Source organism: Podarcis filfolensis (genome assembly GCF_964270895.1).
Source record: "Podarcis filfolensis genome assembly, chromosome: 11".
Taxonomy (NCBI): Eukaryota; Metazoa; Chordata; class Lepidosauria; order Squamata; family Lacertidae; genus Podarcis; species Podarcis filfolensis.
The window spans coordinates 26591980-26736158 of record NC_139613.1 but is presented as its reverse complement, the minus strand read 5'-3'; the positions used below and the strand labels follow the sequence as shown (position 1 = coordinate 26736158).

At 42.7% G+C, this 144179-nt stretch overlaps 1 protein-coding gene and 1 long non-coding RNA gene across 5 annotated transcripts; both read right to left on the bottom strand.

Moving 5' to 3' along the window:
* Window positions 1-54627: 54627 nt before the first annotated feature.
* LOC310744690 lies at window positions 54628-66031 on the bottom strand. Its single transcript, XR_014539653.1, has 3 exons — window positions 65909-66031; window positions 63264-63323; window positions 54628-55146 (listed from the first exon to the last, which is right to left on the bottom strand). It is a non-coding gene; the product is annotated as an uncharacterized lncRNA (long non-coding RNA).
* Window positions 66032-74073: 8042 nt separating this feature from the next.
* On the bottom strand, window positions 74074-136621 carry PIK3R1 (phosphoinositide-3-kinase regulatory subunit 1). Of its 4 annotated transcripts, none has more exons than XM_083576146.1 (16): window positions 136313-136621; window positions 126332-127062; window positions 98769-98861; window positions 96967-97041; window positions 94973-95104; window positions 93826-94027; window positions 93408-93487; window positions 85974-86076; window positions 85330-85428; window positions 85035-85215; window positions 83666-83791; window positions 81902-82044; window positions 81612-81788; window positions 81438-81506; window positions 79631-79801; window positions 74074-78514 (listed from the first exon to the last, which is right to left on the bottom strand). In XM_083576146.1, exons 2-16 carry the CDS (start codon window positions 126663-126665, stop codon window positions 78325-78327), a joined length of 2175 nt encoding a protein of 724 aa, XP_083432272.1. In that variant the 5' UTR covers window positions 126666-127062; window positions 136313-136621; the 3' UTR covers window positions 74074-78324. The 4 variants fall into 4 exon arrangements, with proteins under 4 accessions (XP_083432272.1, XP_083432273.1, XP_083432274.1 ...); XM_083576147.1 differs by lacking the exon at window positions 136313-136621 and adding an exon at window positions 135940-136296; XM_083576148.1 differs by lacking the exons at window positions 126332-127062; window positions 136313-136621 and adding an exon at window positions 103179-103657.
* Between the last annotated feature and the right edge of the window lie 7558 nt (window positions 136622-144179).

Here is a 144179-nt window from a genome sequence, read left to right as displayed (position 1 = left end):
CGAATACCTTTTATTTTAAATGATGTAGGCTCAGCAGTTGGATTTACGGAATTGAGTATCAAAGTCATAAAAGTCATACAAATTCTCGTTTTCCTTGAGAACTGCCTTGAGTTTACAAAGTGACTGAGTTATCCTGCTAGCTATTGCCTGTGATCCTCTTAACTGGGTAATGAAATATCAAATTATATTGTAAAAAAAAAAAAAAATACCGAAGACTCTCAGGCCACATCCTCACCATACATTTAAAGCACTAGTCCCCACAAATCTTGGGAACTGTAGTTTGCTAAGCACACAGAGTTGCTAGGAGACACTAATTCCCCTGACAGAGCTACTATTCCCAGAGTTCCCTGAGAACAGGCATTGATTATTAAACAACTCTGGGAATGGTTGCTTTGTTAGGGGAAATAGAGATCTCCTAACAATTCTCAGCAAACTACAGTTCCCAAGTTTTTTTGTGGGAAAGCCATGACTGTTTAAAGTTATGATTCTGCTTTAAATGCATGGTGCTGACATGACTTATACCCAAAGAGCAGCCCCCACCACCCAAATCTTCTCTCTGGAAAAAAAAGAAGAAGATGAATTACTGCTGACCATATCTATGGTAGCCTGGTTCACACGTTGTTGTTAACTACCTAAGCAATGTGCCTAGGGTGGGGAGAAATTTAACTCAGTTCACATTTAAAGGTGAACCGGCCTAATTCACAGCTTCCAGAACAGTACAGGAACTGAAAAATTGTGATTCTGCAAAATTCACACTTCTCCAAATTTCGCAATGTAGTTCTCAAGCCAGGTAATCTGTACAAAAATGCACATGCTTTGGTAAACTCTACATTAGCAAACACAACATACCAAAATGTGTTATATTAGGGAAACTTATATGTGTCTTACAATAAATCCACACCAAAAAGTTGATAGAATTTTCATGAGGCCATTTATTTTTTTAATTGCAAACTGTTGTGAAAATGTAGAGAGAACTGAATTTAAGGTTGGAAAGCCGAGAAACCAAAATTGACAGATTCCTAGCCCAGGAAAACTTAGGACTGCTCATGTGTGTATTGTGTGAATATATTTCACTTCTAAGTAATATATTTAAATTTTGGCTATCAATCTGGAATTGACATTCCATTAATTTTGTTCGCCGTTTTGGAGAACGCTGTTCTTCACGCTGATGGCTTCTTGTGCCTTGGAGGTATTACCTTGCAGATGGCAATTTAGTTGGTAGCAGTTTTTCTTTTTTTGATAGACAGCTGCCACCAATCATCTACTTCCTTCAAACAAGCCTCATCTGCAAGCTTTTTGATCCTGACATCAAAAAATGTTTAGCCAGCGCCCTTTAAGAGCAGAATTTTAAGCAACACTAGATGAACGTTGATGGCCTCCTGAGATATGAAAAACATGTACACTTGACCACATTGTTGAGGGTGAGCTGCAGCAGGGAGAGAAGTAAGCGACAGAGTCTCTGTATAAGCAAACCAACGTGAGTTTTGGAAATAAGAAACCTAGCAGATTTCTTAGAAGTCTAACAAGGAGTCATGTCAGTGACATGCCAGCACTTAGAGCTAATTCTCACATTTCCCGCTGAGGACAAATAGTAACCAGAAGTGCCCGGCATTTCTCTGGTTACATAGCGAGGGAAACCAGAAGCCATCTCATGTTCTTGAAGCTGAGGTCAACCCTGGCTGGATTACCTTTTCACAAAACAAAACAAAACAAAACAAAACACACAAGAGCCCTATATTAGTTCTGTGTCCATGACCCTATGAATCTAAGGTCCCAGAATACCAATTGCTAAATAATTTGTCACAGATTCATATAAATACTCAGTGGCTCATTTGCTAATTTTTAGAAGCCATATTGTAGGAACTGGATATTATTCCTGTACTCACAAACATACACTCTCCCTAACTCAAATAACGGGATTCAATTAAACTTTCGTTTCCTTTCATTATAAACAATGCAAACATGAGTAGGAGAAGAGAGAGGTGGACAGAGAATTAAGGTGTAAGAGGAGCAGGCAAGGATAAGGGGATTATTGGGAAGAAAAGGAGAATGTGGAAACTGTTGAGTTGACCAGCGCTTAAGGAGAGCATTCATTCCAGATGTCCACAGAAGTGCCCTGTAACTATTGCCAATAGTAATCTGCGTGTTTAAATGAAAGAGCAGTAAGATTTGCTATTCATTGTCATCATTTAATATTGTTACTTTAGTTTTACATCATTTATACCATACAAGGCAATTTACGTAGGGTGCAAACACTGACACACGCAAAATTACATAAAAGCACAAACTAAATGTGACGCTACATAAATTAAAACTATTTAGAACCACCAGTTATCCTCACAGGCATAAGTATTATCGCCATATTAAACAGATGTTAACAAAGCCAGGAAATCACAGAGGATATAAATTAACAGCCTAAATGCCTAGGATTAATGAAAAAGATACCAATGTTGATGCCAGGTGGTTCTCCTTAGAGCATTCCACAGTTAAAAAGGCCATTTTTCTTGCAGCAACCTTCTCTAATTCTGCTGGAATTAGAGGTACCCTGGTAGGTTCAAGTTGGGAGAAACAATCCACAAGGTATGTAAGACTTTGAAAGTCAAAGCCAGCATTTTGATGTGGGCCTAGAAGCATATGAGAAGCCACTGCAATCAGGTCAGAATTGTTGTTATATATTTGGACTGTTTAATCCTTCCCTAGTTGCAGTTTCTGGACCATCTTCAAAGGTAGCCCCATCACAGTAATCAAACTGTGAGGTCACTAGAGCTCAGACTACAGAAACTAGGTTATCTGCAGCCAGATAAGGGTGCAGCTGGGTCTAGTAAACCAGATATATTTGCAGTTACCGTAATATGGATCCATAGTGATACCTATGTATTTTCTGCACCAAGCAAGTTAATAATTAACTAATCTCTGATACCCAAAATCGAATTTGTGATATATGCAATGGCATTTGCATGTATTTTAACTACGTCATATTGTTTAATCATTGTTTCAGGATTAGGAAATCAAAGGATGAGCATTTAGGGTTGGGTTCTGTTCTTTTTCTTCCAAGGTGTGGAGCAACAAGGGAGAGCAATCAGAAGGAAGTTCATGAAAGCCAGCAGGAGAGCCATAATCAATAGAGTCAGGGAACTGGAGGCATGGGAAGAGCAAGGAGCCAGCAGGGATGCAAGAATCCCATTCTTTGTTCCTTAAGAGTCCTGTGGAAAGTACTTCTACCTAAGATGTATTATGGAGCTGAAGTCCAGGAGCCCATAGCCCATGAGACCCCCAGATGATGCCCCCCCAAATAACACCCCCCCAGAGCAACAGGTGGGGAAGTGGCAAACAGGCCTGGCACCAGAACTTAGGCTGGGATGGCATAAGAACTTAAGAAGAATCTGCTGGATCAGGCCAGAGACCCATCTAGTCTAGCATCCTGTTTTTCCAGTGGCCAACCAGATGTCCATGGAAAGCCTGAAAGCAGGACTTGAATTCAACAGCACTCTCCCCTCCTGTGGTTTCCAGCAACTACCATTCAGAGGTATAGTGCCTTTGGCAGTGGAACATAGTCATCAGGTTTAATTGCCTGGCATGCTGGGGCCATTGGGGCTGGTTGCCACAGCATGCTTTCATTGGTCTCTAGCCAGCCAGACTGAATGGTGTTACAGGTGCTCATTTTGGTTTTTTGTGTGTATGTGCTCATTCCCAATTGAATGTGTTTTATCATGCCAGCAGTAGAAGCAAATCCCATTTCATTCCTGTAGTCTTGATGATTTAAATGCGTTTTGAATACAAAAGTGCTCCTGCTCCAAGTATTCCTTCCTTCCTTCCTTCCTTCCTTCCATCAGGGTTGGCAAACTTTCGTTGCTGCAGCAATGTATCAAGAATGCAGAAGCTGTTGTAAAGCATAGAGTGATGGTGGGGATGTATGTGGAGAAGAGGAATGGCAATTGCATGCTTCACAGCTGGAGTAATGCATGTGGCTGCCTAACGGGGGCGCCCCTTAGGACCAATGTATCCAAATTCTAGCAAACTGGATTTCAAAGGGGCAGAGAAACCAGAGACCAAATTGCAAACATGCGCTGGATTATGGAGAAAGCTAGAGAGTTCCAGAAAGACATCTACTTCTGCTTCATTGACTATGCAAAAGCCTTTGACTGTGTCGACCACAGCAAACTATGGCAAGTTTTTAAAGAAATGTGAATGCCTGATCACCTCATCTGTCTCCTGAGAAATCTCTATGTGGGACAAGAAGCTACAGTCAGAACTGGATATGGAACAACTGATTGGTTCAAAATTGGGAAAGGAGTACGGCAAGGCTGTATATTGTCTCTCTGCTTATTTAACTTATATGCAGAATTCATCATGCGAAAGGCTGGGCTGGATCAATCCCAAGCCAAAATTAAGATGCTGGAAGAAATACCAACAGCCTCAGATATGCAGATGACACAACTTTGATGGCAGAAAGTGAGGAGGAATTAAAGAATCTCTTAATGAGGGTGAAAGAGGAGAGCGCAAAATATGGTCTGAAGCTCAACATAAAAAAAAAATCACCTGGCAAATAGAAGGGGAAGAAATGGAGGCAGTGAGAGATTTTATTTTCTTGGGCTCCATGAGCACTGCAGATGGTGACAGCAGTCACAAAATCATAAGACACCTGCTTCTTGGGAGAAAAGCGATGAGAAACCTAGACAGCATCTTAAAAAGCAGAGACATCACCTTGCCGACAAAGGTCCTTATAGTTAAAGCTATGGTTTTTCCAGTAGTGATGTATGGAAGTGAGAGCTGGACCATAAAGAAGGCTGATCGCCGAAGAATTGATGCTTTTGAATTATGGTGCTGGAGGAGAATCTTGAGAGTCCCATGGACTGCAAGAAGATCAAACCTATCCATTCTTAAGGAAATCAGCCCTGAGCGCTCACTGGAAGGACAGATCGTGAAGCTGAGGCTCCAATACTTTGGCCACCTCATGAGAAGAGAAGACTCCCTGGAAAAGACCCTGATGTTGAGCAAGATGGAGGGCACAAGGAGAAGGGGATGACAGAGGACGAGATGGTTGGACACTGTTCTCAAAGCTACTAACATGAGTTTGACCAAACTGTGGGAGGCAGTGGAAGACAGGAGTGCCTGGCGTGCTCTGGTCCATGGGGTCACGAAGAGTCGGACACGACTAAACACTGAAACAACAACAACATCCAAATTCTAACATGAGCCAGGGGTACCACTGCTTTGAGATGGCTGATGGTCCACCATGCATACCACCCATTGGGCACTAACTTTTCTTCTTCTGGTCATGAACCATGATTGCATAGAGCAATTCATTTAGCAATGTAGGCCAGCCATAGGACTTTGTACATTTGGAAAGGAACGCTTGCACTATGGGATCATTTTCTTTGTTCCTTTGCAATTTCCTCATACAAAGCTCCTTGGATTCAAAATGTGCTCTTGTTTAACATTCATTTTGAATTGTCCCTCTGTGTTTTTCTGCTACAGGAGTGTGCCCCGTCTGTTGCTATTTTCTGCATTGTTAGAGTAAGATAACGAAGTGCTCTTTCCAAACAGGACGCATATGGTTCTCTTCTTAATTCCGAGCTTTATGCTCTCAATTCTGCCGGTTCCTATACTGTATATTCAATCTGATTTCTGCTTTTCTAATTTTTCACTACCGCTCTTTTTTTTTGGTGGATTAACCCGGTTTCCCATCTGGATGGCAAGGATTTCATCACGATTTATTTCCAAATGACTGGAGACTAAGCTCGCTAGCCTTGAAGGCGCATGCCTGTTCTTGACTTTGCCATTTGGAGTCCAGTTGCCTTTGATAATTGGGGTTAATTCCTGATTTTGGTTTATGTAAGAAGACCAACGGCAGGAGCCTAACCATGTCAACTCAGAGGAACTTTCACTTCTAAGTAAGTGCATGTAATGACTTTTAACAGTTCACACTAACATAGCTATAGAAGTATCATATGCTTGGAAAACAGGTAAGGAAATCTATCCACTTGCAGCTCCATTTGTGTTTTCTTACTGTGTGTGAGACCAGAACAATGGTCAGAACAGTCCACACTGGGGCTGGGATGCCACAGAATGGTGGATTCACAAAGATATATTCAGCCCTGTTGACTTCCATGGCCAGGGTGGAAGGTGTGCTGTTGCTACTGCTGATGGTGGTAATTTATCACTTTATTTATTTATTTTGCTGGCCAGCTCCAGGGGACCAGATTCAGCCCCTTGTCAGGAAAAAGACTGGCCTTGTATCCAGCGAATCTGTCCCTCCAAGTGAATTATGTATCAGTTATTGATTTCTGGGTTGCATTCAACAGCTGAAGTTCTCTAGTTGGAAGTTTCAAAGTTTAGAAATGTAGACTTGACACTGGTAGGCTACTACTATTTTACTCTTGATTGTTATTTTAGACTGCTGAGTCTGAGAACCGTGATCTCTAGACCTGCAAAGGTGTTTGTTAGCATTACAAATGTTTTCACATCCCTAGCCCCATTGGCTCATCAGCCTGATGGAGTATTTAATTCGAGACGGATGACCTTAATCATCAAAGCTTTACGCTTTGTATATTCAGAGCACCTGTGCGAAAGCAGGTGTCTGCGTTGCCCATTCACAATAGCTCTCTTGAAGGGGGTGGTGGTGGTGATGGGGCAGAGGGGAGGGAGAGATCAATAAAAGCTAAGATAAAAGCAGCCCATTAAATATAATTGACTTGGTTCTTTAAGGAACTTTTGATAAGATTCTGTATAAGAGATAGGGTGCAAAATGCATTGCCCTGGTCTAAGGAGCAAAGTCTGTTGGATGAAAAGACCTGGAAGACAAAGAGCCAGTGACTGACGCTTCCTGACAGTTAAACAGAGTCTAAGGTCAACTGCAATGTGCATCAGGTGTGCTAGCAGTTTTTAAAGTAGTGGGAAGCAAAGTTAATAAAACATCTTCAACAACAATAGCCTCTATATGCTAAGAACATGCAAGTTCAATTTCACTTTCTGCTCATTTCTCATTTTTCTAGTCTTATGTTCTCCACATTTCCACCTCAGTTTGTGATATTATTTTTTAAAGCCCTGCTGAAAATCCATCGGTGTTGGAATGTGAATTTCTCCTAGTGTATGGATTTATGTGTGCATTTTTTGCCACACATGCAGAGCAGTTTACCCTAATATTTTGCATACTTTTCCAGTAATGTACAGGGTTTTTTTTCTTGGCACATTTTTGTGGACATAGATTGGCTAGAGAATTGCACTGAAAAATTCAGAAGTGCGAATTGTTCACCTATTGAATGGCAAAGTGTGAATTAAGTCGGTTCGCCTTTAAATGCTAACCGAATCAGATTTCCCTCTCATCCCTAGTAGGGGCAGGGGCAGTCAGCTTAGTAAACATGCACAGAATGGTGCTGCTGGCCAATGAACTGTTCTTATTTCAGTCGTTTATTCACCGAATTAATGGGAAGAATCTAACTGGTGCCCTTATGCTCATGGAAGGGCTTTTGATCCAGTGGAGGCATCTGCTAATGGAAGAGAAGGAGAGGCAATTTTGGCCCATGCCTGCTTCCCAGTCCAGCCTCCATGCCACCTTCCACCCTTGCACTGCTCACGCCACCGCTTTGAATTACAGCGCTAGTTCCTACCTAGGATTCCAACAGAGCTATTACTCAGTCATACCTGTTTGGCTGACGGTAAAAAGGAATATCAAATTGGTGGCAATTGTTTCAGGGAGCATTATTTATTTATTTACTTTTTATTTTTATTTTAAAGGGACGGCAAGGAAGCCCGCATGAAATTATATTCCAGCGACCGCAGAAACTGAGCAGGATGGTTAGCAAGAGGGAATTTAGACCCAGCACAGCATCCCTTTTGCGTTGCTCTGAATTCCCCCAAGGGCTGAGGACATTTCACTGTGGCTGGCTGTACTCGGCTCCTGTGTTCCCACTGCCGAGTCTGCAGTCCTGGCAGATGGGGTGCATTGCGGTAATTATGCTCCAGTTATCCCCAGCTGGAGCAAGTCCCTTGGGGTCCATTACCAGCTGGCATGGATCAGAAAATGCATAGGCTGGTGCCGAGTCAGCTAGAGAGTTGGCGCATGACGCCTGTTCCTTCCTGGTATCCCTCCCCCCCCCCATCGACTTATTCTGCTGTGGCAAACAGAATTCTGACATGGGACACAAGGACATAATGAGGGTCAATGTCTATAGACCTGAGGTAGGAAACTTCAAGTTCTGTGGCCCAAGTAGAATCTCCTGACATCACTGCAGCGTGACAATAGCCTCACCTTCAGCTGCTTGTAGCCTGAAGGTGCTGGGGGTAGTCAGAAGTCAGCCTCAGCAATAAGCGATGATTTCTTCATTCTGGATTGCCAGTAGTAAAAACGAAAAGTCTGGAAAACGTGTGGTATTCATACTGGCAGGGTCCTACAAACTAGGAGTTGGGTTTCCTGCCTAAATCAAGTTAGGGCAAGGTGTACAACATGGACGTAGCCAGGATTTTTGCTAGGAAGGGCAGAACCGACATGGTTGGTCAGTTAAGTATTTCTATATTTTTACTTGATCTGGGAGGGGGGAACTGACCCCCTTGGCTACGCCCATGGTGGCCACATAAGCAGAGGTCAGTCTCCTTTTTTGTCTGTTCTAGGTGTGGTATAGAGATAAAGAGACAGAAAAAAGGAGAGCAGCAGGGACCTTGAAGTTGTCCACCAACAGTTAGTACCTATTCAGTAGACTGAAAAAGGACACCTTGTCAACACCACAAGGGTGAAATGCACTTCTCTATAAGTTAAAGTAATGATTGTGTGCTTGCATAAAGGTAAAGGGTAAAGGGACCCCTGACCGTTAGGTCCAGTCGCGGACAACTCTGGGGTTGCGGCGCTCATCTCACTCTATAGGCCGAGGGAGCCGGCGTACAGCTTCCGGTTCATGTGGCCAGCATGACTAAGCCGCTTCTGGTGAACCAGAGCAGCACACGGAAATGCCGTTTACCTTCCCACCGGAGCGGTACCTATTTATCTACTTGCACTTTGACATTCTTTCGAACTGCTAGGTGGGCAGGAGCTGGGACCGAGCAACAGGAGCTTACCCCATCGTGGGGATTCGAATTGCCGACCTTCTGATCGGCAAGCCCTAGGCTCTGTGGTTCAACCCACAGTGCCACCCGCTTGTATAGAGACATATAAATTAGCAAATGCAACAGCAAATGCATTTTTTATGGAGAATACGCACACACACACACACACACACACACACACGTAAAACTTGTCACTGTACAGCAGACTTTGCCAACCTGGTGCCCCCAAAATACAATTCCTGTCAGCCCCAGCCAGCACTCTGTTGGCAAAGGTGGCCATATAGAGTTGACTCCAGGATTTGGAAGGCACTCAGATAAGATACTTTTCACTGGTCCCTCTTCCTCAGTGAACCCATGCCCTTACTGAAGCAGATCAAACAGGATCTTGTCAGTGAGCGCTGCTCTTGGGTTGTGGGCCCTTGGCAGATGCCCTATCATTCTGTCCATTGATGGCAGCACCCTAGATTGGACTGTTGGGACACACACACACACACACACACCCTTCAGGGTTCTGACACTACAGCCATGAAACTTTCTAGAGATGATGAGTAAAATAAAACAAAATCAAGCATGCTCCCTATAAAAGTGTCGGGAAGCATATCACATATGAATCTCGTTTGCTCAAGCAGAAGGAGGAACTGAACAATAATTTGAAAAGTATGATTGATGTTTTAAAAGGGGAAAATGGTACATCAAAATTATTGGTAATGTAATCAACTGCATTAACATTCAAAAAGTTTGTGGTTTTGAAAACATTAAAAAGCTGTGAACTTTTCGAACATTAATGTACTGGGTGTCTTACCAATAAATCATACCCGCTCTTTTTTTTTTTTTAACTCCCTTTAAAGCATCAATCATGTTTTCCAAATTATTTTTCAGTTCTTCAGGCACTTCTAGCTGTCTTTTTAGTATTTCAAGCATAGCAGATGTGAATTTGAGATGGTTTGTGACAATGTTGTGTCTGTGTTCATTGGCTCACAGTTTTTTTTTGCCCTCTGAAAGTGTAGCTGATAGATAACAGCATAATCAATACTGTATATGTATTCTTAAATTTTGCTTGCTATTTTTTGTGATTCTAACTAATAATTTCCCCCACCCCATCTTTCCTGGGGATCCACACTCATTTTTCCTCCACCTTCCCACCTCTGATTCCTACGATACCCACCCCGAAATGAAACAACTCTGCCCTGGTGAGAGAACCATTACCGCAATCATTCTGGTTCATCATAGCAACTGGCAGGCTTCGTCTGCTCAGAAGGGACAACTGTGTCTACGGATAGCATCAAATTGTGGCACAAAATCACGAAGTTATAGGCCAGGGGTCTGCAACCTTTAAGACAAAAAGAGCCACTTGGACCCGTTTCCGAAGAAAAAAAAACTGGGAGCCGCAAAACTCGCCATTATAAAAATAACTTTTTTATTATTTCTTTGTTTGACCCCTCAGAATTACTCCTCCTCATAGAAATAAACGTTAAATTAACAAGTTACCTTTTTGTGTGTGTGTGTTCTTCACTCCCCTTTAAAACAGTGACCAGCGTACATGCCCCCTTTCAATGCAGTGATCAGCGTACATGCCCCTTACAATGTAGTGGGCGGGCAGGAAGGTGACTAACGCACGGACCGCCCCCATGCGACGTCACAGCCAGTACAGCGCCCGCCACAGTGGGGAGTGTCGGGGCGCACAATGTGCCTCCTCCCCTCGCTAGTATCCGCCCCGGAGCCGCGGCAAAGGTGTAAAAGAGCCACATGCGGCTCCGGAGCCGCGGGTTGCAGACCCCTGTTATAGGCTTTTCCTTTGTTCTAAAAATTCAGACTTTAAAGGTGCCCTGCATGAAAGCCCCTGGGTGTATATGCCTACATTTGGACAGGCTGGAGGGGACTCTAGAGAGAATGGTCTTATGAAGATGCCCAGTCTGGACCTGATGGTCTTCTGCATCCCCCCCCCCCCCATTAGATAGGAATGCCTGTTTCTTTACTCTCTTCTAAATGTGGTAGCTGGAGTGAGAGCTGGACCATAAAGAAGGCTGATCGCCAAAGAATTGATGCTTTTGAATTATGGTGCTGGAGGAGACTCTTGAGAGTCCCATGGACTGCAAGAAGATCAAACCGATCCATTCTTAAGGAAATCAGCCCTGAGTGCTCACTGGAAGGACAGATCCTGAAGCTGAGGCTCCAATACTTTGGCCACCTCATGAGAAGAGAAGACTCCCTGGAAAAGACCCTGATGTTGGAAAAGATGGAGGGCACAAGGAGAAGGGGACGACAGAGGACGAGATGGTTGGACACTGCTCTCAAAGCTACCAGCATGAGTTTGACCAAACTGTGGGAGGCAGTGGAAGACAGGAGTGCCTGGCATGCTCTGGTCCATGGGGTCACGAAGAGTCGGACACTACTAAACGACTAAACAACAACAACAACAAATGTGGTATACCTTCTGTGCTGTGCTTGTGGTGGGCTCCTGCTCATTCTCCTGACCAGGACCCTGGACTACTGCCCCCAAGTCCTGTCCTGATGATACCACCGGTTGCCCAGTTTTTGCAACATGAGACCTCACTAAGACTGCAGAAGCTTGCGCTCTGGCTATAAACGGCTCATTTTTCAAGACAAGTTTGTATTAAAGCGGGCAAGTGGGTCACTCAAAGTTCACAGTGAACGGACTTACCCTGTGGCACTCATTACTGCTGAAGGCAGTCAAAGACAGATGGGGTGGTGTGTAAGGTTTTTTTTTTAAGGGTCGGCTAATTTCTGTACCGAGAATGCCTGGCATAGAGAAATGTTCTCTACAAGGAACATTCCTAACGCTTAGAAAGAGCGATACAGATAACCAAATTTCATGCTTTGGAGTGTCATCTGATTGAACCGAGGGCATGTAAGGGCTTTGCGCCATGCACAGTGTTGCCCAGTGCTGAGACATAATGCGGCCTCTCATGCGCCTTCCTTGAAACATCATTCAGATGCTAATGCCAGAGGCAAATGACTGCCTCTTCCCGCCTGTGTCACTGGCTGTCTTCCATCATCTGCCAGGGCTTTCTCTCTCCTCCGCCTCCTCTTGAAATGCCCAGCAATGCCTGAATTACTTGTGTCTTGCGATGTTCTTTTCTCCTCTCCCATCACCTTTTTGACAGTCTTATTATTTTGTGCCTCGACTACTGGGCTCTGTGTGTGTCCTCTCTTTCCGTTAGCTTTCAGCGCAAGAAGTTTTTGACCCTGTCACAGGACGGACGGCTTGTGGTGTATGAAAACAAATGCTCTTGTACAATTTCAGGCAAGTAGCTGACTGGGGCAGACCCAGTGGAAACTGGGTTAAGGATTTAGTCTTCTTTTGGGAGTTTCTCCCTGGCACAGCTGCTAATGCAGGTGCCCGAGAGACACATTGCCTGCTTCAAAGCACCCACCATCCGTCTTTGGGAAACTGCTAACGGGTATTGAAGGCTGTTTGGAGCTTTGGGACATGTGTGTTTAGGGATGGTCTAGGGAAGCAGGCCTCAGGCACCCTGCCTTTTCCCTCCTTTCTTATCCCTCTCCCCCCACCCCAAAATTTTCTTACAGGGTGACTGAGTGCACTACAATACACTGGGAAGGTGAGACCTCAGCCAGCCACTATCTTAATTTCCCCAGAAACATCTATAGATCTAAATTAGCATATGCAAATGTTATGCAAAATTTCATCACAGGCCCATGCCCAGAGTCCTTTAGTTCCTAGTAATGCCCTGGGGACATGATTTATTTAAGCAATTGTTCATTGACCATATGAGGCTTAAACCAAAGAATGTATAGCATGTGATCAAAGTTAAGGAACTATGGTTTGTTTCTTCATATTCCATTCTACTTCCACTCTGCCTCCTCGCTGCCCTTGTTATTTGGCTCTCCAAGTCTCTCTCCCCAGGCCACAACCCCTCTCAGGTCCTGCATTGTACCCCTCCTTGAGTACTTTTGCCTGGATCATTCAGACTGTAAGTTAAATTGCAATTTGTATTGGTTCTCTTTTGCCACATGACACCATTTTTAGCTAGGAGTAACAGGACACATGGGGACGCGGGTGGCGCTGTGGTTTAAACCACAGAGCCTAGGGCTTGCTGATCAGAAGGTCTGCAGTTCGAATCCCCGCAACGGGGTGAGCTCCTGTTGCTCAGTCCCTGCTCCTGCCAACCTAGCAGTTTGAAAGCACATCAAAGTGCAAGCAGATAAATAGGTACCTTCCAGCGGGAAGGTAAATGGCATTTCTGTGCGCTGCTCTGGTTTGCCAGAAGCGGCTTAGTTATGCTGGCCACATGACCCGGAAGCTGTCTGCGGACAAACGGCGGCTCCCTCGGCCTATAGAGTGAGATGAGCAACACGACCCCAGAGTCGTCCACAACTGGACCTTTACCTTTAACAGGACACTAGTTATTTAGAAAGCTCAAGGAAGATCACATGAAAACTAGTGCTCATGGAAAAACATTGTTTGAATAACCTCAACTGTTAACACTCATTTGCCAAGTCTAGCCCCGGTCACATAAATCTGACAGGGGACCTATTAACAACACCTTAAGGAACCCCCTCCTCACATTTGAAGCTGCCTATGCACTCAGAACACTGTGGAGGTGCTGTAACAATGATATGTTAGGCAGAGATATGAGCCGGGCCTTTCTCAGTCATGGTGCCTAAACTTTGGGCACTAGAAGGTCCATTTTGTTCCATTGCGAGCAGCACAGATCTGGCTCCTTTAGGAAGCCTTGGGACTTCATTATGGCTTTTTTATTATGTAATTTATTGGCTCTTGCAATGTAGGAATTTATGTGGGGGTGGGGTTTTTTTGCAGTTCTAACTTGTTTCACTTTTATATTTCTTCTTATTGTCGCTTCTGTATTCTTAGCCTTAGAGGTCTGCTGCACTCAGAACTTGGAGGGTGGTGTAGCTGAAATCTCAGCTACAAAGTGGAATAGGAGCTGACTGTCCGATGGATTGGGGAATGAGGGAAATGCCACTGTGTAGCAGCTGGTATTAGCAGGCAAGTCCATCACGCTTTAAATATGCAAAGCATCTTTTGAGAAGGAAACCAAAGTTGTCAGAATGGAAGGTGCATCTGGAAAGGCTGCTCTGCCTGAAGGCAAAATCGAACTTTTGCTCTGACTACTCAGGTGGGGTTTATGTGCCTATCTGCTTAGCAGATTAATAAATAATAGAGCAGCTTTCAAGATCCCCGTGAAAAGTGACCTACCGGGATGCTACCTAAGTTTCATGCAGATTAAAATATATGCAGTACGGAACACAGTTCTGGGAATTTTTCAGACAGTTGCACACAGTTTAATGGAAGTGTGTGTGTGTGTTTGCTTGCACATGTTCTGGCACCTTCCATGGGTGCCAATCTAGTCTATGGACAGTATGCAATTATTGTTTTCCCTTCAAAATACAAGGCAAAATAATTCAGATTCGTGGACGTGAGAAGTGCACTCTTAACATGCTAGTCAATATACATGGGGATAAGATTCTCTTGGTCTGTCTGATCTTATAGTGACTTTCTGAGTCTCCACTTCAGGCATTCGGGTATATTTCAATCTATGTGTCATTATGCCCTTCAAGGCCTGGAGAGAACTACAACTGCTAGAGACCATTTTTGGGGCCTTAGGCTGCTGAACACTAACTAAACCACACCTTGTGTTCCTTGCTGGCAAAGACAAACATAAGGGTTGATGTCCCTAGGGATGTTTAGATCCGGATGGAGGAGGAAACTTACTTATACTGCTTTCCTTTAACCCTTTGTTCCAGTCAGTCTCTTCAATTACAAGTCTTTTATACATCATTTCAACCTAAAAATTCATTGTCTCATCTGTTTCTTTTTTATGAACTGCCAAGCTCCTAATTAAATCCCATCTGCCAAACTGCACTGAAAATTATTTCACGCAACACTTTTTTTAGACTCCACAAAACGTGTCTAGCTGCATGTTAGAATAAACCCTGATTACTGTGTATTTAAAAGGGATGAAACAGCAGTAGATATTCAGCGAAGCCAGAGACTTCTTGAGGTTGAGACACCTTGCAGTGATAAAAATAAAAATAAAAAATACCCCATCCATCTGACTTGGTTGCCCCAGTCACTCTGGGTGGCTTCCAACAGATATAATTGTACCATAATTGTTGTGAGAATGCAATAAATAAATAATAATAATTTTTTATTTATACCCCACCCTTCCCGGTTCAGAAAACCATAGAAAGCCCCTAAGCCACAAAGGGCTTTAAAGGTCAAAACCAGCACCTTGAACCTGACCCTATACTCCACCAGGAGCCAGTGCAACTGGTAAAGCACTGGGTGAATATACTCCCATGGCAGGGACCACGTGAGGAGCCTCGCTGCAGCATTCTGCACCCGCTGGAGTTTCTGGGACAGTTTCAAGGGCAGCCCCGTGTAGAGCAAATTACAGTAGTCAAGGCTGGAGGTTGCATGCATCACTGTGGCCAGATTGGGGCAGGAAAGGTAAGGGACTGCTTAATGCGGCGAAGATGGTAAAATGTCGCCTTAGCTGTTGCTGTAACCTGTGCCTCATGAAAAGGGAGGAGTCAAGGATTACACCCAAACTCTTAACAGAAGGCACTGGCACTAACTGGGCCCCCGCAAAAGAAGGGAGTTGGTCCCTCATCCCCAGCCATCCCAACCCAGCCAGAGGACCTCTGTCTTCGAAGGATTTAGTTTCAATCGGCTGCCACGAAACCATCCAGCCACAGCTTCCAAGCATCTGGTCAGTGTGTTTGGGGCCGAGTCGGTGTGGCCATCCATCAGCAGATAGAGCTGAGTGTCATCAGCATATTGGTGACAACCCAGCCCAAAGCTCTGGACAATCTGGGCAAGGGAGCACATAAAGATGTTAAAAAGCATCAGGGAGAGGATTGCGCCCTGCGGCACTCCACACACCAAGGAATGGCATGACGACATTTCCCTCCCTAGTGCCACCCTCTGTCCCCGACCAGAGATAAAAGAGCACAGCCATTTATGGGCTATGCCCTGTATCCCCACGTCTGCGAGGCGATGGTCCAGAAGATCATGACTGACCATATCAAAGGCTGCTGACAAATCTTAGAGAATCAGCAGTCCCGACCCGCCTCAATCCAGTCTTCTACGGAGATCATCTGTTAGGGTAAAAGGATTCAGCATTGCAGCCCAATCCTATGTAGGTTTACTCAGAAGTAAGTTCTGGGATACTTCCTCCCTAGTATATCCACCTACTAGAGAAGGAAGTCTGCCAGAACTGAAGTTTAGGAGAGGCCTGTTTAGAAAGTTGTTTTCTTTTTAAAACCAGTGATGACTTAATTCATTAAACCAATTAATTGTTAACCATACCAATAAAAATACTAATGTTTCCTGGCATACCACTGCTGCACCTCCATTTTACTGGCTAATTAAGAATGAATGAATGAAGAAATAAATATCATCAGCGCTGTTTCACCATTTAGGAGCTGGGCATACTGAGTGTATTTGACTCCCAAGAAGAAAATCCATTGGGTTAAGAGAGCATAGAACATTAATCACTGTCTGAGACATTCCAAGTGAATACCTTACTGTCTAATTATATTCGATCTTTCAGAATTGAAGGGCTGCCCCAGGGTGGGTTTTGTGTTTTGATTTGACTCTTACATTTGCGAACTTAAAGACTTTCTGTTTATGCTCTGAATGGAGTCCAGTTTGACTCCTTTCTTTCCAAGACCAAAACATATTTCATAATGCTGGTTGAAAAAATTAGGGCAAATAGCAGGAGCTGATTTTATAACTTGAAAAGGGATCTTTGGACTTTTTATAGCTCTTAATAAGCTTTATCAATATAGCCAGCCCTGGCACAGAGCTTTTTAAAAATACCAGACATAAGAGACTTTTAGATGAAATTCTGTTTTATCTTTAATAGACAAAGGTGGCTTGTTTTCAGGTCTCTCTCCCCCCCCCCCATCCTGCTAGGAAAGCACATTAGACCTGTCAAGGATGTTTAACTGTTCTTTCATTATTGTAAACTACAGTGTCAGACTGTTTAAGATAAGTCACATTGCTGAATAAAGAGTATTTGGAATCCTTGCATTGGTTTGGGATTATAGCAGACTTGGACCATTACACACATTGAACTTTCCAGATTAGAGGCTGGCTGCTTTGGTTTACTTGTTGCAGGCGATTCTTGGAAGGTTGATTTTCCACATCACAATTCTCCTGATTATCAAGATAACTGGAATTCCTAGTAAGCAGAAAGCAAAGCTTAGCCTTTAATTTGGGCTCAATATCCAACACCTGCCGCTGTGCCACCACTATGGTTGACTAGGATTTTGAACTAGTTACTCATCATGTGTATGCGCTGGCATTGGTGCAAATGCATGGGGAATGGATGGATGTAACATAGTGCTGTTTCCAGGTAGGGCAGGGAATGTCCCTGTCTGGAACCCTGGAGAACCTTTGCCAGCCATTGTTGCCGGTACTGAACCAATGGTCTGGCTCAATATAAGGCAGCTCCTATCTGTGCATTTTACAAGTTTAGGCTGATTTGGTTGCTGCAGCCCTGCCTAGCAATTTATCAAAAAATAGGTTTTAAACTTTCCCAAAATCCACAGCACATTTTGAAATTCCGCAGTTTTCTCTGAAGGCGCCAAACATCAGTTATACAAATTGAATTGGAAGTTGGTCATAGATAAAGCTTCCTTCTACCTCGCTCTCTCTGTCTCTTTTTTTGCTGGCAAATCGACTGCAAATGTTGAGATATTTTAAACTCCTAAATAGCATATATATGAGCATTCAGAGATGAGAAGGTGCCTGCTTTTGAAGTCCATTGTTATGATGTGGTTGTGGAGTTTAAGATAAGTCTGTAATGTGAGAGAGAACGTTTCTTGGAATAGTTTGGGCATATGGTAATCTCCTGAAGTCTTGGGTATTTGTGGCTTTGGCGAGAACGAAAATGCAGTCGAACTCCCACTGCTGGAGTCTCAAAGCTGATTTAAGTGTTGCATCCCCAGCTTGCAAAAAGGTAAAGGTAAAGGACCCCTGGATGGTTAAGTCCAGTCATAGGCGACTATGGTGCTGCGGCGCTCATCTCGCTTTCAGGCCGAGGAAGCCGGTGTTTGTTCACAGACGACTTTCCAGGTCATGTGGCCAGCATGACTAAATTGCTTCTAGTGCAACGGAACACTGTGATGGAAACCAGAGTGCATAGAAACACCATTTACCTTCCCGCCGCAGCGGTACCTATTTATCTACTTGTACTGGTGTGCTTTCAAACTGCTAGGTTGGCAGGAGCTGGGACAGAGCAATGGGAGCTGACCCCGTCGTGGGGATTTGAACTGCTGACCTTCCAATCAGCAAGCCCCAGCTTGTAGGTCACCAAGGAATGTTTACCCAGCAGATGAGACTTTTTAAAAGCTCCTTACTGCATGCATCCCCCCAAATTCTGTATACATGTGTCGCTACCACCATCAGGGAAATGCAGGATGAGAATGCAGGTACTGGATATGGTTGGCACAACACGTACAAGTAGGGGACTTTTAACTATTATGTGGAGATTGAGGTGGCATGTAACAATGTGCTTTGCAACTTCAGTTATGTTACTGTGATTCCCCCCACCCCCTTCAAACAAAACTAATCTCAGGGACGTGAAAGGTTAAGGATGGAAGTTATCCTGGCAACAGAGCTACTAGATTGGCAGTCACCTGGGAGGAACTGATACCAGTGCACTGATTTAAATAACAGTGAATTCACAGTAGACTCTATTGTCTGCCTTAGGCTACATCACAGTCATCGCTTGATTGGAAAACCTGGCACAGCTTATTCTGTTCAGTTTTATGTATTTATTTACTTTAATGTCTGTAAATGAAAAAAAAAAAAACCATTTCTCTCCCTCTCCCTCTCTCCTTCTCCCTCTACCAGCTCCCCTTTCTGCAGAGAAGGGTACCAATTTGAAAGAATGTGGATTTTTGAGTTAAAGCGATAAAATCAATAGGAAGGCAACATGTCCCACTGCCTCGTCATAGAAAGGCAGCAATTTAGCACCCGCAGCAAGTAAGGAAGAAATTATAATGCTTTGCCACAGCCTTGGGCCTAAAACATCAAGGAGGCTCTCGATGGTGTGTCAATTTGCTGCACTTATTTTCACTTATTGCTTCATCTTGTACTGCTCTCCTGCGGACACACAGATCAAAAGCAAATTGTGCAAAAATTGCCTTGCACTATGCCCAGAAGTGATTTTCCTCTTATTTTCAAATCAATATGAAGGAAAGGGAAGCTTTCAGGCTGCAGAAGTAAGCCTCTTACTTCTTTTCTATTCAGAGTTGTCTTAATAAAGCCATAATACCTCATAGGAGCTCTTTGTTGCACAACCAAATATACTTTGTGGACATGGCCAATTTGGAGGTTGCTTTGTAAAAATCCCTTGGGATACAACACATGCTCTTACAACGGTGCTAGCTGAAAATCAATGCTAACCATTTTTATTTATTTTTTGCATCCATATTCCACATCAGACTGACATGCAAACTTTCAAGTGGATAGCCACAATTTAATTAAATGTTTCTAAAACTCAAATTTGGGCTTCTAAGATCTGAATAGAAATCCTCTCTTTTCTTTAAATTAAAAACAGCAATGTTTTTCCTCACAGCATAATTGACAGAGGGATACTAGAGATTGTGTGTGGTTTTTTTTGGTACTTATTTATTCTGCTGTAGGTATAACATTGTGCCCGCCCCAGGAATGGTAGAATTAAGTCAGAACAGTGGCACAGGGAAAGGGTTAAAACTCCCACCTCCAGCCCAATGGTTCTGTTCCATATGATCTTCCTTATAGCTGCTGTAAGCCAAACAGAAATGCAACTTTCAATAATTTCCTGTGACTGCAGAGTTCCTGTCCTCACCACCTGCAGCCTATGATGTTCATACATTGATTGGGAAGGTCTGAAGGAGGAATCTTTGTGCCTGGGGTTGGGATCACCTCAGACCTGGAGGTGAATATGGCCCTCCATCCCTCTATCTGACCTTCAAGACCTCTTGCCCTCACCTTCCTTGCTTTGCACCTTTATTGGGTGTTTTTCTCTGGCTGAAATGTGTCCTTGACCTCTGAAACAGCCTGAACGGAGGATAGAGAGGGGCTTGTGAGCATGTGCAGAAACTAGCCTACTGCACAAAGGCGGTGGTTTCATTCTAAAGCCACTGGGTGTTGTAAGGCTGAAGCAGGATGATGTCTGTGGAGCTAAGCTGGTTGGCATTCACCTGCAGAATCCAGTGGATATTTGAAGGTTGAAGCTGGTGCACCAATGGAGAGTGAAAGATGAATGTGTCCATTGGCATTCTTCATGGATGTTGGCTGGTGTGGGGGAATGGGAGGTTTCAAATGTGGCTGAGGTGACCGGTGGTGTGTATATGCATGAATGTGACTTGTGAAAGGAAACTGATAAATAGATGAAACCTGTGGAAGTTGGCTGTGGATGAAGTCAGTGGATGAAGTTGCGAGGGAGAAGCCAGTGGAGCTGCCCAGGTGATGTTGTCGGATGGTAGCCATCCCCCTCATTGTCTCTCTGTTTTTCTTCCAGAGATGTCTAAAACCAGTGAAGATTTATCAAGACCATACATGAAAGCAGTGAAGAGGACAGCCATAGGGCTGCCTACCAGCAAAGCTTCTCAGGATCCCCCACCTTGGAAAGCAATGAAGAGAACCACAGGGCTCTAAGTGCAAGCCAGTTTTTATTTCCAAATATATATTTATTTCTAAATACATCCACCTGTAGTGTCCACCTGTTTTTTCCTTCAACGCAAGATAATAGAAGGTCAAATACTTTCTGTTTGTGGCCTTTCAGAGGTTGTTGGATTCCATTTCCCACAATCCCCAGCCAGCTTGGCCAATGGTTGGGGATTATGGGAGTCGTAGACCAGCAAGCACATTTTAGAAAGCTGTGGTGGTTTGTGACCAACAGCTTGGTCAGCCATTTTGCTGCCACCTTCCAAAATGCCCTTGCATATTTTGGAGCGTCTCAGATCAACGGAATATTTGGCTGCAGTTGAAGATATCCCTGAGCACTGTTCAAGGTTAGTTTCATGTATGGAAGACTCCAGTGAGTGAGAGAGGTATGATATGTAAACCACATTTTAGCTAACTATTCAAACATCACTCCAAATGATCACATTCAGAGAAGCAAATGACATTATACTGAATCTTGATTTCATCACTGATCATATTTCTAGGGGAAATGGTGGGAATTATGGCTGCTCTCCACTAACATGCAGAGACAATAATCTGGAAGCATTTGTGCAAATTGCTACTGAGGTGCTTTGCCTGTATGCATGCTCTTGAGGTTTTTAGGCCATGCAACAGGCTTCACATCTATTTCTGAAGGATAGTTGATCAACGTTTTCATAGCTTGCCTCCTCTGCTAGAGAAAGATTCCGGAGCCGACTGAAAGGGCATCTCTTCCAGCAGCCTATAGATCAAATTTAAATGTTTGCAACACCACCTCCAAGAAAAGGCAGATGGAAAATAGCACCACAATAGAGCTTTGTAAACAGCATGGTTTGTGGGTTACCCTTAAACTTTATCTGTGGTTTTCGTGCGTCAAAAGAACACATAAAGCTCACTATAAATGAAATTGGAGACATACACATGTTGTGACACATGCAAACTGATTAAATTTTCTTTTCAAGGGAAGTCTTTATTTGCAACTGAAACCATATTATGGAAGCCACATCAGTCTCTGAAATGCAGTTGAAATGAAGTGTAACCGTCTGCCCTCTCAGCTATGCCTGGAGGCTCAGAGAGCAAAAACTGCTTGAAGGCCAGGAGACTAGAGGTTGGGTTGGGTTTCTGTGACCAGAGCGTCCCCCAGTCTCCTGAACAACCAAGAGAACTGAGCCATCCCATATTGTTTTGGAAAGGGCAGATTAGGTAAGTTAACATTTAAATGAATTGGATTTCTTCCTTCTCCCTGCTCAGAAGTAAACCCCACTGAGTTTGATAGAATTTGCTCTTAAGTAAGGGTGCGGGTGGCGCTGTGGGTTAAACCACAGAGCTTAGGACTTGCCGATCAGAAGGTTGGCGGTTTGAATCCCTGCAACGGGGTGAGCTCCCGTTGCTCGGTCCCTGCTCCTGCCAACCTAGCAGTTTGGAAGCACGTCAAAGTGCAAGTAGATAAATAGGTACCGCTCCGGCGGGAAGGTAAACGGTGTTTCTGTGCGCTGCTCTGGTTTGCCAGAAGCTTAGTCATGCTGGCCACATGACCCGGAAGCTGTACGCTGGCTCCCTCGGCCAGTAATGCAAGATGAGCGCCCCGCAACCCCAGAGTCAGCCACGACTGGACCTAATGGTCAGGGGTCCCTTTACCCTTTACCTTTAAGGGTGCACTGGATTGCAGCACTAGACAACCAGAGCCCCATTGCTCAGATCAGTGCTTCATGCACAAGATCCACCATACAATTAATTTTATTTATTTGTTGTCTTTCTGCACAACAAGGGCTCTCATGGCTGTCCACATAAAACGTTCATTTAAATAATAAACTATCTTTTGAAAGAGTAACATTATAACCGATCAATCAAGATTAATGACAAAGCAACAACCACCAAGGTTCATACAACCAGCAAACAGCAGCAGTAAAACCTTTCTCTGGCCAGTTGTATCAAAGGTCTTCCAAATCATCAAACTGGGACAGGAAAACATACTGAGTTAGGAGATGTTGGCTGAACAAATACGTGATTTCTTCTTGAATCTTCTTGAAGTGCCTTCTTGAAAGAGGTAACTTGGGAACACTGAAGGAAGAAAAAAAATCACACCCTGCTTCTGGTAACTGCCAAACCATGTCTGGCCTTGCATATTCTGCCAGAGGTGCAGGACCTCCACAGTTGGAGACAGCAATGCTTTTAACACCGGTTTCTGGAAACTACAGGAGGGGAGAGCGCTCTTGTTCTCAGATCCTGGGCTTTCCATAGGCATCTGGATGGCCATTGTGAGAAAAGGATGCTAGACTAGACTGCCTACTGACCCAAACCAGCAGCCTCTTCTTATGTTCTTATGTTGGAAGTCTGTTCTAGAAGCTGCAGTTAGTTCAAAACACAACCCCTATGTCACTAACTCAACCAGGACATAGGAAACATATCTCATCAGTGCTTAAAGAGCTCCACTGGCTTCTGGTCTGAACACGATTCAAAGTGCTGGTGCTTACTTTTAAAGCCCAACATGGCTTGGGAGTGAGTGACTGTCGTTTCCACATCAACCTGCTTGCACACAAAGACCTTCTCTGGGTTCCTCTGCCATCTGAAGTAAGGTGTGTGGGGGAGGAGAGAGAGACTATAGGGCAGGTGGTGTTTTAGCCATGTTCACTTCAAGCTGGACTACCAGCTGAACATTTCTTCAACATGGACAATGGGATAATGCTCTCCACTACACCCACAAGAACAGCTGGGATTGTGGGTAGAGACCAGTCCACATAACACACCTCTGTTCTCCAGCACTTCACTATAGCTCTCTGCCCCCAGCAACTATTGCCAAAGGCGGCTGCCTCCCTCTGTCTAATGCTTCTTGTCTACTTGTGCCAGATGCTGCTCAACATTAGAGCAATGACAGAGCATCTTTGGAGTTTGCACTACTAAATGGGTGCTATGCATGCCTGAATAATTTTGGCCTCTGCTTGCCCGCTAAGAAATAGGCACGCAGGCTGCAACATGATGAAATGTGACATAAAATATTTGCCCTAATTGTGGATCTTGTTTAGGTTTTGAGTTTAGCCCTCCCTTTTGTTCTTGGGCTGGCTGAAGAGAAAGTTGAAATCACTGCACATTTTCCTTGCTTGAGCTCCTTCTGCCTCTGCCTAAGTAAAAACATTTTTGTGACCACAAAGGGGGCTTGTTCCACAAGGCTGGTGACATGTCTGCTTAAGCCTCCAATTAAACTCTGGTTGATTAATCATACTGACAATTTAACTCCTTTGTTAATTAGTGATATTCTGAGGGAAACCAATCTCCTCGAAGCATTTCCCCCCATTAATTCAAGTAGGTGTTTTGTTCAGATATTTGTTGGCATTACAACCTCTTCAGATTTGTGCTTGAAAGCCCAATCAACACTCCTGACCTTGTGATCCTCCTTGTGACTCCTAGTCTATATGCAATAAATAACTCATTGGGACAATTGCTGCTCTTCATACGTCAGGTGAGGGATCCTGTAAGTAAAATCTCCCCCATTGCTGTCCTTTTAAAAATTTCTTTCTTCACAAAGAAAGCTAGACACTTATTACATCTTGCTGAAGAGTTTAGCCTGTTTTGCTTCTGGAAATTCTAATTTTTCACGTGTTTCTCCCTATGTCACCAATGGATCACAGTCTACGAACAGTTTTACTTCATGGTGAGTTTGGACTGGATTCATGTTAGGCACATACTGTAGGAAGCTTCCAGTTATGTTAAAGACTTATAACCACTGGGTTATAAGATATACAGTGGTACCTCAGTTCAAGTACTTAATTCGTTCCAGAGGTCCATACTTAACCTGAAACTGTTCTTAACCTAAAGCACCACTTTAGCTAATGGGACCTCCTGCTGCTGCTGCGCCACCAGAGCCCGATTTCTGTTCTCATCCTGAAGCAAAGTTCTGAAGCACTATTTCTGGGTTAGCGGAGTCTGTAACCTGAAGCGTATGTAACCTGAAGCGTATGTAACCTGAGGTACCACTGTAAATTGTACTTATTACAGGAAACATGAAGAAATGTTCTCAGCTTCTCAAAGGGCAGATCTATACTTCCCACCAGCCGCTTAGGGATCATCTGTCACCACTAACTGGTGTTAGTCCAGGAGGAGTCTTTAACTGGCAACCCTCATTCAAGTCTAATAGATTTTCAGTGTCTTCACCAGCAGAAGTCTTTGTTCTTTCTCAAGATCTGCCCATTCAGCCCTGCCCAGTGACTTCCTTTATTGGATCCTGGTGACTTTCCTCATGATAAACACTTCCTTGTCAGGGGACCAAGCCTTAGCTTGAAGAATTGCCTCCTTGGGCCTGTGAATCAAACCATATGACCTGACACCCTCAGTGCTTCTTGCTGCCGGAGTTAAAAGCAAATAAATCCAGTCTATAGTAACAAAGCTGTTAAAACAGGGCTTGGATGTTAAAAGCAAACAAAAGCTGGCTGAATAGCAATCCTAATGTCTTACCTGGAATTCACTGCTAAAGCCTTGAGTTTGGAACCATTGCTTTAGGCTAATGACACATTGCTGTTAAATAAGGCTATAGAGTTACTTAAGGGCACTGACAAGATTTTCTGGTATTACAGGTGTACGTGAAGCAAACTTCCTTATTTAAGGACATTAGGCCCTTTTATAGCTCCTTTATGCTCCTTTAAACCTAAGAATATTCTTGCTGGCTTTTTTTTTTTTTTACTTTTCTGTATAGCTCCCTTTGGGTACCCTCAGTTTGTTGGTTCACTTGATCTGTGTAAAACTCTTTTAAGATCACCACAGCTGCCCTGAAAAAGCCTGTTACAAACCAAAATTTCATTGGGAGCAGCAACTGGGGTTGCTTTGTCTTGAAATAAACATTGACATGTTCTTAATGGAGCCATTTTCATCAGATATGTTCCTTAACTCCTGCAGGATAACTTCACAAAGATCTTTCTCCCCATCAGTTTTCTGCTGTAAAAAAAGAGTGAACGACGGACAAGAAGGAAGGAAGAGGAGTAAATGGATGGTTCTCACAACGGAAGGAATGTGAAAATGGGGGTCCTCCAAGGATATGTATTGAGATTGGTGCTTTATAACCTAGTTCATAAGTAAACCACAGTTGAGCAACAAGGTGACAAATTTGTTCAGGATAGCAAAAACCCAATGGGATTGTGAAGCACTCCAAAAAGATCACTACAAACTGGGTGAATGGGTGTTAAAATGGCAAATGCAGTTTGATATAAACAGGTGTAAAGTGACGGATATGGATGGGGAAGCAGGAAGAATCCTAACTCATGGAAGTTGAACTGGTGGGGACTGACCAGGAAAGAGCTCTTGGAGTCATGATGAATAGCTCAGTGAAACTGTTTTCCTGGTGTATGGCAGCAGCAGAAAGGCCAAATTCATTATTAGGGATCATTAGGAAAGAGGTCGAAAAATAAAAACAAAAACTGTCCATATCATAATGCCTTTAAGGTGTACCTGCTTGAAATACAGACCCTCCAGCATTCCTCAGATGGAACCCCCCCATTTTTTGTCCTCCCCCAGGACATTTCCTATCAGAAAAAGGGCAAAAGCCATCACCACTACACCAATGAGACACAGCACACATGTTGTCCACCAGCCTGAGAAAACCCATTAGTTCCAATTTTGTATTACAGCGGTACCTCGGGTTGCATACGCTTCAGGTTACAGACTCCGCTAACCCAGAAATAATACCTCGGGTTAAGAACTTTGCTTCAGGATGAGAACAGAAATCGTGCTCTGGCGGCGCAGCAGCAGTGGGAGGCTCCATTAGCTAAAGTGGTGCTTCAGGTTAAGAACAGTTTCAGGTTAAGAACGGACCTCTGGAACAAATTAAGTACTTAACCTGAGGTACCACTGTATTTTATTCTTTGGTAGATTCACAAAAAGAACAACACACACTAATAAAGAAATTTTAGAAAGGGGCAAGATTAGACACGGATGACCAAAGCATCCACTCTCTTTCTCTTGCCACCCAGGGTGGCCCTGCCCTCTGTACTTCAGAGCTAGCCCGTCATGTGGGGCTGGACCTCAGCAGAAGCAGCCTCTCCTCCTCCTCCTCACGGGGTGCTCCCACACAGCCAGCCCTGCCGCCACTCAGGGGACATAGGGACATTCCAGGACTGTCCCTGGAAAATCGGGACACTTGGAGGGTATGAGAGGTTATTGTAAAACTGGAAAGGGTACAGAAAAGGGCTACCAAAATGATTAAAGGGATGGAATAACTCCCCTGTGGTGAAACAAAACAAAACAGTGGGCTTGGAGCCTTTTTAGTTCAGATAAAAGATAAACTAGGGAGACAAGGCAGGAAATTCTATAGTGCTGCAGGAGTAGGGTCAAAAGTTGGCTGCTAAAAAGTCCTAACATGGGAAAAGTGGAAAGCTTTCTTGCTGCTACTTAGTCGTTTCTAGAAATGTGTTTTGCCATTGTTGTAGTTTGGCTATTTTCGTCTTTTAAAGGGGGAGGGAAACGTGAAGGCAACAAGGTGAAGGGGTAGGATAAGGACAGGGAGAGATGGAAGAACCGCAGGAGCAGGTAGCAATCCCTGAACTACCTGAAATCGACCAGAATATTGCCCTTTTCACATTTGAAACGAGGGTGGAGGGAGAGAAACAGCACAGCTTTTTGGCAGCATTCCCCAAGGCTTTAAAATATTTGCAAAACACTAGAGTTATATCCTGGGCTATGCAGAAAGCCATTGTGCTAATCTGCTGCTGCAAGTGGGGAGTTGGCCAGTGAAGGAAGGAAAGAAGGCAAGCAAGTAAGCAGCAGATTCTTAGGTTCTTCATCATTCAACTGAATGTGGACAAGCCAATCTCTCCATCAGAGGACTGCCCTCTATAAAGTAGGACACATAGGACACAGGGCTGTCAGATGCTGCTGTCCATATGCAGGTAACTGAGCCAGGTCTGAACAATGAAAGAGACATATAAGGGAGTCCCCTTTGTGCTAGTGCAATCTTCCAAAGGATAGGTACTTTAATATAATGAAACGGGAAAAGATGTGATGAGAAATGTTTGATAAAAGTAAATTTGGCCTGACAGAAACGAGGAGGGTTCCCCCCCCAAAAAAAAGGTTGTTTCCTAAAATACACAAGCCACCATACTTTGTGCAGTTATTGTGCACAATCCTGCCAAAGTGAAGCACCTATATGTCTTAATTATTTCAGTGACATCAAATTATGTATCTGCTTTTTTCTGATAAAATCAGTGGAAGTTAAATATTAGGTGGGTATGCTGAACCCCAAATTCACCTTCTATTTCTAATTGATTTCTCAGTTGCTTTGATTGGGGTTTTGATTTCTGAGACAAATCTAAAATAAAAAAAATAAAAAACAGCTATAACATTACCCTCGTTTTGGCCAAAGCCAAAGTGGATGAAATTTAGAGGCACAGGAGTCCTTCCAGAAGGAATTGACCCTGCCAAATTGCAGACTAATAGACCCAGGGGCTTTTTGTGGGGAAGGTAACTTTCCTCTATAATCTTAGCTTCATTAGTTTAGACCCCCAAATCACCAATCCACTTTGCTACGTGGCCCACACACTTAGCCAGCACCCCCTTGCCCAGTTTAAAGATGGATTGAGGGAGTCTGTTTATGAGGAATATATAACTCCAAATGCTTTTAAATACTTGTTTATTGGAACAGCATCATTAAAGAAGCTGTATCAAGAAAGCCACTAAAGTAAGTAGCCAACTAGACAACCATGGGACGCTTGCAAGCAGGACCCGAGCACAGCAGCAATCTTGTGATTCTCTTTTTTTTTTTTTTAAAAAAAGTTTTTATTTATACTTTTCAAATTTATACATTTCATTAATTTTGCAATCATTTTAGCATTTCAAAGTTTGGCTTCCTTCCCCCTCTTTCTGTGGTTCCTTAAATTTATTTTTTAATATCTTCTTGTCAGGGAACTGCCATCGGAACTAGAGGAGGAGGCAATGCTCCACAGCGATGCTGGAGAGGGGCCAAGCAGGGAGAGAGGCAGCTCTCCGGCTGGGGAAGAAAATCAGAGTAACACCAGGGATAGAGGGGGGTCGATGGGGGAAGCAGAGAGGAGGCTCCAGGACTCCTCGCAGGAGACCAGCGAGGAGAGCACGGGTCCTCCGCTGCCCACACCCACCCTGCGCAGAAGACTTCCGTGCAGGGAGAGTAGGCGGCGACTTGGCGTCAAAGAACGTCTTTGCTGGAAGAGGTTCAAGAAATGCCCACTGACGGATTCTGCTAGCGACTGAACAGCCACGGAGTAAATGGCTGTCCAGACAGAAACGGTTTAACCAGGCAACCTAGCCCAGAGCGGCGGTAACTTACGCACGAGCAACCCCTAAAACCATTACACTTCTGCATATCCAAATTCATTTAATTTGCTCATTTAATTATTTACTTTAAATATAAACTCTTATGAAAACGCAGGTTGTTACAATAATCTGACAATGTTTTTATCTGTTTGCAATTTATCTGTAAATATTCAATAAACCATTTCTATTCTTTTATAAAAAGTTTGGTATCTTGATTTCTTATTCTTCCGGTAAGTTTCGCCATTTCTGTATATTCCATAAGTTTTTGTATCCATTCTTGCTTTGCTGGGACTTCTCCTTCTTTCCATTTTTGGGCGAGTAGAATTCTTGCTGCTGTAGTAGCATACATAAATAAATTTCTATACAATTTAGGCAGTTCTGTCCCTATAATTCCCAAAAGAAAAGATTCTGTTTTTTTCACAAAGGTTATTTTGAACATCCTTTTCGATTCATTATATATCATTTCCCAGCAACTGGTATTTAGAGGCATGCTGCTATTGTGACTAGTAGCCACTGATAGCCTTACCCTCCGTAAATTTGTCTAACCCCCCTTTGAAGCCATTCAGATTGCTGACTGTCACTACTTCATTGTGGTTGCATATCATAGTTTAACTATGTCCTGTGTGCCTCACTGGATGACCCTGGGTTCTAGTATTAGAGCATGCTTAGAAAACATTTTGACATGTAAGCAGTAAGTAAGTAAGTAAGTAAGTAAGTAAGTAAGTAACATACAGCCAATCCATTGTTTGTGCAATCCTTCTTCAAGGCCTCCATAACATAAACTTAATGTTAAGACTTTGACTTATCATGTAATGCATCCTGCCATGCAATTGTTTGTTGGCCTATGTTGAATAATCCCATGCATTTTAAACCACAATTGCTCCCACTTTCTAAGCAGGCTTTGGCATGATTGAATCACCATTCTATAATCCATCCAATATCCTTTCCTCCTGGCTTGTTACGATTATACCCGATCTTGGTCTGCTTCCATCCTCAATGTTTTAACTCTATCTAGCTCTTTGATTATTAGCACTGTTGGAAACTAGTGTGATTGTGGATCTAGTTTTATATTCTCATAAACGGAGCAAGCCTAAAGAATTCTATTATGCTTTGATATATTTGTTTTTACACACAGAGAAAGGGTTCTATTTGGATGTGGGCACAAATCATAGAAAGACTCCATTTACTGTGCCATTTATGTTCTAGATGATATATTTGCAAATAATTACCATGTTGAGTCCTTCAACATTTGTAATCCTCCTGTTTGCTTTTTGTTCTCCAATTCTTCAGTCTGCGTCCTGCTCCTAAAAATCATTTTCTTCTGACTGAAAGGTTTGTTTAGTCTGCATTGCTCTCAATGCATTCCATAGCATCGATCCAGCTCTAGACAACTATTCTCATACAGGGGTGGGGCGAAGCCATTTGCCTCAGGTGGTGGAACAGGTCCCCCTCTCTGCCCCCACCATTGCACCACTGCCAGCATCTCCTGGGCTTCCTGCACTGCCAACACAGTGCCCTTGCCCTTGCAGCTGTGCCCGCTGTGCCCCTGCCTCTGTGTTGTGGTGGTAGCAGCAGGGGTGCAGCTGCAGGTGAGGTTACAGCTGTGGCGATGGGGCTGGTGGCTGCATGGATGCAATGGTGGGGGTGGGATGGGCCCTGGATTGGAGGGAGGCATTGAGTCAGAGTTGGGGCATTTTGCCCTATTCTCATGACACCAATAGCAATGGGCATCCCTAGGCCCTGCAACGATACTGCAATCCAGTTTAAGAAGATCTGAGCTGAGAAGTGAGATGGAGTGGTGCCCCCTTGAATAAAACATGGGGGGGGGAGAGGTAAGCCCCGCCCCGCATAATTAATCACAAGATGTGCTACAAGCACACCATATTGCTGGCAATGACTCCCTAGGGCTCTGGGCCCTTTGACACATGTCACAGGCACAAACATACTCTTTGATATGCATTAACCATATCCCCCTCAACACTATATCAAGTTTAGATGGCTCACCATTCGGAGCCTTCACTTATGAGTTTATTTTATTGGATAAGTGTAATTCTAGAATACATTGATTTACTCACATGGGAGCCAAAGGGTTGTCACCAACGCTAGCCCAACTCAGAGGAAATAATAATAATAATAATAATAATAATAATAATAATAATAATAATAATAATTTATTACTTTTACCCCACCCAGCTGGCTGGGTTTCCCCAGCCACTCTGGGCAGCTTCCAACAGACTATTAAAATACAATAATCTATTAAACATTAAAAGCTTCCCTAAACAGGGCTGCCTGCAGATGTCTTCTAAAAGTCTAGTAGTTGTTTTTCTCTTTGACATCTGGTGGGAGGGCGTTCTACAGGGCAGGTGCCACTACCGAGAAGGCCCTCTGCCTGGTTCCCTGTAACTTGGTGTCTCACAGTGAGGGAACCGCCAGAAGGCCCTCGGCACTGGACCTCAGTGTCCGGGCAGAACGATGGGGTGGAGACGCTCCTTCAGGTATACTGGACCAAGGCTGTTTAGGGCTTTAAAGGTCAACACTAACACTTTGAATGAACCTAAGTTAGCCATGTCTACTCTTGTGTTTGACACAGAGGAAGGGGGTGTGGTGGGTGCGGCTCACCCCGGGTGTCATGACTGAGGGGGGTGACAAAATGGCAGGCGAGAGGGCGGCACACCTCGCGCCCGGCGGTGGAAGCTCTTCTGACCTGGTGGCAGAGAGCAGCCCTCCTCAACCATGGCAAGGTGCACCGGGCCACAGCAGCTCTGTTGCCTGGTCATGTTTGACCCGACTGCGGAAGGCAGGAGGAAAGTGAGCAGCAGTTTCCCCGCACCCTCCTATCCTGAACTGTAGTGGCCCCACTCATCCGGGAGACGCTGGTTTGATATAACCCCAAGGCTCAGTATGACATGGAGGGGAGAGAGATTTCTCCATGCAGCTGTGAGTGGTTTCCGAATTGGGATCTGTACGTATATTGTAATATACCATCTCCTTTTAACCATATTTACTAATGTTTGCTTATCTTTTACTGAGTCATTCACTTGCTATTTAGGGTGTTTATTGAAAGCAATGTTTTTTTGTGTTTAAAATATACAGCATTCTTGTCCAAATAGATTTTTCCGGTGGTGAAAAGCAGGCCAGGCAATTGTAGAGGTATCAACTGAAAGAAAAGATTGTATCATTTTCTATCTTCACCCAAAGTGCTACACGTCTGCCAAGGAAAACCCACTTAAATCTAAAATTTGCCGCACGAAAGCATTTTTCAAAACAAGGTCAATTTCGTTATAAACTATGTGGGGAGGTTAAATTACTTTGGAGAGCCTTGATTCACTTCTCCACTTTTGACAATCTGATGGCTGAGCGGAAATCAAAGGAATACCATTTTAAAACTCAGGTGACTTCATGATGAATCCAATGCAATGCTTTTCAGTCAGCGCTAACTACTTCAGATAAGGGTTGCAATGTGGCACTTTTTTAAAAAAAGAAAGAGAAATAGAACTGCCCCTAAAAGAACTGAAGAGAATGTCTAACTTCTATCTGGAAATTACAGACCCGCCAAACATACAGGCCTATCTCACTGGGCTCTCTTGAAATCCTCTGTGTAAAGCCATCAAAGGGTTCCCAAAGAATGAATGATTAGGTTGGGAAAGGAATTATGAGATCAGAGATAGATTAAGAACAGCAGTAGAAACCTCCTCTCCAAATCCTGTTGTGATTCTGCATTTTGATTGGGTTTTGCCAAATACAACCTGTTCTCAAATCCAAGTTTATTGGTTGAAAGTGGTTGAGGCAAATTATAGGTGATAAATTGAATTTGGATATTTTTAAGCTCATTCTACATCATTTGGAGTGGGAATGGGCATATGACTGTTGGGAGGAGGAACGCAGAGAGAAGAAAGGCCGTGGTGAATCTTCAGCAGCACAACCGGATGCCTTCATCTGCCTCAGTTGTAACAAAACATCTCTCTCCCGTATCAGTCTCTGCAGCCACAGCAGACGCTGTAACTCTCCAATGGTTTGACATCACCACCAAAGCTGCACTCCTCCGCTGTCTCCAGAGACAAATGAATGCCAACGCCGAACTGTGCATCCTTCCAGCTAGGGATGGGCGAATCTGTCACTTTTGTTTTCTCTCAGTTGCTTGTTTTTCCAATCTCAGTTTTGGTTCATCATATTTCTTCAACAGTCTGCATTTTTTTAAAAATAAAATAAAAAATCATCAGCATGCATTTTCCACTAATGCAGATATTTTTTGCACAGCAAATTTCCCTAATATGATGCATTTTTGCATGTTATATCCACTGATGTATGCATTTTATACACACACTATGCATTTTTGTACATATTTCTTAGCTGGAGAACTGCACTGCAAAATCTGAAAAACTGTGAATTTGAAACAATGCCTGTGTTTCCATTCACATGTGTTTTTTGGAAACTGTGAATCACCTTTAAATGCAAACTATTAAATTCCTCCCCCATCCCTAGCCGGTTGAGGCAGAAATCCACTCCTTCCTTGGATGCAGCTGCAGTTACTTCTTCCAGAGTATCCATTACAGCAATTTACTCATTTCAATACATTTAAACATGGCTGTTAAAGAATAAAATAAATGTCTTGCTTCCCCTCAGACAAGATGCTCTCGACTTCTTCTGGTGGAAAAAGAATACAAACATATTATTTCCTGAGTTTTCATTTTTAAAGAGATGGTTGCACGGGTTACCCAGTGCTCAAGTAAAGGTCTATCCGTGATGAAGTATTCAGCTATAAATAGAGAATGAATCTGAATACAAAGCCATTACAATTTTCTCATACTCCTCTCATTTAATTACAAAATGCACAAATGCAATAAGGGCCATAATTTGAATGTTAGCCCTCATGACACAATACACTTTAATATGATACAATACCTACAAACAGGGCATTAGGTAGATTAGCACAATGCAGAGCAATTCAATTAGAAACAGAGTGACCTTTTACTGCTTTGTGTTTGCAAACACTAAAAGCAACTCTGCCTATATCAAACCCTTAGTTACCCCCTGCTTTGCCGCTGTTTTTCAAACATTATCTAAATTAAAGTGTCTCTTCGACGTTGCAGATGGATCTCGATGGGTTTAAACTTTCAGCAGGGAAAAGCCCTTCTGTGACTCACCGCTCAAAATGTTAAGGCAGTATAATGAAAAAGGCCACCTATGGTACACCATAAAACGATGGCTTCATATTCAACTGGTTGGTACAGCGTACCTCTTGGTTCTCTGTGCTAACATTTCCTTCTCAGATGAAAAGGTCCCAAATAATATTTGCAGGATAACTTACTAAGGTTGCCCACGTGATTTCAGAAATACCTGGCAAGGCCAGTGGTTGGAGAAAGAGAGAGCAAGTGCAAAAAGGGTGTACAACCTGGTGCTTTGTAGATTTTGGGATTTTATTGTCATCTCCTAAGAACAGAAAAAGAAACTACTGGATCAGGCTAGTGGCCCATCTAATCCAGCATCCTTTTCTCACAGTGGCCATCCAGAGGCCTGTGGGAAACCTGCAAGCGGGATTTGAGCCTAAGAGGACTCTCACAACTTGTGGCTCCAGGCAACTGGTATTCAGAAGAATTACTGCCTCTGACTGTGGAGCCATCACGACCCTCCATGAATTTGTCTAAGCATCTTTTAAAGCTATCGTAGCTGGTGGCCTTCTCTGCCTCCTGTGGAAATGAGTTCCATAGTCTGACTATCTTTTGCGCGAAGAAATATTTTCTTTAGTCTGTCTTCAGCATTCAGCTTCCTTGGGTGTCCGTGAATTCCAGCGTCATGAGAGCAGGAGAAAAACTTTTCTCTATCCACTTTTCTCATGCCATGCGTAAATTTATGCCTTTGCTCTAAACTAACTAAGTCCCAAATGCCACAAACCTTTCCCCTTAGGGAAGTCACTTCACAACACACATGGCAGGTAGACAACCCCATGTCATGTGACAAAGACACATGAGAGCAGAAGCAGCAAAGCAAGTGCTAGGAAGTGCTGGGACTGCATAATCATTTGGCCCTACTAAAGTTATTCAGGCCTAACTGCTAACTGTTAACTGTTGAGTCACTCTGGCATGTGACTTAGCAGCCAGTTTCACTTTGTGCTCTCTGTAAGATTTCAGTCAGAGTCTATCTGCCTCAGCTGTGAGCAGAGACAGTATGTAATCGCAGTCAAACTGTTTGGAACCATGTTGTTTATGAAGAACTTTATTTTAATTCAGTAAAGCTTTTATTTTTTAAAATTAATTTACGCTGCGCGTCACCCCAGTCACCCATAGGAATGGATGCACCCACCAATTCTGCTTTCTCAATTTTCCATTTCCATTTGCCACCTTTCTGCATCAGCCTGTGATTTAAATAAAACTGGTGAAAACTCACCACCATTTTCACACACACTTTCCTTTAATAGATGTGGTTTTGTAGATGTATGTTTTGGTTAGAGATCTGCATCACAAAATACATATTTTGAAAGATAGCTAGTTTTGGTTTACGAATTTGGGAAGTGCGAAATAGGTCCACATTCAGAACTGAACCAATTTTCTCCTCTACCACGAGAGACGCAGAAAGCTGCCTAATCTCATGCGGAAGGTCCCCGTAGTCCCCGAGGGCTGGACTGAGCCCCAGGGCTGTCAGCTGACGACTCCAACATGACACTGATCGCAGCAAATTTTATTTCAGAAAAATGGTCCACAGAGAAAAGGACAGCTGGAAGCTGCATGGGGAAATAACAACTGGGATGGTGGAAAAGGACTCCATACAGGGAATCACAAAGGTTAAAGGGCTGCATAGCTTAAGGCCAGAGCTGTTCCATTGGACAGGACACACTAATTTGTAGTCACTTAATTAAAGGTTTTATTCCCCGAGCGCTGGTGACTTCATTCTTGTAGGGTTTTTCCACGACCTCAGAAACATGTGGTTTTCTCCACCTCTCTGCTGCCTGATGCAATGGGCGCCACATTGTTGAAACACTTGATTGCTGCTTTGCTGATTGCATTACTTGCCAAGTTTGACTGGTCCTGCCTAACTGTAGATGCTGCTCTGCTGACCTTGTTCATTTATGAGCATTCCTGAACTGGATCACATTCAATAGCCGGTCTTAGCCTGTGAGTCAGCTGATAAGGCTGTCTCCTCTGTACCGATAGGTATTCTGAAAGGCTCCTGGGGGTAAAGGCTTGATCCGTGATGTGTTTTATTGTAATTGTCACTTTCCTTACCAGAACAAGAGGGCAGTGATCCATATCTCAAAGCTGTAGACTGATTACTGTAATTTTCATGTATCAGTAATCAAAGGGACTGTCTTCCAACACTGGGTTTCCACAGGGCTGACAATGCAATCATTTTATTTGAGCTTGAAATGGTCATATTTGGGGAGAGAAGATCTCAGGCCAGTTGAGAAAGATCAGTTATTCTGGCAGGACCAGCACCTGTTGACAAAAAAGCAAAACAAAAGCCACCAAACACTATTTTAAGAAGAAAATATAAAATAAATACAGTAGAACTGCATCCAAACTGTGTTGAGTCCAGGGCGGTGTGAGCCAATAATGTCAACAATCAACAATCTTTAGCTCACTATATTGGCTTCCCCTTTCTTAATTGGGTGCGCTAGAAACCTCGCAGACTATGAACCATGGAAGTTCAATTCAAAACTAAACCAAGGGCTTGTTTCCAAATATGCTTTCCATGGTGATGTTACCAAGTGGCTTGTGAGAAGAGCCAGGAGAGTAATATCTTCAGAATACCATTATATAGATATTCTGCCGTGTCACTGGAGTCTTGTTCACCAGCTATTGCTGTTCCTGGACACTCTTAAGGTATCCTAACCAAATTTTACATGATCAAGGAGTAGGTTTTTGTTTATGCTTGGATGCAATTGGATGCCATTTTGAATCAAGAATCTTTTAAAACACAGATTTTAACCACTGATTTCAGAACTTCACTGATTCTCCCCCCCCCCCATGTTCTTAGAATTTCCAGGGGATGCATGCCAGTTTTGGGCAGAGTGTGAGGGAGGCAAAGCGGCTAGAGAAATGGATGTAAATTTTAACTTTGTAAATGAAGGTAGGTTTTGACTTTGTAGAGTAGGCTAGTTTCTACAGATGCACACAAACACCTCTCTCTATCCTCCGTGAGAACATGCAAGAGGTGTTGCTGTATGTATGTATGTATGTATGTATGTATGTATGTATGTATTGAATTTATATACCTCCCTAGACCCAGGGGTCTCAGGGCAGTTCTCAGAATAAAACCACATAATAACTAATAAAAATAAAAGCAACAACCTAATAGCCCCCCCAAACACATTTTAAAAGGGCATGGGATGTAAATCAGATCAATCAAAGTCCTGGTTAAAAAGGAACTTTTCCCCCTGGTGCCTAAAGGTGTATAATGAAGGCGCCACTTCCCTGGGGAGAGCATTCCACAGACAGGGAGCCACTGTAGAGAAGGCCCGTTCTCGTGTTGCCACCCTCCGGACCTCTTGAGAAGGAGGCACACAAAGGAGGGCCTCAGAAGATGATCTCGGGGTCTTTGTAGGTTCATATGGAAAGAGGTGGTCCTTGAGGTATTATCTGACTTCAAAGACACATTCCAATGAGACAAAAGCATTAGGGGTACCAAGTGGTGTCAGTGAAGGGCATGGCCTGAGGAGAGTTCGGAGGGCCAAACAGAGGAGGCTGCAGGGCCAGATTTGGTGACGGGCTGAGAATTCTTGCTTAACACTCTTCCTTCAGTCACATATCTTCAACTCACCTGATTTCCTTGGTGTGTTAAGTGAGCTCAAGGACAGCTGCGCAACCGCATTCCAAAGAGCACTATCGTGACACACAACTAATGTGGGACAAGGCCAAATTTTCCCAGTGACAAAAATGTCAGTGCTAAAAAAAAAAAAAATCAATTCCAGCTGGGTAGTAACTGAGGAGCAATGATGAAATACGGCAGGAAAAATACTTTCTCTGGAAAGTCAAATGTCTTGTCATTGCTGTGAAAAACTTTTTTTAAAAGCTGTATTTCAAAGCCAAGAGATTTCTATCTTCCTTATGAAACTCTGATGATTTTGAAATGGGAAACCTATCAATAATTTTACTGATTCTTTACCCTTCATATATATATAGTATATGACAGCACATAACTGGTATATACGTTATCAGGGCTACATACAGAATAGCCCTTTTAAGAAATTGTCAAAGTGCCATAAGGTACTGAGTCTGCAATAACTACGAATTTATGGAAAAGTCCTTGAGGAAGGAGGAAAAAAAGAAATAGCACAGTGGAGGCCTTGAAGAGGATCATGTCTCTATGCCCGGAGCAAGGGCTTAACTTTGGATATAATTTGTGCTAGAGGGAAGGAAAAGTCAATTTTTTATTGTACAATGGAAGCATTTCATTCATTCATTCAGAAGATAACGAAATGCAAACATCATCAGACTTTCATCTCTAGTGATTCACAGACCTGGCACTAAAAAATGCATTTGATGCAGAATAGCCATTTAAAGGGCTTCTGCTCACCCACCCCTCTCATGCTAATGGAGAACAGGCTCCGAGAACATTCCTAAGAGCAGGAGATCAGGACCAGAGCACATGCTCTGCATACACAGGCTCAATTTCTGCACCTGCGGTGTTTCATTTCATTTATTTATTAAATGTCTGTCCATCCTTCTTCCCGAAGGAGCCCAGGGTAGCAAACACCAAAGCAGTAAAGGACCGTGATTAAAATTGAAATTAAAGCATATTAGAAGGACCAGGTTGCAAGTAATGAGAAAGATGTGAGGTTCTCCAGATGTTGTTAGATTGCTGCTGCCGCCAGCATCTCTTACTCTTGGCCCTGCCAGCTAGGGTTGAAAAGAATATGAGTCTGATAACATATGCGAGGACGCGGGTGGTGCTGTGGGTTAAACCACAGAGCCTAGGACTTGCCAATCAGAAGGCTGGCGGTTCGAATCCCTGTGACGGGGTGAGCTCCCGTTGCTTGGTCCCTGCTCCTGCCAACCTAGCAGTTCGAAAGCACGTAAAAATGCAAGTAGATAAATAGGTACTGCTCCGGCGGGAAGGTAAACGGCGTTTCCGTGCGCTGCTCTGGTTCGCCAGAAGCGGCTTAGTCATGCTGGCCACATGACCTGGAAGCTGTACGCCGGCTCCCTTGGCCAATAAAGCGAGATGAGCACCGCAACCCCAGAGTCGTTCGCGACTGGACCTAATGGTCAGGGGTCCCTTTACCTTTACCTTTTATCATATGGATGGGCACAATTCTGCACCAGATGAGCAAATAGTCTAATCTGGTATAAGGCAGCTTCCTATGTAACTAAAGGATAAGAGATGCTGAACCAAACTTCCAAATCTTGTCAGTGTTGGCAAGAGATCGTAAAATGGAGTGCATAAAATATATTGTCTGGTATGACTGCTGGTTGAAAGAATAAAGAAACCTAAGGTTTATTACTCCTGGCAAGCAAAGCTATTCTGAGAACAGGTTTACATGTGGCCATCATGGAACCATGAAGTTAGCAACCCTGCTTCTCTCTCCCACCTGACTCCACTTGATCCCCCCCTATGTGAAAGAGAGCAATCAGTGTGGTGGGAGACTGAGAGGAAAAGTCCATTGTGCCCATGTTGTAGTCATATTTTCCTCTTGTATTTTGACTTTCCTTCACTTATCTTTTCTGTAGTCTGAAGGGCAGCTATAGGTTTCCCCCTTCTAGTATTTTAGAATGACATTAAATGATGAATAACACAATTACCAACCTACACAATATATAATAAAGGTGTGTGTTTTGTGTGTGTGTTTTAAAAAACCACACACACACACACACACACACACACACACACACACGGAGGCATTAGTCAAAACATTTTATGCACCCAGTGGTGTGAAAATGCCCTTTCAGTTCAAAACCCACAACTCTGATCCCATATAGCTCTTTTAAGTCCTGCTATTTAGAGCCTAGCTCTTACTACTTTAGTCCACAATCCTATTTTCACTTGCCTGAGAGTAAGACTTGTTGAACTCAGTGGGGTTTTTCATTGAGAAGACATACACAGGGGAGAGCACTGTTCACTCTTCCTACATAAGCCACACACTTATTTTCACTTGAAAGCACCCAGTGAGGAGTGCTCAAGAGAGCTGGATCTGTCAATTCTGCAAATTCTTGCCATTATATTTATTCAACAACATAGTGTCAACAAGAGAACTTGTAATGCTGTATCAGCAACAGATGTTAGGTATAAAGATGTCAGGGTGAAGGACAAGACTGTTATAGACTTGCCCTGAAATTAAGGCAATGCCATTTATGCAGGCAAGAGTTATGGGAATGTCGCCTGGTGTTTTGCTTCTCTGCCTCACTGAATAGTTGTGCATGCTGTGTGTACATCTATCTTGTGTGCTCCCCTGAATCTGAATTCATTTGATTTAAATATCCCACACCATTTGCAAAACAGGAATTATTATTATTATTATTTTCAGAAAGATATAGAGAAATGCTTAGAAATGTATTCAGTTAATTTCCCTGCTCACTGCTTCTTTAGCACCCATGGTAAATATGTGAGGTATTATCAACATCCCATGGAACAAAGCTGGAGAAGTAAATAACTCCCCTGAAAAGTTCATGAACTCTTTCTTCCCCCAATAAGTCTTCATATCTAAGTCTGATACCCTTCTGAAGTTATGCACACACAACATTTTGCCTTGGAAGTCCGGCTGATTGGATTTGAATAAATGTTTGCTGTCTTCTTCACTCAGCTGAGCAAAGCATGTTCCAGTTGCATTTTTAAAATATATATTTATTGAAGTTTTAAAATTATAAGAAAAAGAAAAAGAAATACAGAAAGAAAATACAGTGGTACCTCAGGTTAAGTACTTAATTTGTTCCAGAGGTCTGTACTTAACCTGAAACTGTTCTTAACCTGAAACACCACTTTAGCTAATGGGGCCTCCTGCTGCCGCCGCGCCGCCAGAGCACGATTTCTGTTCTCATCCTGAAGCAAAGTTCTTAACCTGAAGCACTATTTCTGGGTTAGCGGAGTCTGTAACCTGAAGCGTATGTTACCTGAAGCGTATGTAACTCGAGGCACCACTGTATTTGTGTGTCATCCTTGTGCTGGGGCCATGCTAATCTTCTCTGTATCGTTACAATTTTAGTATATGTGCTGCCGAAGCGAGAAAGAAAGAAAATAAGGAAGAGGGAGAAAGGTTATGGGGCGGAACGTTATGTAGTATCAGTGCAGACGTGGTACATGAGTATAGCAGAATATATTTGTGGTTTAACAAATACTGGGAAAGAAAATATCACAGTAATTACCAATGTGTTGAGCACCCAATTGCATTTTACCTTTTTTTGCAGAAATTCCTATCGTTTCTAGAAATTCATTTGTGCCATCCCAGCACTGCCGGGAATACTGCCTGAATCAGAGACACGACCCCTGGATATTATGAGTGGAGAGTAGGGATGGGAGAGAAAGTTGATTCAGTTTGCATTGACAGGTGAATCCATCAAGTTCACACTTTCTGAAACAATATGAGCACTGAAACACAACCATCCTTCGAAATTCCCACTTATCTGGATTTTGTGATGCAGCTCTCCAACCAGTGTTTAAGATAATGCATACATCAGGGAAGCGCATGCATAAAAATAAATATATTCATAGAATTGTAGAGTTGGGAGGGACATTGAGGATCATCTTGTCCAACCCCCTGCAATGCAGAAATATGCAGCTGTCCCATATGGGGACTGAGCCTGCAACCTTGGCATTATCAGCACCATGCTCTAACCAACTGACCATGAAAATAATATTAAAAAAGTGTTGCAGTAGAGAAAATTGCTTGCAAAAAAAGGTGTGCGTCATTCAAAGCAGCAGACAAAAATATGTTTAGTAGGAGAGATTTGCACTAATATCCTGATGAATTTTCAGGAGGATTTTTTTTAAAAATAGAAAATGACAGTGCAAATTGCTGCAAAAATGTGGAGTACCGAATTTTAACTGGAAAAATGAGAAATGGGGAGAACTGAAATGAGCAGAGCCTTTTGTTTCTGGTGAAGAGAGTGATTGCGCTTGTGGAGTTTCCATAGGCAACTGCTTGGCAACTGTGGGAACTGGATGTTGGACAAGACAGATGTTTTGGCCTGACCCAAAAGAGCTCCTTCTCTGCTTTCATGTTCTTAAAATAAGGCCACATCCATAGCATACATTTAAAGCACATGGTTTCCTGCAAAGAATCCTGGGAAATGTAGTTCATTCAGGGTGCTGGGCACTGCTGCTCTGTGAGGGGTAAATTTCAGTTCCCAGGATTCCCTGGGGGAAAGCCATACACTTTAAATGTGTTTTAAATGTATGGCGTAGATGTAACCACACATTAGAGGCAATAGTAAGGAGATGGGAATTCTTGCTGTGAGCAGTCTAGCTGTAGATTTACTGGGAAGAAGAAGTGGCCCCATCTGTTTGATAGTTTGGCTATATGTGTGATCCTGAACAGGAAAGAGGAAGCAACACTGAACCTTCCAAGTGAGGTATTGTGTGGAGCTGAAAGTAATTAGGGATGCCAAGGGCTTTCCCCGACTCGTATTGAGATTTTGCAGGTTTCACCGCAGAGATGGCTGTCAGTTTGACTGAAGCTAACATCGGTCCTACTAACGCTGAACTCAGGTGGTGTGTATGCTGGCAGAAATAGAGTAAAACAAGGACCACTGAAAATAAGAGGAGGCTACTAGGGACGCAGGTGGCACTGTGGGTTAAACCACAGAGCCTAGGGCTTGCCGATTGGAAGGTTGGTGGTTCGAATCCCCGCGACGGAGTGAGCTCCCATTGCTCGGTCCCTGCTCCTGCCAACCTAGCAGTTCGAAAGCACCTCAAAGTGCAAGTAGATAAATAGGTACTGCTCTGGCGGGAAGGTAAACAGCGTTTCTGTACGCTGCTCTGGTTTGCCAGAAGCGGTTTAGTCATGCTGGCCACATGACCCAGAAGCTGTACACCGGCTCCCTCGGCCAATAAAGCGAGAGCGCTGCAACCCCAGAGTCGTTCGCGACTGGACCTAATGGTCAGGGGTCCCTTTACCCTTTACCTTTACTAGCATGCATGTGGAGGCCTCGAGGTTCATCGAAGGACATTTTTAAATAAAATAAAGGGGCACCCTCTAAAAATAATCATAGCAGACTAATGTGGATTGAGCATGCTCAGTAGCCATCGAACGCTGACTGTCAGCTGGAAAAGAAAAACAGGAAGTGGCGGGAGGGGGGGCAAAGGAATGGGCAGCCCAAGGAGGGCATGGTTGGTTGGCTGGCTCTGAAGCTACTCCAGGAAATGTGGCAAGATGGTAGCAACCAGCCGCCCTTCCTGGAGTGGCACTGAAAAGTGTAGGCACAATGAACGTCCAGAGAGGGCTAATGATAGGTGCCTAGAATAAAGAAGGAGGGGGATGCTCGTGGAACACCGGGTATGGCTTAGGAGGAATCCTAATGTTATCAGTATTGTTTAGCAATGTTTTGTCACCAAATACGTTTGCTAAACATTAACTGAACTACTGACTCCATCATCAGGCCTTTCCATTCATACAGCCCCTCTGTACTCTGGACCTCAGGGTTAATGTGTCTTCATTTTGCAGGGGGAAAGTCCATCTCACATAACCTTGCCTTTTTAGGTTTCTCAGAACTCTTTGCTAGCTGGCTTGGCAGGGCACATTTCAAAGCTTTGGTTTCGGAAGAGTTACTTAACAGTTTCACATCAAGGCCAAGGTTTCGGCCCATCAAGAATGACTGTCCTTTCCAAAGAGAGTGAGTCAACTCCTTATCGAGGAGCCTGAGGAACGAAGTATGGCTTTGAAACCAGCATCACTTTGCTCCAGGGAAACAGTGCAAGCAAAGTAGACTTGAGCCAAGAGAACAAAACAAATTCAGGAGAAAGTAATGCAGCAGACAGGTGAATGCTTGTTAAGACATTTGAAAGCCTCTTAATGAAAGTGGTGGTGATGGGTTAATGTTCTGTGTAGCAATAACCATCCAAATGTTGAGAATGGTCTATTCTGAATAGATCAGGGGTAGGACCTGGTTAAAGAGGAACATTTTTGCCTGGTGCCTAAAAGTGTACAATGAAGGCACCAGCTGAGCCTCCCTAGGGAGAGCATTTCACAAACGGGGAGCCACTGCAGAAAAGGCCCGTTCTCCTGTTGCCACCCTCTGGACCTCTCATGGAGGAGGCACATGAAGAAGGGCCTCAGAAGATAATTTCAGGGTCTGGATAGGTTCATACAGAAAGAGGCGGTCCTTGAGGTATTGCGGTCCTGAGCCATTTAAGGCTTTATAGGTCAAAACCAGCACTTTGAATTGGGCCCAGAAACTAACTGGTAGCCAGTGCAGTCAGACCAGGATCAGTGTAATATGCTCAAACCATCTTGCCCCAATGAGCAACCTGGCCGCTGAATTCTGCACTAGCTGAAGTTTCCAAACAGTCTTCAGAGGCAGCCCTACGTGTAACGCATTGCAGTAATCTAACCAGAGGTTAGATTACCTCTGGTAACCAGAGGATAGACAACAGAAGTTAGACTATCCCAGTCCAGATAAGATTGCAGCTAGGCCAGGAGCTGAAGCTGATGGAAGGCACTCTGCGCCACTGAGGCCACCTGAGCCTCAAGTGACAGCAAAGGATCCAGGAGTACCCCCAAGCTACGTACCCACTCCTACAGAGGAAGCGTTACCCCATCAAGAGTAGGCAACTTCCCAACAATTCCAGTCTAGGGAACCACCCACTAACAGTGCCTCAGGTTTACCTTGTTTAAGTTTTGGTTTGTTGGCTCTCAATCAGTCCATTATCGAGTCCAGCACTTCCACTGCCTCACTTGCAGATGTAAAGGAGAAGAGGAACTGAGTACAGTGGTACCTCAGGTTACAGACGCTTCAGGTTACAGACTCTGCTAACCCAGAAATAGTACCTCGGGTTAAGAACTTTGCTCCAGGATGAGAACACAAATCGTGCAGCGGCAGTGGGAGGCCTCATTAGCTAAAGTGGTACTTCAGGTGTTTCAAGTTAAGAACTGACCTCCAGAACAAATTAAGTTCTTAACCTGAGGTACCACTGTATCATCAACATACTCCAAACCTCCGGATAACCCCACTCAGCCATTTCATGTAGATGTTTAACACCATATTGGATAGGAGCGAACCCTGCAGAACCCCAGAAGAAAACAATGGTTGATGGTATCAAAAGATACCATGTATACATTTCTACCTCTGGCCATGGAGACAGAGCACAGCCATCATGGCTAGTAGCCATTAAGAGGAAGGTTTCTTTGGCTCTTCAACCAAGAGCTATTTCTAGCGTCGATAAGGTTGACCCCATGCTTGGTGCTTTGAGGGGCAGACACACAGCTAACAGCTTTCCAGACAGAAGTCATGAGTTCTGCAGTGTCTTGTTGTGAGTGGGCACCTCCCACTGTGTGTGCACAAGATGGCACAACCCCAAATTGTGAACATTATAAACTTTCAGGAAACTCAGTACTGACTCTAGATCAATATCCTCTTGCAACCCCCCAAGGTTTTCCAAGCTGACTGCGAGTCAATAGTTCTTATCGGTCCTACCAACAAGTAGCTATTGAGGTCTCTTGTTCTTGGATCTGACTATTGACACCATCAAACTCCCTCAACCTGGTACCATCCAGCTGTTTTGGATTACAATTCCCATCAAGCCTCGGCCGGCGCAGTTGGGGAAGCCGGCAATAAAAACCTTTTGCCATATGGCATAGCCAGCATCCCTATCATGGATCAGTTGCTGCAAAGGCTGCCAGGTGACATTCTAGTTACTGGAGGGAAATTGGCAATGCATTTGAAGAATTTGGAAGCAGTTCCCCTGAGGTTGCAGAGCTAAAAATGAGTGAGTAACTGTGATTTTTTTCCAAGATAAAGTTAAATATGCAGGACACATAATTCTCTGAATCTTTTGCCAGCAGAAAAAAAGTTCAGGCAATCACAGAGCACCCACCCCTAAAAGTATGCCAGTGTTGAAAGGTTAAATCCATGACTATCTTTCCTATTCTGTATATATCTAGCTATCAAACAAACAAACAAACCCCAGCTTTCATCCAAGGAACTCCTCTTCCTCATATCCTCACAACAACCTCATGAAGTAGTTAAAACTGAGAGAAAGTAACTGGACCAAGGTCACTCAGTGAGCTTCATGGAAGAGTAGGGATTTGAACCTTGATCTCCCAGATCCTAGTCCAACATTCCAACCTGGACACTGAGGTCCAGCACCAAGGGCCTTCTGGTGGTTCCCTCACTGTGAGAAGCCAAATTACAGGGAACCAGGGCCTTCTCGGTAGTGGCACCCTCCCTGTGGAACACCCTCCCACCAGATGTCAAAGAGAACAACAACTACCAGACTTTTAGAAGACATCTGAAGACAGCCCTGTTTAGGGAAACTTTTAATGTTTGATGCATTACTGTATTTTAATATTTTGTTGGAAGCCGCCCAGATGGGCGGGGTATAAATAATAAATTATTATTATTATTATTATTATTATTATTATTATTATTATTATTATTATAGCCTCTATACTACACTGGCTTTCTACAATAATGCAACTTTTTAAATGAATTGCTAACAAAACAGAGGGTTGGGCCACTGGCTTTATCAGCAGTGCGCCATGCAGTTTGTGGGTGGTCTTCTCAGACTTGGAGCCAGCCTTGAGTGAGGACCTTTGACTTTGATGTGATAGCAGACGCTGCAGAGCGGATGATTGCTTATATGTCTCTCAGGCCCATTCCAAGGTGCCATTTGCAAAAGTCTCTCAATGGTTGCCAGTTCATGCTAGCCACTGACTACAGCAGGGGTCTGCAAACTAAAGGCTGAGGGCTGGATTCGGCCCAATTGCCTTCATGATCCGGCCTGCGGACTGTCTGTGGATTGGCGTGGGGATTCTGTTCGTTCGGGCTGCGCTATTTCCCCCCTGCACCATTCCATCCCCCCCCTCTCTCACACACACTGCGGCGCCGCCTCCTCCCTCCCTCCTCCCGGCTTCTCCCCACCCTGCCTAGAGGAGGAAGGGGTTGAGCTGGCTGAGCGCCATTTTAAGCAGCCCCTCTCCAGAGCCAACCCTTTCTCGCCACTCATCTTCCCTCCACAGCCGCCACCGCCCTAGTGCTCCTGTAGGCCAGAGAGCGGAGCGGACGAGCTCGTTCTGCCTACCCACGAGAAGCAGCAGCAGCGGCTGGGGGGGTGGGGGGTGAGGAGGAGGACTACTTGTCCCCCTCGCCTCTTCTTCCAGCTCCCCCCCCCCCCAGTGCCACTTCTCTGGCCCTTCCCAAGGTCTGAGGGACAATGGACTGGCCCGCGGCTAAAAAAAATTGCCGACCCCTGGACTACAGGCCCTTCATAGGCTGGGAATCTTCCCCCTGGTGGAAGCTTGGCTGCAAAACAGGGCTCTGATTTGGACTTCCTATCATTTCAGCTGAAACTTTAAACCTTTGACATGGTGTACAAATGCAGATGTACTCTCCCGCTTGCCTGTTAAAGGAATGGCACAGCCACTCACGTTGGATTTTTTTTGGGGGGGGGGTAAGGGAGAACATTTACATTTTCCAGTCACCGATGTTGCTGATGCAATGTGACATGTTGCACCTCTTTTCACACTCACATGGGATGTCTCCTTTAAGATGGGCACCTCCTCCTACACATGCATGTATCATTTAAGGCCAGAAGAAGCGCATCTCCCTGCAAAACCCACTATTGCAGTCAAATGCAAATTTAAGCGGTTATAATCAATTAAACATATGATTATTCAACTAAGATTTCTCTAATTGGGCGACAGCTGTACTAGTCAGATTAGTACTCTAAATATAATCCAAGAAGACAGCCAGGAGGAGTGGGTGTAATTGGTTTTTACTATTATAGAGCAGAATAAAAAGAAAATATGCTTTAACGCTTGGGAGTTTCTCCGGGGAAATGATATATGACTTCCACAGACAGTCATCACTACCTTATCATGAAAATAAATAGAAGTTTGTTGGGGGGTCTCACAGCTTCTCCTTTCAAAGTCTGCATGTTTCTTCAAGATGCTTGAGTAGTTCTCCAGCTAAAGTAGCGTCCTGGGGATCTTTTTCTTCTCGTTCCTGAAAGTAGCTGTCTTGAGAATAAGTTTGTTTGCATCTACTGTGTCCACTTTTCTCATAGTCTTATTTCCTTATTTCATCTATCCAAGGAGAACACGAAGGAAGCATCAACCATATCTCCCCTTACAAACTACTTTTAACTGGAAGCCATGATCCGCCAAGGAAAACAATGGGTGCACCTATGCAGAGATAGATGAGGATTTGATTTTGGTTCAGGTTTTAATGGGAAGCTCCCCAAATATGACCTGAAATGCAGCTATGCTTTGAAATTCACACTTGTCTGATTTGTGCAAGGCTGTCCTCCTACCCAAGATGTGTATATTAGGGGGAAATGTGTGTGAAAGCAGCATGAAGCAACATACAAAAATGCATTTTATTATGGAAATTTGCTTGCAAAAATGTGCATATTAGGAGATGTCCATATTAAAATGCTGAAGAATTTTCACAAGAACTTAAAAAAAATAAAAATCACAAACTTATGTGGAGAAATGAACCTAAGACTAGCCAAATGGGAAACTAAGAGAAGCTGGAATTGACAGTGTTTCCCATCCCTAACTCCATGAACCATATGCTCGGAAGATCTGCATATACGGGAACATTCAATATACACATTTACTGTATATTGAAGTTACAACAGATTGTGCTCATGTCCTGCTTTTGGGCTTTTTGGAGGCACCTGGCTAAGCACTGTGAGAACAGGATGCTGGACCAGACAGACCTGCCCCTTCTCCTCCTTATCCAGTAGGATTCATCTTACGTTCTTAAAGATTAAGGATTCTCGCAGGCTGATATGGAAAACAAAAACAATTGTTGCCATTGTTAAACAGCTGGCAGTCAGAAAAAGATACGAATCTACTGCAAATCATCCAATCATAACGGTCATCTCTGGTCAAACAGATTTTGGAAATTTTTTCGAAGCACGAGGGAAAATGAATCCTGCAGAACTTGAAGGACTGGCCCTACCATCAGACAGACAGAGTGAGGTGACTGCCTCGGGCAGCAGATACATGGGAGGGAGTGGCAGCAAAGTGTTGGATGACAGAGCTGTGTAGGGTGCATGGCCTCCTCTGCACCCTCTAAGCTAGAGGTTATTGACCCATTGCCATTGTTGATGCAAGAGTCAACTTCTGTACATGGAATGAGGGGGGGGGAGGGGAGATGACATCTCCTCTTTCACCTCAGGCATTTCTTGGGCCAGCCTGTGCTTATCAGATGTGAAACTGTACTCACCTTGGTAGCAGTGATCCCCTCTTCAAATGACTTTTTACCTTCCCACAAGATTACTGTCTGCCTCAAGCCTTAAAAAAAAGGTGGTGCTCCAGTGCTCAAACCTCAGCGCAGCTCCACCCTCCAGTAGCACGACCTCTCCTTCCCTGTCCCTCGATTGGAGGCTGAGGGTTGGTGTCCAGTGGTGTCTCTCAACTCACTGTAAGCCTTCCAGCTGCAGTTTTCAACCATTTATAAGCCCAGTGCCACCTCCCCAAATCAGCTCCATATGGCCCTCCAACTCTCTGGTATTGGTATAAAGGGGGAAGCTGAAAATTGCTTCCCTTCCTGTTTGGCTGATGACAGCCTTACCAGTTGCATAAAACCCTGACTCTATACTCTGCTCTGTGCCCAAGCAGGGCTAACCACGCTTTACTGCTGCTTTTCATATTGACAGGTATTCCTGTGCATTTTTAAAGTCAGCGGGAAGGTTGATTGCATCTATTTGGTATTCTTACTGCTCCGTTGCCTGTAATACTGTTGCTTGCTCTGGACACTTGCGATCATAAGGGTCACAATTTGCTAGGAAGATAAGACTCTGTTGAGACAAGTGAGAACTGCGTGGGAATCTGCCAGTGCTCTAGCAAAGCTTCCATTCATTTGAACATTGCTTGTGCAGGAGAACTTCCTTCTGGTAGACTGCACCCAAAGCGCATTGCATTTGCCCAAGGCTAAACACATTTAGACCATAAACTGTAACCCTCTTCCCTCTTCCCCATCAAAGGCCCTGTGAAATTCTCCATGAAAAACAAAGAGAAGCCTTTTGGCTGCATTACATATTTCTCTCTGTTTTGTATCTCCGGCTTCTTAGCAATGAATAACCTTTCAGAGCTGCAGTAAGCATCACGACGCCACCCACATGGGAAAGGAGAAATTGAGGAAAATGGCCAGGCCCTACCTCCTACAGCCCCTAGGAACTCCACAAGAACTCTTAGAAATGAATTTTCCGTTTCAAGTTACACATCCTTGCATCCCTGTGTGAGTTTCAGTTTCAAGTAAACCCAAATCTTATGGCAAATTCCATCCCCACTGCCAAGTCTCAGATTGGTTTAAGGTGCAATCATAACTCAGCTCAGCCTCTTTGAAGCCTCACCCTGAGTCATTCAAAACTTGGCGCAGGTTTGCTGAAAAGTCTTCAAAATTCAGTAAAGCCAGGCTGTCTTTAGGGCTGTAAGGAACCCAAGAAGCAGTTGGCTTCCTTCATAAACCCTTCCCATTTCCTCAAGAAATGTTCCGCCAAGTCCGCTGTTTAGTGGCTTTGGGAAGGGAGCTGAGAGTGTCAGCCAAATCCAGGATAAGAATCTCACCTCTTGAGATCCAAGTAAACGTGCAGGCTAGGAACTGACTGTGTGTTTCTCGCACACAGGTGTATATCTCAGGAGCAGATGGCTTTACTTCTGAGTTTCTCGGTTTTTTAAAAAAGCATTATATAGCATTGAAGGAAAAAAATTCTTCCTGAAAAATGACACATATACAATCATGGAGGAAAAGACATGCAAAAGTGTAAAAGGGCAAAGCTTAGTAACCCCTAGAGTTAAAAAAAGATCTAAAGAGATGTTCACAGTATTAAGATTCTGAAAGGCTGTGCAGTTGGAACCAAATCACTTTTCCCAGTGGGCAAAAATAAGAGTCATTTAGCATCTTGCAGGCCACAATCTGATTTTTCTTCCATGCTGAAAGCAACATTCCCATCGTTCCATGTCGGCATCCATCCAGGAACTGATGACCAGCCCCAGTCCTGCTTAGTTTCAGGAAGAGAGTAGCCTCATGTGCCTTCAGATCATATACCCCGGGACAGCTTTTTCTGGACCAGAGTCTACTTCAGTGAACACATGAAATTATTTTCTCAGTTGGCAGCTGAGTATGGGTGGTGGTGGTGGAAACATGAACTGCGGGCCAAATGTCTTTAAAACAAAATGCAAAAAAGTATGGCTTCTGATCATGAAAGTTTAAATGTATGCAAAACAAGCAGAGTGGCCATTTTCAACAGTAGCCCTGCCACCAATAGCTGCTGTTATGAATGGTAGCTGTGCTTATTTTTTTGTTAAACTTTATTTGAATGATCAGGGACTGTACTTTTTTGGATTACGTTTCATGACGTTTGACATCACTACCAGTGTTCTCCCTGCTACCTTGACATCTCTTTTAATCTTTACCTATCGTTACCTACTGAAGAAAACACTGAATACATCCGGGGTGCTTTCCCCTGCCATGGCTGTTTATTACGGATTCAAACCCAGGTTATTTTCCCAATTGTTCTTGAAAATCCCACAAGTAACACACACACACACACGCGCGCGCACACACACACACGAGAGAGAGAGAGATGTAAACCTGGATTTAATGGGGAAATATTATGGGATAGCATTTTGATGAGGATAATGTCATATGAATGCTGCAGAAAATTTGCATGCATAGTAATGGGGAGTCGACAATAAACTGCTATATGGAAAGGTACTGGATGTTGAGGTGCCAACTTCTCCCAAACATTGTGAAGGCCTGACGCCAATTCCTGATGTCACACTTTGGTGCCATTCGGAGTTCATAGAATGATAGAACTGTAGAGTTGGAAGGCACCCTGAGGATCATGGAGTCCTGCCCCCTGCAATGCAGCTGCCCCATACAGGGATCAAACCTGCAACCCTGGCATTATCAGCACCACCCGCAAACTGGTGGAGCTGTCCAGTTGTTGCCCTTTTCTTTCTTGTATATTTTTTTCCTTTGGTTCGTTTAATGCCGCATTGGGTGCTGCAAAGCCCTTCTTGCAATAAGGAAAGTGGCCACCTTTGCTAATAGAGTCTGATTCAAAAGCAAAGGTGAAGGGTGTGTGTGTGTGTGTGGAAGGAGAGTAGAATAAATGAGGCTTTAGATCTTATTTAGGAAAGTGCTCTAGTCGGAATGTCGAACAAGGAGAGACTGATTGGAGTCAATGAGATCGTGTTTTCTCCTTTTGGACACTGAATGTAATTACTGAACACCCCCTTGGCTCACGTTGTTATTTCATGTCAGTGTTATCCATCATGTATCTTTCGTCTCTGTAACAGGCATTTTTTGTGAGGCACTGGAAGGGAATAGATTCACCTTCCCATACTCATGGAAGTCACAGAACCTTTCTGGGTGATGAGTTTAGAGATCGACATATGTGATGCAATTGCTTATTTGGTGAATGCTGCATCCAGGTGTCAGGCTTGGCGCCAGCTCTCGACACCCTTGGTAGGACCAGCTGGCACTGACACCTGCCCTGATGTCTTGGTCTGTGAGCCATCCTTTAAATTTCCCACAGTGCCCCTGACCGAGTGTCATTGTGGGAAACTTAAATGGACTCCTGCTGTTCCCGTCACCAGATCAACCCACTTCTTACAGGAAGGGTCCACTGGGGACACTTTGCTGAGGGTTCCCTCAAACTGGCACCAATCTTGCCAACCATCAAGTGAAAAAGAGCACCTCATGGACATTGTATTGTCAAGCTTATAGTTTGGGTGATAGATGTGCAGACTGCTGCTTTGCTGCACATATAAAGAATGAAGGGGAAATAAAGATGCAAACTGTGTTTTATTGTGTAAGGCTCTGAAAGAAACAACTGTGATTTAATGGCCTGGTGGAAAAAAAAGGATTGGCCACAATCCAGCACACAGGTAGGTAGGTATGCTCAACTCCATTGGTCCCCAAGTGCTGAACTGCAGCCAGAGGGATTTATGTGACTGTGTATGTGGGAAGAATATTCATTTACCTCATGATCTCATCGGCCTTGCTTTACTTTGTGTGCCATTCAGGAGACAATGCACGTTGCTTCATATAGATTGTGACTTGGTTTCCTAGCACTATTTTCTGCTGACCTCCAGCAGCTAAAATGTATCTGCAAGATCTCCCGTTGTCAATCCTGACTGTTGCTTGTACAGTGCTCAATGACAGCCTTTTCTACCTTGTTTCCATGGAAATGGGAACTGAAAGAGGACAAGTAAGATCGAGAAGGAACTCTTGAAAATATAAGCTTTGGAAATGCTTCCCAATGTGCTTAGCTGTAATTGTATGTGGAACATATTTTTTCGACTTGGGTGGAATTTTTCAAATGAAGACTAGAATTCGGTAGGTAATGGAAGAGGAATAGACTGACTTTAGCACCACCACATTCCTGAATTCATGGAACATTACTACTTCATAGTGTCACTGCATGGGGAAGAATGCAGAGAGAAGAGGGTCTTCTAATCCAATAACTGGCACAGAAGGAAGAAGGTCTCCAATGCTCATTCTTCTGAGCAGTAAAGAACAAGTTTCTCATGCTCCAGAGAGGAGAAAGAATCTATGTATCAGTCATAGGAGGCAACTTCTAGGGGCTGAGGTCCCCCAATAAAATATGTGAGGGGGCTGGGGGCCCCATAGTCAATAGGCATTCAAATGGTGTGTGTGTGTGTACTGTGTCATGTGATCAGTTATGTGGGGTGGGGCTTACCTGGGCTCCCCCAATATTTTATTCAAGTTGGCATCCCTGGAATCAGTGGTCAAGATACATCAGCTAGAGAGCAAAGGTCCAGGACAGGGGGTGGAAAACCTGTAGTTCTTCAGGTGTTGCTCAGCTACAACTCCCTTACAATCATCCCTTACAATCTGGAGGACACCACATTGGTTATCCCTGGTTTTATAATGCCTGAAGAAACTGTCCTGAATATCCAACTCTATACTTTAGGTGTTTGCATACCTGCCTCATCAATGCAACTTGGATGGAAGATGCTAAATCTATAGACTCAATGTGCCCATACTAAAGTCACATCAGACGCTGACATTGTGGGAAGGATACCTGAAGTTCCTAGACAGGGCAATTTCTGAGAAAAATATTCACTGGGAAGGAAATCAAGAGACTGAATTATACTTTGAAATGATTAAGATGAAACAGGACCATAGGAAGATGCCTTCTACAGAGTCAGACCACTAGTTCAGCAGTGTGTACAACGACTGGCAGTGGCTGTCCAGGATTTCAGACATGGGGCATTTCCTGCTCTGCTTGGAAATGCCCGGGACAGGGGAGTTCTGAGGCGGGGGGGGGGTCCCTGGGTGCCATTCCAAAGGGTGTGTGTGACAAAATGCCAACCCCCAATTGGTGGCACCTCCCGGGGCACGCGACATGCCCCCGCAGGCAGCACACCAGGCCCCCTGGGACGAGCGCCGCTCCGGGTACCAGAGCAGGTTGCTCCACCTCTGGCCAGGGAATGAACTTGGGACTTCCTGTATGCAAAGCAGATGCTGCAACTCTGAGCTCCACGTCTTCCCCGTGTTTAAAATGAAATCAAAAGAGGGAGGAAATAGATGAAAGTAAACATCAAGTATTCTGAAAGCAGGAGAGCTGGTACAATATCCATTGAGTTCAGTAAGTTTAAAAAAAGCAAAAAACAACAACCACCCTAAAATCCTAGAGACCTTGCAGGTACATGTTACTTAGGCAAACCTGTTAGATAAGGAGATATCATGAACCCGCCAGCTTGCTTACTATGGCTTCCTGCCCAAGGGCACTTCATAGAGATTACACTGCACAAAGACATAATTCCACGATAACTCTGTAAGAACAGCACCCTTTTGAGAGGAGCTTTTGCTAGCATTCCTGTTAATTGTTTACAGATGCTGTGAAAAGAGGGGGGGGGATTTCCTCGTTGGTCTAAGCAGTGCCAATCCATTCACCACAAAGAATTCTCAGGAAATGCAGCATGGAGGAAGAACGAGAAGAGATTCAGAGACTAGTTTTCATCCATTTGTCGAAGTGACGATAGCTACCTATAGAGTTTTTTCCATACTGATGCTGGCTGCCTTGAAGAACCACAGTCAAACCTGGGAGGAGGAGGAGGAGGCTAAAAAAATGGGCATGGTTTAAGACAGGTTTGGTATGCAAGGCCAGCAGGATCTATGGGAGTAAGTTTCCACTTCCCATCACAGGGCTGTTAGGTGACACTGTGGTGCAGTTAGATTCTGAACTTAATGGTGTTATGAGAGCATTCTTTTGCTGGTATGAGCATCAAAAGAACCCAGGAAGTTGCCTTATACTGAGTTGGACCACAGACACATCTAATACCACATTGTTGACACAGATTGGCAGTGACTCTTCGGGGTTCCAGAAAGGCTTCTCTCGCAGTCCTACAGAGATGCCAGGGACTGATCATATGTAGATACAGGGGAATAACCTTCCATAAATATCCTCAAAGATCTCCTATTGATTGAGCCTCATTTTGCTCCCCTCATTGCAGTGGGGTTGCAGCCTGGACTGGGCTCTTGGGTCCCTTGGCCCCACTAAAGTGTGAACTTCTCCTCACTCTTGGGATATGGTGGATATGACTGCACTGGGAGCACCAGAGCATCTGTGGAGTGTCCCTCATACTTTTCATGGGGTGTCTGTGAGAAATCCATCTCCTGCAGCGGTGTGAACCTCCTACTTTTTTTGTGCCCGTGAGGAATCCAATATACAAAATGTCTACTGAAATAGCGAATTTAAAGCTCTGTCTCTCTCAATCCCCCCACCCCCAGTATTCTCCACTGCTACCAATCGGAACAGAGTCTGGGTAAATTTGCCCATCACTCAGCTAATCTAACTTTTTGCCATGTATTATAATAAACCTCGTAGGACCCAGCTATAAAATGTTTTAAATGTGTTGTAAAGTGCAGTACACAAATGTGGCACTAGATAGCGACAGTGAGCTATGCAAAATTCAATGTATTTTTCAAAAGGTTTTAAAATAAAGCATTTTCACAGCGTTGTTTTTTTAAAATATGTGTGTAGATTCTTCCACCATAGTATGCCTTGAAGCGGCCTTTGAATATATACTAAAAAAAATAAATCTAACTCTGTGGGTGCAACTGGAAGAAAATATATACACGCTTAAATTCTGCTGAAATGAGTCACATTTGAAGCTCCTGTGCTTGCTCCATTCCAATGCAGAGAGCTGCTTCCGTTCATTTTAACTGGACTTGCATAGGAGAACATCCTGCCAGATCGTGACCAGAGCTTATAACTTATACCCAGTCCCACAGTTTTCAATGCAACTTGAACATGCTTTCTGTTATTTACTTGGCTCTGTGTCATTAACTGGCAAGGAGTGATGCTTTTGCTGAGTAACCACAATTTAATACCCTCCTGTTTTCTCTTTTCTAATCAGCCCTTTATTTTCTTAGGAAATAATTATAGTTGATTTGCTGTAGCAAGGAACCTTCTTGCTAAATGTTCAATTGTTGTACAAATCTAATGTTATTTATTTGTTTGCAATTTAGCAAAATAGCACACTAATATGTTCTTTTTGGAATTTCACTTTCTCATAAAATCAGGCTGCCTGCTTGCCTAGGCTAATTTGTATCCCAGGCAAATTGTGTGTCCTGCCATGTTAGACCCTGCATGTGAAGTTTTCTCTCTTCCTGCTCTGTGTTCACATTTTCTTCCAGTTCCTGATCTCCTTTTTTGCTGCTTCTTCACACTGTTGACTCATGTTCAACTTGTGATCTACTAAGACTCCTAGATCCTTTTCACATGTACTACTGGCAAGCCAAGTGTCCCCCATCTCATTTTATCCCAGAGTTTCCTGCCTACTACCATGTGTTTTGCTTAACAAAAGGTTGAAAGAATATGTTCCCAGTGAGCAAACCTGGCCATCCTTTGCCCGCCTCCTGTCTTAAAATTATCTCACCATTATCTTGATGTCATCCATTCAGGTGTTAAACAGAGTTTACTGGCAACTTGATTTACATGTGCTGACTTTTACGAGGTGTGAGGAACTCAAGATATTTTATGAATGCCTTCCAGGGCATGCTTTGAGATTAGACTGGTACCAGGGTTCAAGAAAGTTCATAATGGAGGGTCACCATGTTTAGTAATGCCAATCTTCTTACATATGCCATGATCTACAGTAATAAACCATAGACTAAGTTCAGATTCACACCCACACACCCCTATTGACACAAGGACAATCTATGGTATCTGTCTAAAGAACCTTTGCCAACCTGGTGCCCTCCAGATGTTTTGGACTACAGTGTCTGGGTGCACTGGGAGTTGTACTCCAAAATATTTTGATTAGCCTTTCTCAACCTTGGGTCTCTGCATGCTGTGGGACTACCACTCCCATCATTCCTAGCCAGCTTCGCCAATGGTCAGGGATGATGGGAGTTGTAGTTCAAGAACATCTGGGGAACCAAAGTTTGCGAGAAGCTGATCTAGAGGGCACCAGGTTGGGGAAAGCTGGTCTAAAAATATTTCCAGTAGCAGGAGATTTGAAAGACCCCTGCTCGCTATATCAGAGATTCAGGACCAGAAAGAAAGAATACTGGATTAGTGGTATTATCTGGCTGACCTGGTATCCTATGTTTCCTGTAACTTTCCTTCAGACTGTACTGTATTCACTGCACCAAGAAAAGACTATCACTTTGAGTATGAAGGCCTTTGGTTCTCTGCATTTGCTTGGAAATGTGACCAACCTTTAAACAGATCTTCCCCATCATCTTTAGGCACCAGCTGCAATCTTTTTGCTTATGTAGGGTTTTTTGTTTTTTTTGCCTGTGCAAGTTTCAGTTCTGGCCTTTCAAGTTTTCCTTCCCCCACCCTGGGGAATAATGATCTCTTCCTCTGTCACATTGGCCTGTAACCCCTATCCTTGTTTTATTTTGGGGTGGAGAGATGGGGCTTTTTTGCCTTTAAAAAGAAAATGTGAAAGATACTGGGAAGTGAAACAAATGATTTTTTAAAGTCAGATTTGGTCAAAGCACTTTGGGTTTTAATATTAAGCAAATTAGATTAGTTTGGTTGGTTACTGACTTATTTCAAAGATTTTGTTACATTACCTGCCATCTGGCAATCAAGAATACTTTGCATTAATAATAATAATAAAGTGATTAAAACGTTCAAAAACTAAAACAAAACTAAAGACAGAAGGCTAGAAAGTGACCAATAGGACCAATGGTTAACATATTGAAGATGCAAATGCATACCCCACAAGTGTCACAGAAAAAACCAGATTTTTATTATGAGAAGACAGTGGCCATTTTGGTCACCGTGATCTTGTGCAATTTTGTGGTGCAATCCCCCCTGAAAACACACTTTTTAAAGGGTTGTGATCTTGCATGATGCTCCCAAACATGTGTTTTTGGGTGCCGTGGCCCAAAAAGTGCTGGGGGGGGACGACCACAGTGCAAAATCACACTAGATTGTGGCAACCAAAATGGCTGCCATGCTCTCACGATTAAAAAATGGGAAGATGGCATCTGGGAAAATGGGATCCTGCATTTGGGCTTCAAAGTATTGGGGGTTATGCAACTGCACACAGCTAAAAAGCCTGGAAGTGAAAGGAAGTTTATACTTGGCCCCTAGAAACCCAGTTCCAACAACTTAAGTAGGGAAGGTTGCAGCATCTACAGAAGCCACCCTCCCAATCCTCCCTCATTCTGAAAAATAACAGTAAATGATTTAGGTTCTTTTTTGTTTTTGTTTTTAAAAAGATGGTCTAGATTCTCTAGAAAGGTGCTCGTGCATTCAGTCCATTGCTGTTCTCTCTTAATTAGCAGCCACACCCTTCTCCCAACGAGCTACAAATAATGGGCTTTGAGGTGAGCTCTGAGCATATTTGGACAGCCCTTTGATGTAGCCTTAATATGCCAGTACGAATGCTGCTGGTTAGCCCTCATAGCAACAAATCAGGCGAGCTTTTCATGTAGGTCTGACTTTCAGGCAGTTTGAACAGCCACATGGTTTACCTGCTTAGAGATACACGGGAGGGATCTCTTTGCCAGAGATGTGTTTTTGGTTGAGGATTGGCTGGTTGGTCAGAGAACTGTACATTAACAAGAATGTTTGCAGAGCTGCTCCGAGTTCAGACAGATGCATAAAGTGTGTGTAGAATACGAGAGAGAGTGTGGCTTTGATATTTTTTGAGGGCTGGAGTAAAAAAAAAAAGTTTGGCAAGTTTTCACAGCAAGGCTCAGCCTCCTAAAGGATCAGCCTACATTGGCTGCAGCAGATGAGGTGTTTAACCTGGTAAAAGGCACTGCATGCAACCGAGGTGACGAACCTCACCTTATAACCAACTTATTTCAATAGACCTGGAGATAGCATGCATGGAATTCCTATAGTTCTTCCATTCAGCCACAACTCTGTTTAGCTCTAGCAAGTTTGTTCCATCTTGTGCTTCCATGCTATAGACTTGCCCATGGAGCAAGACCCCCCAAGAGGTGTCTATAGTCTAAGTAAAGTGCTACTGTTAAACAAAGCTCAGAGCTTGTTTGGTGCTTGAAGGTTATTTTCCATGAGTAGCCTTAGACGAAATGCACTCTCCCTGCGCTGCTGTAATCTGTATTAGCCGGCCACAGATTTTTCCAACGAAAGAAGATGAAACATTGTTCTCGCCTGCATTTCACATTTATTAAAAGATTTCATCTGCTCCTGTATAATGTCTGCATCACAAAACAAATCATCAGCTTGCTTTGACCCTGACACCATTTTATAGGCTTAATAATAATAAATCTATGTCCTGAAATAGTTTCAGCAGATTACGGCAATCAATCAACATTCAGGGAGCCTTAAACCATTAATGTCATCAGCAATGATCCAGCACCTTGGGAATCTATCTAAATCAGCCATTATTACCGAAAATGTTCCTTAAGAGCTTTAAGAAAAAGGTAGTCTTTGGGAGCATAAATTGCAGCTCTCACCCTCTTTGGGAGATGGGAAATGATTGTCATAGCGATTTTTTAAAATCTCTTTCGAGCAAGGCGTTACTGAAATAGTGCCTTGCCTTATTATGTGCAACACCTTTTAAGCACTAGGGGGAAACCGTATAAATTCTGGCTTTGAATATCTGGACTAAAATCAGGGCCATTCCAAGTTTGTTGGCTGTCCTACACAAATCCAAATGTTTCTCCACCCCCTGGAGTGTATGCTGAGAGGCAGAATAGCACCTTAAATAATTCAAACTTGATCAGGATTATGGTTTTTGTTTTGTTTTCATTTTTAATGTCACCAGCTTAACTATTGCACTGCTACACTCCACATTAGCTGAAGCAGAGTAAATAGTAACTTCCACTCTTTTCCTAGGCAATTAAAGCACTTTTTTTAAGCCTGGGGTCATCCAGATGTTGGGCTCCCAGCTTCCGTCAGCTACAGCCAGCATAGCCAATGGCCAGGGACAATGGCAGCTGGAGCCCAGCCACATCTAGATGGCCACTGGTTGGCCACCCCTGCTTTAGAGGGAACCTGAATGAAGATATATATATATGGTAGGATTATAGTATTTCTCGTCTGAGGACAATGAATCCAAGAACAAGTTTCTGTTTTCCTAGTGAAGGAGGTAGGAATGTTAAAAACAAGTCCTAATAATACAGTGGTACCTCGGGTTACATGCACTTCAGGTTACACTCCACTAACCGAGAAATAGTGCTTCAGGTTAAGAACTTTGCTTCAGGATGAGAACAGAAATTGTGCTCTGGCGGCGCGGCGGCAGCGGGAGGCCCCATTAGCTAAAGTGGTGCTTCAGGTTAAGAACAGTTTCAGGTTAAGAACGGACCTCCGGAACGAATTAAGTACTTAACCAGAGGTACCACTGTATATCAAACAAAGATTTCAGTATCATACTTTATCATATTAAAAGAGCCAGTAGGGTGTCCTTCAGCTAAAAGAGGAAGCATCAGAGACAGCCCAAATAACTGTGATGTTGGTGGCCGAAAATTCAAATGGTGCCCCATCTGATCTTCTGCCCAGTCTGGTAAAAATACAGAAGTACATCTGCCAGGTAATAGTATCCTAAGGAAGGCTGCTCACTCAGCCAACCCTGGGAAAGAGGCATACCAGAAAGGTGAGCCATGGCTTCATGACGCTTGGAGCTGGCATGTTGGTGAGAACCCTTTTCTAGGAATGTGCAGCACTTCTCTGCTCCCCAGTGACTATATTCTGCTTAACTGCTTTGTCTTTTATCTTTAGCAGAAGCAAGGGTACCTTTTCAAGGCGTGACCAGGAACTGTAGCCTTGGGGAACATCCCATAATTTTTATATACTTTGCCCGCTGTTCTGAGTTAACTAATTTGCATTCAGTACTAAATAGTGACTCGTCATTGAATAATAAAGTTGTTAATGGGGACCAGTGCAGCAGTGGGTGATGAGATAAGCTGTAAATGCAGCCTTTAATGTCAGTTTTTTACTGTTTAAGTTAAAAAAAAACCCCAGTAAAAAAAAACCAGTTACGGTAAAAACTAGAGATGTCCAGGAAAGGAGGTGACAAACCTGTCTGTAAATGATGTGTGCTTCCTTCTTGTATAGTTAAGGTTATGGGGAAAGGGATTAGTACCTCTTAAAAATTGTTTTAGTTAGGGAGGAAAGGCAGGCACAGATCCTGAACTGGATATGCAGCTCAGCACAGTAGCAGAGGAGTTCACTGCCCTGTTTGTAGGCAAGTGCCTTATACAAACTCAGCTCAATAGTTCTATCTAGCTCAGCATTGTCTACAACAGTGTTTCCCGAACTTGGGTCTCCAGCTGCTTTTGGACTACAACTCCCAATATCCCTAGCTAGCAATGCCAGTGGTCAGGGATGATGGGAATTGTAGTCTGAAAACAGCTGGAGACCCAAGTTCGGGAAACACTGGTCTACAGAAAGGATGGAGAACCTGTGCCCTCCCTCCCACCACATACGTTGTTGGACTCCAACTCTCACCATCAATGGTCTGGGATGATGGGAGTTCAGGTCAATGATATCTGGAGGGCCATAGGCTCTCCGTGTCTGATCTGCACTGACTGGCAGAAACTCTCCCAGGTTCACACATGAGGATTTCTCCACCCTACCTGGAGATGTCAGGATTGAATCTGGAGCCTTCTACATGCTAAGCATGTGCCCTGCTAGGCTGAACAGCAAAATAAAGGAGCCCAGCCTGGTTCTGATCTGTTAAAAGTCATACAGTGATGAGCATCTTACCTGTCTTGAAACACCAGTCTTGAAAGACCTACACTGGCTCTCAGTACGTTTCCAAGCACAATTCAAATTGTTGGTGGTGACCTTTAAAGCCCTAAATGGCCTCGGCCAAGTATACCTGAAGGAGCGTCTCCACCTCCATTGTTCTACCCGGATACTGAGGTCCAGCGCCGAGGGCTGGTGGGTCCCTCACTGCGAGAAGCCAAGTTACAGGGAACCAGGCATAGGGCCTTCTCGGTAGTGGCGCCCGCCCTGTGGAACGCCCTCCCACCAGATGTCAAAGAGAAAAATAACTACCAAACTTTTAGAAGACATCTAAAGGCAGCCCTGTTTAGGGAAGCTTTTAATGTTTAATGGGTTATTGTATTTTAGTGTTTTGTTGGAAGTTGCCCAGAGTGGATGGGGAAACCCAGCCAGATGGGCGAGGTATAAATAATAAATTATTCTTATTCTTATTCTTATTCTTATTGGATGTGGAATTCACAATTGTGGGAGGAGTGCGCACGAACGGGAAATGCATCAACAGGACTATACTCTACTCAACACAGTCATGGAATGCAAGTTCATGTGCGTTTACTTGACAGCAAGTCCTGCTGTGTTCAGTGGGGCTTGCTACCAGGGAAGCATACCTAGGAAATGTGTTCTTGGTCAACTAGTTGGGAAACAGATATATCAAATTAAAGGCACTATAGTATAGCCTTGGGCACCAGAGATTTCTGAAGCATCCCAAAGCTGGAAAACATTTCATGAGTAGGCTGGTGCGCCGAAGCTGTGTTTTGTGTGGATGCAAGGAGAGTCAGGGCTTCTTTTCTGAAGCACTGGTAGCATGCCAGCAACTAACCTCAAGCCACTGTTGTAGCATATGGAGGACATCATGTATAGACAGATGGCATGCACAAAACAACTCGCTGTATATTGGCCCTGATCCAGTTCAGAATAAAAATGCAGTGAAGCCGACTGAAGTCAAGCACATTGCAGCATGCTTCCATGGGAAGGGCTGGAGCTTAGGGGTACCTACATTCAGAAGGTTCCAGGTTCAATCTCTGGCATCTCCAGGGAGGGCAGTCCAAAGGTGGATCTAGGGGAGCAACAATACATCATTCAACATGATGCACTTATGCATGCTTATGTATGCCTTCCTCTAATATATGGACATTATTTGACTGGAAAGCTGCAGTGCAACGTTTGGAGAAATACGGATTTTGAATCATAGTTTCATTTCAGTCCAGAAATTATTTTGGGAAGTGTGAATTAGGTAGGTTCACATTAAAACGTGAAATGAACCATTCCCTGCCCCCCTCCATCTCAGCTCTGGAGTCAGTAAGAAATGGCCCTTAGGCATAACAGTGAATTGTGTGATTGTCAATTGACCTTTCAATAATCAATATGTAGGGACACGGGTGGCACTGTGGGTTAAACCACAGAGCCTAGGACTTGCTGATCAGAAAGTTGGTGGTTCGAATCCCTGAGACGGGGTGAGCTCCCGTTGCTTGGTCCCTGCTCCTGCCCACCTAGCAGTTCGAAAGCACGTCAAAGTGCAAGTAGAAAGATAGGTACCGCTCTGGCAGGAAGGTAAACAGCGTTTCCATACGCTGCTCTGGTTCGCCAGAAGCGGCTTAGTCATGCTAGCCACATGACCCGGAAGCTGTACGCCGGCTCCCTCAGCCAATAAAGCGAGATGAGTGCCGCAACCCCAGAGTCGGTCACGACTGGACCTAATGGTCAGGGGTCCCTTTACCTTTACCTTTTAGTGACCTACCAAAATTTGCTGGCAGTAAGTACCATGGGACGTGGAAGCTGGGACATGTGTGTAGAGTTGTGACTCCATCAGCATCTGCTAAACATGCCACCAATCTGATGTATACAAAAGGGCTCTGAGGATTAGGTGACTCCCAGATGGTTTCAGGGGTGGAAAGACATTTGCTTTATCTTATCTGGCCTAATAGATAAGTGTTAATTCATCCTCTGTGGAATTGGTTCACACTCCAAACAGGAAACACTTATTCTGGGGAAGGGGAGATGACACTAAGTACATACCAGTGTAGACACTTGGATGTTTGGACAATTTGCAGCTATGCACTTTACTCTTTCACTTGTGCCATGACCTTTGATTTGTTAACTCCACCCCACCCTTACCTTGGGTTTTAGGAAATGGAAGTAGTTTTAAAGGCATCTATCACAGACTCCTGACCTTTCGCTTAACCCTGCATTACTTGAGGGCCAGACAAGATATGAAGGCCACAGACAGACCCGTCTTTCCAAATGCAAATTTGCCCCAATCATCCATAATGTGTAGGGGGTGGAGTCTCCTGCTCACCCACAAAAATATCCAAATGCCTTTAAAAATCCATGTTTTGAAAGAAAATGTATTCAAAAATAAACATTTAAATGCAAATTTCCATGCAGATTAGTATTTTTAAAAAATTACACAGATCACTGCAGAACATGACGGAATGGACGTATGAAAACAGGTACACAATACTGGATTGCTTCTAATTAACAGAAAGTATTGTTCAGATTAAATGGCTTCTCACGCCATGTGTGTGTGTGTGTGTAATATATATATGTTTTGAGGGTGGTTTTCATGTAGAAATTAATTGTGTCTGTAGGTTTTATTAATTCTGCAGACACACAGCCCCTCCTCCGGAGTACGTTTAGCACCGAGGTCTATATCTGAAATAAGCTAGAAATTCCCCTATGCAGCTTTGATGTAATGAGGTGCTTTTACTTGTTGTCAAATGCTAGTTGTACACCTTTGCCATCTTTGCTATCTTGTGTAGAAAACAAGCAAACAAGAGTATCAACGGCACTGAAATCCACGCACATGCATTAGCACCCGCCATTTTAAATCTGAACTTAAGGCAATGTTGAATACAATCACTGGCGGAGGAAGAGGAGTGCGGGGGGAGCACACCGCCCCCGGCAGCACGATCCCCAGGGTGCCATCGGGGCTGCCCCCCCCCCACCCGTGCTGGGCGCCCCCATCCCCAGGACATGAGCCAGCCCCGCCTGCTCTCCGCCCCCAGGGCTGGAGCACGAAGCTCCGCCACTGAATACAATCTGCCATTGTGTCAACAATCTGCCATTGGGAAGCTGCCCTTCACCTCTCAAAGAAGCAATGCTCTTCACTTCAGCTTCAGCCAAATTGCAGCACTGCCAATAAAACAATGTGGCACTCAACTCAGTTTATTGTTTTCCCCAAGGTTCTAGCCCTCATGGCTGCTGAGAATTTCCTGAAAATGAATTGCAAGCGAGGCTCTAAATATAACCAAGGCAGCGCACATAAAGAGTGCCCAAAATTATGGTTGCGTTTGGAGGAGCTGACCTGAGTTCAGAATTCCTGTCGCTCTCCAATCTATTATAGTCTTCCGCCTACAAACTGACAGCTACTGAAGCCTTGGCTACAGATTCTTTTGCGAGGGTGATTCCTTAATTCTTCTCCCCTGTTCTGCTAATGGGAAGAGCAGCAGCTGGGGAGAACATTTGCTGTGGGTCTCGCGTAGGCTGCATTAGGGATCAGCGTTTAAGCACACCATTTCAACATCGATGCAGAACCCATTTAGATTTCAGCTGTGAACATGTTTAATCTTGTTCAAAACTGAGCCTCTTAGAATCTTTCTGTAAAAGCCGAGAACTGCGAGAAATTAAGCTTGTGTGCATTACCTTTGCCGCAGAAAGGTCACTGGCAGTGCGCAAGAACAACATGTCCTTGTCTATCCATGTTGACAATATATTGTGCATTTCCCAGGGCTGGTGCTAAGTCAATGCAGACCCACCTGTTGCCATGTGTATTCAGAAACTCCTGATACGTAAAGTGGGCGATCATTCATACCAAAATATGGCAATCTTTGAGCATGCAAGAGAAAGCCATTTATCAAGTCCATACCACAGACATTTCCTGAGAGGCTGAGCACCTGCCCACTTGGTCCAGCCAATAGCAGAAGGGATTCTTTGTCAACTCAAGAGCTGAACGGTATAATCTCCACGCCAAGTAAGGATCTAAAAGGTTGCTCTCGATTCCGGTGAAAGGCCTGTGTAAATTGAAGGATGTCGTATGACAACCAAGTGTTTCGCCACCCAGACAAGGGCAAAGTACGGTTAAATCAACGTCACGCTTCTTTGTGTGAATGTTAGCTTTGGCAGGCTGAAGAGAGAGTTCCTTCCTGTACGTCAGTCAGGTTGACCTCGGTTTGTAAGGAAGAAGGGATTATAGGCCAGAGCAAGGCTGCGGAACCTTCTTGAACCTTCTGTTCTGATCAACCTTCTGGGGGCCACAGCGTCCCAGTGGTGGGCGGGGTCAGAGGCAAAAGTGGGAGGAGCATAAAATGCAAATTAAAAAAACAAAAGCTTTTGCATACTAGGTTTGTTTCTACATACACTCATACACCCAGTGCTACTTTTTCTAGAAAAAGAGGTGCCGGAACTTACCATGAACGCTTCCCTTGTTCTCTTATAATGGCAATTTGCACCCACCTGACAGGTGTCAGAAATGAGTTCCGGAAAGTTCTAGCTGAAAAAAAGCCCTGCATACACCCCTCCATCTAGGCAAGCAAAGGGAATCAGCAAAAATCTTCACCTTTTCTCTAAACTAAAAAGGCCCCAATTCTGCACCCTTTCTTTACAGGGAAGTTGCTCCACTCCCTTGATCATTTTGGTTGCCCCTTTCTGAATGTTTCCCTAACTCTATAATACTCAAATTTTTGAGGTGAGGAGACTAGAATTGTATATGGTACAGTTTACAACTAGTTCCACCTGTACTCAGGTTTGGAGAGTTTGGGAACTACAGGACATCTACCATATTTTTCGCCCTATAGGACGCACTTTTTCCCCTCCAAAAATGAAGGGGAAATGTGTGTGCGTCCTATGGGGCGAATGCAGGCTTTCGCTGAAGCCTGGAGAGCGAGAGGGGTTGGTGTGCACCGACCCCTCTCACTCTCCAGGCTTCAGGAGAGCCGCAGCGCCAGCCCCACAAGGTTGGGGGACAGCAGGGAGGCGGAACGCCGCCATCACGCTGTCTCCCGATGTGGTTTGGAGGCTGATGGCGGGGAGACGCGTGCTTTTCCCTGCCGCCAGCCCCGCAAGCTCCGGGGACAGCTGGGAGGCGCAGCGTGTCTTCCCGCTGTCCGCGGACCTGGTCTGCAGGCGGGCGGCGGGGAGACGAGCGCTTCTCCCTGCCGCCAGCCCCGCAAGCTCCGGGGACAGCTGGGAGGCGCAGCGCGTCTTCCCGCTGTCCCCAGACCTGGTCTGCAGGCAGGCGGTGGGGAGAAGAGCGCTTCTCCCCGCTGCCGGCCCCACAAGCGCCTGGGGGGGGGAAATTTTTTTCTCCTTTATTTCCCCCCCAAAAAACTTGGTGCGTCCTATGGGCCGGTGCGTCCTATGGGGCGAAAAATACGGTATGTAGTTATCTCCCGCTTGGACTACTGCAATGCGCTCTACGTGGGGCTACCTTTGAAGGTGACCCGGAAAGTGACAACTAATCCAGAATGCAGCAGCTAGACTGGTGACTGGGAGCGGCCGCCGAGACCATATAACACCTACATTGAAAGACCTACATTGGCTCCCAGTACGTTTCCGAGCACAATTCAAAGTGTTGGTGCTGACCTTTAAAGCCCTAAACGGCCTGAGGTTCCACACCTCTGCCTAAGGCCCTCAAGTAAAGAGAAGTGCGAAAAAGAGGCCAGGACACAGAGAGCCACCAGATATATTTTTAAAGATTTGGGCATGCCCAGTGAGATTACATAGAACAGCACCGCACTCACCCGCTGACCTTTAAGCCCTAAATCGCCTCGGCCCAGTATACCTGAAGGAGCGTCTCCACCCCCATCGTTCTGCCCAGACACTGAGGTCCAGCACCGAGGGCCTTCTGGCGGTTCCCTCACTGCGAGAGGCTAAGTTACAGGGAACCAGGGAGAGGGCCTTCTCGGTAGTGGCACCCTCCCTGTGGAACGCCCTCCCATCAGATGTCAAAGCGATAAACAACTACCTGACATTCAGAAGACATCTTAAGTTTTTAATGTGTGATTTTAGTGTATTTTCGGTTTCTGTGGAAGCCACCCAGAGTGGCTGGGGAGACCCAGCCAGATGGGCAGGGTACAAATAATAAATTATTATTATTATTATTATTATTATTATTATTATTATTATTATTATATGCTACTGAAGAAGATTGCATATCTGAAAAACACAGCAGCAAATGAACTAATATTCACCACTTTGATAGGTAATTTGAATTGTTCTTATCTGTCCAGACCCAAATGTATTCAGCTGGATTGTTGACTCAGAATATATAACACTGTGTGTGTGTGCCCATTTTAATGCTTTAGCATTGTTTATTTGAAATGAATGTCTATGTGGCTGAAGGTGATAACAAAGCAACTTGTACATTTCCCCTCCATGCTGACCTCAGTATTGTTACCAGGTCTGTGTGCATGTAGCTGCAAATGCATTGCATATTCCAGCAAGAGGACTGCATTGGCAATTTAATGCACACTCAGACACTAAGCATGTGGCACAGCTTCTGCCCATTTCTGTGCTCTTTGGGTGTGATTATATCTGGGTAAGTCTCTCTCTCTCTCTCTCTCTCTCTCTCTCTCTCTCTCTCTCTGTGTGTGTGTGTGTGTGTGTGTGCATGTAGAGAAGGAGAGTTACTGGGGAGACGGGGTGGATATGTCCAAAACTGTTGTAGCTGCTATCACAGTACAAACAATAATAAAGGCATTCCTACCAGACTTGTCTCGGTTCAAGTCCTTATGGATCACGTCCAGTTTAATATGATTACAGCTTCTTTTTTAAAAAAATGAAACCCCAGCCATTCCATTCATGTCTCTGAAATATCTTGGTCCTTGAGGTTCTTAGGAACCATTTGGGTTTTCATGGTAGGTTGCCTAGCACATCACAATGACAAACAATTAACACGTTCTGAGGATCTTCCCTGGATGGTTCAAGTAATCCTAGGATTCAAATGTTATTAGACTTCCAAGAGCTTTGGAAAGTTCAAATTTTTCCTGCGTGCATTATCCTTTCCCAGGGTATCAACAGCTGTTTTCATTCTTAATAGCTTTGTCCCAGTTGTGTCTCCATAGCCTTCCTAATGCCCTTTGCAGATTTGTCTACAGCTATAAGTCTAAGCTGCTCGTATACAGAATACACTGCGTACATTTCGAATCTTTAGGGGAGCAATGGTTTGATTTAGATCAGTAGATTACAAAGCAAGCCTGAAACCTGGGTTCAAATCGGTGCTCAGCTACCAACTCATGCCGGGTGGTCTTTAAGTAAATCATTATCTCAGACTCAGCTGCTGAACAAGAAAACATGAATGAGGGTGTGTCCAGATGGCATGTTTTGCACCATCTGCCAAAAAAGGAGGTGCAGTTTTGCCAGTTTAAAGACCACCCACTGTGAGTGGGCGTCCAACACCTAATTAAAGAGGCACACATTTTTAACAATTGGTCTAGTTGGAAGTCCACCCATCATCCTAATTCCCCATTATTGGGTCCTTATTCCTCCTTCTTTTATTTTAGCATTTGTATGATCATAGAATAATAGAATTGTCAAGTTGGAAGGGACCACAAGGGTCATCTAGCAATGCTGGAATCTTTTTACCGAACATGGGGCTCAAACCCACAACCCTGAGATTAAGAGTCTCATGCCCTACTGACTGAGCTACCACCAGTTAGACAACTTGCTGCAGTTTATCTGCTATGAACAAAGGAGGCTGATGCAGCAGGAGTCATTTCATCCACTAGTTATTTTAGCTCCATTTTGTGATGGGTCTCCAAGGTCTCCAGTAGCCCTGATACCTGACTAGAGTTCCTAGTTGCACCAAGTACTTTATGGATGCAAAGCATGCACTCTGTCCATTGAGCAGGTTTAAAGAGAGGCACATGGGTCAGTTGTGCACAATGTGAGGTCACATTAGTTATAAGTGAACTTCACCAGCTCACTTTGGAATCAGGCTTGGCAAATTAATCTGTTTTTTAGAGGACTTGGAAAATAGACAATCCCTTGTCCATGCTGGCTGGGGCTAATGGAAGTTGAAGTTCAACGACATCTGGATGGCCACAGTTCCCCACTTCTATCTATAACATATATAATATGATCCAAATAGGCAGGGGAGGGGTTCCCTGTCTTTTTAGAAGGCAATTCCATTGGATGTGTGGAGAACCAAAGGCCGCTCTGAAACCCAGAGGGAGGGAGATTAGCTCTGTAAATAATCCTGTGCATGGTGAATGCATGGCACTGAGTCACATGACAACAAACGAAAAGCTGTGGAAACACAAGAAGCTTAGCTTTCCCTGGAGTGAAGGGACGACTAATTAACAAAGTAATCTAAGCAGAGAGATTAGTTCTGGGCAGAAAGGTAGGATGGAAATAAATTATCAAATAAAATGCTAAATACTATAGTCTCTCAATTCCCCCCTTTCCCTTTTAAACCGGGATAATGCCATTATCTGTACTGTTACTTAAACTTTAAGCAATAATGCTGATAATGGCATTACATTGGTTTAACTGGAGAAAGGGTAGAACGAGAAGCCGCAGAATTGACAATTTTATTTTAAGTCTTAAAGAGAACAGAAACCAAGAGATAATGATGGAAACAGCAGCTCATACTCTGCAAACAAGAGATTTTCATGTGCGTGTATATTCCTTCTGCGACTTCAGATGGAGGAAAGGATGGAAACTGAGAGACAAATAGGATGCTCATCTGTGCCCATTACAACCAAAGGAACTCCATATTCCCAGCTATTCCTCCTGTGGGTGACAGACAGCTCCTGTTCTTTCAGAAGGTAACAGAGCAGTGGTGTCCAAACTTTTTTCAAAGCGGGCCAGATTTGATGAAGTGAAGGGCCGTGAGGGCTGACCAAAGGGCCAACCAAAGTTGTTAACCTTTTTTTAGGATTGAAGTTGTTGAGGGATTTTACCCCAGGAAATAAACTGCCACAGGGGCCAGATTAGGCCCCCAAATGGACTTTGCACATACCTGTAATAGAGAATATTCTTTTAGTGAAACATCTATGCAGGGGTCACCAACCCAGAGATCATGGGCACTAGTTTGCCTGCCAGAACTGCCAATGGCAACCAGTGAAGGATGCAGTAAATATCCCCTCAAAAATCCCCAGTGCACATGAGCGTGTTAACTCTTCCTGCTCAGTTCCTATTTGCTCCAGCTTAGCCTCTCCTCCATTGAACATGTCCCCTTGAACACGCCCACACTTCATTGGATGCCAGGATTAGATGCCTACATTACAGAAGTACAAAGAGCTTCTCTCTGTGAGTGAGCAGAGACGTGGTGGAAGTAGATCTGTTCTCGCCCCCCCCCCCCATTGAAGGGGAGGCATGTTCCTGTTCCTTTTAAAATGCAGGAGCTACGCTGTGTTATATCACACCTCCACAACAGCCATTTTGTGATTGGTGCCCATCACACTTTCCTCAAAATTGCAGGTGTGCCCACTGGCTCCAAAATATTAGTGAACCTCCCAGCTTATGCATTGCCGTAATGTGCATGATCATTGGCTTGGATAATATAATGTAATCAGGTGTGTACAGTTAGCTAGAAAGTTTCTTCAGCAACTCGTATCTGAAGAGCTTTGTTCCTGTGGCCCTCTAGACAAGGATGATCAGTGGACTGAAACCACCTCCGATAGCCTTTTACAATTTTTGATGTTTCAGATGTAACAGGCAGCACCAACACATGGATACACCAAGGACCTTCGCACCTGTCCCCCCCCCCCACTTCTCAGTATCCATATAGGAAGTCTGAGCTTGCAAATTTCCATGTGGAGCAGCAGCACTTATGTATAACATGGATTCCTCTTCAAAAACAGCATAGTGGATTTTTGGACCAGTATTTGGAAGTGCTGGAACCACAACATTTGATTGAAACCTTGAGGTTTTCAGACTGTGACAGCGACACTCAGCACTTCCAAACAGCAAAGGCCGACCAAGTTTTTTCAAATGTTCTCTTCCAGCAATTCAACCCTGGCTTAACTTTAACTAAATGTATCAGCAGATACTCTCCATTTCTTATATTCATTACAGTTGCTGCTCTTTCCCCCCATCTACTTCTTCCACCCACTTGAGTCAACTGCTGGGAGCACTTTTTTGTTCCCACATAAGACTTGTTTGCATGTCATACTATAGCAGCCTTCCCCAACGTGCTGTTCTCCAGATGTGGTTGGACTACAACTGCAATCATGCCTGAGCATTGGCAATTCTAGATGAGGATGATGAAAGCTAAGGAACGCTGCCTGTAGTGTCCATCCCTCCCTCAAACAGCTCACAAGAGGGTGACACCCTCAGTGAACCTGGCCCTGACATCCATCGCCCTTAGAAGTTTCACAGTGATGAAACTATGGTTGGTTCAGATTAAAAACAATGTCATGCCAAATAAAGAGGGGGCAAAGAGGAATGACAATGACCTGATGCACAAAACCAATTTGGTCCATAGACCTGAGGTTCCACACCTCTGCCTTAGGCCCTCAAGTAAAGAGAACTGCGAAAAAGAGGCCAGGACACAGAGAGCCACCAGATATATTTTTAAAGATTTGGGCATGCCCAGTGAGATTTCATAGAACAGCACCGCACTCACCCCCTGACCTTTAAGCCCTAAATGGCCTTGGCCCAGTATACCTGAAGGAGCGTCTCCACCCCCATTGTTCTGCCTGGACACTGAAATCCAGCTCCTTCTGGCGATTCCCTCACTGCGAGAAGCCAAGTTACAGGGAACCAGGCAGAGGGCCTTCTTGGTAGTGGCACCGGCCCTGTGGAACGCCCTCCCACCAGATGTCAAAGAGAAAAACAACTACCAGACTTTTAGAAGACATCTGAAGGCAGCCCTGTTTAGGGAAGTTTTTAATGTTTAATAGACTGTTGTATTTAATCTTTTGTTGGAAGCCGCCCAGAGTTGCTGGGGAAACCGAGCCAGATGGGCGGGGTATAAATAATAAATTATTATTATTATATTATTAATATTATTCTGGCGGTTCCCTCACTGTGAGGAGTGAGGTTACACGGAACCAGGCAAAGCGCCTTTTTGGAGGTGGCGCCCGCCCTGTGGAACGCCCTCCCACCAGATGTCAAGGAAATAAACAACCATCTGACTTTCAGAAGACATGTGAAGTCAGCCATGTTTAGGGAAGTTTTTAATGTTTAATGTTTTACCATGTTTTTAATATTCTGTTGGAAGCCGTCCAGACTGGCTGGGGAAACCCAGCCAGATAGGAGGGGTATAAATAATAAATTATACTAATATTATTATTATATTATAATCTGCTTTTGGAAGTCCTTCGTGTTTCAAAAGAGAAGCACAACCCTGATTGTCACCTAAAGTCTAGAGGTGACACTAATAATCTGTTTTACCCTAAAAGCCATTTGTGTGAATGAAGTTTTATTATAATACGGGCGACTCAACTTATGCGGGGGTTATGTTCTGGGGATTGTGCGAAAAGTCAAAAACATGTATAGTAAAAATACGCTGGGTTCAATTGCTGGTGGGATTGCGAAACCATTTCCCCCAGAACTCTCCCCTGCTCTCTCTCTCTCTCTCTCTCTCTCTCTCTCTCTCTCTCTCTCCCTCTGCCAAGCGCATAAAGCTGAGTGCACACAAGTTAAATGTGAGTAGGTTGCAAGTTGTCCATCTCATGCACTAGGAACTACTAATCTACTGGGGTACCAAGTTGAAATATTTATTTTTCCCTTTATACTTGGGGTCCTTTGGGGAGAAATCATATGCTACCATCCTTTAGATTACCAGCTGATCATCAGAAACCAAGCACACAAGAGAGTCAGCAAAGCGACAATGACCTCATTGAGGATTCAACACATAAAGCGCAGTTGCAAAACAATCTTTATTCTGGCTGAAGATCTAGTACAATTTTTTTTTAAAGCAACTTAAAAACAGGACACAGCTCCATCAATTTCAGAAAGCCAGCATCTTTTAAGGAGGTGCATTTACCTTTTAAAGGCAATGTACAAAGTGATCCATTTAGCTTCTTCCTCCCTTACAAAAATTAAAAACAACAAAATTTTTAATGTTTTAAAGACATTTAACAGAACAGAGCTTATTTTTTTTTCCTAAGGAGGGAAAAAACCAAGAATAAAAATAGCAGCATGTTGGGCAGCTAATGCAGTCTCATAGGGACAAATGGTAATGTAACTTTTCCTAATTTTGTATCTGGCTCATTTTAAAAGCAGATCTTACAAGATCTGTGGGGTTTCTTTGTGTGTATGTTTTTTTTAAAAAACGGAATATTGCATTTTTAACCATGTCCCATGGGAGGCATTTTGCTTGGAACTGCCCATTCTGAAAGCGATCCTGAACAAAAGCCACCTTAGGAATCACTTTCCCAAACAAATACCATGCATAGCAAAAGCACTGTGTTAAAACTAACCAATGTTCTTCTCAATGAAAAACATCAGAATGACCCCCCCTTTCCCCAAAGCATCAATGCTCATTGTTAATTACATGACAAAGCCACTTTTTCTACATAACAGCTGACACTGAAACATAAGATTTGGCTTGACACATTAAAACAAAATCTAGAAACATGACCTTTCCCAAGCTCCCTCTGTCTTTGAACCAAGTTGCTGGAATTTGAAATCAGGTGCATCCAGATCATTCACTCTTCCCTAGTCTGAAGGGCAGGAGGGGTGGGGAAGGTTGTGTGTTCCTTTTTCAATAAAAGTTAGAGACATTGAAATATGCTCAGTTAAGTACCATGATTGAATACAGCAGACTTCTTCCATTTCTCTTTTATAATAGGAAATAGTGATCTAGACTCAATTTTTCCTCCTTGTAAAAAAACAAGAAGAAAGCACTCCCCCTTTATACAAACTTCCAATTAACAGCATTTCTCTATTTTATTTGCAATGCATCTTCTGCCAAATGGCACAAAGAATCTCCAGGGCAGCCAACGACACACAAAACGATAAAATCCGAACATTAAAATACACCTCAGAACACCATCCAGCCTGCTTCTTCCAGGTTGTTTGAATACATGGGAAACTTGGGAGTAAAGTTTCACTTCATGCTGAAAACCGCGGTGAGAATGTGGTCCTTACACACACACACACACACACACACACACACACACACACACACACGTAACATCAGAGACAACAAACCTAAGCCTCAAGTTAAGGAATCCATAACTTGTTTTGTCTGTAGTAGCTGTATTCATTTTAGGTGCACCGGGATATAAACAGGACAGTTCATATTCTAGAAACCCAGTTTAATTATCTTGGTAGCTCGGAAGTTTGGTTCTGTCTCTCTGCATCCTAAACCAGAGAGGGAGAGGCAACGCACAGAGGCAGAGTTTTGCATGTGCATCCACTGCTAGCTTGGGGACCACAAACTAAAAAGGGTATTGCTATGCAGTTTCCAAGGCTGAGACGCTGTATTCAGCTCCAAAAGCTGCACATGTGGTTTCCCAAAACAAGATTGGCAACAGTGCACAGCAGATACTGTCAAACTGAGCAGTGCCGATCAATGGGGTGGCTAGTTTGGGTGGTGTGAGGACTGAATCCAGGCATCACCTTTCTTTGCCCCAATGGACTTATGCTTGGCCTTCTCTTCCCTCTAAACAGGTGATCAGAACTCGCAGCGCCACCTCTCCGTTTGACAAGGTGCAGCCAACCTACAGATGCACAACTATCTCTGTCAAAGTGCATTCGGGTCATATTACAATAGCAAACTCCTTGCTATTCAGTGACCAGTCATAATTTGCCCTCCAAGAACTATCACTGGAGCAAAATGCATGTGTTTCCTCCCCGCTACTGTTGAGTGGAGAAGAATAAAGGAACTGATTAAAATTGGTATAGTTCTTGTTGATCAATGCTCCTGGAGATGAAATGTGACTCTCAGCCCACTTCCACCTGAGTAAACTTGAGAGTAATTCCATTGACTCTCATGAGACTACTCTAGTGAAAGCAGATTTAAGCTTGCAGGGGCAGCCCAAACTCCCGCCAAAGCCTTCTTCACGGTGGCAAAGCCCCAGCTGGCCTTAAAAGGGGTTTGAGCCGAACCCTGAAGTTTTCTGAAACACACTGCATTCCTCAGAATAGCAAAGCCAACGAGTGATAAACAAACTCCTCACAGCATCAAATATAAAGATACTAGGGAAAAAAAAGGACTGAGGGAACAAAGCTAATTTATTCATAGTGTTACCAAACAAGAAAGATATATCTGCAAGGAATCCGTAGCGCTTTGTTTTAAGAAGCACTGATTACCTAATGGGTCAAAACCATAAAAAGTTCCACAATATCTATTTTCTTTTTGCTTATTCACTAAAAAATTTTTTTAAAAAAACTTCCGGGGTTCCTTAACACTAATCTGTAAAACAGAAAACGCAACTATGATTTTTAAAGTTTTGCTCAAGAAATGCAGAATTTGGTTAGATACTAGAACAATGAGGTTTTATGTTTCTTTCATTACTTTTAATCCATTGGTACCTGATTTGTTTGCCTTTTCAGATGACTGTATTTGTTTTTTGTTTTACTCCATAGAGATATGAAAGTAATAAAAGATTAATTGTGGGAAATATGTGTCACAGAACCGGGGCTTCCTAAAATTATCCTTATTATACTCTGTTATTCACAAAAATATGAAATATGGAAGCCAAATGCACACATGGTTGAAAAACCACCCACCAAAAACAATTTTTCCATATGATATGGAAAATATCTTGATGAAGTGTTTAGAACTGTTGGTCAAAATTTCACATGTCAATCAACAGGATTAAACTTGATTTAACTACCCTAGTAGCCAATGTTTTCTGACTGTTTTTCTGCAGCATTCAAAACAAGATGGACATTTGTCTTCATTCAAATACAAACAGAACCAGCACAGAAATCTAAAACTCTCCCAATAAAATATATTGGGATTCCATAATCTGAAGGTATTTTTCAAACAATATTGTTGGACTCAGTGATACTTTGCAATGTTCATATATTCTTTTATTGAATAAAGCAGCTTTGAAGCTTATCAGGCACTGCCCAACAAAATATTTAGTCAAGAAGGAAATCTTGAATTTTAACCTTGAGCTAGCAGCCCAATTCTCTATACAAAGTGAGGTGGGGGGGACCCTGTTAAAATAGTTCATAGTTTTAATTCTGAAACCACCTTTTACTGACATCCTGCACATTACTTTTTAAAAAATGGCCGAGGAAATAATGAACGAACTGAAAAATAACACCAAAATATGTATTAAGAGAACTTTCTGAGATGACAAAAAGAAAAGAAAAAAGCTTATCCTCTAGTTACACTTGAACAAATACAGCCTATAGAAAATGAAGTATTGCATAGCAGTGTAAGGATTTAGCTTTCGGTTAAACAAATAGTGAACAGAATGAGTTTGGTATTGACAGTATCCATCTAAGATATTTAGTCATCCGGAACTATGTACATATTATATATACTGTATGCCATAAAAGTCCAGTTTTATTCAGTCTTAAATATCTTCTTAAAACAGGAATTTAAATGTCTAAACAAAAACACTTCCTGGCACTTATGTTACCCACGTCTGTTTTAAAGTGTCTTCTAAAGCGTCCCTTAAAACGTGAAAGTGCCGCTCTGCTACATATCATTCGCCAGAAAACCAGCAATCCACAAAACTGGCAATCCGCATCCTCTGTGCGCAACCACATCACCCAAGTCGCAACGGAGAAATTCTGACGCCACTTTACACAGCCCCTGCTGCACTTTGGAGTCTTCAGAGTTCCAACATTTGAGCTCTTAAAGCTTCGACGAGGTGGTCAGCAAGCACCATGGTTAAAGGCCTCTATGTCCCTGCAGGGAGACAGGTATAGCACTTCTCTTTTGATGTGTTTTGCCTTCTGCTTAGTTTTTTTTTCCTCTAAAAAAGAAAGCACTTTAGATTAGAAATGTGTGTTCGCAGCTCTTAAAACTGCATTCTCTCCCACTGCGGTTGCGAAGAAAGCTTCAGTCCCATCTGAAGACAGATGGCTTTGACACTTTAGCTCCAACTCAAGAGCATTCTCTACCTAGAGGCCTCAAGATTGTTGAATGATCTTTGTGGGTGTTTTAATAGAAAGAGACAAACCCCAGAGTATTATTAACATCTTCATCGCCTCTGCTGTGCATATACTGGATAGGCTAGTGTGACATTGAGAGAGTCATTGTGTTGCACTAGCGATGTGTGTTGATAATGTAGCACCAGTTCTTTCAGCGAGTTGTACAAGTTATATGGCTCTGCAAATCCAAACCCAGTAGGCGTTTCGTTGATAACACAATGCTTCACTTCACCATCCACACTAAAAGAAGAGAGAAAGATATTTTTTAGGTACATCCTTCTTATTTTAAGTTATCCTTAAAATGAGAAAATAAAAAAATCTTTTGTTCCATTATTACTATATAACCTAAAATTACTCCCACTGCTCCACTCGCCTTTAACTAATAATATTTTTTGATTTTGTAGCTCCACATACGGATAACCTAAAGTTCCCCTTTTCTCTGAAATAATTTCAACATCTCTCAGAATATTTCTTGAACTTTGGCTGCAATCCTATACATATACCCCTGGAAGTCCCACTGAATTCAATGGAGCTTACCTCAAAGTAAACATGTATAGGATGACACTATTATTCAAAAACATTTCGTATCACTGAATAAAGTTTGAACATTTTTACTTTAATTCGTATTCAAGTCATTAATCGCTCATCTTTATGTCAACAACCGGCCTTCACTCAGAAGTGAAGCTAGGCCTAAAAGTGCAAAACATATTGGTTGGCAGAGTAAGAATATAAAAAAATGGCTACTCAAGGAAACAAGTATGGGATTGTGAGGGGAGCATGGCCAAGCAAATTACACTGGCTGTTGGGGTCTTCTCCACCAGCAGAGCAGATAAGCATATAACTAAGAGAGATTAGGCGGGGAGGAGAGCACATAGGTGGGTACAAAAGATCCACAAATGTTGGTAACTGATAATATTAAAATGTTAAGATTCAGGACAATATCCTCAGAGAACTGGGAGGGATCATGAGGTTCAGGAATCATTTGCCCAACAAGGGGCTCGAACCCACAACCTTGAATGTAAGAGTCTCATGCTCTACCAACTGAGGTATCCCAGATACCTCAAACATTATTAGTCAGATTCAAATGCGAGTCCCGCTAGAACAGCGAGGGTTCCCCTTCTCTCCTTCCTCCTGCCCAATTGGCTCTGGAGAGGTTGGGAGATCCCCCAGAAAAGCACACAGGGGTAGGAGAGTTTGTTCCATCTGGCAAGAAGTCACTCCTTATGCTGACAGAACAATTGTACGAGTGTGATGCTGAATTCTGCCCAGTGTTGCAAGATGGAGAATTTTTAATGGAATTGAGGATGTTACATGTCCCACTGCTTTAGAAATAGGGTAAAACATTTGGATACATACACAACGGAGCACGCAGAGCAACCCGGCTTGCTACTTTCCCGAATAAGGAATGTGCCATCCCTTTTCCCACGCAGCAAATTTTCTGCTTGGCCTCTGTTGATATTTCCTACATTCCATGTTCGCTCATCATGATGAGGCAAATCCTCGTCATCTTCCACCATAGAATATTGCCTATTGGGAGGAGAAGCAACATGTAATAGTTACGAACCAGATGAAATTAACTTCTAATATATTTATTACACTTGCACCCAAATTATTTAATTCAGGACTGCAAACGTTGGCCCCATCAGCATTCTCAAATACAGTGGTACCTCTAGTTACGGACTTGATCCGTTCTGGGTTGCCGTTTGCACCCTGAACAGTCTGCAACTACAGCGCTGCTTCTGCACATGTGTGCGGCGCGATAGAGCACTTCTACACATGGGCGAGATGCACAGAGCGTTTATGTGCGTGCGGCGAAACCCGGAAGTATACACTTCTGGGTTTGCTGCGTTCGTATCCTGAAAAAACGCAACCGGAGACTGATGTAACAAGAGGTGCGACTGTACATGAGGGCAAGATTCAGGCTTTAATTTGAAGAAATTAATTTCCTAATCATCATGACTGTCTTCCAAATATTGTAAGACACAAACTACAGAATTGCTTTCCTGAGTCTACAGGATGTACAAATTTCTGCCTACAACTTTTGCCATGTGGCAACAAAATGAGGAGGATTCTTGTCAGCTTCACATTATTTTAACAACCCAGTTATTATTATTTTTTAACAGGTTGGTTCCAGACTGCCTTCCATGGGCGGAAAGTCTCCTTCCAACTGTCTAGATCAATGTGAGTAATGTCAAGGAGGCTGCGTGGTGGAAGGTGGAGTGAACAGGTAAGCCATCTCTCTTCCCCCACCAGTGAGAATGGAGCCTGGACCTAAGCCAACATGACTGAGAAGTTCTCAAGTACTGCCATCACTAATGGTGCTGCCCTGCTGTCAGCACAAAACAGTTCAACATGAGTTGGCTTTGGGTCCACTAAAATGGCTCTGGTTTTCAAACAAGACTATGCATTCACCCAAAACACAGATTGCGATCCATAATCACAAATGTGTCTTATAAATAAAGTGGAGCAAGCCCTAGATTAATGCAGACTGTTCCTGCTAACAGGGAGTAAAAAAAAACCCCACTGCTTCTCCCCCAATCTCATCTTGGTGTTATTTAAAAGCATTCCTCTATGAATTTAGAATCTGCCTTATTTTGCTGGTTTACTGAAAACACATTCTGGAATGCTCAGCAGCAGCATAGCAAATACCTTTCCAACAGAGCTAGCACACAAAGTTTACTTCTCATTTACTTGCTCCAAACATCTAAGGCTTTAGCTGCTGCTGCAAAATCACTATTGTGGGTTCAATAGTAATAGTAATATAATGTGGTTGCAATTGTCATAGTAAACTGAGAGCTGCTCTTTATTGAAAAGAACAGGAGGTGCCACAGACCTCTATGTAGATAGAAAACTAGATGAAAGTTTGACTATCTCCTCTACTTCCCTAGGATTAAGATGGACAAAAGGATAACCACCTTGTGGTATCAAGGCTGTGGGAGAATCAGACGCCTTAGCCTCTTTTACAAAATATGAAATTGCTAAGGATTCAACTCTTAGCTCTCCACTAGCCTAAAATGTAAAATTGATGCCCAAGCTAGCCTTCTTGAAGAGACCAAGTATCACAGTCCCTACACTACAAGATTCATATTCCATCAATGAAAATGTATAGAGTCATCATTTAACTGGCATAATACAAGTGCTCAAAAAGACTATGGATGCTTACTCTTCTGTATTCTCATTGCCAAGCCATTCATTCAGTTTCTTTTGCCGAACTCCCTTCTGAGTCAGCCACCTGCAAAGTAAATTTGAAGGCATAGTTAGTCATGGTAATACGCATTAAAAATGGACTCAAATTGAAGTAGTACACTTAAAAATCTGGCAACTCATAGGCACTTACATCAAGTACTGATCTCTGGTCTTTCTGAGCTGTATAAGGTCTGGTTTAATGCTGTTCATGCGTTTGTCTATCTCCCTGTATTCAGCAGCTTGCTTCTTCAAATCCTCTTCCAGTCTATGCCGACTGTCCACAATTTCACTGATTCGAGATTTCAGCTTTTCATAGTTGTGCATTATTCTGGAGGGGAAAATTAGGCATGTTAGAGTCTAGGTAGATTCTTAACGCACTGCTCAGGCTTGCAGTTTCTTTAGAGCACTTTAAATATAAAAATCTTAGACACTGCTACCAACCTTTGTATTTCTTTCTCATTTCCTTCCCGTTTGAACTTTTCAATATATTCTTTGCTGTATCTTTCCTGTGTTTGGCACTGCTCTTCAAATATTTTTATGGTTTCATTAAATGCTTCAATAGCAGTTCTTTTCATTTGAATTTCCTAGAGGGGAGAAAAGCTGCAATTTCAGTTTCTGCAAAATTCAGAAAGGGGCTGGATGTTCTATACCTGAAGCACATTTGTGATTGGGGTTTTTTTTTTTAATGCCAATAAAGTAGCAAGGGTGGTTGCCTACATGTCTTTCTTTTTGATGCCTGAAAAATCAACTTTGGTTGGAGAACACAGGAAGTTGCCGTGTATTGAAATCAGACCAGTGGTCCAGCAAGCTGTGTACTGTCTGCTCTAGCTGGCAGTGGATCTCCACAATTTCATAGAGGAGTCTTTTCCAGCCTTACCTGAGGATGCTAGCGAGTGAACCTAGGACCTGCTACAGGCAAAGGATGTATGTGCTCTACCAATGAGCTACCACCCTGCCTTGGCTGAGATCCAAGGAACCAAGCAACTAGTTCTATGTGCCCAAGGGTGCTGTGGGCTGGTGTGTGTTTTTTGAACAGCAGCCCTGCCCCTCAACCCACTGCTACCACCACATGGCAAACTAAACTGCAGGGATATTCAAAAGCAGGTGTTCAAAGAGAAAAGGTCAAAACTTCTGCAGGGCACATCTAAAGTAGTTCTATCAATCCCATCATTTGTTCACTGCATTTTTGTAGGTTTACAGCAAAGGTAATAAAGACATTTATATATCTATATACTATGGGGTGGATGTGTACTAAATTAGTTGTGTTTTGTTCCTAACTGTAGGTCTGCTGATTTCAATAGGAACTTAGTTCAACTTCCAGGCTGGATCCAGCCCAATATATACTCAGCATCATCACTATTTTCAATTGCAGGAACACTTTACTCTAATATTGAGTTCGTCTGAGCAATTGGTTAGCTTTCCCGGTTTTATTTTGGCTATAATAAACACTAAAACCAATGGTTTACTAGTGACAGTACCATAAAGCATTAAGTTCAGTCTAGATACTGTTCCTGACTCCAGTGGCTAAGTTGAAGTCCTTCAAGAGTACTAACAGTACAGTGTTCATATACCTGCAACTATGTTATTCTGATAAGAAATAGAGCATCATTATTTAAAACATATTTCTTGCTGGGGAAGTCATTATTATCACGAATATAAGCATTAGTCCGAAACCAGGTATAGTAAAATTACAAGTGAGTTGTGTGTGCAGACATAAAACACAAAACGATAGTGTTACTATAACCCAGAAATAATATTTTTTTCAAAGGCATATCCAAAACTTTAAGAAGTAGAAGATTCCTCCCATATCAACAGAGCGGTTTACTCACACTAGTAAAATCTAGTCTCTGTATAGATAATGTCAATTTTCCTGCTGTGTCTAGCTGTCTTATTCAAACAGCATATAATCTTTACTGTAAAATTTATTAATTACTATTGTGCTAGTGCTCCTGGATGTGACCAGACAAGCAGGACACTGGCCAAGCAAATGAAGAGTGAAACAGCGGCAAGCTGCTCCACTATTCAAACCGTACACTTTTCGTCCTTTCAAAACATGCACTCAAAGGTCATCGTAGCACTTTTACAAATGTCAAGAAGATTTAACCTCAGAACGCTCCTGTTATAATTCCTACTGAAATGAAGAGGCCCCACTGTGGCAGAGTGCTTTATAGACTGAGTTCATGGTAGACATTCCACACTACTCACCTGAGATGTTCTTGTGTAGTCCTCATAGAGTCTGTCATACTCTCTGTTCTTCTCTTGGAATTGGATATTATATTCATGCAATTTCTTCCCAACTGCTTCAATGCTATCCTCTTTAACCACTTGATCCTGGAAAGACAAGCACATGGAGATACACGTCCAATGAAGACCAGGCTTCTTACATATTAATGTTTCACACAATGCAATGGGTTGGGTCTAGAGACAGGCATGCATAATGCAGCAGCCCCCCTCATCACCAGCGATCAGCCAAGAAATTTTGACTGAATGAACGTCCATGGATTCTGCACATGACAGAATGCATTGCTTACAATGTTGCCACCGAAAACAGATGTATACCCCATGCATTTTATTGTGGAATGAGCTCATGTGTTTATTAAATGCAACGGCTCGTTCTTCTTGCTTACAAGAAAAAGCTCGTGTCGTGATTAGCCTATTAGTCCAAGATGTTTATGCCATTTACAGAGCTCCTGAAATGTGCACCACTATTCAAATCAGCAACTTTTCATTTTAATAGATTTATAAACCACTCACATTACAAAAAATACCAAAAGCTGTGTACATAAAACAAATAAATAAGTAAAAAATATATACAAAAACAACAGCAGATGGCAACATCGTAGCAACAGCAGTATTCTGCACCATTATTAGAACTTCTGGACCAAACTCAAGAGCAACCCACATCTAGTGCATTGCAGCACTCATTGAGGTTACTAGTACATGGACTGCTGTGGCCAGATTGTACCTGCCCAGTAACATTCACAGCTGGTAGAAGCCACGTGTAGCCACTGATACATCTGAGCATCTAATGACAAGGTTGTATCACTGTGTAGCCCCAGACCATGAACCCGCTCCTTCAAAGGGTAAGTGACCCCATTCAGAACAGGCCAATGGCCATTTTCCCAGACCAGGGAATGCCCACCCACAGGGTATCTCTCTTTCCAGGATCCAGTCTCAGTCTTGGTCATTTCCAGCCTGCAACTGCATCCAGATGCACACCCAAGACTTGCAGATCCACTTATAAATGAGACAGTTATTTATATAAAAGTGCACATTCCAGAAGAGGAGCTGTGTTAGTCTGTACTAGCAAAACACCCCATGGCAACTTAGACTAACAGATTTAGTGGGCACGAGCTTTTCCTTGTAGGCAAAAACCTACTCTTGAATCTGATGAGGTTAACATGGGTTAGGGTCAGTGAGCACTTAAATGTTACGTTAAACAGTAACCATGCCCCCATCCCCACCCCAATTCCTATCCTTCACAGATACACATACATTCATTTTGTTAGAAGACAATCTTACAATATTTTTGTACTTAAGCAGAAGAGATGAAAATCTTTTTTTTTTTTTTTACCTGTTGATACTTGGATACCGGGTAAAGCAATTTAACATCCAGCTTTGGATTATACTGGGCTAAAGACTCGTTCCGGTAGTGGTTTATTAGCTCAACAACGGAATTGAATGTTAATGGATCCGAAAAGCCGTATTTCCCATCTCGGTGAAATATTTTGATTAATTTATTATTTCCTCCCTTCCTGTAAATAAAATTTAATGGGGAAAGTCAGTCATCTTCATGAGGAAAATGTTTCTTAAATCCAGCCATGTAAAATGCACTTCAGTAAATAACAGGATGATGCAACGATATTTACCTTAGTGTAAGCGTATAGTCCCCATGCATTTTGGTGGAGGCATCTCGTACCAAGAAGGTGCCATCAGCTGTATCACGAAGCTTCTCATTCACTTCTTCCCTGTGATGGGACCAAAGCAACATCTGGTTTAGTTTCTAAAAATGCTAGCCTTTCAGTACTAACCTATTTTCTCCCTTTTTCTTTTTTATTCAGTACAGTCAAAGTATGAGGAAGTTTTCATATGAAAACCTGCCAAGTTCTGTTATTCTATGAACTGACCTCCCACTTGTTCCAAGAAGTTTATAGCAAGAGAACTCAGTAATAGACTACTTTCTCCTGTATGTACGAAAATGTGAACTGCTAGCAGTTGTATTCTTATTCTTTTGTATGAATTTCAAAGAGCTTTAGATGTAAAAACAAACATTGGTGCTCTTGATACATTTGCAAAACAGTTGTTTCCTGTTGTAAGTAACCAGCAGAGAAAATGTTTTAACAGAATATAGCTGTGGCATGTTTTGTACTTCTGGTTTGCAAATATATACTTTTTAACTCTTTAAAAGCATTGCAACTGAAACCTGTGCTTCAATGTTTTAAGCATTTCCTATCAAATAGAGAATGTGCTAAAAATGTGCATATATAATTAGCAAGATAAAAGGTGTCCTTACCTTGAGATATCTCCCCAGTACCATTCAGCATCTTGCAGAGACATGTTGTTGTTCATACCGTTATTTGCTACAGTATTAGGCTTTGGAGGTTTGGGAGGCAGTGCTGCAAATGAAAACAATAATAGATATATATTTATACTGCCTGCTGTGTACATGTAGGTTACGTTCTAAAATGACAATCAACTTAAATCCATTGAGAAGAAGAAAATTATTTCAGCTTTGATTTCATTTATTTGTTTTTAATCAGCACTGCTTTTGAAACTTCTCCCTCTCCTGCCAGGAAACAAGCTTAATTCCTTTAGTAAGCCTCTATAATTTCAACACAATCCTATGCATCTGCTTAAATGTAAGCCCCACTGCATTCAACATGGTTTCCTCTAGATAAGTGTGCATATGATTGCAGCCTTGGTTACCTAAAAGTCCTGTGCTCTCAGCCAGGGCGAGCTCCTCCCCCCACTCCCATCGTAGCACAAATTGCAATTTGGACTTGGAAAGATATAAACTGAAGTTTTGCACCTCATTTCCCATCCCTGGTACTCACATCTTTCTATCATTTGATGTATTAAAATTATGCTACACTCCACACACACGCTTACAGACACATACTGATTTAATCATCCAAGGGGAATTATGCTGCTTTCTAGATTCGACACCGCTGTGGCTAATAACAACTGGGAAATTACACAGCACTGCTATAGGGAAAGAATTGGGTTTCTCTGATCCTCTGATCCTGCCAAAATACACTTTAAGGAGTCCATCTGTGACCCAAATATCCCTGGTTCTAATCTTAGCATTCTATAGGATAAAACTGCTCCAAACGGCAATACTGATTTTTCAAAAAACCCCAGTCCTGTTTCTCAATGTCAAACCTGCATGCAGACACCAGTGGGTGCCAGAGAAGATACTGCAGGATTTCTGGCTTACTAGCTAAAAATGGGGGTGGGGGTGGGGAATCGGGACTAAATAAAAATTAAATCAAGTTATTTACTTTAACGGAAACTCCAAACTCATTTATCTACAACAATGCATGTGGAAAAAAGATGTACATCAAAATGAATGCTGTATTTTCAAAGGTTTGATGCAGCCCATTGATCTTCCTAGCCTGTGCTAAATGAAAGTAGAAATGGTGACACCTAACATTTAATAACAGTGCCCAATAATTTAAAACGCCGTCATTGTTTTGAGAAAAAAAGCAGCTTTTTACAGCATTTTCTGCCTGACATCAAGACACACAAAGCAGGGCTATTTTTACTGTACAGTATAACAAACAGACCTACAGGTGAGAGGAAAAAACTAAAAACAGAAATCACATGACAATTACAGTTTCATTAAGCAAGCCGAAGAGAATTCTGAACAATAACCCTTGCTGTCTTCTTTTTTTCCCATGCACTAAAGATAATTTAATTCAGCAACTTAACAGCAGCAAGTTAACCCCCAAATCCCAGTTCTGCTCTGAGAGCAGCTTTTGTGGCATCCGGAATATGCCAGCCTCCGACAGTAATGCTGCAGCGTTACCTGGTGGGTCCATTTCTATGTAAAACATCAAATCCGTGCCACAATTTATATCTGTCCTAGGATAGTCTATGTCCAGTTCTTCCATGTTCCAGACAGTGTTGTACATTTGTACGAGTTTCAGCGAGTAAGCTCACTTAGAAGGAAACAGTCGGGATCTCTTTGTAATGGTGTCTTGGAATTCATTTTAAAACCTATAAGGGGCTGCACTGTAACCTATTACATCATAATCCCCAGCCAATCATGTCAAAAATAATGTCACTGGACCACTCCTGTTTCATTCCCCCCCTCACTCTTATTCCTTGTTAATCTTATAACAATTGTCATTTCAGAAAGAATAGACACTTCACAGAATTGTGATCGGCACCTGATTGTATTTATAAAGACGACTGAACATGTTCTCAGTTTACACTGATTCCACCCCCACCCCCCCTTTAATCTTTTCTGTCGACTGCTTGGTACATTCCACTGCTGGCAGGTTGACAAAAGGCTGATAGCAGCAGCAGCAGGAAGCGTTTTCCTTCAATACAGTAGATTTCTTGGTGCACAGAGAGATCACATCTCTGTCCCAGCTTTCTGTTCTCTAGCAGGGTTTACGACTGACTGCAATCCTTCCATGCACATTTTGACTCTACTTTTAAATAAAAGCCTGACAAGGGGAAAGTTCGGAAGCTCCAGATATATTATCAAGTGTCCATTTTGCACAAGTCTGGGTACCAACTGCTTCTTTAAAACACAAGGTCCTGTACTAATAACATGTCACCTTCAAGAAATGCCCTTTTTCAGGAAAGCTGGCAAATGCAATTGTCTAATTCTTCACAAAACGTAGAAACTCAAAATCTATCTTTGCTGTTTTGAGTTCCAATCAGTCTTTTTTTAAGAAAAGATAAACAACGGTAAAAGTTTACACTCCCATGAGTAAAACCAAACAACTTCCTGTTAATTAAATCAAGGCCACCATCGTTAAATGCTTAGCAAAATACAACAGAATATTTCAGTATGCCTAGTTCATACTGCTTCTTTTGACCTGCCGTCATCAGGGCATTTGCCATTTTGGCAATTCCTGAAGAGCAAAAATTCTTGGTCATCCTTCTCTGCTTTAGACTGGATATTTTCTCAGGTCTCTTCCTCCAGGCTCTCTCACAGCTAAAGCGACCTATTATTTCTTTAAAAGGTGATTTCTTACTCAGCATCAGAAAAAAAATAATCCTTAAAGAAATCACCAAGCAGACATATTCCAATATTTTACACATTTATCACCACAGAAAGCCAGACGTGGAAAATATTTAACTCATTAGTACTACTGTTGCCTTACCAAGAACCGGAACTCTAGGTGATGTACATTGCAGAATACCACGAATGAAAGCCAACTCACATCTTCTAAGCACTGCACATACAAATGAACTATTGACCATTTTTATCCTTCAAGACAAGTACTAGCATGTAAGGACATGGTTGCAGCACCAACAGCAGCAAAAACATGCACACACTCGTTGCCCTGCAACAGCCATGCTTAAACCCATCCCACAGTAGCCTCCCCCTCCTCTACAACCCTTTAGGTGGACATGCTCCAGAGATTCCTTCCATTTGCCTCATGTAACAGGACACTTCAGACAGTCCCAGACACAAGTCCAAACATTGAACTTGAGGGTTTAGCCCACCTGCTATCCAAACAGCTCTGTTGCCAAGGTACATTTCTTAAATTAGGTTCTGAAAGACGAAAGAGCACACATAGCTAGCTCCCGTAGCCCAACGAGGCAGTCACTGTCATTTTTATTTGTTCCCCCCCTCTCAAATCACTTTTAACAGCAAAAGTGGGAAGAGTAAGTACACTCCCTCACCAAAAGTTTTACTACTGGCTAAACTCCGGAACAGCCACACTTATATGATCAGGTTACTGCTTGACCCAAACTAGTCTAGCTTGCTGTGACACGATGTGGAAAACCAGAACGGGCAAGACACTGACAGACAGGTGATTTTCCACTGTTCCAGCAGATAACTGAACAGGTGTCAAGTTTCAGTCAAATCACATTTTAACTATGAAAGCTTGCTGATTAGTCTAATGATCATATATAGTAAAAGTATGCATATACAATGCATATATGCATGCATTTATATATATATGCATACACACACATAATATATACGATCACATGCATTTCATTTAAAGATTGTGTGTGTACACACACACACACACACACAGAGCGAGCGAGAGAGAGAGAGAGAGAGAATGAGAGTGAGTCACTTACTTTGTATACTGTGCATGGCACTTGATCACCCTTGCATTTAACAACCTGAAAATGCCAGATTGTAGATGGCCTCTGCCCAGCTCCACAGAATTTACATGTACCAATATATATCAAGAAAATAAACTATCCTTGGAACCGAAGGCAACAAGAATCAAGTGTCTCCAAGAGTGTCTTCTAGCTCCTTAATTCCAGAAGAAAAAGCAGCAACGTGCAAAATAATAATAATAAATCAAAAAAACTCCAAGTCCTCTTAAGAATTGACTTCTTGTGGCTCTCTCAGACTATCTGCTCACCTCTATTTCATCACTGATTTTAGTAGTTTGAAAAAAAAAAGTCCTCTGTAGCTTGCACGTCTCTCTGAGATAAAGATCTCAGTTTCATGATTAACTTGGGCAGGTTCAAATATTTGCTGAGCAAGAGATTTCAGGCGGGTGGGGGGGGGAGGGTAGGCAGAGTCAAAGTCAGAGTTGTCATCGGCTAACAAGTGGCCAATGCAAGACTAACCCAGTCTCATTTTAGCCAAGTAAATGAGAAGACCATTGTAAGTGGCCTTAAAATAGTCTCTGTAGCTGGCTGCTGCATGCAGAAGTGAAGTACATGACTGTCAAGAAAAGCATTATGAGCAGCCAAACACAGGAAGTGGCTGAGCTCAGGGGGGGGGGGGTGGAGAGAGAAACAGAATGAAAGCCTTCCTTGTAAAGTTCTGCATCTCTGAGAGCCCACAAGCGCAGAAGAAGCTTGTTAGCATTCACTGCATCACCTTCCACACACTTTCACCGGACCACAACGACAGGTGGTGTTTGAAGACCCATAAAATGAAGCCCCACACTGCTGAGTCAAATTAATATCAAGTCCCCCAGTCCCTCCCTGAATGCCCGCTAGCTTCAACCTGGGTACATCGACAGCCACAGAGCTTTCAAGTTACATGAGTTTAAACGTGAAACTCAGCCCCTCTGTTTGCTTGCATTGCCTGCTTATATCAATCAATCACTCAATCAATCAAATCAGGATTTATTAGTCAACTGACCATAATAACTTATACGTATACTTTGGCAACTTTTGGCATCTCGGGTACCAATTGGTATTCTCAATCTTTGTTGGTCTGGGATCAAACTGCATTAAAAGTCCTGAATTTGGGCAGAAACATATTTTGGGAGATTTTACTTTCTTATGAGCTTCACATCTCCTTGCCTTTGACTACAAAAATAAAAATGTTATACAACTACAAAGGAAATAAGCTTCTGGTTCATTTAATGGGGAACAGAAAATTAATTGGGGGGGGGGAGACACACATTTATGTTTTCCACTTTAATGTAATTTGAGTACTATAATGGCAATCTGCTTAAACTGTTCACGTTTAGTTACAGAAACTGCTATTAATTACAGAAACCTGTTGACTCCATTTTATGATATTGTTTCAACGATTACAGAAAAGTCCATTCCCATCTACTCTGACTTGGAATACAGGAATGGTATTCAGAGTCACTGCCCCCCTATGTGTTTCTATAAACTTATAGGAGTATCTGATATTTAATTTGGGCTTGATTTAGTTCTTCCCCTATAGATGGCACCAAAAACACAGAACTCAGTGTGTGGAGCTGATCCGTTCATGTGTGTGCAAGGCTGCATGCAGAAAGCAGAAGAGAGGGGCAGGATTGTGCACTGTGCCTGCAATTTGATTTATTCTCTTCTATAAAAACCAGAATTTTACCACATCTTGCATAATTTGATTACTTGTTTGATGGTGCTTGAAAGACTGGATTCCCAAAGCATCTAAAAGCAGAGGTTGAATACAAACCCAACTTCCAACTGCAATATTTGTCTGTGTTACTTAGTTTACACAAAGGAAATCACTGGTGTCTGTATCCCCCCCCCCCAACACATACAAAATAAGAATCACTGACAAAGTATGGGAATTACAATTCAGCAAGGTATTTTATTCGTTTAAAATTATATGATGCTTGCTTATTATTAGCTTAGAAGGGGAGCCCTCTGCTGGACAAACATCAGAATGTAGACTGGCTTAAAGTGACAGTAAGGGATGCCAAAAGCGGGGGGATAGAGTTAAAATTATGTTTTTAAAGCCAAATCACTCAGTAATTTTCCCTAAGCACAGGTGAGTTGTGATAAAGGATTATACTGAAATCTATAAATGCACAGCTTACAGTGATGTCAATTGATAATGTACTTAAAATATTCCTTAATAAAAACATAGGGTGAAATACAGCACAGTGCAGGTGAATTTCCTTTCCTGAAATGGGGCTCTTCCTTCCTTTTCTTTCCCTGAAGCCATGATGCTCCCCTCTCCCCACAAAGCAACAACAAGGTTTGAGCAAGGGGAGTATGCATGGATACAATTCAATAGGTACCATCTTGGAAGAATCCTTTGACATTTGGTGTCTATTCCAAGATAGAACTGAGTGCCTACAGTTTTCATAAAGTTTTTTAAAAAGGATCAACCAACCATGTCAATTCAATGACCAAAGCTGCTGTCAGATTTCACATGCATTTTTTTCACAATTCCCTACAACAGCTCTCTAAAGCAGGCAACAGTTTTCATACTCAATCCAATCCAATCCAAATAACTTTACTGTGCTAGCCATTGGTCATGACAAATCTGAATCAAAAATAAATACAAGCAAAAGGGATGCTGCGCCACAAATAACAGTCTCTATTTAGATCTCTGTGTCTCCCTTACAGTTCACAGTTTTCATACCCAGTACCAATACATCCCATTTGTTTCTGGGTATCCGTTTTCAACCGACTATTGCTTTTTAAAATTCCGCTCGTACACCCAAATCACATCGGTTTGACTTCACATTCTGTTCCCGAGACAGCCTCTACTGCACTCAGTTTTTTAAAGCAAAGTATGTGCCAAAAGTTTGCTTATTTGGTCATTGGTCACCAAAGAACACCTTACAATGTCCACAGTATACAAAATCCCCCAGAGAAAGGTTCTTTCCAACATTATGTCAGTGGAGTGCCAAGGTCTGCCCTACGGTTACAGGTCATGGTTTCAGGAGAGTGACGTTAGCCTTGACCCTGAGCTTGGACAATACCCTAAGCCAAACCTTTCCTGCAGGAGCCAAAAAGGCACAGGGAGGAGCAAAATGAGTGCAAGCTCCTCACTGGGAGTCAGCACATTCATGGAGCCATGGTAAACCATACTCTTCTGCGTTGTGATGACATATGGCTTTAAGCAAGGAAAAATTGGTTGACAGATTACCATCCTTAGCTTACAGACAGGGGTGGGGACAGCACAGTAGATTGTGTAAATCTGTCTAGGGAGTTTGTGGCAGAGGTGAGATTTGAACCCAGCTCATGCTACGACTGTGTATCTTATCTTTGGATATTTCTACACAGGAGTTTCCCTCAGTGCTTAGTCAGAAAACAATGCAAGCAGGAAGGTACAATTGCATACCAGAACGGCTCCCGTGCACTGCCCTAGATCCCCCATAGCTGCCTTATGGACAGTGTGGCTTGCCAGAGTAGCTTACTTGGTTTTCAGCTGTGCCCATTGCTACCTGAAGTTAACCATCAGAGAAGGCAAAACCATTTTGCCTCAGACTTCCCAATTCAACATAATAATAAAGGCAGAGGGTAAGAAAATGCCACAGGTACAGCCTTCTCCAAAACATACTTCAAAATGCTTCCAAAATCCAGATTTTCTTACCTGGTGCAGGTTGTCTTTCATTCCATTCACTTGTAATTAACACTTCCAGGATTTTTATGTGATGTTCAGGACTGTCAGAGCTGTAAAAAAATATTGGTCTTACATTAAAACAAGGAAGCATGCGTTGAACAAGTTGAATATTCTGAATAATATCAGACACATATACAAATGATTTCACTTGCTTCTGAAACTGTAATTGGTTTTCTAACTGCACGATTAAATGGGTGGTATTCAACTAAGGTAGAGCCACTGGAATTAATGAACATGACTAAGTTAGGGCCATTAATTTCAATATATATACTTTGAGTGAAACTTTATTAAATACTATCTCATTATTAACTCACTCTAGTACCTTACGGTTGGTGGGGAGGTAAGAAATCTTATAAATAAGTAAGTTAAATAAATGCATACACCTTACCTTGCTACCTGGGTCCTGAAGAGCAGAAAGCTGAAAATTTCAGCTAGGGATCTTGCATTTAAAAGGTTTTTGGTAGAGTTCTGACAAAGTCTGGAGAAATGTTTGAGTAGATACTGGAGTGTGAGCCAATACTGTTGAGGTATATTAGGAGATCGGATGAGCCTCTTCAGCACTTGAGCATATTCCTCTGAGTTTTGCACTTCTGCAAAGAAATTAACGTTTCCTAATGAGGTTTGTGTAATTCAACAAGAAGTTTTACAGGAAGACACGAATTCTTTCTTCTCTTGAACGATGAAAACTTTAGTAAGCATGGACAGAAAAAAGGATCAACTATACAAAAGTCAAAGTGAAACAGGAGTATCATTTGGTAAAAAGCCACAAAATGTTCAGCGTGTGCTGGTAGAAGTCTGTCTTCTGTTTAGTATCATACATGATTGGGTAATTCTGAGATGTAGCTGATAAGCATCGGAGGTGCTGTTGTAACTTTGAAGGTTACACCAGCAGCAATATCCTGTCCCTAGAATTTGCAATAACTATCAAGGCTGCCACTGAACAGGTTGAGTCCTACTGCCTGAATTCAATATTAAAAGAGATGGGCCTTATCTATGCATATTTATTGCACTGTATCCCAGAATTGCGAATGGACTTGGAATGGAATCTTGTCTACTCTAATACATTTACCTCGCAAGTACTGATAAAAGGTTAACAATTAGCTCTTTCTGCATACAGACAAATCCTTGATTTGTTAACCAGTGTTTGTACAAATATTGTACTTGCCAAGTCACAATGAGTTCTTAACACTAAGAACCGCTTCGTACATTATGTTTTTAAGAAAATTCCATGAGATTTTGTTAACATGAAAATGAAAGGTGAGCGCATAACATGCAAACAGACAAACATTTTCAACTAGATATGTGTGCCAGGGAAACAGGACTATGTGGCAGATCTTTGCTATGTGTACAAAGCAGACCCAAAAGGAATGGGTGTGTGTTTCTGCAGGGCTCAAAAAATGTATGCAAGTCTTGTCTAAAGGTCTGATTTTTGGTATATTAAGCCTCCCATTACCTACCCTTGGAGGAAACAAAAATTACCACTGTTAATGAATTCTGCATTTGCAAAAAAAAAAAAAAAAAGTTTACGTTCATACCTTGTGCTATGGAAATCATTTCATTGTAAACAGATGCTGGAATGACGGGATTTGGCAAGTCCACAAAGTACCTCTTCAAAGCATCTGATAAAACCTGCAGATCGATGGCATCAAAATCCACTGCAGAAAAATCTGAGAGAGGGAGAGACAGGTCCCAGTCATGCTTTGCATCTGGAGCATGTTCAGTCTGCCTGCCCCCACCCCATCCGTTTTCTTGATCATGCAAAACAGAAAGCAATGCTTGCATCTCAATTTGGTTTATAATGAACCATTTGTAGCAAACAAGGCACCCAATATGTGCTTTTATTTATTTCTTTCGATCCAGAAGGCTACCCAAGTCAGCTTACTTAAAATAACACGCGACACAACATCACTGAAGCTGCTTCTACCCAGTGTCATGCAAGTCATTGCTCTGGGGTAGCATATCCCCTTTTTCCTACAGGGCTATAGGTCTTATTATACTATCCAAGGGCAGATAGGGAGCTACTGTAGGCACAAGAGCTGTGCATTGGCTGAGCTGCTTAGTGATGGCAGTTGGGTGTTCTGTTGCCTGGATGTTCTGTTGCCTGGATGTGTGGTTCTTACTCCCCTCCCCCTAGGACGCCATACCTTTTACAACTATCTAAAAAGGAGCTCTCCCCAGAAGTTCAATTTTATGTAGAACACATGTAAGAGACATTGCAGAAAGACAACGTACTGTAAAAGCTCTGCTTCCTAATGTAAGAAGTTTGGCAATCACATCCCATGCCCCTCTCTAATGCCAAGTTTGTCTACAGAAAGTAATGGCAACAGGCCGCTAAGAGAGAGCATGGTGAATCTGCACACTGCTGAGGATTAATTTTTTTAAAAAAAGCAATATATAATAAGCAAGAACCTTTACAAACATATTGAATGTCTTTGCATTATTCACCTGTAAGACCATTCAAGGAATCATGAATGAAAAGGAAAATACATTGCCACACCATACAAATAACATACAAAAGTATACTCCAGTCAAGGAGATCCACCAGGAGACTTCGTTGTTTTGATATACCTCTCACTAATGGGGCAATATGAGTAGATTGTTTTAGGCCTTCTAAGAGTTCAAGGTATTTTTAACTGAGCTATGTTTTACATACTAATATTTTGTGTAAACAGTAGCACAGTAAAGCATTACAACCAATGATAAGGCCAGAGTGAAAACAAGAAAATGTTTTATTGGCTGGTGCTGAAAGTTACTTTACATCTCTAAAATTTCAGATATGTATTCAAATGCATATACACATATATGCATGTGTGTGTATATGTGTGCATGTGTGTGTGTGTGTGTGATCTGTCCATGCAGAACAAAATTATTAAATGGATGCATGTTAAAGTTTAAAAATATGTTTTCAGGTCCAAGAGAAATTCTCCTCGGATCCAGAAGATTTGAACAACTGTAGACTGGCTGTATCTGGAGTTTTACAGCATGTTTTCATCAATATTACACAAGGCTCTATTTCTCATGTTTTGCTCAAGCAGTTATAGTGATGGATGTACTGGATCGGTCCCTAGGGAATTCTCTCCCCAGGGAGGCCCACTGGAACCAACCTTGCTATTGTTCAATTGCTTGTGTTTTCCTGGGCATTTGGGAATTCCCAACACTATGATATTGTGTTCTTATATCTCTTTTAATAATGTTTATATGATTTTTTCATTGTATTTCTCACTTTCTTCGTAAACTGCTCTGAGACTTCTTTTAGTGGGGAAGCCATGCATAAATCTTACCTTACCTAACCTAAGTTACAGCAGCATCCTCAGCCAATCATATTTCTTAAAAGCTATTACCAACCAAGATATTTCCAAGTAGGCCTAATCCCTGGAATTTACGAAGTCAATGGGACCCGGGGTCAGTGAAAGCTAAGCCTGTAACTGAATACCAATGGAATACACTGCTCTGCCATGTGTAAGTTTTACATGTTAAATCAATTTGTCCCATGTGAATAACCCTGAAATCTATTAATATTTGTACCTACCACACTCAGTAATTTGTCTCAATTCACCAGTACTGCTTGATCCATGTGACCTGTACAGCGTTGAACATTCCAGACCTTAAAAACAGAGCAGATTGGGTTTTTAAAACTAAGAAACAAGCACCCTCAAGCAAATCCTGTGGCTTTTTGTACATCATATTTCACTCAAATGCCACTGCATAGCAGGAGTTTGCACATGCTTGTGTAATTACATTCTTAGTCTCTCACATCTAATTGCACCCCATGCAGGACATGTCTGCAAAGAACTAGCTGAGCAACACTACAAAAATATACCTTATCCAAATTCTTGACTTTGAAATTTGCATCAGGGCCAAACTAAACATGAAATGGAAGATCTATGATCAGTTCTGACTTTAAAACAAAACAAAACTTTAATAGTTAGTTGGTGGAATATGCTTCAATAGCATAAGAGTTTGGGATGATCCTTTAAGAAACCCTCCCAAACTCATTGCCTATATATTTTGAAACAGCTGTTCTCAGTACAGGTACTACTTCCTTTCAATAAGAAGTGTTTGAAGTTGGTGACATTTAACAATGGCTGTATTTAAAGTAAACCAGCCATGACTGCAAGAACTACACTTAAGAGATTGCAAACAAACAACCTTCAAATCGTCTGCCTTTTAACCTGCACCAATAGTCAGTCCTGTTTTAACTTCTAAACTTATGGAATAACACTGCAGAGGTGAAGCTGACCAGTTGAAGAAGTCAGATCGAGAAAGGAACACACATACACAATAAATCCATGCTGGGATGGGAACTGTACAGTGACAGAAATGCTAGTCAAAATATAGTAGGAAAATTCATGTTTCATGATGGGAGGAAATTTCTCTCCTCTGGCAACATTCTTCAGCAAATGGGAAGGGCAAAGAAAGGTTTGTAGCAAGTTTGAATTTTGACACACACAGATGGAAAAGTGAGAGTTTCCACTGAAGTTTACTAACGCTGAAGCACTCTGATGGCTGTTCTTCTTTCTAAGAAACTGACACAGCCTTAGCAATTGTGTTTTTTGCCTTATGAGTTTTTTTTCTCCAATGTGTGATGTTGGTATATTTGTTTACAAACAGGGAATACAAAAGACATTATTACTCTCCAGGACTCCACGCCGTTCAAAGTAAACCCAAACACTGTGCCTTGGCTTCTCACACCTGAGGGAAGCAGGGCCCCCGTAAGGCAGCCTTTCCCAACCTAATGCTCTCCAGATGTTGCTGGACTACAAATCCCATTATCCCTGACCATTCATTGGTGGGTTCGATGGGAAATGTAGCCCAAAACACCTGGAGGGCACCAGGTTGGGGAAAAGCTGGTTTAATGCTCCCAAGCAGTCCCTACCTGTGGATCAACTACTCACATCAAGGACAGAGTTTTTGCTACCTGTTTGAAAACATTTCACATTTCTAGGGCTTTTCCAAACTTGTCTTTAGGTAATACATATTCATTTCAATATAGCTCAACAGCCAGTTATGAGGTGGCAAGCTGTTCAAGCTTCACTACTACTTTAAAAAACCAAGTAGCCACAATTCAAGCAGCATGCGACTGTACTATTATTATTATTATTATTATTATTATTATTATTATTATTATTACTTCTGGACCTTGGGTATAATCCCAACATCACTGGAAGCAAGCACATGAGTATTGTGCAAGACTAAGCATGATCTGATATGGCTCCTGACATTTAGGCCTGCCATTTGCAATTCAAAAACGTGAAGCTCAAAAGGGGTGGTATCCAAATGACCAGGCACACAACAAAGTTATATTCTAGCCCCATGCCACCATATGCATACCTTTTCTTTCAATGGCTTCCACTAACTTGATAAGAAGAGGAGCTGCCTTTTCAGGTGGTGAAAACTGCTCTGAAAGATCTGGAAGTGTAAAAGCTGTAAAGGAAAGGAGAAATGAAATAAATAATTTTTTTTTAAAAAAAATGAAGCAGCTGAGGTACAGTTAAGAGTTCATGAAAAGCATGAGATGTAATGCAGCTGGTTAAATTTTAAACACTGAACAAATCCCCTTTATCAGCTGGCAAAGTCTAGGCAAACAGTTTTCTCGTCAGCCCTTGCGTATTAGAACCATACATAATCACTTAGTTAAAAAGAAGAAGAAGTTTTGAGTCCCAAATAATTCAGGACATATTCAGCATAGTTTCAGTAGAAATTCTGCTGGCCTAGAATGAAACTTCAGAAACACATGCTACACCCTTTGCTATTTTGAACCACTTATCACTACAACATGAATTTTCTCATGCAATAATAAATAATATGCACCCTTATATTTCTATAACTCTTTCACTGCAAAGGGCTCAAGTCATGCTGCATCAATGCACACTCATTTCTGAGAAACATAAATAAAAGAAAGGTCATGAACCTTATCCAGATCTGTGTCTAGCCCATGTGTGATAGCCATGCGCAAGTGTTTTAGTGGATGGGAATAGCAACCATGTCACAGAAGTGCTTAGGGGATCACTGTGCCACTATCAACTTCTTGCAAAAAAAGAAGAAGAAGAAGAAGCAACCTTATATCGAATGCTATCCCTGCCAGCATGGCATATTTCCATGGCTAGCTAAAACAAAGTATAAGAGCAGTGATGGACCCTGCTGGGTGAAAGATGGTCCAGAGTTTTGCACTGGCTGCCATAAACAATGAAAACATGCACCCAAATATGCTGGGGATGTAATAAATGGGATAGTTGCTGTACGGTGGTTCATGGAAAGTGCACAGTAGTTTGAAACAAGCATCCAGTTTTGTGACCATGGACACACCAAAATGGCAACTAGAGCTCTTCATTGGAGCAACCTTTTGAGAAGTCTCGACACACCTCCCCCGGCCATGTCTGTTTCAATTTTCAGTATAACTGATGAAGGAAGCCTGTTGGGCAGGGCAACGCAGAGCTCTGTACCACAGGGCACCACTGGAATGTGACCATTTAGCAATCATGTAGCATCAGAGCCACACCACTTCTGCTGCTGAGGGGGAGGCATTCTGGTGCGCAGCATTGCTGCTCGTCTTCCCCTCCCCAGGCGGAGAAGCAAAGCGAGTGGCAACAGTTGGAGGAGCGCCCAGGCTCCTGCAGAGTTTGGTGAGAACTGGGACATGGCAGGTGTGGTAATTCCCGTTTCACCTCAGGTGGCAAAACGGGACAGGCCGCCCCTGTGCAGAATTGCACCCGTATTCCATTCTGGGTCCATTTGCACTGCAAAGTCCAGATGGGAGATGCAGAGGCGCCTGTGTTCATTGCTCCTCATCAAGTTCCTGAGGCCTTTCTGTCCTCAAAAGACACTTGCACCTGCTTTTCCTCGCACTGCATATACAGCATAACCAATACTCAAACTTGCTTGACCCCACCACCCACTTTTCTGTCGCTACAAAGGCTCTTTAAGGGCAGTATGCTTGCTTCCCTCACAACCTGTAATCTCCCTGAAAAGACACGTGCAGCCTCCCCAAGGAAAAAGGTTCAGAATGGAGGTGCACTTGACTGGCGACAGGCACAGGGAAGTCTGTGTTGTCATCGAGTCCACATCATAGCACTTGTTTCACCCTTCCTTTAAAGTTGCATACAGTGGTACCTTGGGTTACATCCGCTTCAGGTTACAGACGCTTCAGGTTACAGACTCCGCTAACCCAGAAATAGTACTTCGGGTTAAGAACTTTGCTTCAGGATGAGAACAGAAATCGTGCTCCAGTGGCGCTGCAGCAGCGGGAGGCCCCATTAGCTAAAGTGGTGCTTCAGGTTAAGAACAGTTTCAGGTTAAGAACGGACCTCCGGAACGAATTAAGTACTTAACCCGAGGTACCACTGTATTTGATGAGCCTCCTCCTACTCTTTTCTTCTCCTGTCCTCCACAGGCTGCACAGATGCATGATCACATATGTCTGCACACACATACACACTCTAGTGTTCCATACAAAGTGCCCCCATGTTTCTCTGTGTCAACGTGTGCTCTGCACAACTGTAGAATTCTTGTGCACTTCAAAACAGAACACAGCTGAATGTGCAAAATCTATACAACCTTCTTATAACAAAATGCAATGGAACAGAAAGCTCTGGACTTGACCAGCCGGGGGAGCTACGCACCTTCTTTCTTTTTGCCCCCCCCCCCCTTCTGTGATTTCTACAAGAAATATAAAAATACCGCATTTTTTAAAGGATCAGAAACTTCCTCTTAACAGTAGTTCTTTGAATATGCCACAATTACTAGGAAATCCACAGTACAAGAATCTGAAGATTTCCTTGAAGTGCTCTTTGTGAAATGTGTCCGGCAGAAGAACGAACTCTGTGAAAAGAACATTCACTCCCATCCTAGCATGGTGGAGCCAGCAGTAGTCAATCTCGCATTTGTCAACAAGCAATCATGTTATAAAAGTTTAGAAGAAGCTCTGCCAATTTTGGGGAAACTGATCTTGTGAAAGATATCCATGCACAAAGCACCTTGCTGTATTTTTAAGAGTACTTGTACTTTTATACCTACATGAGTGTGCAATCACTGTGCCTTTTTCAAATGCATGCATGCATAGCCATGTATATGTCGGTTTTCTGCACAAAAGTATCTGCATCGAAAATAGCTGTGCACAAAGCAGTTCTGAGGGAGGCAAGCGGCAGAACGAAAAATTCAGCTCACTGCCTTCTCTCTCTTACTCCCTCTAGCGGTTTCTGTAAGGAAAGCAAATTGCATTTTCCACCCACCCATCACAATTCCTTTGAGCCTAGTTCTCCCATCCTAGATCAGAAGTAAATTAGGAATGCTGTATCAAGTATTTTGATGTTTTAGAAGATAGGCTTCTCTTCTCTTGCCTTATATTTTGCAGTTAGAAAAATAGGCTGCTGCAGAGCTAGAAATGCTCTTGCAATCAATTGGGTTTGCTACATAAAATATAGTTTTGAGGGCTGCAACATGCCCTATCCTATGCACATTCCCAATGGGGCTTACCCCCATGTAGACAAATCAGTTAAAATTGCCTGAAAATCTACCACTACCACCCATTAATCAGTGTTCGAAACTCCCATTGTTTTAGGCACATTTTGCGACAGGGAATTCCATGTGCGCAAGCAGTTTCTGAGACCATGTGAAAAATGAACGTGATATTTTAGCTGCAGTTCATTCATTTTCAGCTCTGTATTCTTGTTATAAAAAAGCACACCCTGATTGCGTTGTTGTGCCCATAACCTAGGTTCAAGGTGCCATTTAGCTCCTAGCTCTCATATCTCAGTTTCTAACACTGCCATTAATTGAGCAGCATTTAAAACATATGTAAGCTGGAAATGGCCACTAGAACAGGTATTCTCTGTGCTCTCTCAGAAAAGAGAGAATGACTCTCCTAAGTTAAAATGAAAAAAGTGGAACAGGAAAAAGATTCTAGTATGGCATATGACTACTTCACAACTGTTTTTACATATGCAAATTTAACTGATTAATCATAGGTAAATCAACCAATATCATAAAGTTAAGAAAGATTTATTTAATTGGGTGACAGCCCTGATTCTTCGAAGCCAAATACCACCGCACTGATTCAAACAAACTGCCAATCATAATTTTTAATGAAATTAGTTAAATTCTAAATAAATTGATGGGGAGGGGAACCCCTTAACGTTGTAATGTGATGAAGTGATGAGTGAGCAAAGCATATCACCAACAATCCTGACACAACGACACTCTCTTAATAGTAGTGGGTTTCGTAGCTCTTGTAGCCGTGAGCTGCTCTGTTCTGCAATGCTCCTGTATAAAATTCCCATACCATTATACTGCAATTGGTACTTTCGACAGTAAACTTTCCACCTTTGGCACAAAACTGAAAATTACAGTCATTTAGGGGTTTTTTAAAAAATAAAAAAAAGACCTCAGGAAACAGTTGTCTGCCAAACTAAACACTTTACAACATTCTTAGAACTAAGTACCATTTTACAAGATTTACACAGAAGGAAGCCAGGTTTGTTCGTGGTGCTTTAATTTTTTTATATATTTCTTTAAAGAAAGCTGACATGCTACAGCAACAAAACGGAATGGAAGCAAGTATTCCAGCTACCATTGCCAAAACAAGCTCTGAATATGGATTAGTGGTAACAGAGCAGAGGACTGAACATGTATCAAAAGGATTATGGCAAGAAACAACCCCCCCCCACCACCCCACCCCTCTCAACACACAATTTTCAATGGACACAGAGAAATAACGAAACTTGACAAGCAGCCTGCAATCTGTACCTGACTTCAAAACTATCTTCTGCTTTGATGTGTGCTTCACAGCACAAAGGTTTGGAGAGCCAAGTCCACTCTTAAGAATCTGGGCAACTTTGCAGATCCCTTTGCTACAATCCAGTATCAATTTTTCACTTAAAGTAATCATTTTAACGTTCACGTTCAGACCAAGTGCACCCTTTGGGTTTTATTTTGAAGCTCGCCGCCCCCAGTGTTTAAAAGTTGCCGAGGGGATTGTCTTAAAAGAGCCTTCTTCCCTGGTCATTAGGCATTTATCCCAGGTTAAAAGGAGGCTTCTGATGACATGCGAGAAATGCTGGATTTTCCACTCCTTCTATTTTTACCTTGCCACCGGCCATAACCAATCAGACGAAACAGAAGCTGAGATTCCCTCCAATCCAAAAGCTCTCCCCCTCTTGTTAATAGAGACATGCCTGAACAGCATTTAGCAACAGCAACGTGTGTGAGCGGACGACACATACCTTGCAACGGAGCACTGCCAACATAGCTATGAGCTGCAAGATGAAACCAGCACACAGCTGCACTTTTTGCAGGAGTTCTCAGTAAAAAGAGATTTTCAGAGTTATTACCTGGCAAAGACCTATGGAAAGTTAAAGCTGGAAGGTTGGCTCTGCAAGCCTCTGAGCCAAACCTTTCATTACTGCTAGAGGAAGCATGAAAGTGGATAGAACCAAAATTATAACCTAACCTGCCCTTTAAAATGTAATAAGATACACTATTGAAAAAGCTTGGGGGACGGGGGACGGGACTCATTTACTAGAAGGTATCCAGGAGACTATGGTCTAACATTACAGTTAAAATCAAAACCTGAGTAATTTTACCTTTTCTTTTCTCCTAGATTTTCTCAGCACCGGGTCCAATGAAGGCCTAATGGCTACAGCAGTTCCAAGCTGGCATAGCTCACAGCACATTTCTGCCTGCCTCCTTCAACCTCCAACACCAACATAATGGATGGGGCTGTGGATACAATGGTGGCTGTCACCCAGCATGGACTGCTGCTGCCTGGTCACAGTCTGAATTGCTCTGTTGGTATTTTATGAGGCGGTCCAAAGGCAGAGATCGTAGAATCACAGAGTTGTAGAGTTGGAAAGGACCACAAGGGCCGTATTTTCCAAACCCCTGCAATGCAGGAATCTTCTGTTCAACATAAGGCTCAAACTCAGGACCCCGGGATTAAGACTTTCATGCTCCACCAACTGAGCTATGTATGTAGGTGGCTGGATCCCTTTATTTGTGTTCCGTGTGAGTTTCACATGTACTCAATCACAGATTAATTCCTTGCCATGCTTTATTTGTAGTTTTTTAAAAAATGAAAAATTAGCACTCAAATTATACACACTTTCTGCTAAAATGTATGTTTCATATGCTTTTTGCTGCATTTCCCCTTAAATACATACTATTGCATTTTTAATTCTGTGAAGTATGCATTTTGTGCGAATATTTTGAGCAGAAATAGCACCACGAAATTCTGAGAACTGTGTAATCTGAATGATAGCTGCATTTTAATCCACATTTCTCTCCTGGGGTGGAAAATTAAAACGTGGACCAATGAATTTCTCTTCCTTCCTTATCACAAGGATTGGTGTTGGTATTCTCTTATCTTTTTTAACTTTAAAACGAAGCCACAGTTTAGCGACAGAACAACAGCAGCCCAACTACTACTGTGGGGTGCACTAGTGTAGAGTGATGTTGTGTTGTTAGCAGTACATTGTGTGAAAACAAGATGGTTGCCCCCCCATGGGGTGACCACAGAAGACCTCAAAAAACAATAAGTAAGTAATATAGTCGCCCCCACCTGGATTCCAGACCACTTCTGTCCTGTCCCCCAAATGTTCAAGAACTCTCCCCCATATTTTGTCTGTTCCGAGGTCTAGTGCAGAGCTTTCCAAACTGTATGTCATGACACATTAGTGCAGGCTTCCTCAATGTCGGCCCTCCAGATGTTTTTGGCCTACAACTCCCATGATCCCTAGCTAGCAGGACCAGTGGTCAGGGATGATGGGAATTGTAGTCTCAAAACATCTGGAGGGCAGGGTTGAGGAAGCCTGCATTAGTGTGTTGGCTGTAGTGTGTAGGTGTGTCGTGCGAACGCCCCCCCCCCGCTCCTGCAGCTGGAAAGGGGTTAGTTTAATCTCTGGTTTGCTAGTAAAATTGAATTACTGTGTTGCAAAATGATGCATGTCTAAAAAGTGTGTCATCAGCATGAAAAGTTTGGAAAGCTCTGGTCTAGTGAGATGGGAGGGTTGGGTGTGCACAGTGGTGCAACAACTGTTCATTTGGATAGCACCTGTTCCAAAGTATTGCTTTCTGAGCAACATAATGTAAATATTTATATTTGTTAAAATGATGCATTTATATTTCGCACATTATATCATTTTAAGCTGCTTTAATAAGGTGTATACACCATCTGTGAGCACCTCCATACCCTCTAAAAGAAAATGCTGCTTTGAAACTTTAGGGAAAAGCTTGCATGGGGAAATACTACTTACCAAAGCCTTCATCCAAAAACTTGATTATAAACTAAGTTGGACATACACTCTCACAACAGGCTAATTCAATCCCAGCCCACTACCCAGAAAGCTCTCGTTTACTAGTATTTTTAACAAAATAAAAAAATGATGTGCTAGAAAATGTCTTCCCCTCCCCTCTCCCTTGTTAAAGAAAAAAGGAAAACCATCCCCAGCACAACAATGCAAGGGGTTCCTATAATACAAAACAAAAATAGATTCTGAGGGGGAAGTTAACTGGATTTAAAAACAAAACAAAACTGGCTTAGAATCACACTAACAAGATGCATCTCCCCAAATTGCTGGCTCTGAGCCAACATTTTGCAGTAATAGGCCATGGTGCTTCTTTATTAAAGTTTAATTATTATAACAAGGGCTGTAAATTGTATGTCAGCGCTCAATTTAATATGTAGCAAAGCCATGCTATCTCGTGTTAAAAGGAAGCGATATTGTCTGTGTGGGAGGGAGGAGTTTGTACACTATGTTCTATCAGATTAGGCTTTGGTAACTTTATGAATTATGAGCTGTCATCCACTTTTTCATCTGCCACAGAATATACTTCTTGGAACTGGGAACTATAAATAAGACAGCAGATGTTTTTAGTTGGCTCCAACTGGAACTCTTTAAAAAAAAATGCCTGTAGTTAAATCGTCCTGTTATATTCTACTCCCCTCTACGGGCTGCTTTTGAAGCACACACTATTTTATGAAAGCCGCAACACCTTTTTCAACCTGCCTTCTGTTTAGAAATGCCATGTTCAGTGTAGAACTGTTAGTTCAAGGTGGCGACAAAACTTTAGTGGCACTGGAGTAACAGTTTAGCTTGTAAGACCCTTAGAGCTGGGAATTATCTTCTTTTTGCTTGTGCTACTGTAGAAAAACACCGTGTAAAGCAATAGCATGCTGTGGAAGTAGTAGTAGTAATAATAATAATAATAATAATAATAATAATAATAATAATAATAATACACACTGGCATTATTTTTCCTTGTTGAACAGCAACTATAGAAATGCATTTTCTAATTACACTAAAAACAAAGCAGGAAATTGGCAAGATCCGCTACCTGCTTTCTCTCTCTCGCTCTTTTAGACTGATGGTCCCAGCAGTACCTAATGTAGACTGTCTGCTAGTCCTGCTTTGCAAAGGGCAGTCTTCTTTTTGAAGGAGTCCTCTGTTTTGACCTAGTCCAGTTTCAAGACAAATAACCCTAAAACAGGGGCATGGAAATTATTGCATGGACAGTAGTCTGAGCAGCCACCTGGACACAGGGTTCCCCCTCCCCCCTCCCAATGTCGAGAAGTATTGGCTTTCTATTTAAATTATAGTCCTAATTTTAAAATTGGCACCAATGCTCATAGGAAGGAACACAGGGGTCTGTGGCTCAATATGGCATCGTACACTGACTGGCAGTGGCTTTGCAGGGTTTCAGTTTGAGGACATTCTTGTCCTACCTGGAGATGGCCTGCGATTTTCTGCAAGCAAAACAGATACTCTTGTCTTTTGTCCTCTTTTTTGGGGTGATGTGTAAGTGGTCACTGTAACATAATTCATTTACTTATTTCATTTATAACTGGCATATAGAGCTACAGTCCTACATGGTCTCTCCAAGTTTTATCTTCACTGAGGGGTAGCTTGAGAGATTGACTGTGGATTACTTTTGGCCAGTAAAATATGTAGTATCTTGCCAGTTTGGTACCCAAGTGAGACATGCAAAAGATATTTTACCTGAACCCTGCAAAGGCCAATCTTGCCATGACATGTACAGTGGTACCTCGGGTTACAGACGCTTCAGCTAACCCAGAGATAGTACCTCTGGTTAAGAACTTTGCCCCAGGATGAGAACAGAAATTGAACAGAAAACGTGCAGCAGTGGCGCAGCGGCAGCAGGAGGCCCCATTTCCTAAAGTGGTACCTCAGGTTAAGAACAGTTTCAGGTTAAGAACAGACCTCCAGAACGAATTAAGTTCTTAACTAGAGGTACCACTGTATTGCATTGTGTTAAAAAGGGAGCAAGTACCATGTGATGTTGGTAAATCTTTGCCAAGAGAAGAAAGAATTTTCAGTGCCTAGAGAGCAATTAACAACAACATTAACAATAACCCACCCACCCCCACAACACTTTGCAGGCAGAAGTTCCCATGTTTAACTCCAGGTATCTCATTGTATGGCTGGAAGGACTCCTGGCTGAAACCTTGAGCTAGATGAGCAAATGGGTTTGACTGGTACAGTGGTACCTCAGGTTAAGTACTTAATTTGTTCCGGAGGTCCGTACTTAACCTGAAACTGTTCTTAACCTGAAGCACCACTTTAGCTAATGGGGCCTCCTGCTGCTGCTGTGCCGCCAGAGCACGATTTCTGTTCTCATCCTGAAACAAAGTTCTTAGCCTGAAGCACTATTTCTGGGTTAGCGGAGTCTGTAATCTGAAGCGTATGTAACCTGAAGCATATGTAACCCAAGGTACCACTGTATTAGAGGAAGGCATACATAAGCATGCATAAGTGCATCATGCTGAATCATGTATTGTTGGTCCCCTAGATCCGCCTTATATAGGTACCACTGTATAAGGCATCTTTCTACAGTATGTTCCTAAGTTCATTAGAGATGGTCAGCACCAGTTACAGGGCCAAAGTTCTCAAAATGCTTAGAAGGGATAACCATCAAGGGGAGGAAATGCAGAGCAGCAAAATCTACTGGAAACAACGTAATGTAAGAGTTAAGTGATCTTATAACTATGAGATTGCTTTGAAGTTACTCTTCACCTCAGGGTGTCAGTATTTTCCACAAAAACCTTAGATCAGTCTCCTGCACAACAGCAGGCCATTATGCTATGAGCAGCATTATGCCGCAGAGATCTCTTTTAAGTCTCTAGTTATTCCTTAATTATAGGCTAAAACTGATGCTTTAACTTTTTTTATTAAAAAGTAATCCATGCCTTTTTTTCTAATCTGTGCAGTTCCATGAGAGCATTGCATTTATCCCTGAAGTGTTACATTATTTTGTATTTTGCCTTTACCTTTTACTACATTGTTTTGTTTTACTAAACACGTTTTGACTAATCATGTAACTAGGGGAAAAGAAATGGATTTTAATAGATTTATTTTATATAGTATTCTTTAACAGATTGGCTCATTACCACTTACATTGTCCAAAGTGGGCTTCAATATGAAGAGTTGAAGTCTTATCACCCATTCAAGCAAAAGGAGGCAAGATTCATAATGGTAGCTTCAGATTATCAGAAAACATTGACGAAACTTGACTGTAAACATTTATTGTCAATGTACGCATTTGTTCTTGGGTTCCTACTATGTATCCATTTTGTTTGTACTATTAAGCCATTTAGCTGCCTATTTTATTTCTCATACAAGGGAGATGAAGCAAATACTTTCTTCCAAATTAGCACCTCATATTCAGAAGACGAAATGTCGTGTGTGTGCCTAATTTAACGACATAATGAAGAATTTATTCCACACAGAAAATTGGATAGGTCACCAACCATGCACATAAGCATATGCTGTATGTATTTGTGACAATGTCTGGTCTTATTTCATATTGGCACTCTGACAACAAGCTGTCACTCGTAACAGGAGTTAACACCGTGACATTTCACACTGCTCTGCAAATTCATTTGTCATCTGTTAAGATACCTATGACAAGTTTTGGCAATCATTTTATAGTGAGCTATTTTCAGTCTGGTTTCGTTTTTTAAAAGGACAGCTTTGTTTACATCGAAATGATTAAAATCACATAAGCAGGGTGGAGAAACAGTGGTCTTCAAGATGTTGCTGAACTACAACTGCTATCATTTTTGAGCACTGGCCACAGGACTGAGGGCAGCTGTAGTTCACCACCATTTGGAGGGTCTTAGGTTACCAACAGGGGACAGGGACTAATTCAAATAATTGCTTTAATGCAGGTTTCTTGCTTGCAATTATTTCAAGAAAACCACCCCTTGCCCGCCTGTGAACATCTAACTATCTGGAATTTCAAAATTCTGCCAGTAGGAAAGCTCATCTCTTTTCTAACACAAAAACTAAAGCTGCCAGTATTTAACAATCCCAAGATTTCTAGTATCAGCAAACAGTTCCTTGCATGTTCTGTTTATACAGCATCATACAACATGGCACCGTGCCAGGCCCACAAGGAAGCCCATGCAATACAGTCAGGAGATGTTTAGGCCAGAATGCTCAATGAGGACTTTTTCATTACATAAAGCAGCCCTACTTGTATGGAGAACTTAAGATTTGAATTCTGGTAAACAGGAAATGGTGTGTGTGTGTGTGTGTGTGTGTGTGAGAGAGAGAGAGAGAGAGAGAGAGAGAGAGAGAGAGTGCTGTGTCTCAGCTAGGTCTGGTAACCTTCTCTTCTAATAGGCCAGTGCACTTATTCCTAAAATAACTGAAGGCAACACCGCCCACAGCACCTGAGCATGTACTTTGCACACGATTTTTTATTACACTGAATCCACACAGGCAGTTAGAACAAGTTGTACCCTAATTAGCCTTTCCCTTGAATCTTAGAGCAGTGTACAAACATATGCACCAATTAAAGGTGCTTAAAACTGAGCTGATGTGGCAATTAATCTATTGCACCTCATATTGCTTTGCTGCAGAAAGAGAAGTAACCCTCAGGGAGTGGATCTTATTTTCTTGTCCACCACATTTTCTTTCCTGTTCCCCGCGTGCTGTTTTGTTTTTTAAAGATACTTAACATTGCAGGCCTCTCCATGTCCACGCATAAGTAAGATCCACTGAGTTCGTTGGGACTTACTCTCAGGTAAGGGCATCTAGGATTTCAGCCAGTCATTTCCCTTATACTAGATGCCTTGGTACTGCTTTCTATCTCTCTAGAATAACAGGCATACTGTGTAAATAGCTATCTTAATTATCTGTAGGAAAGGGTTTACAGTTTGTCTTGTGCAAGCAGTGCTGTCATCAGAGGCCCACACAAAATAACCTGAACACACTGAATGTGCTCTGATAATGGTGGTGGTCTCTGAGCTAGTGCTGGGAGTCACTTGCTGTGGGGCAGATGCCAACAATGGATAGAGACAGGATCCTCTTTCCTCCCACTCAATGGGCTACCAGGAAAGGGCAGGTAGATCGTGCCTTAACTGGTCACGTTCAGAGAGCTTCTGTTGCCATAAAGCAACAGAAAACTCACTTGTGCATTTTAGTCATCAGTTTCCCTACTACGGAGTGACAACAATGGTACTGCAGCACGGAATTGGGTCAAATGTGGTGTCAGGGCCAAACTAAGCATATGCTTAAACACATATCATCTTTGGTCCCGTGTAGGTGGCATCTGAATTAGGACAAATATTATGCAGGGCTATCTGGTTTATTGTATTTTGTTTTCCAGTTACCCTGTATATATTCAAGCCGATCATTGCAGCATCCAAGCACATGATAAAAGCATAGCTTGAAACCATGTGTGAAATAGCCGTAAATTGCTTACCAAAAAGCTCACTGTTAAATTGACAATGGACTCAGTGAGCTGGTTCACATGTAAATGGTGAACTGGCTGCTCATTTGTGCCAACCCCCTCCTCTGTGTGTTGCACTAGAAGGCAGGAAGGGGGACCCATAATGTTGTGAATTGCCCTGATTATTCTGAGAACCTCCCTGATATCTATGGGTATAGGGTAGTATACAAATTTAACAGCAACAACACCACCAGCAGCTTAGCACTGCATGATAACTGGATAGTGAGACCAGCAAATCTAGCTGTTCTGTTACTATCGACATTCTTTATTTTCAAGGCTGCTTAAATACTTAAGAAATATTGAGAACAAAATGCCCACGCTTTCTAAAAGTTTGAAGAGAAAGGTATTCCAGATCTTCTCAACATATTTGACTTAAACGTGTTTTGTTTTTGTTTTTTTTAAAAAGCCACACACACACACACACACACACACACACACACACACACATCATATATGCCCAAATCCTGAAGGAATATAATCTTGAGCCCAGTACAATAAATTAGAACCACATTTAATCCTACTTTCCTCCAGTAACATTATAGTTTCCTTACACTATAAACACACTCTACCTCAACATTTGGGCTCTCTGCCCTACCCCACCCCCAGTGTGCTGTAATCTTGCCAGCAGACAAGCTTTGCTTTTAATAAGTTGATCTGCCAACTTAAACAGCAGTCTCCTAAGGCAATCAAATAATGAAACACATGCGCAAGTGCTTGCATGTAATCTGTCAGAGGTTTACTCACCCCGACACAAATGGTTTCCTCAATATTAGCTGTTATATAAATGTACATTCACAACCCTTAGGTACTCAAAAAGCACACATATGTTCCATCAATCTCTCATTTACCACTCTTCCTTCTCCTCTTCGTTCCTTCCCCTCTTCGTTTTTTTGAAGTTTCATGATTTAGCAGAGAGAGAAAGAGATAGAAAAGTCAAAGTACAGAACCTTGTACAGAACCTGTACATAGACAGGAATCCAAAGAGAAATAAGACTTCTGTCAAAAAAGGCAACAGATGACGTCAATAGGGGCTGGTAGACAGAGGGAGGCAACTGTTCCTCCATGAGCCCCCCAGCTGTTGTTCCCCTCTGTTGCCACACGGTCTGTTCTGGGGCCCCTAACTGGTGCAGTGGAAGATTACCAGTGCTAAAATGAGATTCAATTGCCAGTCCACTTGGGTTCAGAATGTGGGATGGAGGTGAGGCATTACTTTGTGCTTCACCTCAGGCAGCAAAATGTCTTGGGCGGTTTCTTACTGTTAAGAACTGATTTGTTGCTTTGTCTCTTCTTCCCTAAGAAACCAAAATAGTGAAATAAATAAATAAAACCTTAATTTTCTGTTTCTGTGGAAGAAATTTCCCATACTGAAGAAACAAGCTGTTCCAACTTTAGAAGAGTTCTTCCACAGTAAGTGTGCGGTGAGAAAAATATAAAACAGTCCCTCAAGTTCTTCACAGGTTAAGAGGGGATATAATTCATTCCAGCTTCTTGCTACATGTACCAGTATAATACTGTATGGGCATCTGCAAATGCACATTTACTGTCTTTGTATATGCATTTATTTGCTGGTCTGGGCCTTTAAAGCCCTACATGTCCTAGTATTTAAAGGGCTGCTTTCACCCATAGAAACCTGCTCACCAATTTCTTGGTGCTCTTGTCTAAGCAAGTAGCTTCTGGAGAGAGCTCATCTTCCATGATAGCACCCTAATTATAGAACTCCCTCCCAAGAAATATTTGGCTTGTGCTTTCTTAGGTGCTGTTGCCTTCTGTGTTAGTCCAAGTCTTCAATGGCTTTTACTGATGTTTCAGACTTATTTACTGCTTTGGTCTAGCTTTCACTACTGACCTCACAGTTTTATTTCCTGGTCTAATTTTGCTGTTTAGTGTGGTGGATGTGTTCTTATGATACCGTATTTTTAAAAATGTAAGCTAGCTTGCAGCTGTTTGGTAAAAGGCAAAATATGAATAGCATAAATAAAATGTTTCATGCATTTACAAAATCAAATTTTGAAGTAATTCAAATTTTTCCTTCAACCACATGAAATCATTCAGAGGTGATTCCATGTGACATTTCTCTACTCATGCTCTGGAAGCTGCCAAGAGCATAAAGCTGCTTTCACACGAGTTGAATGTGCACAAGTTGTGATCCTACTGTCAGGAGCTTGTCCTACACTTGAGTAGGACCCTGGTAGAGACATATTCCCAACTGGCATGTTCTCTCCCTCCTGGTCGTTCATTCCGGAGCTCAGCCCGAACATCACAGTGACCGATGACAACAGACATTGGCACACTTAGGGATCCGCAGAGACTTCACAGCTTGTGTAACAGACCTCAGCAACTCAGCATTTTGGCTAATCTACTTTATTTACATACAAACACATACAGATCACTGCAACATGGCTCCCTCTCTCTCTAGCACCAGACAGCAAAAAACAAAAAAGGACAATAGTCCCACTTCACGGAACACAGTAACAGAAACATCCTGTCTCCTTCACTTCCCACTCTGTGGAGTCAAAACGTACACCATCATGTAATAGACAAAAATCCCATGACTGAAATCATGGAGCAGGAATTCTAACACTTACTGTATTCTAACAATGTTCTTAGATGGAATCTCCCAAAGGTTTGGGATAAACTTTTGTTTTAGATAAAACAAAGTACTTCTTCGTGTACCACACAGTCAAACTAGGGAATGTGTTCTCCCAGGAAGCAGTGATGGCTGCCAGGTTGGATGGCTTTAAGCAAATTCATGGAGAAGAGCGCTTTCAATGGCTAGTCGCCATGATGGCTATGCTCTTTGTCCACTGTTGGAGGCAGCAATACTTCTAAATACGAGTTGCTAGAAATCAGGAAGGTGGAGGTGGGGGGGGGGTGTTTCTTGTGCTGATATTCTGCTCCCTGGTTTCCTACAGCTATCTGGTTGGCCACAGTGAGAACAGGTGTTGGACTGAATGGGCCATTGGCCTGATCCTGAAGGCTGTTCTTATGGCTATAGTGCAACCCCACAGTACTTTCTCAGACAAGATTCCCAGGTTAAACAGGCAATCCCGGATAATCTTCGTTGGTCTGATCCTATTTTCACTCACGTTAATGAGGGATTTGGCTGACGACCTTGGTAGGAGGAAGATGACAGCTTGCTCTTTCCTGCCTTACTCTGAACAAATATGGAATATTTGAGAACAAAAAGAAAGTTAAACGCACCCTTAGCAAAATAATTTAAAATGTTGTTTTTAAAGAATTTCAGTGGTCGTTATTTGCGAAAAAGATAATTCAACCTTGCAGATTAAAAGGGGCAACATGTGCTTTTATTCTGTCTTGATACAAACAGTCAATGAAAATTGCTGAACATCAGGCAAATAGCACAAACTAAAAAAAAAAAAGTTAATTGGTTCCTTCTCTTACCTAAATATAATAAAAAAAAAACCTCTAGCTGTGAGTTTTGGAGGAAACATCTGGAGAAAACCCTAGACCAGCCTATAACTGTCTTCCCCCTCTGGTGCTTGTGGGGAGAGTTGCACCAACGTATGTTGGCAAAAATGCTCAAACATCATAGATATTTACACTATCAAATTTTTTTTTACTTCAGTCATTCAAATGGTGGGCATTTAACTTTAATGAACAGCTTATGAAGGAACCTTAATTATGGCCAAGCTCACAAAAGTTACAAACTTGTCTCCTGCTCCATAAAAAGAGGGGGGGGAGTGCCATTTCTCCTAAATTGCAAAATCTTCCCTGCCCACATGCCTCGAGGCAATTCTTCATCACCAGAGGCAAATAGAAAAGTGTCTATTTACAAATCTGGGAGCTGCCAATAGGCAGTCAGGGTGGAGGCAGTAAGGAGAGCGTGCCAGTAACCGCTGAGAAGTGATGATGGGACCCTGAGTGTCTCAGTCAGCACTATGCAAGCATATAGTTGTCAAGCACCTAGCATTCTCCAGTGATGCCAGCAATACACACTGTGGGTTCCTAGCAGTTGCACACTTACATAGTGCTGACTGAGACATCCCCTGAAGTGACCACTTTTCCTCTCCATCTGACTGTTAGGCACAAGATCATGCCTTCTCTCTCAAAGTGCCCAGCAGTGCCTGACACAATTCTGACCAGCAAACAGCCTTATTTGCTGAAAGCTGTCTGGAGTGGTCAAACTAGCCTGTAACCGTTTTAAATCAAGGGTGCATTCACTGCAAAGAGCTTTTGAGAAATTAGTGAGGACAACTGTCAGTTTATTAACAACAAGGGGTCTTAAAAAGCCCATGGCATGTATTGCAGCTATTACCATCTCACTGGTAATTATTATGCCCCAAAATTATTATGCCCCATTAGAATTCATTTCTGGACCACAAATAATTAATAGTAAAGATTTTTGTTAGCATCAGCACAAAAATATATCCCAGAGAGGAAACTGCAAAAATACAGAACTGGTGGCAGTTAAGGGTGGTTTTTTAAAAGCTTGTTTTTTCCTTTCTTTTTTTACCATCACTTTGCAGCATCAGTGCACTTGAGGAGGCCCCTTCCTGGATGAACAGAGGTCCTTTAAAATCTAGATATCTGATTTAAAAACAAGTAGCTCTTGTTATGTACCATTGTATGACTGAACATGCATTCCTCAACACTTTCTCCTACTAACAAGCAAGACTCTGAAGCCCATAGAGAGGTCAAGTCTCTGAACTGGATTATGCTAGGAAAAGCCCTCAATAATGCTTTTCATAAAAATGCTTATGCAGGCTAATTATCAGCTAAATTATTCCGGATTTGGAACAGCCGACTGGATTTGAATTGGCAAGAACTCTAAATCTGTTCTATAGTCCATGTTCAAAAGCTTAAAATCAAACAGCAACCATTTCTGAAGCTTCTTTCTCTCAAGAGAAGTAATCATAATTTATAAAGCAAAGAATAGCCTCCCCCTCTTTAAAAAAAGACATGTACTCATGTTTGCTGTGGCATTCTGTGGCAATAAATTCCATAATTATTGAGAGAAGTTTAGCTTACTTTTATTTGTCCTGAATTTGTGACTGATCAATTCCACTGTATCACTCTTATGTTCTAGTGTTTGGAGAGAATTTTCTCTCTCTCATAATTCTCTCCACACTTTTCATAATGATGAGTTATCGTCTTCTTTTGCCCCCTAAACTCAGCAGCTGGAACTTCTCAAGCCTTCCTTCATAGGTGATGGTCCACATACATCCCTTCATTATTTTCTCTCTCACACACACACACAACCAATTTTCTTGCTATACAATCAGCAGGTGCTGTCAGTGAGCTTTTTGCTATGAACCAAGGATCTCATGAACAATTTCAACCAACTTGGACACCATCAGCATCTATGTGCAATCAGGAACTTTTGTCTCACGATGCACCACTTTGCATGTGCTTAGGCTGAAGTTGTTATGAAGCTGCACAGCCATAATGTCTAGAAATATCTCTTTGCCGTCTGCTTTAGTGTTGGGTTAAAAGCATGAGCAGACCCCAGTTTAAATATTAGCTCAGCCACAAACTTGCTAAGTAGCCTTCAGTACAGTTTCTCAAGTCTTAGCATCTCTTCTCATCTGTAGTATGTGGAAGAATAATATTGGCCTGCCTTGTTGGATTTTTGTTGTTGCAAGGACTGCTAAGATTAAGTATTCAAGTGACTGTTTAAAACTGAAGATTTACAGCCTGATACACAACACTGACAGGAAGCTCTTAATCCATTCCTGGCCCTGTCTGGAATTCACATGTTGTCATTGCTTGCTCACAGTTGAGACCAGGATGCAAGCCCCGCTTCTCTGAGTATCAGTTTCTCTTTCAACAAAAGACAAAAGCACATGTATGGGGATAGCTCTGAGCTGTAGTAATCAGCACCCTGCTTTCTTACACAAAGGAAGAGCAGTCATTCATTCACTTGGGGAGTCCAATTCTATGTCTCCTGCTGCTGGTCAGCGAAGAGTCTTCCCCTTGCTCCAGCAAGTTTAATCAGACTATTAGACCCCTCAGTACTGTTCTCACTACTAACCGTTACAGCAAGGCATGCAAGTAAAAAAGAGAGACCAGTTTTGACTATGAATGAAATGAGCCACAGATGCAAGATAATGAGTTGGGTTTTGCTGCATTTACAGTGCAGGGCAATTATGACTAAATCTCTGCTTGTAACAGAAAGCAATCGCAGTGGCGCAAACTGTGTCGTTCACCTGCTCACCATTCATCATGAGATGTCCTATGATGTTCAGTTTAGCAGGCAAGCAGCTGTGTGAGCTTCTGTACTCACTGCGGCAGTGATTACTTTTGCCTCCAGTGACTTGCACTTTGAGAAAGCAGCATTGTGGGGTTTGCAGCTGGGAGACTCAGATTCAAGAACTGTCTTAGGGCCCACTCTGGGTTTTATCCTGAGAAATGCAGTTACAGCCCCACAGATAATAGAGAGTGCAGCGGAGGGACTATCAGCAGAAGATCAGCAAGTTGAAGGGGTCGGTTCCCATCCACCTGCTTATTCTTCTCTGTAAACGCTGCCCCCTGTATTGGGATGATGATTTCCTGCCTTTGCATTGTGAAGGAAAGCTCACGTTCCCATATACAGTGGTACCTCAGGTTAAGTACTTAATTCGTTCCGGAGGTCCGTTCTTAACCTGAAACTGTTCTTAACCTGAAGCACCACTTTAGCTAATGGGGCCTCCTGCTGCTGCCGCGCCGCTGGAGTACAATTTCTGTTCTCATCCTGAAGCAAAGTTCTTAACCTGAAGCACTATTTCTGGGTTAGCGGAGTCTGTAACCTGAAGCGTATGTAACCTGAAGCGTATGTAACCCGAGATACCACTGTAATGTCTACCTTGGCTCCTTAAGCCACATTATAACTTCAAGTGAGCCACACCAAAGTCACATCCCTGTGTAAAACACAGCTAAATTTTACTACAAATCTCTAAACATCTTAGGCTTATCTAAGCTTGGCTCCTCCTCTATTCCTCATTCCATTTCATTCTAAGATCAGCCATGACTAGCCTCCTAATATTTGTATGTGATACATTCAGTGACGGGGGTGGAAATTTTTCCACTACTATATTTTTCCGTGGAAATTTTTCCATTTCTAAAATGCATATGCCATAAAATTGATTAGTAACACAATGAAAGGATACTATACTATGCAATACTAGTCTAATTACACAGCTCCTGAACTGTATTGTTTCAAGTGAGTCATTCCTAAACACACATGCATATACGGTGGTACCTTGGTTCTCGAAGTTAATCTGTTCCAGCAATCCGTTCGACTCCTGAAACCGTTCAAAAACCAAGGTGTCGCTTCTGATTGGCTGCAGGAGCTTCCTGCACTCAAGTGGAAGCCACGTTGGACATTCAGCTTCCGAAAAACGTTTGCAAACCGGAACACTTACTTCTGGGTTTGCAGCATTCGGGAGCCGATTTGTTCGAGAACCAAGGTACCACTGTATAACAAAGCTAAACACACTGATTTCTAAGCATGCTAAAATTGGCCTAACAAGTTTTTGGTCCCTTCATTTCTTTTCTTAGCCAGTTTCTTGAGTTGTGTGTTAAAATATTTACAAGCATTCAGAGAAGAATAATTTCCCAGTAAAGCTTTGAACGAAGCATTTAGTCAACACTAAGGCTGCCCTTCTATTAACATGTGCTGCTGAGCGTAAGGTCAATGGGACTTATTTCTGAGTAGACATATACTGCAGTGCAGGTGTGGTTTACTGACTTTTCAGCAATCAACCACACAGTTCAATTCAAACACTTCTTAGGGGGGAAAACTGTGATATGTATGCAGCGTATTAAATCCCAATGTTGCACTGTGCTTTTAAAGTTTTGTTTGCTAAATAAATGCAAGTCAAACAAACATGCTAACCAACTTCAATCTATTCAGGGCATCAGAAAGTTTGCTGGAACTCCATTCACTGGATCCGTTCAGACAACAAAAAGGCACAGACAGAAGAGCTCTTGGTCTCTGTTGCAGCTGTGGAATTCCCCTCCCCTTGGATGCAAGCCAAAAAAACTAAGCATATTTTTTAGAAGCACTGTAAGACCTTTGTCTGGGCTGGCTTCTGGGGTCAGGGTTTAGTCAACATAAGTTTTTTTAAAAAAAATAAAATTAAAATATGTTGTGTTTTATTTGATTTTATGCATTGTTATATAGTGCACTATCTTTGTTATAGGACAGGATGAGAATTTAAAGAATTAGGACATGGCATTTGAATCTTTCTGTTTTGAAATAAAAATTAAAAGCTGGCTGGATTTAATAAAGCAAACCCAACCACTCCTTCAGTACTGTCAGTATAATGCCACAGAATGCGTAAGCCATAACCACTGCTAAATACTTAAAGTGCAACACAAATGCCCTTTTCATTCCAGGCTATTAAAATAAGGTAATTCCTCAGATTTCAGCCTTCAGACTGATTTCATGGTAATTCATCATGGACACAAGATTTTAAGCAAGATACACATGCAGAAAGTTTTATGGCCAGCTGCACTGCAGACATCTGCGTTCTTTCACAAGAAACTGTGTATCTGTAAATGGCATTAAGAAAAGGTTTAAGGGGGCATGGTGGTACAGAATTAATCATTTCTTGGCAAGAAATTAGCAGCTGCAAATGACCACGTTTTGCAAAAAACCCAAGTCTTCCTTTATAAGTAAACCCCAAGTGAAAGACTGCTAAACCTGTAGACTGTGTCAGCAATGCACATTACCACCAATTAAGAACATCCTTCAATTTTGTATTAGAAGTTGGGTGGGATGGGGGTTTGGGGTTGGTATGCAATTGTCTATTTTAACATAAGCAAGTGGCCCTAAAAGTAGACAAGACGACAGGTTTTGGCTTTCTTTTAATTTTAGCAGGAGTTATAATCAGATACACTACTAGGTTGAAACCATTAGATACAATATTTAAATAAGATGTCTGTCTTGGTTGGGTGGGGGTACACACATGAAGACTGGATTCCATTTTATTACTTTCAATCCATCAATTACTTGTGTTAAATATTTTTGGGACTATGAGTATTTACCAGCAGATGGAGTCAAACAGCAGTTAGAGAAGCTCTGTGGCATTGAGGGGGAAGTGGTTTAGCCTCTTAAAAATAAATAAATCAGTTGTTCAAATGTAACACCAAAAATATGCCAAGCAAACTGATAATCCCATCCCTTTTGTGTGTATGTTACTTAAGATTAAAAGCTACCTAGAAGTCCTTTGATAAATCAGCCATTTAGCCCTTAAAAACAACCACTAGTGAACAGAAACTTCCTAAACAGGTAGACATTTTAGGAGGCATATTGAAATGTCAATCCATTTTTCAACAGTATTAATGTAAAAGTTGTTCAGAAAGTGTATTACCATGTCCATCTATATCAGAGTTCCCCAAACTTGGGTCTCTTATCTGTTTTTGGATTAAAACTCCCATCATCCCTAGCTAGCAGGACCCACCCACCCTGTGGAACAGCCCTCCCATCAGATGTCAAGGAAGTGAGTAACTATAGAACCTTTAGACGTCATCTGAAGGCAACCCTGTATAGGGAAGCCTATTAATGTTTGAAGTTTTACTGTCTTTCTATGCGTGCTAGAAGCTGCCCAGAGTGGCTGGGGCAACCCAGTCAGATGGGCAGGGTATAACACCACCACCACCAACAACAACAAATTGTAATAATTCCTTCCCCTTTTCTTCTTCTCCTTAGGAATAAAACAGCCATATATATTTGTGTGTATGTACACATACACACATACTTGCATCCACACACCCCTCTTCATTGAGGAGTTCAGAATTGTTAGCATGCATACATTAGCCCTCTTTAGGGATTAACAGTGGCTAACTATACAGAGGCTGCAGGGTTCAGGAAGTCAGCCCCACGTCCCTCCATCCTGACATTCCTGCATTTATGGTGTTGAACGGGCTTATTATCCCACTTCAGATCTTCCTGCTCAAAGTGGGAAGGCGCAGGGTGAAGGGGTGGAGCCAACACGTACATCTTTGTGCCTCCTACGCAGGTATTTAGAACACCTGAAGAGAACTATTATCTCTGTGGGCAAACATGTAGATATAGCCCATTCTTGGATTTCCTGCACATCTGCAAGTCCATGATGTACAAGTCCATGATGGGATACCAACTTCTCAGCTACTTTGTTTGATTGCTATTTTAGAGTACAGGGATCAAGATACATATTGAAATGTGAGTTAGAGCAGGAGGTTACTTGTAAATGTCACAGGTTTTAAAAACACCTGGTTTTGCAATATATTTCATGGATACACCAACACGTTTGGGGAAACCAAGAATTCCCCACTATCCTGGCTTTAGACAACTGCCTCCCACAGAAGTATCTGTACAAATATTGAAGAGACTTCATATATTATTCCACATCTTTGTAAATAATGCAATAAACTTTTGAAACATTTTATTTCTGGGTCTGGAAAACAGCTGTAGAGATTTTTCCAAGCTGAGATATTGTCACTTATCTCTTCAGAAGCTTTATTTCAGGAGTAAACAACCAACCCCACTTGCTTTGCTGGGGAATCAGACCAGTAGATTGCAATGCCTCTTAAAAGAAACACAAATATGCTGTAGAATAGGATGCTGTTTCACAGCGTTGAACTGTCAATTTTCAATATTTTACTATCACTAAAGACTCCTGATATTGTTTATTTGTACAAGTAGCCTCTCTCCCTTGAGGAAGATGTCCCTAGGGATTATCTGAATTCTTCTGCAGGGTGCTCATAATTGCATTTCCCTCTCTGTGCAATTCCCAACAAAAGACAGAACATACATAAAGACCATGCTGTTCAGCTTTGTCGAATGTTGTCAAATGGAGAGGTGAAACTCACAAAGATATGTCCTCCCCTTCACCGCTATGTCTCTCCCTCTCCCCCCGCAAGGTTATTTTGGAAACTTTTTACCTTTGAAAATATATTTCTAATATTAATTGGTAGGACAACCACCATACCCAAAAGTGATTGTGTGTGTGTGTGTGTGTGTGTGTGTGTGTGTGTGTGTGGAAACACATAGAATAACCAATAAATGTCTTAAAGGTTATACAGATTATTATTCTTTTGGCAGGAGGAGTAATAGAAGTGCCCTCCATCTTGCAACCATATGATTATACCAGCACTGATACTCACACAAATGTTAGTGGAGTAGAATAAGCCGAAGGGGAAAGGGAAACATACTTTGGGAGGTATCCAACAAAAATTTGCTCAGAATGGATGCATTGAAACAAACAGGATTAAGTTAGGTCCATTAATTTCAATGGGCCTCCTCTGAGCAAAACTTAGTTGAAGACCATCCATACTTCTCCAATCACCCCAATTCTCCCCCCCCCCCAATAATGATCAAGTATAAACAGCACTGTCTACAAAATTTCAAGGGGATGTTCCTGAATTTCATCCATAAGTTATGGCTATTTGGTTACCACAGCAGTGTGACAGCCGGTTCCTGTTGGCTAAATTCCTTATGGCTCCAATCTGAAAAGAGAAACCACACCATGTGGGCGAGTAATGTGGTTTCTTCCAAGACCAACATCCCTGGAAGAAATGATACTGGTGTTTGACATAACCACATGGTTTCCCCATATCACATAATTCCTCTTTCTAGATATGACAATAACAGAAAGAGTTCTAAACATGGGGAAGCAGTAGCACCCATCATTAAGATAATGTTAAATTGGCCCTTACTGTCAAGATGTACTTACATGAGTACACAGAGGTCCTACCCTCAGATAATCACTGGAATTCCCAATAACTAATTTTTATTTTAATAACGGGGGGTTAGAAAGAGGAATTTCATTTTTCTGCAGTAAGGCTAACCATGTTATTATATTAAAAAAGTGTTTTGTGGCATCTTAAAGATTAATGTATTTCTTATGTCACAGTCACATGCTTTTGGTAAGCAAGGTCCACTTCATCAGATGGGCGAAATGTTATCCTAAATTGCTGGATACATGCAAAGGGAAAGGATTGTAAGCAATGAGGTCAAAGGAACATGAAGGGAAAAGTGAAGACTGATACTTATGTTAAAAGCTTAAACGTATGTAGAACAATTCACAAAGCAAAACAGTGCTGAAGATAACAAAGATCCTGGAATGGTAAGCCAGTTACTAATTTGTTAAGTAATTAGAGTGCTACAAAACTGTTACTTTAACTGCAAAAGGCTGAGACGAAACTGTTGAAAACAATTATTATTTGTCGTCCACGACCCCTTAAGAATTTCTATGTTATGTAGCCTATGTTATTTAGGCATACATTAAATTGCTTTGGTTAGCATTATATATTTTAAATCCTAGGTTAGCATAGAGAATTAAATTTGAAAAAGAAAACATTTCTGTTAGCTAATTAAAGCTCAGCCTTCCTCAAACATAGTGCACAAATTTCAATCACATCTGTTGATTTCAGGATATGTATGCTCACAAAGACAAAACACTTGTCTGATTAAGGAAAGAGAAGTGTTCCAAGTATCAAGTTACTAAGTCTGATAAACAAAAGCAGAAACCCCAAATAAAGCTTGTTTTGTTTATGGGAACACATGTTAAAAATAGTTTGGGGGAAAGGTACCATGGTGAATATATCAGTGAGAAACCACAACAGAGGCCTAATCTGTAAACTATACAACTATGTTTTCATTTTCAATTTGACTCCAAGTAGTACAGTAAGAAACATCACTCCTCATGTGCTCCCTCTCCTACTGATGGAGCAGTATGAAAAAATTAAGCCTGGAAAATATGAACTTGACCAAATACAATCAAGCAAGCTTTACATCAAGTCTCCTTATAGCCAAAATGCACTCTAATGTGCAGAACAATGGTTTATTATCCTGGGAAGGTTCCTGTTGGTTTGCTGCCCACATTCATTTGGACTATATAAAAGATTAACCATTTCATTATCCTGGGAACAGAATTTCCACTTTTAATAATTTACACTGTGATTCCAGAAGAGGGAAGGCACCAGTGCTGGTATTTAAGCACCAAATATTTTCCCCACACCATAGGATCCAAAGGCATTTCTTAATATCTAATATGTGAGGGGAGATTATGTTTTCAACATAAAGCTGTAGGCAGCCATATTGTCACTACTTTGTGGAACACTCACACAGTTGTGAATTATTCCCTCTGTTGTTCTAAAAAGGATCTATTAAACATGCAAGGTGCTTACATTTGCCATGTGTAAGAAAGACAGCAGAAAGTACCATGTTACATGTTTCCACTTTCTCTTCTACTTTGTGGGCATTCTGAATAACAGAATCTCCCCAGGCAACGTCAAAGGAGATGGATGTACACAGATACATGTAGCCAGAGCCACCTCTTGCAATTCAGTTCCATTCCACTTTGCCACCTTCCCATCAGCGACTACTTTTCTGAATCAAGCTTTAACATTTTACCACTCTGTACTACTTTGGGATTTTGGTGGGCAGGCGGCATTCTGGGGTCCATGAAAGGCGAAGATGACAAACACTGTTACTCAACAAACAAAGCGATAAAGATTCACGTTAAGTGAATTCATTTAAAGTAACAAAAATGATTTCCTAGTAAGTTACTTCTGTTGTCACACACACACATGAGAGCTTGAAGAGAACACGAAGGACCAGAAGTCACCAAGACTAAGTGTTGCATCCAACTGGCATCTCTCTAATGATGGAAGACTCTCTGATCCATTGGAACCTTCCATCAGGAGAAGATGAGAGTGAGGCAATTTCCAGTGATTCCCATGCCCCCTTGCAAGCACCAAACCATTGCCCATGCTGTTCCAGAGGGTCCTCCCAACTCTCTGGAGCAAATATGGGGGGCATAGACTGTGGGGAGGTGAAAGAATTAGTGAAAACCATCTCCTTCCCAACCTCCTTCTCTTACATGTATATATTTCTTACAAAAAAAGTTGATTGACCTGGCTTTCAATACCAGTATGCTTCAGAGGACAGCAAAAATACATTTAGGCCCAATCCAAGGCATTTTGCCGTCTGAAGCAAAGGACAAAATGGTGTTTCCCTCAAGCAAAAACCAGCTGGGCCAGCAGTTGAAGCTTACATTAACACTAGTGATAAGATGGCATCGTTCACTGTATCTGAGGCAGCAGGCCACATTTAGGAGGGGGGGCAGTGGAAGGACTGGAGGAATCTGGAGGAGCAGCCATGGGCCGCTGCAGCAGCATCTGCCACCTGAGATGGTTGCCTCATTCTGCATGATGGTAGGGCTGGCCCCTATTACATTTAAAAACCATGTATTTATCTGAATAAAGTTAGTGTATGTTTTCTTAAATATTAAGCTATATTAGCAGAACTGGCACATGAATACAACCCAACAGTACCAGTGATATTTCATTTCCATTTACAGCCGCAAGTAATAGTTTCAGTGATATGTGTGGTTACAACTACTCAGGTGTTATTGAAATAGTTATAATTCATGTATGCAGATCATACACATTGCCAGACTCCCATCAGCCTCAGGCAGTGCAGCCAATAATCTTGGGTGATGGGAACTATAGTTCAGTATCTGGAGGGCACCATGTTGGTTACAGCTTCTCTAAACTGAAATATTTATTATCTTAGAATTTCCCTGTCCTATGTGTTAGACCAACAGATTTTTTTTTTGGGGGGGGGTTACATTCAGGACACCCTTTCCACACTTGTCTTGAAGAGAACCCCTGCTTTTTGCAGAGGGTTCTGTAGATTTTCAAGTGCACAGCACTGAAGAGAGTACAGATCTCACCCTAGTTGACTTGACAACATGCCCTGAGACTCAAAAGGGTAAAATGTTACAGAGGAAATTTGGTAGTAATGGAAAATATATCTTTAAAGAAAACTCGTTTGCCGTTACCAACATTCTTACTGAAGTACCACAGGGTTCTCTGGAACACAGTCTGAAGGCAAGTATGCTGAAGTACTTCCCAAAACCATTATGGTTTTTGCTATTTTATGGTCATGCTGCACAAGGGCAATCAAAATGCAAGGAAAGCATGAACTCTTTTCTAGCCCAAATAGGAAAATGCAGATGTTACAAAGTGAACATGGTTTAGAGAAATACGAATAATAATAATAATAATAATAATAATAATAATAATAATAATAATAAAGCTACCAGTGTTCTGACCAATTTCAATGACTTACCGTTTGCAGTATCCACTTAATATTCCATAGAATAAAGGTTTGGACATTGAACCACAATGATTAGGGATGGGGGAGAGTCGCTACTAACCTGGTTGATCATTGTCTGTTCCTACTCTTGCTGGACTTGGTGCCACAGGAAGAGGTCGAACAGGACGAGGCTTTGGAGTTGGGGGACAAATCTTTTTTCTCCCGATATATTCTACGTAAGTTCCTGGGAAGTCCCCCCTTTCTCCAGTAGTTTCGTTATAACCATTCAGCCAACCGATTTCCTCAGGTTTTTCTTCTTCCCCGTCATTGAATCCAAGGGCCACTAAAGTACCTTTATTCACAGTTAAAATATCTCCCAGGTGCAAGTCAATGTCTTCCTCTCGTTCTTTTTTGTAATCGTATAAAGCTCTGTACTGGTATCCTTCTGCACTCATTTTGGCAAAGGTCTTAACATTCAATTATTTTAGCGAATAACAGCAACACAGTGCTACTCGGTTTTATTGTATATACAGCGAAAGAAGTTATAAACAGGGGAAGTAACGTGTCAGTTAGAAGGACTGTAACACAAACACATAAGAAGCACCAGAATCTGTGGCTGTACAGCTGAGGCTGTATGTGCGTCTTTTACATTTAATCAGTGAAATTTCAGAAGAGTGGACTTTTATCTATGTATAGACTCCCAGCTAGTTCCTTTTCAGGTCAGCTTGGCACTTATGGGCACAATTTTTCAAGGTGGGCTGAAAATTACTCCTTGCTGCACCTCCTTCTGATGTACTTGCTGGAAAATGTTCACTTTTCTTTTTGCGGTGGAGTTCTGCACACATACTTCACCTACGGAGGAAGAAAAAAATTCAAACATGAAATTAACGTAATTACTCCCATTCTCATTGAAGGCTCTAGCTATGGTAAGTTCAGGTTCTAGTGGGGAATGTTTCAGAAACAGGTGTGCTGGCACATAACAAAAATTATAATGGAAGACCTGACAAAACGGACTTCAAAGTAGAACTCCAAGGAGGTACGCCAACCCAGAAAAGAATCTACTTGGCACCAAGAGGAAGCTCCTACACGAGCACCCCTCTTTTTGTAATATAGATAGGGGGTGAGCACTAACAACTTCAGTGCATGTACTGAAACCTAGTTTCCAGTGTGCCACTTCTTGTAGTACTGCCTCTACTTTGGAAATCAAGTCCAGTCTGGTGGGACAGAGCAAGGTGGAGCAACATTGCTTGCCTGGCTTCTCACTGAGGAGGTCACTGCCAGTAACTGAGAGGAGCACACTGGTGTGGAAATAAGTATGATGTGGGCAGAGAGGTGGGGGGATCAGGTTGACTGTCCCCACAGCATGCCACCCGCCCCACCGTCTCGCCTCTCTCAGTTACCAGCAGCGACCTCTGCATTGGGAAACCAGGTGAACAATGCTTCTGCATTCCAGTCCAGGGGTTGCTAGAATGGATAGTTCAGTTGGTTGGAGCATGGTGCTGATAATGCCAAGGTTGCAGGTTCGATTCCCGTATGGGGCAGCTGCATATTCCTGTATTGCAGGGGGTTGGACTAGATGATCCTCGGGGTCACTTCCAGCTCTATGATTCTATGGGAAGTCCCCCTAATAAGTGTTCATCCTTAATGGCCAAGTCACCCCTGCTCTCTGTTTGGCGCACTTCTACCCCCACCCCCCTCAAATTACTGAAGCTTAAATATCAATATCAAACTTTATTGTGGTCACAGACCAGCATAAGATAAAACATACGGATAAACTGAACACATAAGACTTAAAATAGGTATGGGATAATGACTAGCAATTAAAAGGCGATTGTATCATACATGCTTAAAAAGACAGAAACAGGGGCAAACAGTTAAAAGTGACGATAAGGGAGAGAGTGTGAAGGTGCACAGGTCTTTCATTTTAGGCCTAGTTTGTGGCGCAAACCATCCTTCAACAAATATCCATCATGGCAGAATCTAGCGACTGAGTATGGACAGAGGAGCTTAAGTTCTAAGCCAGGAGAAGACAGGAAAAGTGCTCTAGGGTTCTTATCTTTAAAATCTGCTATACTCCTAGGGGATCAGTGCTCTTCCCCCTACTGGTCTACCTTCTCCAATGCTGAGGGCAAGCATGAGAAAGAGTGAATTAAACTAGGGTGGGTTTAACCCATGGCATCCTCCCAAGCATGCCTTCTTGCTTTGGGGTGGTTCTTTTGAGAAGAAGCATTGCTTGAACACAAATTGATTTTATGCATGAAATCACGTGCCTCCATTTTTTATTTCCTCAGAAACTATACATTTAACAGCAAGGTTACAATTTTTCTGTGTAGACTTTAACCTACTCCTTTCATATTTTGATGTGATTTCCCACAGCTTTATGTAACTGTACTGAAGCTAGACCACCTAAGGAGCAGTATTTTGTCAGGCTGGGGGAAGTGGTAAATACTTAAATTAGACCTGGAGCAAAAGACGAGGCTTGAACATTTAAATCATGTTGGTGTGATTACGAAGTTAAAAAAGCAATACACTGCTGTAAAATACTATAAATATACACACTAAACACTAGCTTACAGAAATCCAGAACAGTAGGTGCCTTATAAAGTTTTTATTATTCCACCTGCTATTCATTCTACAGCTATAGAAAAAGCTAAATTCAAATCATAATCTAATTGCTGAATTGCTGTACCAACAAGTGAAAGCATTCACTTAAACAGTGAAAACCTTTTAAAGCAAAGAATAAAATGTCTTCAGGGGGCTATGTAATTCTAGCAGGTGAGACTATTTACAGGATAATATTTTTTTATACTGCCACTCTACCATTTGCTGCAAAGTATAATGAATAACGGTTATGTGAAAATTCCAACTGATGGATTAATTCTGCCAAAGAAATTCTCTGGAAAAAACCCCACTCTATCCCAGTTGCAGTAGGATCACATAACACAATTTTTGAAGATCTGTATTTCGTGAACTATGGCTCGTAGTAGAATAGACGTGGTACCCAATCCTACATTTTCAAAGTCACAGAAACCATTTACACCTGACCTAATAATTCTAGGATCAAAACTCCTTCAGTAGAGTTAAGGTTCTTACAAGGTCATTCATGCATCAAAAAGCATGAAAATTATGAGTTAAGGAGACAGTTTTGTCTTCTGCACCAAAGGCAGTATACATGTTCTGTACTGTGACATACTGTGCCTTCATGCATCTGAGCCACACTGGGATCAGCTGCACTAAGCGGGGCTCATTTTCAGTGCCCATCAGCTGATGGGAACTGAAACTGAGCCCTGCTTCGTCCATTTGAGCTAAGTGTGGTTCAAATTCCCACTCAGCCATGAAGCTCACTGGGTGATCTTGGGCCAGTCACCATCTCTTAGCCTAACACATGGGTTGTTCTGAGAATGAATTGGGGAGAAGAACCATATACAGCCATACCTCGGGTTACAGACACTTCGGGTTGCGCGATTTCGGGTAGCGCACCGCGCCAAACCTGGAAGTACCAGAACGGGTTACTTCCAGGTTTTGGTGCTTGCGCATTTGCAAAAGAGCTAAATTGTGCTTTGCGCATGTGCAGAAGCGCCGAATCGCGACCCGTGTGTGCGCAGACACAGCACTGCGGGTTGCGAACATGCTTCCCGCACGGATCACATTTGCAACCCGAGCATCCACTGTACACCACCTTAATATCCTCGGAAGATAAAGGCGGTATATAAATATAATAAATAAATGAAAATCAAATTGGATGTTTGGATTCAAACCACAGCTGCAAATAGACATTCTTCATCTGTAGCAAGCACCTTTGAAGTTATCGCCTGATGTCACAATGGGACAAGTGATTACCTCCCGCACCTAGACAAGGTGACCTGCAGAGGATGGTGGAGGTTTGGATCTGGTCCACCAGCCAGAAAAGGTCCCCTCCCCCTGTCCTACATGGTCCTCAAGTTTCTGGGTGTTGGAAACCAAAGAGCTTTCTAATATGTCTCCTGAATTTGTTCTTAGGACCTGGCCTGGGTTCACACATCATGGTAAACTATGGTTTACCATGACTGCTCATATTGCATCTACTCTGCTGCTCGCTTTGCTTAGCACAGAGAAAATAAATGTGAACCAGGGCTTACATTTGTTTCTCTCCAAACAAGCCAAACCTTGGCTTCTGCTCATGGCTCGTCTGAAGACAAGGAAAGAATGAGTGCTGGTTCACATGTAACATTCAGACAGCACTCTGCTTTGTTCCCACCCAGCTCAGTAAAGGAAGGAGTGTGATGAGCATGATTTGTGGTATGCCATGGTTTGTTATTGAACCATGGCTTACTGTTCTGTGAAAATATGGCCACCATAGAAATGTGGGGAAATTAGAAACAAAATAGAATCTCACACAAACAAAATATTGAAGCTCAAGATACTGAGATCCAAAACAGTGATGGTACCACTGTTAACCTCTTTCCTCCTACATCCAGCACTTTGCTTCACTATATACAAATAACGTCTTACCAAAAATTTCAGTGAAGACAACTGTACTGCTATTATCACCAACTGCTCCATTAATAACACTGGTTGAATGATTAATGATGACAGATACCTGATGACTGTATTAGTGAGTTCACAGGAAGAAGAGGAATTATGTGAAGAAACTTGTAGCACAGATGGCTTCACAAGCAATAGCAATGACACAGATTCAGTAGCATCAGAGGATAAAATATGGGGAAATATTTCTCAATTTAACCGATGGTTACTAATGAATGTAAATGTTTACTAAAAGTTGTTATCTTTTTCTGTATCTAGACCTGCAATGTGCAGTTGTGTGTGAATGAAGAAAAACGGAGCACAAAGTGCCATATCTCTGTCTACCGATGACTGGCAAATATATTGGAAGTAATGATAACAGGACCTTTGATTCTCATGATCTTAAAAACATGGGATTTTACACCATGTTTACTCTTCCATGAGCCACACTTCATAATATATGGGGGAAAGTGCCTTTTGATCCCCTACATCTCCAATGCACTGAGGAAATGTTGGTGAAGACTAATCAATAAGGACAACCAATCATCATCCGTCAACAGAATTATTTTCATGCATGTTGTCATTTGGCTGTGTGACTGTAAGCCAAGTGTAAAAGAGCGTTCCTGTAAATATAGACAATGTCAAGAAGCAGTTCTGCACAAGCCGCCATCTATCAATATAATTAAAAGGTGAAACTTTTGGAAAGAAAGAGGAGAAACAGACCTCCTGCAAGTACAGTCCCTTCCCAAACTCCTACTTTGGTTATGTTAGTTGGGTATACTGACTGCTTTGATTAAACAATTACATTTGAGAGCCAGTAAGCTCTGTTACAAGTGCCTATTCCCCGCCACCTCTTCTGTCATTCTGTTACACTCCTCACTGCAAAGCTGCCCCTTTGATTCTGAAGATGCCACAAGTTATCAACCATCCAAAGGCACCATGTAGCGTCTCTACATAAGCTCTTCTCCCACAGTACTCCAGCCTTTCTGATTTACTTAGGAACCCACAAATGAACATGCAGTATCACTATATGCTAATTTTCTCCACTCTCTGGTATCTGCAAGAAGGGGAAATGATGCACTGAAAGAATTGATATGCTACAAGGCTGCCAGCTCCTTGGGGCTGAGGCACTGTGCCCCCCCCCCCGATCTTGCACAGCATCCTGATGTCGCGCAAAATCGCATGCACGACAACAGGATGTCGCATCAGGTCCCCTCGGTCCTCCGGAGAAGGTGGAGCCTCCAAGTCGCTTGACAAATGCAAATCCATCTAACAAAGCCCACCAACAAAACTCAGAGGTAAACCTCTTAGTAAGGAAAAAATATGCATATCAGTAAATATATTTACTGATTACACTCAGTAAACAGCCTCTAATAGAAAAGAAAACCACTTTCCATAGATACAGCACACAGAATTTTGCACAGCATTGCCACTGCACCTATGGGATTGTGCTATTGCCCAGGCATCAGGCTCGCCTAGAATGCTGGTCTAGATAAACCTTTGATCTGATCCTGCAGGGCTCTTATGTACTGGTGGAAGCTAGCCAAACATCTTACATTGGATTTAGACTCTTGGAGTATAGTGGTGGGGAGGTAAGGTTATGTGCCTCAACATGCCCCCACTAAGGAACTGAACACTTCGGCATTGGCTATGAAAGTCTACTAATAACTCTAGAACTTTCACACCTATGCCTAGGAACACATCTGGAACTGGAAACAAGGGAGAATGCACCGTAAGTATTAATTAAATTGTTCTACAGTGATTTCTGTGTACATTGTTTTCGTCACTAATTCTTGCAACAAACAAGCAAGTCCACTTAAACACACCTTGACTTGAGAGTCTGGAACATCGCCAACACTCAACTAAATATATACACAACCTGTGCCAGAAAATTAACACTTCTCCAAATATCTCAAATGCTTTGAAATATTTATTATCACGCTAAGAAATAGTTTCAGCTCCACAAGTGCACAAGTGTGTGAGAAGGCCTACTCACTTTGTTCTCGTTGACACAACCATTTTGGCACACTGCCAATTAGAGTTCTTCTCTAAACACTGTAAAATATGTCTAGTTTGACCTATTTCCCCCCTCCCCACCAGTAGAGAAAGATAGCACAGCCCCTCCACCCAGCCCAACAAACTTTCAGTTAAATCTGAAAAGGGAGGGTTGCACTGTAGATACAATACGGCAACAACCCCCTTGAACCTCAGGGTTGACAATGTATCACATGGGAAGCAAACGCCCCAAGTCGCTTTGTTAAGTGCTGAACTTCTCTATACCCATGTACTGTATTCCCCAAATGCAGCAGTTTCATTTTGCCTTTTTGTTATCAGCCAGTACAAATCTGTATTGGAAATCAGGGCCAAGCAATGGTCTTGCCCAGCAAACCTCTAGCTGTTAAGCCTACTCTCCAAGACAGCAAACTGATGGATCTTACCAACACAGCTGCCGTGCTCCAATACTTCCATAATACAGAAATACTGCAGTATTTATACCAGCAAGTGATAGGGTACAGATCAGTCTCTGGTTTGCAGTCAGTTTGAGAACAGCAAAGAATCTCTCAGGATAGACTCAACTGTTTCCTTGACCAAGACATTTTAGTATGAGTTTTCTGCTTCTGAAGTTGTGCTGAAGAGCTATTTGCTCTGCCTAAGACATCTTTATGACCTTACACATTAAGCAATAACTTTTTAAAAGAACTTGTTACATTTATTCTTTGTGCTATTAATGTGTTCCACAAGCCAATCACATTTTAAACAAAATTAAAACACTGTCTCCAGCCATTATTGTAAACAGTCCTGTACTAATTATAGGAGCTTTTAAAGAAGTTAGAATGCTATTCTCTGCACATCTATTCAGAAGTAAATTCCATGAAGTGCAATGGGGCTTACTTATAAGTGATTACAGCACTGCAGGGCAATCCAAGTCCTATATGCAAACATTATTATGATCTTTTAGATAAAGTGGAATTGGATTTGCCTGATCAAGAAGCAGAATGCCCATTAAATTTATGTGGTCCAGATTTTATCCTTCTGTAGCTTACAGGTTTTAATCCTGAGGAGTCATGGGATTCTTTCTTTATAGCAGTCCCTCTACCTCAGAACAGTATACAGTGGTACCTCGGGTTAAGTACTTAATTCGTTCCGGAGGTCCGTTCTTAACCTGAAACTGTTATTAACCTGAAGCACCACTTTAGCTAATGGGAGGCTGTTGCCACCACGCCGCCAGAGCACAATTTCTGTTCTCATCCTGAAGCAAAGTTCTTATCCTGAAGCACTATTTCTGGGTTAGCGGAGTCTGTAACCTGAAGCGTATGTAACCTGAAGCGTATGTAACCTGAGGTACCACTGTACTCTGACTGTAGAAGTCATTCCCAGCTCTTCTGGCCAAAATTATTTAACAAACTGGTACCTTACACTTGCAAAGCATCTGTTCTACTATACAAATTTTTAGACTTTGCATTCATTCCTCAAAAAGCTTCACATTAAGACTACAACTGTGTACCTACTGAAATAGAAGTAAGTTTCAATGAACTCAACAGAACTTGCTACCGAGTAGACAGGCACAGGATTGCACCTGTGAGTGTCATAGCCTTAAGTTATAATAGCTCCTCCTGTCGGCACCACAGAGATTTTACTAGGGTGTTGGTTTTTTGTTTTGTTTTTTGCTCCCTTATACATTCAATTAGTTGGTCTGTATCCAACTAAGTTCTACGCACAGTAGACCTATTTAAATTAAAAAATAAGTTAGTCAAGTTTATTAATTTCAATGGGTCTACTCTGAGTAGAGATTATGTTGGGTACAACCCAATGTCTTCATTTTTCACATTATGGGTACCACACACTGGATTTTTTCTGTTGATGAATTAATAAAAATATAACCCAGCAACACACATCATGTGAAAATGCAACACCTTGCTTAATTCCTTTTGCAATTCCTTTTGCACTTGTCATCTGAATAGCAAGAATTTTCTCTGCCTATTCAAATGGTTCTATGCATCTCATACCCTCTTTTTTCAGTGTGGGCACGTTTTAATCCAATGCTTAGAGGCAAGGATTTGGCAGCAGAAAACACAAGACTTTCCTCTCCCCTTCCTGAACTCAAATCCTTCAACCAGCCGTTTGTTCCTCCAGAACCAGACACTTTCCATTTCCAGGAAAGACACTATACACTAATAAGAGCTATTTTTCTAAAATGCCACCAGTAAATCCCAAAGCAAACACAATGCAGCACTCAGGGATAGCACAAGAAGTCCGCTTAACAGCTCATTACACTTCACTGAAATGCAGCTTTGGCAACACAAGCTTCATATAATATCAGGGCTATGAATTCAACAAATTGCATCTCTGCTTCACATTGCATCTAATTAAAACCAGTAAGTCTCCCTGTGTATTCCGGATAGGGTAGTAAGAGTTTGCTTATTTATTTATAAGAGAAATCAAAGTTTTTTCAAAATAGTAAAGACAATACATGTAGAAAAGAGCAAAGTTATGTTGAACAACATTATGCAAATTCGGTACTTATAATATGAATACATTACAGGAGTGCGGTGGGGAGGGGGGTTTAGCCTTCCGATACATGATTAAAATTCCTATCAGGAAAATGGTGTGAAGCAATTTTCCAGATTAACTTCCGTGGATTGCTCACCTATCCAGAGAATGAGATTTTAGTGTCAATATTTAGCCAGCTTTATTTAGCATCAACCAAGTCTAGCACCTTGTGCTCCACTCTTGCCACTGCACACTGTCTAGACCAAGAAGTGCCATGCACTCTTTTGATTTGCTTCGCCACATAAGCCAGCAGTGTGGACTTCCTCACGCAGCACAGCCGCTGTGCAAAGTCCAAAGGCAGAAAAAGAAAGAAAAAGGAAACGTGTTCAGATTTTGAAATATAAAGTCAGCGAGAGGGTTTATTCCTTCCGGGTTTTTCAAACGACCTGTAGCCGATTGAGAATTCGCTTAACCGCGATGCATGCAGTTCAGCGCAGCTTTAACTCTGTCGGCCGTCACCAGCACCCAAAAAAGGGGGAGGCGAGGCAGGGAATACGAAATATTTAACCCGGCAATTCCTCCCTTCCTCGCACCCTTCCCAGTCCCCAGACCTTGAGAGTGGAGGGCACCTAGGCTGGTCTGGGGCTGAGGAGCGGAGCTGCCATAAATGCAACCTCCTGCAACCCTGAGCGCCCTTTCCCAGAGAAAGCATTTTTCCCTCCTTCGCAAGCAAACCAGCTGGCGCGGGGATCGGGTCCCGCTGCTGCAAGGACGCCGCTCCGCTCCAGTTCAACTTCCTCCAGCCAAGCCAGCTGGGCAGGGGAGACGGGAAATGAATGCAATGCAAGGCTTTGCTTGCCTGCCTGCCTGTCACCGCGAGGGGAAGAAGCAGGAGCCGCGCGCAAGAGAGAGACAGCGAAGCCCCCCTTCAGGCGGCAAGAGGCCTCGCGCCGCCGAACAGGATGTCTGCAGCGCGCGGCCAAGCGGCGTCCCGGCCCCGCCGCCGCCGGACTCCCCTCCGCACGCTCGCTAGGCCGGCAGCAGCGAGGCAGGGAAGGGAGGCGGGTGGCGGCGAGGGGACGGCGACGCGGGAAGGAAAGGCTCTCACCTTCGGCTGTCACGCACCCGCCCGGGCCCCAGCCGCGCGCCCTGCAGCGAAGGGAGAGAAGCCGAGCGCGCCAAGCCTCCGTCTGCGCCTGCTGCTGCTGCTTCGCCGCCGCCACAGCAGCCCTCGCTCGCCGCCGCGCTGCTTCCTTCGCCTCAGCCCCAGCCAGCCAGGCAGCCCGAGCCCAGCGCAGGCTGGCGTCCCTCCCAGCTCGCCTCTCGCCCCGCCTCCGCTCCCTCACCCCTGCCAACCCGCGCCAGGCCTGGGGGACCCAAGCGCCGCCTCCCCGCCCAGCCAGGCTGCAGCTTCTCCAGCTTGCTCTCGCTCTAGCCGCCGCCACAGCTGCCACCGCAGTGGCCGTCCGCTTCCCCTCGGGCTGCTTGGCGGTTCCTCCTCGCGCGCCGAAAAGGTTCCTCTTGCTGCAGCCCGCCCCTCTCCGTTCGGGTGGCGGGCCGGAGGAAAAGAACCGGCCATTGACCCGCTGAGATGACAGTGAACGATATGGAGGGAGGGAGGGGGGAGGAATTTTAGGGGGGTGTGGAAATCCCCAGCGCGCGCCAAGGGGATCGAAGACCAGCCAGGCGCCTCCCCCCCCCCCCGCTCAGACGTTCCTTTCCTGCAGAATGGGCGCCTGGCCACACCAGATTCTTTGCCCCCGCAAACGATTTTTTGCCCCCGCATTGGTCTATCGAGCCCCTTGATAAGGCTGCTAGCCTTTTCTCTGGTGGGCTCCTGCGCCTTTCACAACCATCTGCCATTTGCACGCCTCTGTAAATGGGTGAGGGGGCTTCAGGTGACTTCCATAAGCTTCAGCCAGCATCATAGGAGAGCCAACTCGTAGGGACTGAGGTCCCTTCGGCCCACCCAATAAAATATTTGAGGGAGCCGCCCCCCACAAAGTTGATGGGCATTGGCATTCAAATGGTGTGCATGTGCCACATCTTGTGATCTGTTATGCAGGACAGGGCTTACCTGCCGCTCCCCCTAATATTTTACAGTGGACGTCCGGGTTGCAAACGTGATCAGTGCGGGATGCATGTTCGCAACCCACAGTGTCTGCAACCCGCAGCGGTGTGTCTGCGTACACGCGGGTTGCGATTCAGCGCTTCTGCACATGTGCGAAGCACAATTTAGTGCTTCTGCGGATGCGCGACTGCTGTAACCTGAAAAAATGCAACCTGAAGCATCTGTAATCCAAGGTATGACTGTACTTAAGTTGGCACCCCCTGACCAGCATGGACAATGGGCAGGGGCAGGGCCAGCCCACCCATTAGGCAGTGGCAGTGGCGTAGCGTGGGTTGTCAGCACCCGGGGCAAGGCAAGTAATTTGCGCCCCCTAACCCGTGGAGCCAGGTAGGGGCAGAGAGCTGCAAGTGCGAGCGCCCCCCCAGATGTTGCGCCCGGTGCGGCCGGCCCCCCTGCACCCCCCATGCTACGCCACTGGGCAGTGGTCAGGCGGCAGGATCTGCGAGGGCAGCAGTTCCTGCTTCCAAAGAATGCATCATTGCTGCAGCAACAAAGGCTGTGGGGTACTCCTTGGAGGTCGGATCTGCGTCCTCCTCAGACGCCCCCCCCCAGCAAATGCCACCAGTACAGCGGCCTCTCAGCTGATAGGGGTCTTTTGGGCTCTACACCCACCTGGCATGATTCAGAGCAGGCCCCTTCCCCCACATGATGGCCCTTGATTCTCACTTCAACCATTGGGTAAGGTTGATTTAATTCCCACCCTTTTGTTCCCATTGTCTATATATATTCCCCTTCTTATTCCTGATGTAGATCTTCACTCACCTCTTCATCCCTGGGGGATGCCATTTTGTGCTTTGCCTCAGGTGCCGAAATGAATTGGTCAGTGGTAGGCACATGAAAACAGCCTGGCTGAATCAGACCAAAGGTGCGTATAGGCTATAGAGAACCCTGCTCTTATGCTGGCCAACCACATGCCTATGGGAAACCTGCTGGCAGGACATGAGCAGCAACCACGCTTTCTCCAGCAATGAGTATTTAGAGCCATTGTGCCTGCAGTACTCCAGCCATTGCTAGCCTTATTTGTCGTGAATTTGTCTAAAACCCAATTTGGCACTCCTGCTGGCAATGACCTCCCCACTGCTGTGCCTTCACCTCACTGTAAGCAGCAACGACCCATCTGCCAGGCAACCAGTAGAGCTGTTCCACTGCACTCAGCAAACCACTTCTGCCTCATAGGGAAGTTGCTCCAGCCTCTTGGCCATTTTGCTTCCCCTTTTCTGAGCCTTTTCCAGCTGTACAGTATTGTTTTGGTGTGGCAACCAGAAATGAACACTGTATTCTAAGCATGGCCACATCACAGATTCGTTCAGTGACAATATAATATTGGCTATTTTATTTTAAACCCTTTCCTAATGATCCTTAACAGGGAATTCGACTTTTTCACAGCGGCTGCACACTGGGTCAATACCTTTATCAAGCTGCTCCTTGGCCAGTCACTTCCAGTTCAGAGTCCTTGAGTTGTATATGTGGTTAGGATTATTAGCCCAACATGCATGACACAATGCTTGCTTCCACTGAATCACATTTGCCATTTTAATGCTCATTCCCCCAGTTTGGAGATATCCTTTTGGAGCCTCCCGCAATCTGTTTTTGTTCTTACAGCTCTGTTATAATCAACAAACGTGATTACCTCACGGCTCACCCATAACTCCAAATCCTGTATGAACAATTTAAAAAGCAAATGTTCCAGTCAATCCTTGGGGGACTTCACTTCTTTTATTGGGAGAACTGTCCACATTTATTCCTACAATCTGCTTCCAGTACTTTAAACAAGTTACTTTAACCAGGATGATGGGAGTTGGAGTCCTACAACATCTGGAGGGCCTCAGGTCCCACAGCCCTGATCTAAATGCTGACCCCAAGGCTTCAGAAGTCAGCCTAATTGTAAAACAGCTTGTTTAGCACCCTCACCCCGCAACTCCCGCTTTGTGCAACATCTCACCTGATGAAGAGTTCTGGAATACTTTTTATTATTATTCAAAGCTTGCACACATTTTTGCAACATTTTATCGGCTCCAATAAAGTTATTATGCAACTGGATTTTGGATTTTTTTGTTTTGTTTTGTTTCTACCTTAGCCAAGTTTATTTGCACATTTGCACACATTGCAGTGCTACAGGTTGCTCTTTCATCCCTGTTCCTAAGAAAGCTTGAGCTGATAAAAACACTGGAGCCCTACTATGATTAAATAAGGACAGTCCTAGGGGTTTTAAAAAAATGTTTTGTGGACTTCAATGGCTCGATGACTAAATAAAACCACACAAGCTCAAATCAGAATGTCCTGTGGCTCGGAAAACTATGTAAATAGCAGAGTTCTTTGTAATGCAATGTTCCAAAACAAGAGGTAACACCATTAAAACATTTTTCTGAGTGGAAACTCTTTCTCCAAAAGTTGCTTAGAGGAAACATTCCTAGGCCTCCTTTCCACTTTTTTCCTCATCCATTCCAAGCACCAGAATTTCCTCCTCTTCTGGAAGTTTTTCTTAAAACAAAACAACAAGACACACACACACCAATTGAGTGGGTTGTAGATTCCACCCCATGTGTACTGAAAAGAAGTTGCAGTGTCGGTGAAATTGCAGGAGGAATATACAAAATTCAAAGAAATAACTTTCCATTTGGATCAGGTCCCCTGGATAAATTGCTTATGTCAGAACTGTAGATTCAATTACACTTGCCGTGGTTGGCAAACTGGCTCAAAACACCTCCCCATCCTTAGTTTAAAGGATAGCACAAGGAGAGTTCAAACAAAAACCTAATGCAAAATGAAATAAATACATGTATAGATGATATGCTTCTTCTGTGCTACAAATCTGCAAAATGCGTATCGCGTCTTGAAATTATTAGATGTCTCCTGAATAAAAGGGCATTTTTTATTATGATATACTCATATGTCAGCTACGTAAGCTGTGTTTGGGTTTCCCTTATGTGATGATGCAATGGGACAATGATGTGTCATGGTTGTGCAGTTGCTTCCTGAAAGCTGTCCATGCAGCAGACCTCATTGAAAAGGTCTGTCCTGCAAAATCTAAAATGTGTGACAGTGCAGTCAGAGAGCTAGCCCACTAACAGATTCAAAATGAGAGATACATGCTTGGACTTGTCAAGAGCATCCAACTGCACTATGAGCTGTTTAGGCTTGCAAAGATAAGGACAGTTAAAAATAAGTTGGAGTAGATGGGAGGTGTTCAGGGTAGCCAGATATTAACTCGGGCCATAGTATAAAACCGGGGCATTCAGATAACTTATCAGAATATAGTTACTGTAACAGAGGGCTGAGTGAAATACTCAGGCAGACAGGATTAAAGTTCTAAAACCAAGGCTGAGAATTTTTAATGCCTTTGTGAAAGGAAACTGGGAATCAATAGAAATGTTCAAAAGAGTGAGTTCTAATAACTATCTTGGGGGCCATCAAAGAAGATGGATTTAGCACTGAACTTTGTAGAGACTGAAGACAGCTACACCACTGTCATAAAGGTCGGGGAACAAACGTTTGTAATAATCACGCAAGAATATAAAGACATGCGGAAGAGTTTGAGGTGTGTGGACAAATGTGAAGGAATCAGCTTCTAATTGTGTCAGAAGAAATACTATTTCTAATTACTAATAGCGAGATGGAGACCACAGTCCTCACTGCACTCAATGGCATATACTTCTGAGTAGACATGAATAGGATCGTGCTGTTCAATTGGGACCTTTTTTTCCTTTAGAATTCAAGTACATTTTGGAAAGAGTAAAAGAATAACCATTCATTTTCTGGTTTTAAGAAAAATTGACCAGTATTTACAGCTTCCTTGGGGATGCCATTAAGTAACTTCCACATTTGTGATGTAACTGGCCATGTTACAATGATGTCATGGTGGACCTTCCTTTTCAGTAAAAATATAGTCAGTAAGGCAGAGCTTTCTAAACTGTGTGTCGCGACTCATTAGTGTGTCAGCTCTGGTGTGTGGGTGTGTTGCACGAATGCTCCCCATGCTCCTCCTGGGGCTGGAAAGGGATTGGTTTATCCTCTAGATTTCTAGTAAAGGTGAATTACTTTGTCGCGAAATGAGGCATGTTTAAAAGGTGTGCCACCAACATGAAAAGTTTGGAAAGCTCTGCAGTAAGGTATCTGTAATGAAGAAAATAACAAAGCAGGGTTCTCAGGAAATGTTCGCGATGTCGACCTGGGACTCAGAAATTTTAGTGAAGCTCAGTGTCTCCGAAGTTCACCATTCCTTAGCATTTTCCACACTGATAATTAGATATCTGAAACTTTATTTGCAAGCACATAGTAAAATGTGCAACATTATCTGTAATTGTGACATCTGTGTTTATTTCTCAACCTTGTAAAAGTATGACAACACAGATCCTACTGTTTCTAAAATATGAGTAAGGCTTTCCCCGCTAACAAAGTCACAGTAAAACATGAACCATATTATCCCATAGATGATTATTGTACTATGCGCTTCCCAGTCATGGAGACAATTGTCTACCATTTAGAGAATATCTGTGACATAAGCAGCACTTTTATAAGCATCTACAGATAATCCATTAAAGGAACCATAAAATTTATACTAACAACTCCCTTTAGAAGTCACGGTGCCCTTTATGTTGTGTTTATTTCTTCTATTATGGGGCAGATCAGAGGGCTAAAGTTGGTCACAGAATCACCCTGTACTGGTACCAATTTAATAGGGCTAGTTTTCACTAGGTAAAAGGTAAGGTAAAGGACCCCTGGACAGTAAAGTCCAGTCAAAGGCTACTATGGGGTTGCAGTGCTCATCTCTCTTTCAGGTCAAGGGAGCCGGTGTTTGTCCACAGACAGCTCTCCAGGTCATGTAGCCAGCATGACTAAACTACTACTAGCGCATGGAGGACCGTGATGAGTGCCAGAGCGCATGGAAATGCTGTTTACCTTCCTGTTGCAGCAGTACCTATTTATCTACTTGCACTGGCGTGCTTTCGAACTGCTAGGTTGGCAGGAGCTGGGACAGAGCAACGGGAGCTCACCCCACTGCGGGGATTTGAACTGCCGACCTTCCGATCAGCAAGCCCAAGAGGCTCAGTGGTTTAGACCACAGTGCCATGTGACAGATGGTGCATGAACATGGTCAAATATTCTATTTTTTCTCAGGGAAATTTCCCGTTCCATTTCAATATTGAATTGCCATTTCGCTCTGTGCCGCATGATTAGGGAATGTGTAAATTATGGCTCATCCCCCAATAGTATCCAGAGAGTTAAAACCTATATAGTAATGGTTCTGCTACAGACCAAAGTCAGAACTGACTCCATAGCTAAAGGTCAAAGGGAAGGTCCAGATGGCTGCCTGCTAAAAGTTATTTTTGTGAGTGTCCTGAAAATTATCCATACTAAATGGAAAGGTTGATGCCCCCCTTTGCTAGCAACTACAGATAAACAAGAATGTACAATGTAGGAATTCTCTGAGGTTGATATCTGGTCTTCCTACCACTCCATGGGTTGTAATAACCTACAAGGGGTACCATCAGTTAGAATGCATGCTAAAGTCTATTCCCAGGCATTCCACATTAGGAAGGAAGGCTTCCCCTCTTCAGGTCAGTTTGTTACATACACTGCTGCTCCATAACCCTCCCGGTTACAGGGGTTGGTTTTGGTCCTTCAGATTTCAGTGGCCAAAATTTGGCGCATGCTCCCACGCCTCTTGAGCTTTTATTCTGCTTGGCGCCTACTTCAACAGAACCTTAAATCCACCTCTGCCAGTTAATGACCTCCAGGGCATTTTCTAAGACTCTTATGTAGTTCTACTTATCACAGCTCAATGCTTGGATTTGTGAATGGCATATATGCCTTGGAAAAACTGTGACACTAATCTTCTCAATGACCCAGAGCTAGCTGACATCTGCACTGTGGCCATGTGTCCTGTGTTACAGAAGATAGTCCTCTATTTGAAGGTGTCCTCTCTCTGAAGGGTTTCCTGGTTCAAGTCCAACTGGTTCAAGAGAAAAATGAAATGAAGGTTAGCATAGGGGCCTTCAAATGGCCTATCAACAGTTGCACCTAGACAGCAAACTGTGACTTGAAAATAAAACCCCAAGGTGGCTATCACCGATGGAAGCGAAGGTTCAGAAAAAGCTCAATATGGAGGCCAAATGGCCAAAATATTGGGAGATTTTGGAACAGGAGGGTGACAAACTGAAATTGCAGAGTTTTGAGAAACTAAAAGATAAAGTGCGAGATTGGCTTCATTATTATCAAATAAGGGAGGTTTACAACTTGGACAAAAAAACTGGTTTCCAGGTGGAAAAATCAAAATTGGAAACAGAACTGTTAGATCCCAAAACTAAGATATTATCAAGAATGTATAACTTGCTGTTGAGATGGAACACTCAGGATGAAACGGTTAAATCTGCTATGATAAAATGGGCACAAGATGTTGGACATAACATAATGTTTGCTGACTGGGAACAGTTGTGGACCACAGGTATGAAATTCACGGCATGCAATGCCTTAAGAGAGAATATTATGAAAATGATATACAGGTGGTACATGACACCAGTCAAGCTTGCAAAAATATATCACTTGCCCGATAATAAGTGTTGGAAATGTAAAGAAAATGAAGGTACATTCTTTCACCTTTGGTGGACGTGCCCAAGGATTAAGGCTTTCTGGGAGATGATCTATAATGAAATGAAAAAGGTATTTAAATATACCTTCCTGAAGAAACCAGAGGCCTTTCTCCTGGGCATGGTTGGCCAATTGGTGCCAAAGAAAGAAGGACAGAACTTTCTTTATGTATGCAACAACAGTAGCAAGAATTCTCATCGCAAAGTATTGGAAGACACAAGATCTACCCACCTTGGAAGAATGGCAGATGAAAGTG

Coding starts and splice junctions, on each gene's coding strand:
- PIK3R1 (XM_083576146.1), bottom strand. CDS start 126,665: ATGAGTGCAGAAGGATACCAGTACAGAGCTTTATACGATTACAAAAAA. Junction 86,077..93,407: donor TGAAAGACAACCTGCACCAG/GTAAGAAAATCT, acceptor TTTCATTTGCAG/CACTGCCTCCCAAACCTCCA. Junction 85,216..85,329: donor GACTATACGCTTACACTAAG/GTAAATATCGTT, acceptor TTTTATTTACAG/GAAGGGAGGAAATAATAAAT.